Source organism: Lithobates pipiens, unplaced genomic scaffold (assembly GCF_037356315.1).
Source record: "Lithobates pipiens isolate NorthernLeopardFrog02 unplaced genomic scaffold, aLitPip1_a1.2 Scaffold_25, whole genome shotgun sequence".
Classification (NCBI taxonomy): domain Eukaryota; kingdom Metazoa; phylum Chordata; class Amphibia; order Anura; family Ranidae; genus Lithobates; species Lithobates pipiens.
This window is the reverse complement of record NW_027507787.1, coordinates 112,890,068-113,034,246: the sequence shown is the minus strand read 5'-3', so window position 1 is coordinate 113,034,246 and position 144,179 is coordinate 112,890,068.

Below are 144,179 nucleotides of genomic sequence, written 5' to 3'. Positions count from 1 at the left end.
ACAACACACATGTACCAACCCCCCCCCCCCCCCCTTTAATCCCCTGTGCAGCCTTCCAACCAATACTAAATCTCATTCCATATTCCCAACTATACCAAAATTACATGTCCAAAACATCCATGACAGTACCGTCCAACCCGCATACAGAAAAATACCATACTCATATCACTCCCCCGCCCAGTATAGCAAGCTTAAAATCAAAACCTAGCCCCATCACAATGGATTAATGCACAGTATCTTTAGCATCTAGCCAACATTGCCACACTTTCTCAAATTTTTTGGGGCATTCCCTACTCAAGTAGGTAGCTTTATACATTGGTAGTGATTTGTTAATTATACTTTTCCAGAATGACACCGTGGGTGGCTCTGGTCTCTTCCAACACAACAGAATAGCCTTACGGGCATAGAACAAAGAAAGAGAAATCCTTATTCTTTGTGCCCTTCTGGGCGCCAACTCCTCCACCAGCCCGAGTAAACATGTCGTGACCGTAACAGGAATCGGCACCGAAAGCACCGTCTGTATAGTGTGTGTCACCCCTTTCCAGAATACCTGTATCTGCCGGCACTGCCAGAACAAATGGTCGAAGTCGGCATGATTGTCCGGGCAGCGCCAGCATACTGCCGCATCTGTGCCATATATCCCAGCTATCCTTGCCGGGGTATAGTACACCCTGTGTAAAAGTTTAAATTGAATTAGCCTATCTCTGGCTGATACCAGCGTCTTAAATGAGTAATCCCACATATCATCCCAATCCTCCCCCCGAAATCCGTTACCAATGCACTCCATGTGTCTCTACACTTTTTAAGCATTTTTGGCCTTTCCACAAATAGTTCTTTATAAACTGCAGAGAGGGGTTTTATCAGGTCCTCTTTCCTCAACATGCTCTCCAGGGGAGACACACCCAGCTCCAAAGCATCAGAACCAAACTGAGTAAGGAAGGCGTGTCTCAACTGGAGGTAACGAAAGAAATACCAATTAGGAAGGGTATATTTTTCTTTCAGTTGGTCAAACGTGTATAGCCTTGTCCCCCCCACTATATGCTTTAATTGTTTGATGCTGACTCTGGCCCAAGTTACTGGATCCGGAATTGCACCAAAATGAGACAGTCTGGGATTAAACCAGAGAGGGGTGTCCTGTGACCAGCTCCCTGCCTCTGTTTTCATCAAAGCCTGTGCCTTATCCCACGTGCGTACTGTCGTTCACATTGAGGTGGTCAAGGGTGAGGCAGTTTGTGGGCCCCTATAAACTAGATAAGATAAACTCTCATATGAACCTAGACGGGCTGCCTCTAATACCATCGCCGAGTCCCCAGCGTCCTTCGTCAACCAGCGCCTAACAATCACCATCTGTCCCGCTATAAAATATTTGAAAAGATCAGGTAGCGCCAATCCACCCTCACCCCAGGGTTCCTGTAAAGTACGCAAACTTATCCTGGGATGCCCAGCGGCCCATAAAAAGGAGCTAAAAAGACTACTAACCTGTCGAAAAAAAGAACAGGGAATCCAAATCGGAGTGTTCCGCAAGAGGTAGAGAAAAACCGGCAGGATTTTCATTTTAAGTAGGTTAACCCTACCAATCAGACAACGGCAGATGTTTCCATGCCTCCAGTTGCACTTTGACCCTGGTCAATAATGGGAGAAGATTAAGAGACATAAAGTCACCCACTCGGGGTGATATATGTATCCCCAAATACTTAAACTCCTCCACCCAAGCTATGGGGACCCTGTTGGATGCCAGAGCCCTGGCACCCGAGTCAATAGCCATCACGTGGACTTTTCCCAGTTAACTCAGAGTCCGGAGAACGTGGCAAATTTGTCAAGCACCCCGAACACCGCCTCCAATGACGGCCCTGCATCACGCAAGAAAAGAAGAATGTCGTCCGCGTAAAGTGCATTGCATTCCCGGATGCCCCCTACCTCCAACGCCCCCACTTCGGGTGACCTCCTCAACGCTATGGCCAAGGGCTCTATCACGAGTGCAAATAAAAATGGGGACAGTGGGCACCCTTGGCGCGTGCCCCTACCCACAGAAAACTGAGGGGAAACCGAGGTGCCTATCTTTATGGCCGCTAGAGGTTTACTGTATAGTAAGGAGATCCAGGTCATGAAGACGTCCCCAAAGCCCATGTGTCGTAGAACTGCCAACATATACTGCCAGTCCACAGAGTCAAAGGCCTTGGCCATGTCCAGAGACACCACCACCCTATTACCCGTCCTATCGTGTTCCATCTGCAAATGAGCAAACAGTCTGTGAAGATTTGTGTCAGTAGATTTTTGCGGTATGAAACCCGTCTGATCTATGTCAACTAAAGTGGTAATGACCTGGGAGAGTCTGGTAGCCAGAACCTTTGTTAAGATTTTAAGATCCTGATTCAACAGCGCTATGGGTCTATAGAATGAACAGGACAAAACGTCCTTGCCCGGCTTCGGAAGAAGAATCACCTGCGCTTCAGCTAAGGAATCAGGGAGGCATTGGTGCTTGAGACAGTAAGAGAACAGGGTTTTAAGCCTAGGAACTAGGTCCTCCATATGCAGCCGATACCATTCAATACTGAAACCGTCAGGCCCAGGAGATTTGTCAGGGGGGAAAGCCCTTATAGCTGCCTCAATCTCTTTTTCATTTATGTCAGCCTCCAACACCTCCCTATCCCCTGCAGACAGCACTGGGATTTCAAGGGACGTCAACAGTGCATCCAATTCTTGGGAATCATAGACCGGAATAGGAGCATACAGTGTCTTGTAATATTCCACAAACGTGTCCATAATATCAGTAGGGTTAGTGAGTACATCCCCCCTAGCATTCCCAATACAGGGTATATTGGTTTGTATTCTCTGTTCTGCCACCAACATTGCCAGCAGTTTACCATTTTTATCCCCTTGCTCAAAAAGGGATTCTGCAGATTTTGTTCTAGAGGTATGTGTCAAGTCGGCGAAGTGAAGTGCAAGTGTGCGCCTGGCCTCTAACAAGGCCTCATACGTGACATCAGACTGGTCGTTGGCGTGAGCCCGTGCACAAACCCTTTCCCTATCCTGCAGCTCCTGCTCTTTCTGATTATGGGATCTGCGTGCCTGCTTAATGGCTGAAATATAGTGGCCTCGCATACATGCCTTAAATGCATCCCATACCACTGTGGAAGCAGCAGACCCTATATTATCATTCCAATAGTTATTATAATGTGGGGCCACCTGGGATGATACCTCTTCCACCTCCAACCAGCCCGGATTCAATCTCCATGCCCCTCCTTTAAGAACCGAAGGAGGAACAATGTTTACTGAAAGTGGTGTGTGATCTGAGATGCCCCCTGCCAAATATTTGGCTCCACCCACCAACTGCAACATGGATGCATTAGCAAAAGCCAAATCGATTCTGGAAGAGGATCTATGCATTTGGACAAATGAGAATAGCATCTAGTGGAGGGGTTCTTCCACCACCATAATTCTGTGAGGGAGGCCGTAGCCGCCCACGCAGAAAGGTCAACTGATGCCACCCTAGATGTATTAGAGGAATCCAACGTAGCGGAGAGTATGGCATTAAAATCCCCTGCTATAAGAAGTGGAAGATGCATGTATGGTGCCAATTTACCTAATAGATCATACAATATCTGTACCTGAAAAGGGGGAGGTATGTAAACGTTAACCAAAACCATCTTGCAATTACTGAGATCAGCAACAACAATCAAGAACCTGCCTCCCGGGTCTAAGATGACATGATGTATGGTGCAGGGTACCGCTTTACTAATAAGAATAGACACACCCCTAGAATAAGTGGAGTATGTCGCATGTAGCGCCCTCTGTATCCAAGCTCTACGTAAAGCCAGCACTCTGCTCCCATCCAGATGTGTCTCCTGCAGAAACACCACATGCGGAGTGATCGTTTTCAAATATTGGAACATTAAGGCTCTACGAAACTTGTCGTTCAGGCCTCGGATATTCCAAGATACCACATTAACCATGGATCCTGCCATTGTTACCTGTTAACTCAATAAACATTAAACGGCACCCCCGTAAGGAGAGGATGAAATACTGTTGGGTATGATTTTCAGTCATATAACATATCTGTGAAAGAACAAAATAATTGAAGTGGAAGGCTGCACATACTAAGTAACTTAACCCCTGACCCCCGTAAACTCCCTGCCGCCGTGTAGCAAACCAAAACAGGTACACGCAGCTTTTTCCCAAACCTTGTCCAAAAAAAGTCCTGAAGGGCATGACTGTACTACAGGTCAGATGGACCAGCGTTCCCAAAAAGAAAAAAACACAGAAACAAAAAGTGCAAAAAATCTAACTTGCATAAACACATTGTCCGCATCCATAGAGCTCCCCGATGCCTGTCGGCGACCTGTAACTCACCCAAATGGGCAGCACAAAGGTGCGTCCCTCCTCAGTCCCAGGTTTTGTAGGTGTCCCAGTGTGATGGATGAGCATATGGCATAACAGGAGTCCCACTGAGGTGCGGACAAGAGTCACCCTGAAACCTGAGTGTGAAGGAGAAGTATAACCATGTCCCACTTCTTCCCCCCCTCCCCACCCCGGACAGGATAAGCCAAAGCATCCTCAACTTTAAATACCTAGGTGAGATCTCGGGGGTACTCAAACTGGAGCATGAGCAACGAACCTGATGAAGGGAACCAGAAAAAAACCCCAGCAGCCGCCGAGGCTGCAACTGGACAGGCAGGCCCAAACAATTATCTCAGGGACAGCAACCATGAATCTGCCTCCGCAGGAGAATCAAAAAACTTCACTGAGCCTTCATGCTGGACCCGTAGGCGACTAGGATAGAGCATGGAGTATTTCAAATCCCGTTCCCTCAGCCGTCTTATGATATCTGTGAAGGTTTTGCGTCGTCTCTGTAAATCCGCCGAGAAGTCAGGATAAAGGTGTACCACCGTATTCTCAAAGAGAAGAGTTGGATGCTTCCGAGCCTCCCGGAGGATGCGGTCCCGGTCCCTGTAATTGAGGAATCGCACAAGGAAGGGCCTCGGTGGGGCCCCTGAGGTACCCCGACCCGTTGGTACCCTATGTGCCCTTTCCACCACGTACGTCGGAGGTACCTCAGTCAACTTGAGAAGAGTCTTAAAGAAGGCCTCCGCAAATTCTGCCGGGCGATCCCCTTCCGCCCCCTCCGGGAGACCCAGGACCCTGACATTATTCTTTCTCATGCAATTTTCTGCATCATCAGATTTAGCCACCAGCGTTTGCACAGTGCGCTGCAGGTTACGAATGGCGTCATCATGGCGGGCAGTAATGTCCTCCGTGACAGATATTCGCGACTCAGTTTCAGAGAGTCTACCCCTAAATTTGTCTAGGTCTGCTCTGATGAGATTGCGTTCCTCCGCTAGATGATCAATGCGGACCAACAATGAGGTTCTGCTCTGTTCAATTGCCGCCAAAATAACAGTGGTATCATTTGCTGGTGGAGCCTGCTCCATGTCCGCTAACAGTGCTTTAAATTGATTCAGAATGTCACTGGGGCAAGGCACAGGCTGAGTTGAGGCCTTCTTAGTTGCAGATTTACTTCTTGAGGGCATGAGCAAGCAGACCAACAATGTGCAGGGTGAAATTTAAAACAATAGGGCGTTCCCCTTTAAGAGTTCACAGCAGAGAAGCACAGCTCATATGGAGATAAACAAGGGCTCCCAGCTGGTCACCTTGTCACCTATCCAAGTCACTGCCCGGCGGAGCTGGATTCTGGCCCCAGAGTTAGCACTCACCTCCCCTCCTGGCAAGGTAGGATGGCTCCACAGGCCTCAATATGGCACCGATTTGCGGCGGTATGCTGCCGGCCGCGGACGGCGGCATCCAGCTATCTCTCCGTCCCTCCTCACAACAGCTCCTCCACAGATGCCGCCTCGACCACGCCCGCACTCCGCGGCCCTCTGCGCCGCAATCGCCGCACTTTAGAGCGGTCTTCCGGAGGCTTCACATGTCCGCACAGGCCTCAAGATGGAGGCCGGCCGCGCCAGGCTGAGTAGGCCGCAACCGAGGATTCCCGTACGGAGGCGATTAGCCCTGCAATAACCGGCTCCTCCGGTACCACCGATGCCCTGAGGAAGGCAGGGGAACTCCACAGGCTCTTCGGGTCGTCGAACAGGGAGGATGGCAGAGGATTCTGGAGAAGGATGATCGGAGCTCTGCAGCGGCACGTCCTCCCTGTTTCACATCCGGACCCGCCCCATGTCTCTTTATACTTATATCTTACCCCCCCCCCCCCCCAGCTCCTCCCTCCCTTTTTCACTTTTCTCTCTTTTTCTCTCTCCCCTTAACCTAGTTCTCCACCATTTCCAAATGTTTCACTGTCTTTTTGAACTCCAGCCACCTTCCCCATATACTATAAAATGCTTCTGCCTGATCCTTGCTTCTATATATGGTTTCCTCTATTGATCTTACCCATTCTATCCTTTCTATCCAATCTTTAATTAATGGTGGGTTAGGGGTTCTCCAGGCTTTTGGCATTAGGCTCTTGGCTGCATTTAACATATGAGGTACAAATGTTTTTTTTATAATGCGCTAAGGTTTGGTCCGTATCATGAAACAGGCACGCCCATGGTTCCTTCCTTACTTTTCTTTTTATCTGGTGTATATTATCTATAATCTTTTCCCAATATGGTTGGATGTTTGGACAGTCCCACCATATATGTACAAAGGTTCCGGGGGTATTACACCCCCTCCAGCACGAAACTGAGGTCTCTGCTCTGTTTTTCTGTCCTGATATCTCTAGAGGTAGTGCACACGGTTCTCAAAATCCTACTTCTACGGTCGTCATCCCGTAGGGCTCCCAACTCTTCCTCCCACTTCCTCAAATAGGGTGGGTCCCTAGCATCTCCCTCTTCTCCCAAAATGTTATATATTTTTGATATAGTCGGTCTCCGACACCCGGAGGAGGAGAGAAATCTCTCCATAGGTCTCAGGTCCTCCCCTCCTCGGAGTGGCAGAGGCAGTGCCCATGCGAAGTGCTGTATTTGTGTGTGCCTCCAATTTTCTAATGGCCTATTTCCTCCCTTTTGTCTTAATTCATTCAAAGTGCATAGTCTATTTCCATACATCACATCTTTTAACTTTATATCATCTTTCTTTGCCCACCTCGTGAAGTATATGTGTTCTTCCTTCCCAGGTTTGAAATAATTTGTATCCAATAAAGAAATTAAAGGTGAATTATATTCCCAGTGATATGATTTACCCAATTTATCCCATATTTTGAAAACATTTATTGGTAATGGATTTGTGCTTCTTGCTAATTCGCGGTGCTCCCGTGGGACCCATATCCTTTTACCTAAATCTACCTTACTTTGTGCTTCCTCAATGTCCACCCACCCTTTACTTCCCTTATCATATAACCAACCCGTGATTAGTGATATAATGATTGCCTGATATCTTTTAAAATTCGGTGCAGCCAATCCCCCTTCTTGTTTCCCCTTTTCCAGTGTTGCATATGAAATTCTAGGGTTCCTACACCCCCAGATAAATTTAATTATCAAAGATCTCAGCTTCACAAAAAACTCTTGTGGGACTTTTATTGGGATCATCTGGAAGACATATGTTAAAAATGTTTATACTGCCAAAGTTAACGCATTTATCCTCCCTATCAGCGAGAGGGGTTTATATCTCATGTGTCTTAAGAAGTCTTTAACCTTATTCAAAATCGGGACATAGTTAGCCGCATATGCAGATGAGAGCGATGCTGTCAACTTCACTCCCAAGTACCCCAACTCTTCCTCACACCAAGAGAAGGGGAATGACACTTGGAGTGCCCGTTGTTCCTTTTCCGTTACTGTTATGTTCAAAATTTCAGTTTTTGATACATTAATCTTAATTTGTCAACTTTCCGTATCTATTCAATTCCTTCATTATATTAGGTATTGTTATCCTGGCGTCTGAAACTGAAAATAAAATAATATATCATCCGTGTATGCGGCCACCTTGTACTCTTCTCTGCCTATTTTCACCCCTCTTATATCCCCATTTTTCCTGATTGCGGGCAGTAAGGGTTCAAGTGCCAATACGAAGAGCATTGGGGACAGGGGGCAACCCTGTCTTGTGCCGTTGTACAACTCCAAGGCCGGGGATAAGCTTCCATTTATTTTTATTTTTGCTGTTGGGTGGTGATAAAATGCCGTTATCCATCTCATCATTCTATCTTTTATTCTCAGATGTCTCAAGGTTTCCATCATGAAGCCCCAGTCGACCCTGTCAAAAGCCTTCTCAGCATCTACTGACATTAGGACGACTGGGGCTCCACTCCCTCCAGCCTCATGTACCAATAACAAGGTTTTCAGGCAGTTGTCCTTTCCTTCCCTCCCTGTAACAAACCCCACCTGATCGCTATGAATCCAGTAAGGCAATAATGTTTTTACCCTTCCTGCTATGACTTTTGCGAAAATCTTAATGTCAGTATTCAGCAAAGATATTGGTCTGTAGCTCTTTGGGGCTACAGGATCTTTGCCTTCCTTCAATATCAGGGTGATATACGCTGTCAAAGCCTCTTCCCTTAGATTTTCCCCCTCTGCCAATGCGTTCATATAGTCACATAGTTTAGGTACCAATATTTTTCCAAACTTCTTATAATACATAATAGAGTACCCATCCGGGCCCAGACTTTTCCCATTTGGCATCTCCCTCATTGGAGCCTCTAAGAGATCTAATTAGTCACCAGAAGGCCCTGGGAAGTCAAGCTCCCCAAGGTATCTCCTAATATCTTCCTGATTTCTTCCATTCTCTTCCTCTTGACCTACGCTATAAAGCCGACTATAAAAACTATGGAAGGCTGCAGCTATTTCCGGGGATGAGTGCATTATTTCCCCATCCTCGTTTCTGATTTTGGCTATAAATGATGCCTTTTTTTTTTTCCTTTACTACCCTCGCCAACCATTTCCCGATTTGTTTCCCTCCTGATATCTTTTTATCTACCATATGAAAGGCATGTTTCCTCTCCTGCTCCATTAATTATCCCAACTCTTCTTTTTTGTTTTTCAACTCCACCTTCTCTGGGATCCCCTTGGGTCTTGTCTGTTGTTCTAATTCGTATATTTCCTTACGTAAGTCTTCCATCTTTTTCCCTTTTTCTTTTTTTTTCCCCGCCCCAATACTTAAGATGCCTCTTATTTAGACTTTATGGGTGTCCCATATGGTACCTCTAGAGATATCTGGTGTCTCGTTCCTAAAAAAAAATTCCTCTAGTTTCGCTCTATATTCTTCTCTACCTCCATGTCTTGAATCAGAGAATTGTTAATCTTCCACATCCCACTCTTGAAAGGATCCGTGGTTATTTCTATCTGCATTATCACTGGGGCATGGTCAGATAAAGACATAGACTTTATTCCCACATCCTTAAGCTGGGGGAGCATTTGATGTTCTAATAGGACGTAATCTATTCTGGAGTATGTCCCATGTACTGCCAAATAGAACGTGTATTCCTGGGTGTCTGCTCCTCCAAGCATCTACCAATTGATGTTCCAGTAGCAGGGACTTCAACCTGTTTTGTCTCACCACTGAGTCACGGAAAAGGACCCGTGTAGAAACCATCCATGGCTCGACACACACATTGAACTCTCCTGCCACTACTAATTTTCCAGTTTTTAAACTCTGCCAGCTTACCAAGGGTTTTCCTCAAAAACCTATCTGTGTCTCTGTTTGGTGCATAAATATTTGCGATAGTATATTCCATATTAAATAATTTTCCTCTAAAGAGGTATCTTCCCTCTGGGTCAGCTAGTTGCTCCTCTAATTCAAACATTACACTCCTATCGAACCCTATTGCTACTCCACTTGCATAGCTTGATGTGGAGTACCCGTAAAACCAAAAGTCTCCCTCCTGCTGCATGTGACATATGTGTCTCCTGGAGACATAAGACGTTCACCCCATAGTCCTGTAATTCCTTATTGACCATAAATCTTTTCTTAATGTTTATTCCCCTTACATTATATGATATTACATTTAACCTAATCATGTGATACCCAAGAGCCGCCTGCCCCCTCCTCCTCCCTTCTCACCCCCCCTTTGGGGCAAGGATACAAACACAGGGAGGGGGGAGGGGAGGGGAGATAGAGATATACCCAAAAAAAACACCTACATAAGCCCCCCCTTCTGCCCCCTCCCATTAAACAAATTCCCTATTTGTTCCTCACATGGGCCCGCCCACCTCCGATAAATCGTGGGTCAGTTCCCTGCTCTCTTTGGGGCAACCTCTCCAGCAGCGGCAAGCTATGCCCCCCCTCTCCCCCATCCCCACTGCATCTACCTCTGCCCAAGCTCTTACTCCCTCCAAAAGGAGGGGTGTCAATATTTACATTCTATCCCTCCCCCCCCCTCTGAATCCATGACCATTTTATACTATCAAGGCCCCCCCTTCTTTTCCCCTCTCCTCCCACCCTGGCAGAGACGGTGGGGGGATATCTAATTTGCTGCAAAAGTCTGAGAGGTCCTCCGGGAACCTCAAGACTGCAGAGCGGCCATCTCTCCTGCCCTTCAGGCAGGCTGGAAATCCCCATTGGTATGGTATATTCAAAGCCTTCATTTGTTCCGTCAAAGGCTTAAGGAGTCTTCTCCTTGTTAATGTCTCTCCTGCTAAATCTGAAAATATCTACAGCTCCATCTCTTTGAACCTGATCTTATCCATCTTGCGTATCTTTTCGATGACCTTAGCCTTTTCCTCGTAGTAATGGAATCTAACTATTACGTCTCTTGGGTTCTCATTCGCCTGGAATTGGTATCTTGTGATCCTATGCACTCTATCTAATTTTAATATTTCATCATCTTCTCTCCCCAAGATAGGTCCTGCATTGTTTTACTCGATTCTTCGGTCCTAATTTTTTCTGTAATTCCTCTTATCCTCAGATTCTTCCTTCTACCTCGGTTTTCCTGATCTTAAATTTTTTTATAATACCGCTCTATTTATTTTTTGAATAGATTCCATTTGTTCCTTTATTTCCATCAGCTTTTGGTCATAATTATTCATTCTTTCTTCTATTTTCTCTACCCGGCCTAAGACTTGCCCTATGTCTGATCGGACTGCTGCTATGTCGATTTTCAATGATGACTCCATTCTAGATAATGCTTCAGTAAATATTTCTCTTATTTGCTCTGCGTTTACTTGAGGCCCCTCTGTCCTTGATCCGCCGTCTATTTCGGGGGGTGTCCCTCCTTTCTTCTTCTGGTCTCCCTTTTTTTCCTTATTACACCCTTGGGGACTCTTCCCCCCTATTCTGGCACGTGTGGCACACATGCCGTTGGTTTTCTCAACCCCAGTCCCTTCAGCTATCCCTTTAAGCTTGCTGGCGCCAGTTCTTACAGTGGTTGCCTGACTAGGAGAGCCCTGGCCATTCTCAAGCAGACTTGTCTCCCCTGTCATATATCTCTGAATGCCCCCCGGACTAACTGTCAATGGCCCAGTTTTTTTATTTGCATTGCCCCTCATTTCCTGGGCCTTCCACTGCTAAAGTCCGGTGGCAGATCCCTTCAGAGACAAGCCCCCTTATTTAAATGACCGGCAAACAGGCATAGGGGATCCTGCTAGTTTGTTCCCCTTATATCTTAGTTTACAGGGGCCCGGCTTTTTGTTACCAGGGGTCGGTCAAGCCAGGCCCCTCAGGTTTCTACTGTAATCCTTAACTGGGCCCTTATCCCTTTTTATTCCCGATCAGCGTCCATCCTCAATATCCGTTCAAATTAATGGAGACCCCACTGCTACCTTAATGCTACTTGTAATTGACAATATAGGCGAGCGGTCTTGGCTAGGGATAGTTTGTTATGGCCCTCGTGCTGTTCCCTGATCCATGCAATTTTCTTCCTTTCTGGGGTATACCTCAAATCTCCCTTCTTCCCTTTTACTCCCCCTCTACATGCTCTTATCGATTTCAATGAGTTTTGATGTAATATACAGTTCTGCCGCATAGTTCGTACAGGTAGTTGTTAGGCTGCTCCAGCAGAAACGTGCAGTTATCAAGCATATATAAGGTTGAGTTCCATCGTGTCGGGCAATCGCAAATAAGACGTCTGACCGGCAGATTGTGTCACCGCTGAATGTCAGCAAGGCGAGCCATGGCCGTGTAAGATCTTCTGAAATGGGCTGAGATTTTCCTTGCCTGTCGCAAGAAGTCCTGGACCCCAGGGTATTTGACAACTAATCGCTGCACGACCAAGTTTAAGACATGCATGGCACGTGCGTAATTTTGCCCTGTTTCTGTGCTAAGCAGATTGGTGCCGTTGTCACACACCACTTTACCAACTGTCAAATTGAGCGATGTTAGCCACTGATCTGCCTGTGAACACAAAACTGAAAGGAGTGCAGGGCCAGTGTGGCTCTTGGCTTCCAGGCATAACAGACGCAGCACAGCATGGCAACGTCTCACCTGGCATGTCGAATAGGTTCTGGGGAGCTTGGGTGGCGCAGCGGAAGAGACGCTAGCAGTGAAAAAGGAGGAGTCAGCCGAGGAGGAGAGGGAGAAGGATAGAGTAGGAGGAGGAGAAGAGGCAGGCCTGCATGCAATCTGTGGCGGTAAAACCAAATCTACACGGGTGCCACGGGTTACATGCTTGACAGCCGTCAGAAGGTTCACCCAGTGGGCAGTAAAAGTGATATACCTTCCCTGCCCGTGTTTGCTAGACCACGTGTCTGTGGTCAGATGTATCTTGGCACCGACACTGTGTGCCATAAATACATTCACTTACCGCTGAACATGGCCATATAGCTCTGGGATGCCCTTCTGTGAGAAATACTTCCTTCCTGGGACCATTGTGGTGTTCCAATGGCCACAAATTTTCGAAAGGCCACCAGTTTATATGGCAGTAGTTGGCGGGCTATCAGTTCTGAGAAGCCAGCCCTCAACCGCTGGGCAAGAGGGTTATCCAGCATCATAATTTTTTTACGCTCGAACATTTGGCCCACGAAAGCCTGCCTTTTTCCAGAAAAACATGAGAATGGCATGATGGAAGGTGGAGTGGAGGAAAATTGTGAGGAGAGAGGAGAAGGAGAAGTAGAAGACGAGGCTGGACGGTGAGAGCCTGGAGTGTGGCTTTGTATGTTCCGTTGCTCCCACTGGGCTCGATGATTGCAGCTCATGTGCCCTCTTAAGGCGGGCTTACCGCGACTTATGCGTTGACTGCAATGGCAACACTATTGTCAGCAGCGGACATGTTAAAAAAAAGCCCACACTGCGGAGCCATGTGCTGGCGTCATGGGAGCGCCAGATGTGACCTTACATTGTTGATGCCTCGCTCCTGATACATTAGCAGTCTGCTTTGTCCCTCCTGTGCAATCTAAGTTTCGCCTGCTTCTCCTCCCTATCTGCTGGTCCATATCTCCCTCTGAACTCCCTTCCTCTTCCTCTCTAGTGGGCACCCACGTGACATCACTAGACACGTCATTGTCAACGTCACCTTCCCCACCGCTATAATTAGAGATCTCGGAGTAGGCAGCAACAGCGGGGACCAACCTCCTTGGGCTGATCTGGGTACTGTCTTCAGACTGCTGAGTGGCGGTTGTTGCTACCTCCTCTTCCTAATCCAAGGCCAAGAGTGGCTGTGCATTGGAAATGTCTTGATATGGATCGGAAAATAATTCCTGTAACTCAAGCAGAAGGTATATGGTGGTGGTGGGGTTGGTGGTAGTGTCTTTGGGGGTGCACACAGCAGAGGGTGCAGATCAAGAGGATGAGGAGGGTGCAGAAGAGTAAGGCTGAGTGAGCCACTCAACCAAGTCTGGTGCGTCCTTTGACGTAATCGCACGCATCTTCTGCAATTTGCCACTTTGGCTCAAGTCTGTTGCTCCTGCCCTACCCCTACCACCCCTGCGGAAGGGCCTGCCTCTTCCTCTGCCTGTCATTTTTTAAATGACCCTGTAACAAAAGTCTCTAGAGAAGTGCAGTATGTATGTGGAAGATGGTATATAACACCGTGTACAACCCTATATACTGTACACCTATACCAGTCCTTAAAAGGACCTTTGTGGACCTAGTAGCTAGTGATTTGCAGACTGTCACTCAGTCCCTACACTGATAAAAGACAGCTGCAGAATCGGGCAGCAATCAGCAGCACTGCAGTCAGTAGCAGTGCACCACAACCCTATATATTGTACACCTATACCAGTCCTTAACAGGACCTTTGTGGACCTAGTAGCTAGTGATTTGCAGACTGTCCCTCAGTCCCTACACTGACAAAAGACAGCTGCGGAATCGGTCAGCAGTGCACTCAGAAATCACCAGCACAGCAGTCAGCAGCAGTGCACCAGCACCCTATATACTGTACACCTATACCAGTCCTTAAAAGGACTTTTGTGGACCTAATAGCTAGCGATTTGTGTCACTACAGTCTGTCCCTGCTCCACACAGCAACCTCTCCCTATACTGACATAAGACAGAATGTAAAATGGCCGCCAGATCAGATCTATTTATAAGGTAGGGGGAATGTCCAATTGTTCATGTGCTGAAATGTCTCAATTGGCTGTCCTGTACCCCATGATGGATGTGTCATCATGGGTCAAATTTCTTTCACAATGTAAACGCATATGTCTGCCGGGCGAACAGCGCCAGAAGTCCGCCGGTTTGGCGAATCGCGAACACGCAAAATTTGCAGCGAACCAACCGCCGGGCGAACCACAAGGCCATCTCTACTTGGCACTTGCTGTGTCCCAGAGTAAAGGCAGGCAGCAGAAAGATGATGTAATCTCTCTGATGCCTGCGGCTGAACAGTGGGGGCGGAACTGCAGTGATGCAGGGCAGGCAGTGAGAGATGATGTCATCTCTCTGCTCCCTCGCCCTGCTGATTGGCCAGCAAGCCTGCTCATCTGCCGACTGTCCCGCCCGCTGATTGTTCCCCTGTTCTGCCTGCATGCTCCTTTCACCTTGGTCACGATGTTCCAATGAGAAAGGTCCCCCATCGCACAACTGAAGGGTGGGACCTATTTAACTACCTAACACAAGCAATTTGTATGCATCCGCCCCTTGCAGAGTTGCACGAGCATCGGGAGCATGCAGCAGCGTGTGGCACAATTTTGTCTTGATTGTTTTGATTGCGCAGGTGCCGTGTACAGCTGATCAACAGCTGTTCATGTTCAGAGATTTTCGGCGGCTCCGTTGAGCTCCATACTGCACTTGCGCAGTACAGGGCGGGCATTATCCGACAGGGGGAGCTTTCTCAGCACAACACCAGGCTCCTCACAGTGGGATCTGCAGCGGAGCAGGTGGAATGGGCTGGCTGGTGGGCGGCAATTTGCCACCCCCTAGAAGTTCCGCCTGGGACAATGGTACCATCAGGTCCCATTGTAGGGCCGGCCCCGACTTTGGTGCTGACCCTCACCGGCAACACGGATGCCTGACCTTTTTGGGTTCCATACACTCTTTTCCTTTTTTTTTTAATCCACACTTGCAAAAGGAGCTTGGGAGCGAAGCAGTCCTGCAAACTACATGTAAAGTTCAGCAAGACTCTGCCCCCTATTCCGTTAGAGGATACAGTCATGCTCACTTGAGATGTTGCCAAGCTCTAACTGACACTTTAACCACTTGAGACCCGCGCTATAGCCGAATGACGGCTACAGCGCGGATCTCCTTTTCCGGGACTACGTCTATTGATGTAGTCCCGTGCATGAGCGGCCTGCGCGCCCTGTGATCGGCGAGTCTACGAGGGGTTGACCCCTTATCACGTGATCAGCTGTCAGCCGATGACAGCTGATCATGTGATATAACGGAGCCGGTAATCGGCTATTATTCTTCCTCGCGCTGACAGCGCGAGGAGAAAAAAAAAGCCGATCACCGGCGGCCGTGATCGGGACATCAGTCCCGATCACAGCCAGCCCTGCCAGTGCCCACCTGCCCCCTGCTTTGCCTGCCTGAATAAAAAATGTGTCCCCCCTGTCAGTGCCACCCAGCAGTGCCCACAGTGCCACCCAGCAGTGCCCACAGTCTGCCTCAACAAAGGTGCTGCACCCCAGTGCCACATATCCGTGCCCAGCAGTGCCGCCCATCAGTGCCCAGCAGTGCCACCTATCAGAGCCACCTATCAGTGCCACCTATCAGTGCCCATCAGTCCCATCTATCAGTGGTACCTATCAGTGCCCCTTAGTGCCACCCATCCGTGCCACCCATCCGTGCCACCCATCCGTGCCATCTTATCTGTGCCCGTCTTTGCCCATCAGTGCCGCCTTATCTGTGCCCATCGGTGCCGCCTTATCTGTGCCTATTAGTGCCGCCTTAACTATGCCTATCAGTGCCCACCAATGCAGCCTATCAGTGCCCACCAGTGCAGCCTATCAGTGCCACCTCGTCAGCGCACTTCAATGAAGGAGAAAAATGACCTGTTTGCAAAATTTTATAACAAACTATTAAACATGATTTTTTTTTTTTTTTGCATCTTTTTTTTGTTTGTTTAGCAAAAAATAAAACTCCCAGCTGTGATTAAATACCACCAAAAGAAAGCTCTATTTGTGGGAAAAAAATGATAAAAATTTCATTTGGGTACAGTGATGTATGCCCACGCAATTGTCATTCAAAGTGCATCAGCGCTGAAAGCTGAAAATTGGTCTGGGACTGAGGGGGGTTTAAGTGCACAGTAAGCAAGTGGTTAAATGCACGTATTGGAGGATATGCCACCTTGCTTGTCACTATACCCCTCCTTTGGATGAGAACTCACTGCTCCTTTTTACACAAGTGGTGACATTTGCTTAAGCTTTTTTATGAACATGGACTGTTCCTTTTTTTTTTTGCTATGACTACCTATGTTTTTTTTCAGGGATTATGCCTGCATCAGTTGGGGAGGGTGTAGGGTGGGGTGGAGGGAGGTTGAAGTTGAATTACTTATATTAAAGCGGAGGTCCACCCTAAAGTGGACCTTCCGCTCATCGGAACCCTCCCCCCCTCCGGTGCCACAATTGGCACCTTTCAGGGGGGAGGGGGGTGCAGTTACCTGGATAATCCAGGTAACTGCACCCACTTCCGGGATAGCTCTCTGCGGAAAGGGGCGTAACTTACGCCCCTTTCCGCAAGTGCCCGCCCCTTCCTGCAAGTGCCCCGCTGCCTGCTGGGAAACACACAGATCCCAGAGGCAGCGGGGAGCGTCCTTATTGCGCAGCGCGATTCGCGCATGCGCAGTAGGGAACCGGGAAATGAAGCCGAAAGGCTCCATTTCCTGATTCCCATACCCAAGATGGCGGCGGCAGGACCCGACAGGCGACCTAGAGATCGGCTTCGAGTGCCGACATCGCGGGCGCGCTGGACAGGTAAGTGTCACTATTTTAAAAGTCAGCAGCTGCAGTATTTGTAGCTGCTGGCTTTTAAAAAAAAAAAACGCGGAGTCCCGGTGGACTCCCGCTTTAAGTACAAATGTATATACGCTGCTTCAAATACAGGTACCACAACTATGTAAACTCCTGCTTCTCGTCTACCCACAACTCTATGTCACGTATTGATTTTATTTTAGTATCTCGGAGATTCACACAATGGCTAACAGATGCACGCTTTATTCCCAGGCTGCTTTCGGACCATCGCCCCTATTGGATCACCCTAAGTGTACCCATTGACAAACCGCCACACACGTGGCGCTTGAACCCCTTCTGGCTCTCATTATTGCCGGAATACTAAGAGCTCCCAAACGAATGGAAGACACACTTTGCAGAGAATGACCAGACCGCTTCTCCAGCAGCAGTCTGGGGTCCCTTCAAACTCTACGCACACATATCCCTAATCTTCCGACATTAATAAGGTTAAGACAGACTCTGCTGGTGCCTTTGACAAGGCGGTAGCGGAGCTGTCCTCCACAGAGCGAGAATACACGACTAACTACATCGACAGTATCCGCTGACTCGACCACAATGGACTCCTTCCTAGGCGACCTCAGTTGACGAAAGACCAGGTTGATCTTTTAGAAGCGCCACTCACAACGGATGAAATAACGACTGCTATTGCCAGCTTCACTAGGTCTAATGCAGCATACACACGGTCGGAATTTCAGCCAGCAAAAGACCAATGAGAGCTTTTTTTCGGAAAATACAACCGTGTGTATGCTTTACTGACTGAATTTCTGCCAGCAAAAGATTGAGAGCAGGTTTTCAATTTTTCAGACGGAAATTCCGATTGTGTGTATGCAATTCCGATGCGCAAAAACTCACGTATGCTCAGATTCAACTACGAGACGGAAGTTATTGGCTACTGGCTATTGAACTTCCTTTTTCTAGTCCCATCGTACGTGTTGTACGTCACTGCGTTCTTGACAGTCGGAATTTGATGTGACCGTGTGTATGCAAGACAGCTAGAACTAAATACCTTTGGAATTCCGTCGGCAAAGCCATCGGAGAGTTTTCTGACCAAAATTTCCAATGGTGTGTACGGGGCATAAGGCCCCAGAATCTGATGGTGTACCTACAGAATTTTTATTCCCAATTCAGTGATATACTTACCCCTAAACTCCTGATCCTCTGTAATCACTTGTTTGAGGCCCAGACACTGCAACCATAGTTCTTATACCCAAACCAAGGAAGGATCCAGGCTATCCGGAGTCCTATCACCCCATTTCACTCTTGCAAGTGGATATTAAAATCTTAGCCAAGGTCCTGTCTATTCGTCTTAATCAGGTCATACTATTTCTTATACACCCTGACCAGGCAGGATTCATGCCTGGCCAAAACACCTCCTTCAATCTGAGGATTCAGTGGAGTGGAGGTATCTCTGGAGATGCTTGGAGGGATATAGCTTTGGACCCATTTTTATTAAGTGGATCCAATTACTGTATCAAGCTCTCACAGCTAGGGTGGTGGCGAATGGCTGGTCGTCTTCGATGTTTGACCTCAGTAGAGGCACGAGACAGGACTGCCCACTTTCCCCACTACTATACGCCCTAGCTGCGGAACCCCTGGCCCATGTCCATCCGAGCTGACCCGGAAATCAGGGAACTAACTGTGGGAACCCTGACAGAAAAAATCAGTATGTATGCGGAAGACACGCTCTTGTACCTGGAGCACTTCCCTCCGAACAGCACTGCAGACGATTGAACACTTTGAAACATTTTCTGGACTTAAAATTGCTTGGGTAAAGCCCCAAATTTTACCACTGGATAGTTTCCCACCCTCTGAGTTCCAAACTAGACTACTGTTGGAACGGGTTAATACTATTAAATACTTGGGGATCCACAGCTCCAGAACACCAGCAGACTATACTTCCTTCACTATTGAGCCTCTATTTTCCCTTGTCAAATCTAAGATACATGGAAGCAATATTGGACATTTGTTTTGTATATAATATAGCACAATTAAGGTTAAAGTCAAAACAGGATGTCATATGGGTGTAAATAGGGAGGGTCGGGGGTTCCTTTTTTTTCCCTTCCTGGGATTAATTAAAATTTATTGTTAACTTGAGTTTGATTTAATTTAAAAGAAAAGCTAGATGAATGCAGTGGTATAATGTGATTGTGCACAATGCATTATTGGGGGAGTGCTATTTATAAAATATAGCACAATTAAGGTTTAATGTCGAACAGGATGTCACAAGGGTTTGATTGGGGGGTGCGGGAGGGCCCCTTTTTTGGGCCCCCCCTCTTCTTCTCTTTTTCTTTTTTGGGCCCCCCCAAAAAGAAACGAACATTCTACAAAAAAGTATGATTTTGATATATCTAAAATGGAAAATAAGATACAATCGGAATACATATGAAGTAATATTGTAATTTGTTCTGTATATAACATAGCACGATGTGGGTTAATGTGAGAACATGTCATATGGGTATAATTAGGCAGGATTGGGGGTGAGGGGCAAGTAATTAAAAAAAATGTTTTCTCTCACTTCCTCTTTTTCTTTTCCTCTTTCCCCTTTTTTATTTGTGAATTATTCTCATATAAACAAGTAAACCTGGGCTAGAAACAGCATATCTAAAGGGGATCCTATTATATCCCCTAATTTAGGGAACTTAGAAATGAAGGTTAGACTCAAAAGAGTCAAGTAGGGGGTGATTGTTTAGGTAAGTGTGTAAGGTTTGATTGGTGGTTGAGTGTTTTGTGGGGGCTAGGTTGAGTGTGGGTTATAATTTTTCTTTTCTTTTTTTTCTTTTCCCCCTCTCTTGTTGTCCTATGGGCACTGTAAAAATATGTTTCCTTTAATGTTAGAGGACTAAATTCAGCAACAAAAAGATCACAGGTTCTATACTCTCTCCACAAACAAAATGTTGGCATCATTTTCTTTCAGGAGATGCATTTTCGCTCAGACCATATACCTAATATACATAATAGATATTACCCTACCTGGTATCATTATTCCTTTGCCTATTCAAAATCTAGGGGAGTTTCTATAGCAATTCATAACACAATACCTCATCAGGTGTTGGAAAGTTGAAGGAATACAGATGGGAGGACATTATCATTAAAACTTGCTATAATATGGTACAAATACACATGTATCAATATATACCTACTTCATCAATATCAGATTTAAATAGGTACGCAATTGCTGATGGATCTTATATGGAAAGAGCAGAGGGGGTAACCTTAATAGAAGAAGATTTCAATTTTGTTTTTAATCAGGGTATGGACACTATGGCATCTTCAATCTCCCAGAGGAGTAGGGATAAAAAGAAATTTAATGATATGCTGGACAAATATCAATTAGTATTCATATGGAGGGCCTTTGACCCAATTAGGGATGAGCTTTGAGTTCGAGTCGAACATTGCCTGTTCGCCTGTTCAAGGAACAGTGAACAATTTGGGGTGTTCCCGGCAAATTCGAAAAGCCACGGGACACCCTGTACAAGTCTATGGGAGAAATCTAAAGTGCTAATTTTAAAGGCTAATATGCAAGTTACTGTCCTAAAAAGTGTTTGGGGACCTGCGTCCTGCCCCAGGGGACATAGATCAATGCAAAAAAAAGTTATAATAGTCCTTTAAATTTCGTACCTGGGGGGTGTCTATAGTATGCCTGTGAAGGGGCGCATGTTTCCCGTGCTTAGAACTGTCTCTGCACAAAGTGTAATTTCTGCAGAAAAAAAATTCATTTAAAATCACTCGCGGCTATAATGAATTGTCGGCTCCCGTAATACAGAGAACACTCGTTGAAAGTCATTGATAAAAAAAAAAAAGCGTGGGGTTCCCCCAAATTCAATTACCAGGCCCTCCAGGTCTGGTATGGATATTAAAGGGAACCCCGCGTCAAATAAAAAAAAATTGACGTGGGGGTCCCCCTAAAAATCCATACCAGACCCTTTATCCAAGCACGCAACCTGGCAGGCCGCAGGAAAAGAGGGGGGGACGAGAGAGCGCCCCCCCTCCTGAACCGTACCAGGCCACATGCCCTCAACATTGGGAGGATGCTTTGGGCATCTGTGACCCCTCAAAACACCGTGTCTCCATGTTGGTGGGGACAAGGGCCTCATCCCCACAACCCTGGCCGGTGGTTGTGGGGGTCTGCGGGCGGGGGGCTTATCAGAATCTGGAAGCCCCCTTTAACAAGGAGACCCCCAGATCCCAGCCCCCCCTGTTTGAAATGGTAAGGGGGTATAAAAGTACCCCTACCATTTCACAAAGAAAGTGTAAAAAATAGTTAAATAAGACTAACACACTTTTGAAAAATTCCTTTATTAAAAATAAAAAAAAGATTCCATCGGTGGTAATCTACTCTTGCTATCCAGCGACGGATGATTATCTCTCCAGGGTCCAGCGATGGCTGATCTGATCCAGCCCAGTGCATCCATCCATCTTCTGTCTCCACGGAGGAGACACAGCGGGGATCCCGGCGGCCTGGCGTTTGTTATATGCGGAGGGCGGCACTTATTGAATATGTCTGGACACACACCATCCCATCCTACCTATTGGCAATTGATGGCGAGAAGGCTTTTGACAGGGTGGGATGGTGGTTTTTTTCAGGCCATTCCTAGAGGGTTTCGCCTCTGGAGGGTCGGAATGGGAACCACCTGACCCCACATAAACAAACCATCAATGGTACATTTTGACAAACTGCTGTCTTGCCTTTTTATGTCTCTGTGCCAGCAATGGGGTCCTCCTGGGTCTCCTGCCATAGCCTGCAGGACAGCTTGAATTTCTTTGGAACTTGTTTGGGGCTGCTTGTCCACCATCCGGACTATCCTGTGTTGCAACCTTTCATCATTTTTTCTCTTCCATCCATGCCCAGAGAGATTAGCTACAGCGCCATGGGCTGCAAACTTCTTGATAAGATTGCGCACTGTGGACAAAGGCAAATCTAGATCTCTGAAGATGGACTTGTAACCTCGAGCTTGTTGATATTTTTTCCACAATTTTGTTTCTCAAGTCCTCAGACTGTTCTCTTCTCCTCGTTCTATTGTCCATGCTTAGTGTGGCACACACAATGCAAAGACTAAATTAACTTTTCTCCTTTTCATCTGCTTTCAGGTCTGATTTTTATATTGCCCACACCTGTTACTTGCCCCAGGTGAGTTTAAAGGAGCATCACATGCTTGAAACAATCTTATTCTTATTTATCCACAATTTTGAAAGGGTGCCCATTTTTTGAATTTTGTGTGACATTATGTCCAATTTTCTTTTTTCCTCCCTTTTTTTTTTTTGTTTTGTTCCAATACACAAAGGGAATAAACGTGTAGAGCAAAACATGTGTTACTGTAATACTTTTCTGTGAGAAATACTTGATTTTCTGGGGTGCCAACAATTTCGGCCATGACTGTATGGTTTATATATTTTACATTGGTTATAGGGGGTTTTGTATTTGCACTCTATTATTGCCCCCTGTTTTTTTCTTGATAAACCAATAATAAAAAATAAAAAAATGTTCATCCTTCATCCTCCGTGACAACATCATTCTACTTATCTACCAATATTTTGCGGACTTGTGTCCTAAACTAAGATATTTATGTTATGTCATTAATTTTCATGTTTAATGATGCATGTAAATTTATATTTCCCATTTATATTGATTGTGTTTTCCTTCCCCCCCCCCCCCTTTTTTTATGCGCACTGTTTCCTTCTTCAAATGCCCCCTCATGGTTAAATGTCTTGTGGTTTTTTTAGCCCCTCTTGTCTGATGTTTGGTGGGGTGTTTCGCTATCATTGCGGCAGGTTACATTTTATCTTGGTTCCCCCACTTGGCGCATGGGGGCCGCTCGTATCCTGTATGCACAGGTGGCCTTTTGTTTACACGGGGTCATGTGGCGGGATTATTTTCGGGTCACGTGACCTCTATCTGTGTGCTGCGGGACGGTGCAGCTTGCACGCCAGTTCCGACCCTTCACTGCACTTGCTCGTTGGACACGCAGGACATCGCTGTCATCGCCCACACCATTCCCATTGGTTTAGACGTGTTGTAAGGCGTCGCCCATGCGCCGTCGCCACAGGAGACACGCCGGTGTTCTGGCAGATAGTGTCCTGCCATCATATAGTGTCCGCCTCGTATTGCTCATGCGCAGTACGGGGCAGAAGAAGCTTCGGAAAATCTCCGAAGTTGAATGGCACCTGAGCCGTGAGTGGAGGTGGTAGCCCCACCATCCAAGCGGACATAGGGTTCGGAAAATTAGAGGCCCCCTCGTGGGCGAGCTTCGCTCGCCATGCTTCGGGCTCAGCCTCGCTGCGCTCGGATCTTTTATATGCTTACTCTGTGTCCACTTGGATGGTGGGGCTAGAACCTGGACTCACGGTGCAGGCGCCGTTCATCCTCGGCTATTTTTGGAATCTGTGTTGCTGTGTACTGCGCATGCGCAGTACACAGCGGACACTATCTGATGGGGGACCTTATATGATGGAATACCGGTAAGACCCGCACCTCTGAGCGTGTGTGTCTTGATTGGCCTTCAGCCAATCAATCGTGCACATAAAATCCCTCTGCCTTCCAGCTGGCTTGTGATGCTGTCTGGGTGGATTAAACGAGGACCTGCCTTACCTTGTCCATACTCACACCAAGTAAACACATTGATGTTATGATCCACTCGTTTTTGTCTTATACTGGTGGACCCCAGACTGTTCTGTACATGTAATTCACCTGTGCACTTCTGTCTATGGTGTCCACCAGGTTTTTTTTTTTTGCCTTATCTCACTATACCTTTGTTTAGATCTCTCCTTTATGTTGGCATTCAATTGCAGGCTGTCTGGCCACCTGTTAGTCTTTTCAAGCCAGAGGCTTGTACAGAGGTGTACTCTGTGGTTTGGACAGCACTGGTAGGTCCTCTTTTTCAGATATCTTTCTCTCCCCCCATACTTCGGCTTCCCCCTGGTTCAGGTATATATAAAGTGTTTATCCATTTTCTACCTAGCATTCATGTATATACATATATACTGTTATGGCTGCATATAAATGCTCTATACACACAGCCCTTTTTTCCATCTTCCCACTAATATAAATGTGAACTTTTTCTACACATATATAAACTGACCTCTAGATAGGATCTATTTATGACCCATGTAATCTCTTAAGGTTTACTGCTTTTAAGCAATTTAGTTCACATATTAGTTGGATAACCATCCTTCTTTCTTTTCTTTTCATGGGGTCACACAGAGGGTACTCTCTCAGAGGGTCATACAGGGGTGTCCTCTGTGAGGGACCATTTCTTTTCTTGTTTTGGGACCTGCCGCAACCTGGATGATTTGTTGATTAATTTCATCAAGCCGAGGGCAGAATGGGCTAACAGCCACAGCATAATTTAACCAATCTGGATGCAGGATATTTCAGTCATACGGTTTGTATGGTCAGGTTGTTTTAAAGAAACAATATTAATATATAAGATAAGATGTGTTGATATGTTTGCTTATTATAAAGCTGTATTTCCACTGTACACTTAGCTATACATAATTCTTTTTTTATTAATTGCAGACATTCTTACATTCTGTAGTGAATGAAAGGGTTAATCCTGTGTCTAGGGTGGTCCCTTCAACCTCTCAGACCTTAGATCCAATGTATTGTATAAATTCAGAGCGCTCTGGAATCAATTCTCGAAGGACAAATAAAACCACACACACACCATGGCGTCCTTCAAGAACTAATTGTATTGAGTTATTACAAAGCGATTGATATAGTAAATTTCGCGTCACACAGAATAAGACATGCGCAGTAGACATCAAGGCGATTACAGCTGGTCAAGACAAAACGCTATTGTTCTTTGTTCTAAGTTAGCTAAATTAATATAAGAAAAAGATAAGAGACAGTACATGATTTCTTCTGTAGCTAAAGCAATGCTGAGAAAATGTGTGAAAGTTATAGATAAGTGTGTGAGAACAGGGCTCGAGTGCTGCGGGAACGCATGGGAACGGCGTTCCCGTACTATTTCCACAGCGGGAACGCCGTTCCCATTAGCTGTCTGAGGGCTGAGGCTATGCAGCGCGTAGTCCGCGCCGCTCCTCAGCCGCCGAGTGACTGGTTGCTAGGCAGGAGCCGCTCCGCATCTAGCCAACCGGTCACATGACTTCGGCCGTGCACGTGGGCATGCACTGGCACGAGTCAGTGTGACACACGCTACGCGCCTGCTTGGTTCCGGAGTTCCGGACTGTCCCCCCCGCTCCCCTCTACCCAGTGCCTCCTGGGGCCACAGCCGCTGCACGTTTCCAGTTTACTTCTCCGGCTCCCCCGAGAACAGAAGGGAAGAGAATACCAGGAGGTCAGTCACTAGTGTGTAAGTTGCATTCTGCAATACCCTGCCAATACTCATCAATACTCTGCAATACCCTGCCAATACTCATCAATACTCTGCAATACCCTATCAGTATCAATACTCTGCAATACCCTGCCAATACTCTGCAATACCCTATCAATACTCTGCAATACCCTATCAGTATCAATACTCTGCAATACCCTGCCAATACTCTGCAATACCCTATCAATACTCTGCACTACCCTATCAATACTCTGCACTACCCTATCAATACTCTGCAATACCCCGCCAATACTCTGCAATACATACCCTGCCAATACTCTGCAATACCCTGCCAATACTCTGCAGTACCCTATCAATACTCTGCAATACTCTGTCAATACTCTGCAATACCCTGCCAATACTCTTCAATACTCTGCCAATACTCTGCCAATACTCTGCAATACCCTGCCAATGCTCTGCAATACCCTGCCAATACTCTACAATACTCTGCCAATACTCTGCAATACTCTGCAATACATACCCTGCCAATACTCTACAATACTCTGCCAATACTCTGCAATACTCTGCAATACATACCCTGCCAATACTCTGCAATGCCCTGCCAATACTCTGCAATACCCTATCAATACTCTGCAATACCCTGCCAATACTCTGCAATACCCTGCCAATACTCTGCAATACCCTGCCAATACTCTGCAATACCCTGCCAATATTCTGCAATACCCTATCAATACTCTGCAATACCCTATCAATACTCTGAAATACCCTGCCAATACTCTGCAATACATACTCTGCCATACCCTGCCAATACTCTGCAATAGCCTGCCAATACTCTGCAATACCCTATCAATACTCTGCAATACTGTGCCAATACTCTGCAATACTGTGCCAATACTCTGCAATACTCTGCCAATACTCTGCAATACTCTGCAATACTCTGCCAATACTCTGCCAATACTCTGCAATACCCTGCCAATACTCTGCCAATACTCTGCCAATACTCTGCAATACTCTGCAATACTCTGCCAATACTCTGCAATACTCTGCAATACATACCCTGCCAATACTCTGCAATACCCTGCCAATACTCTGCAATACCCTATCAATACTCTGCAATACTGTGCCAATACTCTGCAATACCCTGCCAATACTCTGCAATACCCTATCAATACTCTGCAATACCCTATCAATACTCTGCAATACCCTGCCAATACTCTGCAATACCCTATCAATACTCTGCAATACCCTATCAATACCCTGCCAATACTCTGCAATACATACCCTGCCAATACTCTGCAATACATACCCTGCCATCACTCTGCAATACATACCCTGCCATACCCTGCCAATACTCTGCCATACCCTATCAATACTCTGCAATACCCTGACAATACTCTGCAATACCCTATCAATACTCTGCAATACCCTATCAATACTCTCCAATACCCTGCCAATACTCTGCAATACATACCCTGCCAATACTCTGCAATACATACCCTGCCATACCCTGCCAATACTCTGCCATACCCTGCCAATACTCTGCAATACCCTGCCAATACTCTGCAATACTCTGCCAATACTCTGCAATACTCTGCAATACATACCCTGCCAATACTCTACAATACTCTGCCAATACTCTGCAATACTCTGCAATACTCTGCAATACATACCCTGCCAATACTCTGCAATACCCTGCCAATACTCTGCAATACCCTATCAATACTCTGCAATACCCTGCCAATACTCTGCAATACCCTGCCAATACTCTGCAATACCCTGCCAATATTCTGCAATACCCTATCAATACTCTGCAATACCCTATCAATACTCTGAAATACCCTGCCAATACTCTGCAATACATACTCTGCCATACCCTGCCAATACTCTGCAATAGCCTGCCAATACTCTGCAATACCCTATCAATACTCTGCAATACTGTGCCAATACTCTGCAATACTCTGCCAATACTCTGCCAATACCCTGCCAATACTCTGCAATACTCTGCAATACTCTGCAATACTCTGCCAATACTCTGCAATACTCTGCAATACCCTGCCAATACTCTGCCAATACTCTGCCAATACTCTGCCAATACTCTGCCAATACTCTGCAATACTCTGCAATACTCTGCCAATACTCTGCAATACTCTGCAATACATACCCTGCCAATACTCTGCAATACCCTGCCAATACTCTGCAATACCCTATCAATACTCTGCAATACCGTGCCAATACTCTGCAATACCCTGCCAATACTCTGCAATACCCTATCAATACCCTGCCAATACTCTGCAATACATACCCTGCCAATACTCTGCAATACATACCCTGCCCTCACTCTGCAATACATACCCTGCCATACCCTGCCAATACTCTGCCATACCCTGCCAATACTCTGCCATACCCTATCAATACTCTGCAATACCCTGACAATACTCTGCAATACCCTATCAATACTCTGCAATACCATATCAATACTCTGCAATACATACCCTGCCAATACTCTGCAATACATACCCTGCCAATACTCTGCAATACATACCCTGCCATACCCTGCCAATACTCTGCAATACCCTGCCAATACTCTGCAATACCCTGCCAATACTCTGCAATACTCTGCCAATACATACCCTGCCAATACTCTGCAATACCCTGCCAATACTCTGCAATACCCTATCAATACTCTACAATACCCTGCCAATACTCTGCAATACATACCCTGCCATACCCTGCCAATACTCTGCAATACCCTGCCAATACTCTGCAATACCCTGCCAATACTCTGCAATACCCTATCAATACTCTGCAATACCCTGCCAATACTCTGCAATACATACCCTGCCATACCCTGCCAATACTCTGCAATACCCTGCCAATATTCTGCAATACCCTATCAATACTCTGCCAATACTGTGCAATACTCTGCCAATACTCTGCAATACCATGCCAATACCCTGCCATACTCTGCCAATACTCTGCCAATACTCTGCCAATATATACTCTGCAATACTCTACAATACTCTGCCAATACTCTGCAATACTCTGCAATACATACCCTGCCAATACTCTGCAATACCCTATCAATACTCTGCAATACTGTGCCAATACGCTGCAATACCCTACCAATACTCTGCAATACCCTGCCAATATTCTGCAATACCCTGCCAATATTCTGCAATACCCTGCCAATACTCTGCAAAACATACCCTGCCAATACTCTGCAAAACATACCCTGCCAATACTCTGCAAAACATACCCTGCCAATACGCTGCAATACCCTACCAATACTCTGCAATACCCTGCCAATATTCTGCAATACCCTGCCAATATTCTGCAATACCCTGCCAATACTCTGCAAAACATACCCTGCCAATACTCTGCAAAACATACCCTGCCAATACTCTGCAAAACATACCCTGCCAATACTCTGCAAAACATACCCTGCCAATACTCTGCAATACATACCCCGCCAATACTCTGCAATACCCCACCAATACTCTGCAATACATACCCTGCCAATACTCTGCAATACCCTGCCAATACTCTGCAATATATACCCTGCCAATACTCTGCAATACTTACTCTGCCAATACTCTGCAATACCCTGCCAATACTCTGCAATACATACCCTGCCAATACTCTGCAATACCCTGCCAATACTCTGCAATACATACCCTGCCGATACTTACTATGCAATACTTACCCTGCCAATACTCTGCAATACCCTGCCAATACTCTGCAATACATACCCTGCCGATACTTACTCTGCAATACTTACCCTGCAATACCCAGCAATGCCCTGCCAATAATCTGCAATACCCAGCAATAATCTGCCATACCCTGCCATTACTCTGCAATACCCTGCCAATACTTATCCTGCCAATATTCTGCAATACCCTGCCAATACTTACCCTGCCAATACATATTCTGCAAATACCCAGCCATACCCATCCATGCTCAGCCAAAATATTATTGGGGGAGATGACGTGGATATTACAGTGGCGGATATGTATATTACAGTGGGGGAGATGTATATGGCAGTGGGGACTATATGGTGGTGACATTTTCACAGGTTTTTGCAAATTCAGTTATTATTTGCTGATCCGAAAAATTATCCAATCTGTGACTCTGATCCAAGGAATGATCCGATCCGTGAGTTTTTTGATCCGTTGCCGATAATCTTGCACGGCAAGGGCAATGTTATTCCAGTTTGTGGGATATTTTCTAATTTGCTGTATTTGAATTTGGAACAGGGTGTATTTGTGTTAGAAATTCCCTGCGAGGGAAAGATCATCACCCATTGTGTTGATTATTCTGTTTGACAAGTTAACTTATTTTGCTTTTGTAAACTGGCACTTTATAATAAATGTTGTACTGTATTTTCTGTGAAATATATATGCATATGAGCGTACCTTTTTTTTTTTTTTTTTTTTTTTTTTTTTGGTGGGGGAGTGGATCTTGGGTGGGAGTTCCCACACTTTTTTCCCCAGGACTTGACCCCTGTGTGAGAACAAATGAGTGATGCCGCGTACACACGATCAAACAATCCGGTGGAAAAGTCCGGCAAACTCAAGTCCGCCAAACAATCCCCCCGTGTGTAGCCTCCGGCATACTTTTTTGACCCGACAGTACGGCGGACTTAGAATTTCGGTTTGCACAACAATCTGCGTACTCGCATTTCGGCGGACAATCCGGCCGTGTGTATGCCAGTCCGCCGTACTTTTGAAATGAGCGGACTTTTCCCGCCCGGAGAAAAGTCCGCTCATTTCGAGCGGGTCTCCAGGTAGGCGGGGCCCGCGAAGGAGACGTCGCTGGCCCCACCGCCTGGTATGGACTTAAAGGGGAACCCCAACGCCGATAAAAATCGGCGTGGGGTCCCCCCCAAGTCCACAACAGACCCTTGTCCGAGCACGCTATCCGGCCGGCCAGGAAAGGGGGGCGAGCGAGCGCCCCCCCCTCCTTAGCCATACCAGGCCGCGTGCCCTCAACATGGGGGGTGCCTTGGGCGGGGGGCTTATCGGAATCCGGGAGCCCTCTTTAATAAGGGGGCCCCCGGATACCGGCCCCCCACCGAATGAGTATGGGGTACAATGTACCCCTACCCATTCACCTGTAAAATAAAAGTACAAAAAAAAACACAACACACGAGATAAAATACTTTATTGCACAGCTCCGGGGGTCTTCCGTCTTCGGGGGTCTTCTCTCCGGACTCCTCCGCTATCTTCTTGTAGCTCTTTTGCTAGCGGAGGAGTCCGGCTTTCTTCCTCGCCGCCGGCCTCTTCTCCCGACTTCGGGGGTCTTGTCCCTCTCTTTGGTTCTTCTGCCGGGCCACCGCGCCTTCTTATAGCTCTTTTACAGACGGTGGCCCGGCAGAAGAACCGAAGAGGGGGGCAAGACCCCCGAAGTCGGGAGAAGAGGCCGGCAGCGAGGAAGAAAGCCGGACTCCTCCGCTAGCAAAAGAGCTACAAGAAGATAGCAGAGGAGTCCGGCGAGAAGACCCCCGAAGACGGAAGACCCCCGGAGCTGTGAAAGTATTTTATCTCGTGTGTTGTGTTTTTTTTGTACTTTTATTTTACAGGTGAATGGGTAGGGGTACATTGTACCCCATACTCATTCACATAGGGTGTGGGGCCGGTATCCGGGGGCCCCCTTATTAAAGGGGGCTCCCGGATTCCGATAAGCCCCCCGCCCGCAGACCCCGACAACCAACGGCCAGGGTTGTCGGGAAGAGGCCCTTGTCCTCATCAACATGGGGACAAGGTGCTTTGGGGTGGGGGGGCCGCGTGGCCTGGTACGGCTAAGGGGGGGGCGCTCGCTCGCCCCCCTTTCCTGGCCGGCCGGGTAGCGTGCTCAGACTAGGGTCTGTTGTGGACTTGGGGGGGACCCCCACGCCGATTTTTTTCGGCGTTGGGGTTCCCCTTTAAGTCCATACCAGGCGGCGGGGCCAGCGACGTCTCCTTCGCGGGCCCCGCCTACCTGGAGACGCGTTTGAAATGAGCGGACTTTCCTCCGCGTGTGTGGGCGAGTCCGTTCATTTCGAAAGTACGGCGGACTTAGTACGGCGGACTTAGTCCGCCGTATTAGTCCACTGAAAAAGTGCCGTGTGTGGGCAAGTAGCCCGTTCGAAAATTCCGACGGACAGTTTGGCGGACGTCCGCCAGACTAAGTACGTCGGACAGACGGCTACGTGTGTACGCGGCTTTAGAAGAATCTCATGTTGAGACAGTTATCTGAGAAGTTAAAGGGGTGTTCAAACTGTACATATTGTAAAATGGAAGTTTGTGAATATTAAGATGGCTGACAGAAACAAGATGGATGCTTAACATAACCTTTCAGTGAATCGCATATACCCCTGATGAAGAGAAAGCAACCATTGCAAATCTTGAAACGTATTTCTGTTGTATCCACTTGTAGCTCAACAGATAATTTGTGGTTACTGTTTGTACAACTCAACTGTACTGTATGTTTACCAGCCAGATTTATTGTTAGATCTATTTTCCCATTATGTATAAGCTCACTCTTTTAAATAACTTTATTAAAAGATTTTTTTTTTTATCCAAAGAAAAGTTTATTGAGTTTAACATAAACAAGCAGAACCAGGCTTCAACATTTCAGTTACATTGCATGTTTAGAACATTTTCATTACAGAATTGCTGGAAAACCTTCATAGATAAGACGCACCCCACTCTTCTCCAACCTTGTATTTCCCCTCCCCTTTTTTCTAGGTGACCAATATTCCATATAAGTTTACTTGAGCAGCATTTATTCCTAGTAATCTTCCCATCACCAGATCCACTGGGACCAGCCCAGGTACATCCAGGCATGGGCCCCAAAGTTTCTCAAACCTCCGGGAGCAACCCCTGTGTTGATATACCATTTTCTCCATTCTAATCATATTCCCAACTGCAGAAATCCACTCCTTAACTGTGGGCAAATCCTCCGATATCCAGTGAAGCATTATCATCTTTCGTGCTAACTGCAGGGTTCTGATAACTGCTATTCTGATGCCCTCCTCGCATTCAAAGACTTCCAATACATTTAACAAACATTGTTTGGGGTCGGTGGGCATAGAGATCCAAAACACTCTATTTATGGTATCCACCACTACACCCCAATAGGAGTGAAGCTTCGGGCACCTCCGCAGTAGGTGGATCAGGTCTCCATTAGGGATGAGCCGAACACCCCCCCCGGTTCGGTTCGCACCAGAACTTTCGAACGGACCCCAAATTCGAACGAACTTTAGAACCCCATTGAAGTCTATGGGACTCGACCGTTCGAAATGAAAAGTGCTAATTTTAACGGCTAATATGCAAGATACTGTCCTAAAAAGGGTTTGGGGACCTGCCTCCTGCCTCAGGGGACATGGGTCAATGCCTAAAATGTTTTTAAAAATGTCCGTTTTGGCGGGAGCACTGATTTTAATGACGATTAAAGTGAAAAAAAAAGTGAAATATTCCTTTAAATATGGTGCCTGGGGGGTGTCTGTAGTATGCCTGTGAAGTGCCACGTGTTTCCCGTGTTTAGAACAGTCCCTGCACAAAATGACATTAAACGGAAATAACACCTTTTAAAACTGCTTGCGGTTTTAATGTTATATCTGGTTCCTGCAATATGGTTGAAAATCATTGAGAAAAATGGCATGGGCAGCCCTCCCTGCCCATTACCAGCCTATTTGGGTCTTGTACGCATATTAAGGGGAACCCTGTACCCATATTAAAAAAAGGAAATGCGTGTGGCCCCCAGGCCCTATATACTCAGAACAGCAGTATACAGGCGGTGCAAACAAGACAGGGACTGTGTAGGTTTGTTGTGTTAAGTTGAATCTGTTTGTAATTTTCAACTGGTACATTTTTTAAAGTGTAGCTCCAGTCAAAAAAACTATTTTTAAGCTTTTTGGAAAACATAGGTTATCACCCCTGTATAATTTGTTTTGTCGTCCATCTTTTTTCATCTCACTTGCTGTTGTCTCCTTCCGTTTGCAAGTAGGAGATGTTTGTAAATTGGATGTTTGAAAGTAGGGGCCTGCCCTATATGCTCTGCAGAAATGGCGGAACAAGGTGTTGGTTTGGCCACAACATTGTAAGCCCTCAAAGTGACTCTTGGTGGGCGCTGGAGCGCCCTGCTGTGAACGATTATATCAAGAATTGTAATTACATGCCATTGTTGAACAGTGGTAGAAAAATTGACCTTTGGTGGTTGTGGTGCTGGTGCCAGTCCTCACCGTTACTCTGGGTGGGCACAGGAAGGGGCCCTCCTGTGAAATATTATATCAAGAATTGAAATTACATGTCCCTGTTAAACAGGGGCAGAAAAATTTGGCCTTAGGCACTGCTGCTGGTGCCACCACACTGCAACCTCTTCCATATACTCTAGTTTTATTGCAGGAATTAGCCCTGCTGCAAAGCATTGCATCAAAAATTGTACTTAAACGCCCCTGTTAAACAGGGGCAGAAAAATTGGGCCTTAGGCACTGGTGCTGGTGCCACCACACTGCAACCTCTCCCATATACTCTTGTTTGCAGGAATTAGCCCTGCTGCAAAGCATTGCATCAAAAATTGTACTTAAACGCCCCTGTTAAACAGGGGCAGAAAAATTGGGCTGATGGCATCAACCAGAACCAGAAATGTTCTTCCAACATATCAGCGGAGGAGGAAGAGGATAGACAATCAACATAACAGGACAGTCACTCAGCATCAGCATAGGCAGTCTTGAAGGGATGTGATATTTCAAAAAAAATTATTCTGTTACATCAGCTTCAGGTGCTTGGTAGCTGTGGGTGATCCAAGACTGATTCATCTTGATGAAAGTCAGTCGATCAACTGATTCGGTGGACAGGCGCACCCTGTGATCGGTAACAAAGCCACCAGCAGCACTGAAGGTGCGTTCCGAAAGAACGCTGGATGCAGGACAGGCCAGTAGCTCAATTGCATACTGTGCAAGCTCTGGCCAGTGATCCCTCCTCAAGACCCAGTAAGCCAGAGGATTTTCGGTGGGAAAGGTGTCCAAGTCTGACCTTGCCCCTAGGTATTCCTAACACCATGTAAATCAGACGCTGGTGATGGGTGCTGGAACCGATCATACCTTGGGGCTGCGGACTAAAAAATTGTCTGAAAGCATCAGTCAGACGGCCACCTTCTCCACCGCTCCTTCTGACCGATGCCTCAGCAACGCGTTGTCCAGGACCAGGAGTTTGTAAACTCCCAGTCTCTGGGAACGCGTTGCACAGACCTTTCTGCAAGGCCTCCCGGAGATGTCTCATCCTCTGCTCCCTCTGCGATGGCAAGATAAGGTCGGCAACCTTACCCTTGTACCGTGGATCAAGGAGAGTGGCCAGCCAGTAATGGTCCCATCCGAAGAATACGAGGATCCTTCCGCAGGCTTTGCAGGATCAGGGAGGCCATGCAGCGTAGGTTAGCTGAGGCATTCGGTCCGGAGTCCTCTGGGTCACTAAGGACAACATGATCCGCAGCTACCTCCTCCCAGCCACGTACAAGTCCGCGTGTTTCTTGGGACTGTAAATCATCCCTACAAGACTGCTGCTGCTGATGCTGATGCTGAGTGCCAGCCTCCACCTCCATGCTGACACAATCATCCTCCTCCTCCTCTTCCTCCTCCTCTTCCTCCTCCTCATCCTCTTCCTGTGTGATGGGTGGCACAGCAGGAACACTGTCTGGATAAAGGGGGCCTTGAGAGGCAAGGAAGTCCTCCTCTTCCTGCCTCTGTTCTGCCTCAAGTGCCCTGTCCATTATTCCACGCAGCGTATGCTCCAAGAGGTGGACAAGAGGTACAGTGTCACTGATGCATGCACTGTCACTGCTCACCATCCTTGTGGCCTCAAACGGTGACAGGACAGTGCATGCATCCCTGATCATGCCCCACTGGCGTGGTGAGAAAAAACCGAGCTCCCCCGACCCTGTCCTGGTGCCGTAGTCGCACAGGTACTCATTGATGGCCCTCTGCTGCGTGTGCAGCCGCTGCAGCATGGCCAATGTTGAGTTCCATCTGGTGGGCATGTCACATATAAGGCGGTTCTTGGGCAGGTTCAACTCCTTTTGGAGCTCAGCCAGCCGAGCACAGGCATTAAATGATTGGCGGAAATGCACACAGACTTTCCTGGCCTGCTTCAGGACATCCTGTAAGCCGGGGTACCTGCCCAAGAACCGCTGCACCACCAGGTTAAGGACGTGAGCTACACAGGGCACATGGGTCAGTTGTCCCTGTCGGAGGGCGGAGAGGAGGTTGGTGCCATTGTCGCAAACCACCATTCCTGGCTTAAGCTGGCATGGCGTCAACCACCTCTCGGCCTGCCCCTGCAGAGCTGACAAAACATCCGCCCCAGTGTGGCTCCTGTCCCCCAAACAAACCAGCGCAAGCACGGCATGGCATCGTTTTGCCTGCGTACTTGCGTAGCCCCTGGAACGCCTACGGAGCACCGCTGGTTCTGAGGACAGAGCACTGGAAGAGGCCATGGAGGAAGAAGAAGAGGGGGTGGAGGAGAGATGTGTGTCACAACCAATAGTAGCATTTTGGAGGCGTGGTGGCGGAACAACCTCCAACACTACTGCACCTTGTCCTGCATCCTTCCCAGCTGCCAGAAGAGTGACCCAATGGGCCGTGAAAGACAGGTAACGTCCCTGTCCATGCCTGTTGGACCATGAGTCAGCGGTAATATGCACCTTACCGCTGACCGCCCTGTCCAGCGAGGCAAGGACATTGCCTTCCACATGCCGGTAGAGAGCCGGAATCGCCTTCCGTGAGAAAAAGTGGCGTTTGGGGACCTGCCACTGAGGAACCGCACATTGTACAAACTCACGGAAGGGGGCTGAGTCTACCAACTGAAAAGGCAGCAGTTGAAGTGCTAGCAATTTAGCCAAGCTAGCATTCAACCGCTGGGCATGTGGATGGCTGGGAGTGAACTTCTTTCGCCGGTCCAGCAGCTGGGGCAGGGACATTTGCCTGCTATAATCGGACGTGGGTGTACCGCTAGCAGAGTTCCCGGAAGCACTTGGCTGTGACACACCTAATTCTACACCTTCATTCCTCTCAGAGCAGGTTTCAGAGAGGACTGAAGGTCTAGTGGGGTTGGAGATGCCAGCTGATGAGGAGCAAGGAGAGGTCCGCTTTGTTCTTTGGTGTGGGTCTTTGAGGTACGCTTGCCAACGAGCTGCATGGCAGGTCAACATATGTCTGGTCAAGCATGTGGTGCCCAAGCGGCTGATGTTTTGGCCACGTGAGATACGCTTGAGACATGTGTTGCAAATAGCAGCGGTGCGATCTGATGCACTCGTCTCAAACACCACACCAAAGAACTTTTAGAATAACGCGCAGAGGCAGCGCTCTGCACAGGCGGAGCTCTGCGGTGTGATTCAGTCGGTGTGCTGCCCCTAAGCTGGCCCCTGGAGGGCATCCTGCCTCGTTGGACATGTGCCTCCTCCTCCTCCTCCTCCTCCTCCTCCTCCTCCTCTCTCCTTCCAGGCACCCACGTGGAGTCAGTGCCCTCATCATCCCCTCCCTCTTCATCGCTGTAGCAAACCTGGCAGTATGCTGCAGCTTGTGGAACATGACTGCCAGATTGCTGTCCTTCTTGAGCATCCCCTCTCTCTGCGCTCACGCTACTGCCTTCCTCTAGCTGAGTGTCATCATCAGAGCCCACAAAACACTGGGCATCCTCCTGGAGCATGTACCCAACACTGTGCTCAAAGAGTTCAGGAGACTCCTCAGGAGGACGTGGTGGGTCTAGGGAAGGAGTCACTGATGATGACATTGAGAGGAGGGAAGACGATGCGTTGGCAGCTGCTTTGCTAGTACCCTGAGACTGGGTGAGAGAGGATGAGGAGGATGAAGAGGGCTTGGTCATCCACTCTACCAAGTCATTGGCATGTTGCGGTTCAACATGTCCAGCTGCCGAAAAGAAGGACAAGCGTGTCCCATGGCCACGTGCTGATGACAATGCACCGCATCCACGACCAGCACTGTTGTCTCTAGACACAGAGCCTGCTTGCCCTCTTTTATCGGCTCGCGCCTGTCTGCCTCTCCTTGCTGGCCTTCCAGACATGGTAATGGCCTGAAGGGAGTTGGGTAAAAAAGCAGTTGGGTAGTGTATATTGTGCTAGAGGCACACAACACCCACTAACTCCTGCAGATGCCTTTATTATAGAACACCAGAGATAAAGGGGTATATACAGATGTATACTGTGCTGTGCTGGAGGCACACACAACTTCCAATAACTCCTGCAGATGGCAAGTGGGCTCAAATAGAGAAGAGCTATGTAGGTGGATATAGCGGTATGTACTGGGTACAGAGCACGCAGACAGCACGCACTATCTCCTAACACTACTGACTGCAAGCTCTATTATAAAAGATAGATCACTAGCTATATAGGTGAGGTGAATATAGCGGTGTATACTGCGGTCAGGGCACGCAGACAACAACCACTACACAACAGCAAGATCGAAAATCGTCCGAAAACGATCGGTGTGTACTGTGTTGAAGGTACACAGAACACCCACTAACTCCTGCAGATGCCTTTATTATAGAAAACCAGAGATAAAGGGGTATATACAGATGTATACTGTGCTGTGCTGGAAGCACACACAACTTCCAATAACTCCTGCAGATGGCAAGTGGGCTCAAATAGAGAAGAGCTATGTAGGTGGATATAGCGGTATGTACTGGGTACAGAGCACGCAGACAGCACACACTATCTCCTAACACTACTGACTGCAAGCTCTATTATAAAAGATAGATCACTAGCTATATAGGTGAGGTGAATATAGCGGTGTATACTGCGGTCAGGGCACGCAGACAATAACCACTACACAACAGCAAGATCGAAAATCGTCCGAAAACGATCGGTGTGTACTGTGTTGAAGGTACACAGAACACCCACTGCTTCAGACACCAACACACTACACAAGGCCACCGCGCTGGCGGCCTTATATAGTGTGGGGCGTGCACTACACAGCCTGAGCTATGATTGGCCACAGGCATCCTGCCTGTGGCCAATCATGGCTCTCCTCACTGCTGGCGCTGCGATTGGCCAAGCATGCAGGGTCACAGTGCATGCTTGGCCAATCATGAGCCAGCAATGCACTGCGCCATCGCAGTGCATTGTGGGCCGTGAGCGCCACACGAATTTGGCGCGAACGGACCAAAATGTTCGGACTTCGCCGAACGGACGAACAGCCAATGTTCGAGTCGAACGTATGTTCGACTCGAACACGAAGCTCATCCCTAGTCTCCATGATCCCTCTTGCACCTAGTGCACAACGGGGTAGGCCTAAGGCCCATTTTATGCATTCTATGCAGGGTATAGTAAACCCTTAGAATAAGATACAGCCTTGTTAACTTCTGTGACACATTCAGCGAGCTCGTGGGCACTGCCTGTAAAATCTCTTCCCACTGTTCTTCATCTATCAGCTCCACATCTCTGTCCCACCTGCTCTTCATTTTCAGGGGATGTTTATTCAAGAAACTCTGCAGGAGTATATTGTAGCATTGAGAGATGAAACCTTTAGTGGTGGCTGCCCTCAGTATCAAGTTAAACAATGGCGTTGGCAAAGGAACCCACTCGGAGGCACTGCTCTGTGCCTTCACCGTGTGCTTCAATTGCATATAATAAAATCGCATACTGGGCGGCAAGCCAAATCTGTCTTGCAAAGCCTCAAAAGGCCATTTTGGAAAATCTCCCGAGTGTATACCACTCCATATCTTCCACAAAACCCCATGCTGTATCTTTGCTATTTCAGGGTATGTTCCATTGGACCATATTGGACTAAACTCTGTGAAACCTATCACTCCCTGTATGTATCTACATTTGTTCCAGATTTTCTGTAGGAGATTGTAGGACGGGTATTTCTTATTTGGTTTCCCAAAAGCTAGAGCCTCGAGTGCCGCTGGCACTGAGTCTCGTTTTACCGTGTGCAACATCACAGCCTCTGAAGAGCTGCAGGTATTGCTTGGCCTGTCTGCTTCCCCACCCATAGTCCCTATGAGGTGTTGGAGATGTGCCACCAGATAATATAACCATGAGTTCGGCAGGGCAAGCCCTCCCTCATCCTTAGGGCGTTGTAAGTGCTCAAGTTTAATCCTGGGGGGGGGCGATTTTTCCAGATTAGTAAGCGGAATAGGGAGTTCACAATTCTAAACATTTTCAGAGGGACCACCACTGGAGAGTTGTGGAGTACATATAGTAGCTGGGGCATAAGGATCATCTTGATCAAGTTCACCCTACCTGCTACCGACAGGCAGAGCGAGTTCCATGTCTTAATCCGGTCTAAAAATTTCTGCAGTAGTGGGGAAATATTCATTAACCCATAATCCCTCACTGTGAGCGACACCTGGACTCCCAGGTACCTAAAGGATGTGGCCAAGGGTATGGAGCTATCATTGGGAGGCTTACCATTTTCATCAATGAACATTAGGGAGGATTTTGTCCAATTAATCCGGAGCCCAGAATACACTCCAAAATCCGTTATGGTCAACATGGCTTCCCTAAGGGAACCCTCAACGTCTCCTAGCAGAATCAGTGTCATCCGCATAGAGCATCAATTTCTCATGCGTGTCCCCATAAGGGAAGCCAGTAATACCAGGATGGTCTCTAATTGCAATAGCCAATAGCTCAACAGCTAGAGCGAAGAGCAGGGGAGACAGCGGGCACCCCTGTCTCGTGTCCCGGCCCAGCGCAAAGGTATGGGATATTCTCCCCGCCTCCCTAATTGCTGCCTGTGGATGACAATAAAGCAAACAGACCCAGGAAATGTATGTTTCCCAAAATCCGAACCTCTGAAGAACTCCCCATAAATATTCCCATTCGATGTTATCAAAGGCCTTCATAGCATCTAATGAGAGCAAGGCCCTCTGTCCCATGTTATCTGCCTAGACTGAATGTTCAGATAGAGTCTCCTGAGGTTCACCTCCGTGGACTTATTTGGCATAAACCCAGCTTCATCTGGGTGTACTATAGCTGTAATGACCTTATTTAGTCTAAGTGCAAGAATTTTAGCCAGCAGTTTGACATCACTCTGCAACAAAGAGATGGGCCTGTATGATCCTGGATCAAGGGAATCCTTCCCAGGTTTTAATATAAGAACAATATTTGCCGTGGACATAGAGGGGGGCAAGGTCCTATTTTCTTTAGCTGCCTCAAATACCACCAGCAACTTAGGAAGAAGAATATCAGCATATCGTTTGTAAATTTCTATGGGGAGTCCGTCCGACCTAGGGGCCTTACAGTTCGGAAACTCCGCTAGCGCTGCTTGTAACTCCTCCACTGTAAGTGGAGCATCCAGGGCCTGTGTGTGCTCATTTGTAATTTGTGGGAAGCTAATACCCTGTAGGTATCGCATGAGTTCCTCTGCAGTATACTTCCCAGTCGGTAGGTATAGCTTCGCATAAAACCCTGCCAGTTCCTGCAAAGTTTTGTCAGGGGAGTTTACTATTCTTCCCTCCAGTGTTCCAATTGCCCCTATAACAGAGGACCTTTGCTGTGAGTTTGCTTTCTTAGCTAACAGGCGACCCATAATTTCACCTTCCTCAAATTTTACCTTTGAGAATAATCTTTTCTTCTCTGTCATGGAGGACAGCAGCCCCTCATAAGCAGCTTGAGCCGACTGCCACGACTCCCTGGCAGAGTCATTGGGGTCCCGAACATACTGCTCCTCCAAGTCCTGCACCAACTTCTCCAGATCATCCCTCTGCCCAGAATACTGTCTTTTAACCTTTGTGATTTCTGCGATTAGTAACCCCCTTACGTAAGGCTTAAAAACATCCCATTGAGTTAAGGGGAAATCCGTAAATTTCTGCCTATCCAGGAATTCCTGCATGCTCTGCTCTAGACATGTGCAAAAGGAAAAAATTCATTTAGTTTAGTTTTGTTTTAATTCGTTAATTAATTAATTTCGTTTAGTTATATTCCTTAAATTCCTTAAATTCGTTTTCGTATTTCATTTAGTTTTCTACCAAATTCGAAAAATCTCTCACATTCGAAAATATTTCAACCAAATTCAAAAATATTTCTACCGAATTCGAAATGATTTCAACATGATTCGAAATTAAGTTACTAGAGTATATAGGGTTGAGTGAGGTACAGTCTGCCATTCCTTAAGGACTGGTATAGGTCCACAATATATAGGGTTGAGGTGCACTACTGCTGACTGCTGCCCTATTCTGCAGCAGTCCTTTATCAGTATAGGGACTGAGAGTTTGTCACAGGGTCATTTAAAAAATGACAGGCAGAGGAAGAGACAGGCCCTTCCGCAGGGGTGGTAGGGGTAGGGCAGGAGCAACAGGCTTGAGCCAAAGTGGGAAATTGCAGAAGGTGCGTGTGATTATGTCAAAGGAAGCACCAGAATTGGTTGACTGGCTCACTCAGCCTTACTCTTCTGCACCCTCCTCATCCTCTCGGTGTCATATTTCTACTGGGGCTGCTTATTATGAGGGGCTCCCACCATCCCTGTGCTGTGCTGACTTCCTCCTAGGGCTGCTTATTATGAGGGGCTCCCACCATCCCTGTGCTTTGCTGACTTCCTCCTGGGGCTGTACCTCTGCTGTGCATATTATGAGGGGCCCCCACCATCCCTGTGCTATGCTGACTTCCTCCTGGGGCTGCTTACGGTGCAGGTGTCAGTGCTGTATATCACGGTGCTGGTGTCAGTGCTGTATATCACGGTGCTGGTGTCATTGCTGTATGTCACGCTGCTGATGTCAGTGCTCTCTATCACGGTGTTGTTGTCAGATCACTCTATCACGGTGCAGGTGTCATTGCTGTATGTCACGCTGCTGATGTCAGTGCTCTCTATCAGGGTGCTGGTGTCAGATGACTCTATCACGGTGCAGGTGTCAGTGCTCTATATCACGGTGCTGGTGATCATCTCCTGCATCCACTTCTTTGCCTACCCTGACCTTCCCTCTCCTCCATTGCCTTCATGCGCTGCACAGTCCTGAATTATCACAATTTCACATATAAAAAAAGAATGCTTGTAGTTGTCGATCCCAGATTCACCTCATACATGTGTTATGTCCTGAAAGTCCTGCGATTTTGCAGCACTTTTTGACACAAATTTTATGTGATTTGAAGCAATGCCAGTGTACCCTTGAGGTCTATGGCTGCAGGAGTTGCAGGACAAGTCACACAAGTGTGAAAGGGGCCTTAGGGCAGATTCACACTGCTGTGCTGTCTGACATCAGATGTGATTTGCCCCGCCATAGAGATTGTATGGCTGAATTTGCATCGCATTTGGACCAAACTGGCACAGGACCCTTTTTTGGTCTGCAGCATAATCGAATCACATGGGTGTTGTCTGAATTTGCAGTTCACTCTGTGATATGCGAACTGATTTGGGGGTGTCATTAGATTTCTACTGACACTTCCAGCAGTACGCATAGGGCAGTGTGAACCTGCACTGGATTCACAGGGTTCCTGCATCGCTCCAGTGTGAACTGGCCCTGACCCTAGGTTCCCATCTATGCATTTTTCAGTGCACTTTGCAGTTTTCAGAAACACTCTAAAGTCCATTTAACATAGTTTCCTATGGTACTCGTTCACATCTATGCATTTTTGTGGCCAGTGCGTTTTTAGAAATGGTCAGGGACTTTTTTTTACGCGATTTGCAGGTAATAGATTTTAAAGGAACCACACCAGAAACGCAACTGTTGCATTTGTGATGTGATTTTTTATTTTTGTGTTTTGCGGTTATCATTTTAACACTGTATATAGCTGGTTGCTAACTGGGGGGCCCGGGAAGTCAGCTACTGCGTTCTTAACAACCAATGAATCTTCAGCTGCCAAAAAAATAAAAAATCGCGAAAAAACTGCATGGGGTCCCCCAGGTCTATACCAGGCCCTTCGGGTCTAGTATAGATTCGGATGGGACCACCCCATGTCAAAATGTAACAAAAATGGTTTGGGGTTCCAACCAGTCCATTACCAGGCCCTTTATGTCTGGTATGAATATAAAGGAGAACCCTGCATAAAAAAAAAAAGTGTGGCCCAAAATCCATACCAGGCCCTTCATGCTTGTTGCATCTGCCATCAGCTCCAATCTCCTCCCGGGAACCACCATAGACGATTACAGCTCCATTAGAGGTGGTGAGTAGGGATGAGCCGAACACCCCCCGGTTCGGTTCGCACCAGAAGCTTCGAACTGACCGAAAATTTGTACGAATTTTTATCACCCCTGTATCATTTTTTTTGCCGTCCGTCTTTTTTCATCTCCCTTCCTGTTGTGTCCTTCCGTTTGCAAGTAGGAGACATTTGTAAGTTGGATGTTTGAAAGTAGGGGCCTGCCCTATATGCTCTACAGAAATTTGGGCCTAAGGTGTTGGTGTTGCCACAACACTGTAAGCCCTCAAAGTGACTCTTGGTGGGCGCTGGAGCGCCATGCTGTGAATGATTATATCAAGAATTGTAATTACATGCCATTGTTGAACATTGTAGAAAAATTGGGCCTTTGGTGGTTGTGGTGGTGGTGCTGGTGCCACAACTATGTTAGTCCTGACAGTTACTCTCGGTGGGCACAGGGAATATATCAAGAAGTGTAATTACATGCACCTGTTAAACATGCTGAAAAATTGGGCCACGACACTGCAACCTCTCCCAGATACTCTAGTTGGAGTGCAGGAATGAGCCCTGCTGCGAAGCATTGCATCAAAAATTGTAATTACATGCCCCTTTTAGCCCTTGTACACACGGTTGGAGATTCCGTCGGAATGTGTCCGATCGGAGCGTTTTGTCAGATATTCTGACTGTGTGTGGTCTGCATCGGACTGTTTCAGTCGGAATATCCGTCGGACCAACTTTTCCAATTTGCGGGAAATATTTTCCGACAAAATGCTCTGATCAGACATACTCCGATCATACGTAGAGAATTCCGATCGGACAAAGTGCCACGCATGCTCAGATCAAATTCCTACACCAAAGCTATTGGCTACTAGCGTGAACATAGTCCCGTCGTAATGAAATAACGCCATCACGTCGGATTTGTCCGTTTGTATACAACAGTTTCGGACAAAATCGGTCGGACAAAATCCAACGGATTTGGTTGTCGGAATCTCTGACCGTGTGTACAAGGGCTTAAAGAGGGACTGAAAAATTGGGCCTTAGACACTGGTGCTGGTGCCACGACACTGAAACCTCTCCCAGATACTGTAGTTGAAGTGCAGGAATGAGCCCTGCTGCAAAGCATTGCATCAAAAATTCTAATTACGCGCCCCTGTTAAACAGGGGCTGAAAATTTGGGCCTTAGCCACTGGTGGCGTCACCCAGAACCAAAAATGTTCTTCAAGCTATCAGCAGGATACTTAAAATATGTTGGTATTGCGCTGCCCCTATATTAAATAACCCTCCAAGGGTGATAAGTATAATGCCTAGTTACATAAATCAATAGTGTAATATAAAAATATATATATATAAATGTCTACTGAATAATATCAAAAAGTGCAAAGTGCTACATTAAATAAAATAAAATAAACACACCACAGAGGTGATAGAATCCAAATAAATGAAAATCAAGTGAACAAAGGTAAGTAACTAAAAACAGTCTCTTAAAAAATTACTATTTTGATAAGGTGCAGAGAAAATGCAAAAAAAAAAAAAGTAAACGCACTACAGAGTCAATTGAAAAACTCCACGGAAACACAACTGCTTCAGTTGAGTGCAAAGCCAAAAAACTGTGAATTGATCATAAAGTGCCAAGTGCGTCTTATAAATGTGCAAATAAGTAAACACTCTCCAGAGGTGATATAAGTGAACCACCCTAATAATAAACAAATGATATACAAGAAAATAAGAGAGTATACCTAGACCAAAAAGAGGGTACCCTCTCCTGATCACATGGAAATAAAATTTAGAATTAAACAAAAAATATATATAGTAGTAAACGCACTACAGAGCCGGCTGTAACATACGTTATATCAGAATGAATCCGGCCTCTATAGATTAAATATACAAATTGAAATCCATCAAAAATAAAAAAATAAAAAGGTATAAATATTCAAGTCCATAAATAAACAACAGTCTCAGGGGCAACACGACTTGTAGGCGACTTGAGTCAGGCAACTTGGACACGACTTGAGTTAAGATCACAGCGCGACTTGGGACGACTTCAAAACGACTTGTGATGACTTTAAGCGCGACTTGGGACGACTTACAAGTCGCCCCAGGCCAGGCGACTTTTGCCGAGGCCAAGCAGAGAATGAGCTCAAGGGGGAACTCCACGGCAAATTTCTGAAAAAAATTTGGCGTGGGTTCCCCCTCCGAGAGCATACCAGGCCCTTAGGTCTAGTATGGATTCCAAGGGGAACCCCCTACGCCGAAAAAACGGCGTGGGGGTCCCCCCCAGATCCACACCAGACCCTTATCTGAGCACGCTACCCGGCCGGCCAGGAAATGGGGTGGGGACGAGCGGGCGGCCCCCCCCTCCTGAGCCGTACCAGGCCGCGTGCCCTCAACATGGGGGGGTGCCTTGGGGGAGGGGGGGCGTGCGGCCCCCCCACCCCAAAGCACCTTGTCCCCATGTCGATGAGGACAAGGGCCTCTTCCCGACAACCCTGGCCGTTGGTTGTCGGGGTCTGCGGGCGGGGGGCTTATCGGAATCCGGGAGCCCCCTTTAATAAGGGGGCCCCCGGATACCGGCCCCCCACCCTATGTGAATGAGTATGGGGTACAATGTACCCCTACCCATTCACCTGTGGAAAAAAAATATGCAAAAAAAAAAACACAACACAGGGAAAAAATATTTTATTGCACAGCTCCGGGGGTCTTCCGTCTTCGGGGGTCTTCTCGCCGGACTCCTCCGCTATCTTCTTGTAGCTCTTTTGCTAGCGGAGGAGTCCGGCTTTCTTCCTCCCCGCCGCCGGCCTCTTCTCCCGACTTTGGGGGTCTTGTCCCCCTCTTCGGTTCTTCTGCCGGGCCACCGCGCCTTCTTATAGCTCTTTTGCAGGCGGTGGCCCGGTCTTCTGTCGCCGCCGCCGCCGCCGCCTTCCGTTCTTCTTCTTCTTCTTCTTCTTCTCCAGGAGATGTTGACACAACGCTCTCTCCGGCCACAATGCCAGGGACGCGCTCCGCTGCCACTTATATAGGGACAATGGGGCGGTGTCACATGGGTTGATGTCACATGGGTTGGTCACATGGGTTGATGTCACATGGTAAGGGGGCGGGGTCACCATGTGACATCAACCCATGTGACCAACCCATGTGACATCAACCCATGTGACACCGCCCCATTGTCCCTATATAAGTGGCAGCGGAGCGCGTCCCTGGCATTGTGGCCGGAGAGAGCGTCGTGTCAACATCTCCTGGAGAAGAAGAAGAAGAAGAAGAACGGAAGGCGGCGGCGACAGAAGACCGGGCCACCGCCTGCAAAAGAGCTATAAGAAGGCGCGGTGGCCCGGCAGAAGAACCGAAGAGGGGGACAAGACCCCCGAAGTCGGGAGAAGAGGCCGGCGGCGGGGAGGAAGAAAGCCGGACTCCTCCGCTAGCAAAAGAGCTACAAGAAGATAGCGGAGGAGTCCGGCGAGAAGACCCCCGGAGCTGTGCAATAAAATATTTTTTCCCTGTGTTGTGTTTTTTTTTGTACTTTTTTTCCACAGGTGAATGGGTAGGGGTACATTGTACCACATACTCATTCACATAGGGTTGGGGGTCGGTATCCGGGGGCCCCCTTATTAAAGGGGGCTCCCGGATTCCGATAAGCCCCCCGCCCGCAGACCCCGACAACCAACGGCCAGGGTTGTCGGGAAGAGGCCCTTGTCCTCATCGACATGGGGACAAGGTGCTTTGGGGTGGGGGGGCCGCACGCCCCCCCTCCCCCAAGGCACCCCCCCATGTTGAGGGCACGCGGCCTGGTACGGCTCAGGAGGGGGGGGCCGCCCGCTCGTCCCCACCCCCTTTCCTGGCCGGCCGGGTAGCGTGCTCGGATAAGGGTCTGGTGTGGATCTGGGGGGGACCCCCACGCCGTTTTTTCGGCATAGGGGGTTCCCCTTGGAATCCATATCAGACCTAAGGGCCTGGTATGCTCTCGGAGGGGGAACCCACGCCAAATTTTTTTCAGAAATTTGCCGTGGAGTTCCCTCTTGAGAGCTGATAATTCTGTCAAAGTCGCCTCCGTATAGACGGAGATCCGACTTGGAGGCGATCTCCATTGAAATCAATGGGTACCGGTCGCCTACAAGTCGGATAGAAGTAGTACAGGAACCTTTTCTGAAGTCGGAGCGACTTCAGTAGTGTGCATTAAGACGGCTCTCATTCACTTACATTGCTTTTTAAATGTTGTCCGACCTGAGGCGACCTGAGGCGACTAGGGGCGACCTGAAGTCGGATCAGGAGTTGCCCCTGTGTGAAAGTGCTTTGTGCAAACTTGTGCAAATTCAACTTAGGTGTGCATCTCCCAGTGCTTAATCCCGCTGTGATCACACTTTAGTGGGCAGTGGCCCCTTACCTATAGCAAGGAGGGATTCGCATAGAGGTATATAGATTTCTTTATATGTCTTCTCTCCTGGTAAATTCGGTCACCTTCTCCTTTAAATTGTATTCTTATTGCTCCATAGGACCCAATAGATTAATAGAGAGGGAATACCATAGTGTAGTATTTCACAAATAGCATTTATTAAAAAATTTCATACACAGGGTACTCACACATTAATAGATAGAAAAAAGCCTTTTTCTAGTAATCAGCAGAAAGTGCATCCACAGTCAGCCACAGTCAGCTTCCTTCCCGTCCCTACGCGTGACATCACATGACTTCATCCCCTTGGTCTAGGTATACTCTTTCTTATTTTCTTGTATATCATTTGTTTATTATTAGGGTGGTTCACTTATATCACCTCTGGAGAGTGTTTACTTATTTGCACATTTATAAGACGCACTTGGCACTTTATGATCAATTCACTGTTTTTTGGCTTTGCACTCAATTGAAGCAGTTGTGTTTCCGTGAAGTTTTTCAATTGACTCTGTAGTGCGTTTACTTTTTTTTTTTTTTTTTTTTTTTTTTTTGCATTTTCTCTGCACCTTATCAAAATAGTAATTTTTTAAGAGACTGTTTTTAGTTACTTACCTTTGTTCACTTGATTTTCATTTATTTGGATTCTATCACCTCTGTGGTGTGTTTATTTTATTTTATTTAATGTAGCACTTTGCACTTTTTGATATTATTCAGTAGACATTTATATATATATTTTTTTATATTACACTATTGATTTATGTAACTAGGCATTATACTTATCACCCTCGGAGGGTTATTTAATTTAGGGGCAGCGCAATACCAACATATTTTAAGTTTCATATTAAGTGGATACGGTGTGATCCATTCCGGTAGTAGCAGCAGCCCTTGACATTTGATAGATCACCAGTGGTAGCGCAGGAATAAAACACTATCATTTTATCAGCAGGATAATTGAGGAGGAAGAGGATAGTCAGTCAACATAACAGGACAGTCACTCAGCATCAGCATAGGCAGTCTTGAAGGGCTGTGATATTTCAAAAAAAATAATTCGGTTACATCAGCTTCAGGTGCTTGGTAGCTGTGGGTGATCCAAGACTGATTCATCTTTATGAAGGTCAGTCAATCAACCGAGTCGGTGGACAGGCGCACCCTGTGATCGGTTCAGCACTGGCAGCACTGAAGGTGTGTTCCCGAAAGAACGCTGGATGCAGGACAGGCCAGTAGCTCAATTGCATACTGTGCAAGCTCTGGCCAGTGATCCATCCTCAAGACCCAGTAAGCCAGAGGATTTTCGGTGGGAAAGGTGTCCAAGTCTGCACCATGTAAATCAGACGCTGGCGATGGTTACTGGAACTGATCATACCTTGGGGCTGTGAACTAAAAAAATTGTCTGAATGCATCGGTCAGAGCCCACCTTCTCCATCGCTCACACAGACCTTTCTGCAAGGCCTCCTGGAGATGTCTCATCCTCTGCTCCCTCTGTGACGGCAAGATAAGGTCCGCAACCTTAGCCTTGTACCGTGGATCAAGGATAGTGGCCAGCCAGTAATGGTCCCTCTCCTTGATCCGAAGAATACGAGGATCCTTCCGCAGGCTTTGCAGGATCAGGAAGGCCATGCAGCGTAGGTTAGCTGAGGAATTCGGTCCGGAGTCCTCTGGGTCACTAAGGACAACATGATCCACAGCCACCTCCTCCCAGCCACGTACAAGTCCACGGGTTTCTTGGGACTGTATATCATCCCTAAAAGACTGCTGCTGCTGAGTGCTAGGCTCCACCTCCATGCTGACACAATCCTCCTCCTCGTCCTCTTCCTGTGTGATGGATGGGACAGCAGAAACACTGTCTGGATAAAGGGGGCCTTGAGAGGCAAGGAAGTCTTCCTCTTCCTACCTCTGTTCTGCCTCAAGTGCCCTGTCCATTATTCCATGCAGTGTATGCTCCAACAGGTGGACAAGAGGTACAGTGTCACTGATGCATGCACTGTCACTGCTCACCATCCTCGTGGCCTCCTGAAATGGTGACAGGATAATGCATGCATCCCTGATCATGCCCCACTGATATGGTGAAAAAAACTGAGCTCCCCTGACCCTGTCCTGGTGCCATAGTCGCACAAGTACTCATTGATGGCCCTCTGCTGCATGTGCAGCCGCTGCAGCATGGCCAACGTTGAGTTCCACCTGGTGGGCATGTCACATATAAGGTGGTTCTTGGGCAACTCCTTTTGGAGCTCAGCCAGCCAAACACTGGCATTATATGATCGGCGGAAATACACACAGACTTTCCTGGCCTGCCTCAGGACATCCTGTAAGCCTGGGTACCTGCCCAAGAACCACTGCACCACCAGGTTAAGGACGTGAGCCACACAAGGCACAAGGGTCAGTTGTCCCTGTCGGAGGGTGAAGAGGAGGTTGGTGCCATTGTTGTAAACCACCATTCCTGGCTTAAGCTGGCGTGGCGTCAACCACCTCTCGGCCTGCCCCTGCAGAGCTGACAAAATATCTGCCCCAGTGTGGCTCCTGTCCCCCAAACAAACCAGTGCAAGCACGGCACAGCATCTTTTTGCCTGCGAACTTGCATAGCCCCTTGAACGCCTACGGAGCACCGCTGGTTCTGAGGACAAAGCACAGGAAGAGGCCATGGAGGAAGAAGAAGAGGAGGGGTGGAGGAGAAAGGTGTCTCACAACCAGTAGTAGCATTTTGGAGGCGGAACAACCTCCAACACTACTGCACCTTGTCCTGCATCCTTCCCAGCTGCCAGAAGAGTGACTCAATGGGCCGTGAAAGATAGGCAACATCCCTGTCCATGCCTGCTGGACCATGAGTCAGAGGTAATATGCACCTTACCGCTGACCGCCCTGTGCAGCGAGGCATGGACATTGCCATCCACATGCTGGTAGAGAGCCGGAATCACTTTCCGTAAGAAAAAGTGGCGTTTGGGAACCTACCACTGAGGAACCGCACATTGCACAAACTCACGGAAAGGGGCCGAGTCTACCAACTGAAAACGCAGCAGTTGAATTGCTAGCAATTTAGCCAAGCTAGCATTCAACCGCTGGGCATGTGGATGGCTGGGCGTGAACTTCTTTTGACAGTCCATTAGCTGGGGCAGGGAAATTTGCCTGCTACAATCGGACGTCGGTGTACTGCTAGCAGAGTGCCCGCAAGTACTTGGCTGTGACACGCCTAATTCTACACCTTCATTCCTCTCAGTGCAGGTTTCAGAGAGGACTGAAAGTATAGTGGGGTTGGAGATCCCAGCTGATGAGGAGCAAGGAGAGGTCCACTTTGTTCTTTGGTGTGGGTCTTTAAGGTATGCTTGCCAACGAGCTGCATGGCAGGTCAACATATGTCTGATCAAGCATGTGGTGCCCAAGCGGCTGATGTTTTGGCCACACGAGATACGTGTGAGTCATATGTTGCAAATAGCAGTGATGCGATCTGATGCACTCGTCTCAAAAAAGGCCCACACCAAAGAACTTTTGGAATAACACACAGAGGCAGTGCCCTGCACAGGCGGAGCTCTGAGGTGTGGTTCAGTCGGTGTGCTGCCCTTAAGCTGGCCCCCGGAGGGCATCCTGCCTCATTGGAGATGTGCCTCCTTCTCCTCCTCTCTCCTATCAGGCACCCACGTGGAGTCAGTGACCTCAACATCCCCTCCCTCTTCATCACTGGAGAAAACTTGGCAGTATGCTGCAGCTTGTGGAACATGACTGCCAGATTGCTGTCCTTCTTGAGCATCCCCTCTCTCTGCACTCACGCTACTGCCTTCTTCTAGCTGGGTATCATCATCAGAGCCTTCAACACGCTGGGCATCCTCCTGGAGCATGTACCCAACACTGTGCTCAAACAGTTCGGGGGTTCAGGAGGACATGTTGGGTCTAGGGAAGGGGTCACTGATGACATTGAGAGGGGGGAAGAGGATGCGTTGGCAGCTGCTTTGCAAGTACCCTGAGTCTGGGTGAGAGAGGATGAGGAGGATGAGGAGGGTTTGGTCATCCACTCTACCAAGTCTTCAGCATGATGCAGCTCAACACGTCCAGCTGCCGAAAATAAGAACAAGCGTGTCCCATGGCCATGTGCTGATGACGATGCACCGCATCCACAACCAGCACTGTTGCCTCTAGACACAGAGCCTGCTTGCCCTCTTTTATTGGCTCGTGACTGTCTGCCTCTCCTTGTTGGCCTTCCAGACATAATAATGACCTGCAGGGAGATGGGAAAACCAGCAATTTGGGTAGCTTTAGGTGCACACTGAGAAGATGACACAGTACACCGACTGTAATTACTGCAGCTGCCTGCCTGTGTTACAGAAACAGAACAACACCAGCATTAAGGGGTAGTTTCAGGTGTATACTGTGCAGGAGGCACACTATACCCACTGTAAATGCTGCAGATGCCTGTGTTACAGAAACAGAACAACACCAGCAATAAGGGGTAGCTTCAGGTGTATACTGTGCAGGAGGCACACAAGACCCACTCTAACTGCTGCAGATGCCTGTGTTACAGAAAGAGAACAACACCAGCAATAAGGGGTAGCTTCAGGCACACAACACCCACTGTAACATCGCTAGGTTCCCAAGCAAAAAGACACTGTCCCTGCCTATCCTGCTCTTTCCCTGAACGCCGCAACACACTACACAAGGCAGCCTTACTAGCGGCCTTATATAGTGTGGGGCGTGTACTAAACCCCCCATCCTGCCTGTGGCCAATTATGGCCCTCCTCACTGCCGGCGCTGTGATTGGCTAAGCATGCAGGGTCACAGTGCATGCTTGGCCAATCATGAGCCAGCAATGCACTGCAATGGTTCAGGGCATTGTGGGCCATGAGAGCCACATGCATATGGCACGAACGACCCACGAAGTTCTGGATTTGCCGAACAGGCAAACAGCCCGTGTTCAAGTCGAACATGCGTTCGAGCTCATCCCTAGTGGTGAGACTAATGGAACTGAATACACAGTGCAATACCTATATGCAATGCCTTTTTTAAAACAGTTGTTTGTAAGTGCAATGTATAAGGGAAGGGGTTTTATATTGGAATAAAAGAGTTTACAGTTTTATACTGAGGCTTTTTTTCCCTTCCCTTTGCCTGAGTTTTATGGAAAGTTTTTAGCTGGCTTTGTCTGGGAGAAACAGAGGACCAGAGTTGAGATGCCCCCTTTTTGGCTGATTGTATCGAGTTTCGAATGGATGTCACTATGGTAGTGATTGCAGAGACTTAAAGTGGTTGTAAACCCTTACAACACACTGTTTGCTACAGGAGAGCCTATAAATAAGGCTTATCTGTAGCTACCCTAGATATCTCCTATACCTGAACGGTTTAGGAGATATCCCCTGTATTTGCATGTACCGACGTCATTGGCACATGCCGTTGCTTCAGTTAGACTGTGCCGTTGCCGGCGGCTCCTGCACGCATGTGCAGGAGGGATGTCATCGCGGCTCTGGCCAATCACATCACTGGAGCCCGCGATACCCGGAAGTAACTCTGGGAGTGAAGTTGCCGGCTGGAGCAGTGAACGAGGACTGCTGTGGGGGATTTGATCTAAGGTAAGTAATACATAATGAGTAGCTAGAATGCTATGCATACTAGCTCATTATGCCTTTGTCTCAGAGGTGGATTTAGTCTTTGTGAGGCCTTAGGCAAATTTTAGACACGCCCAAAATGGGAAAAATAATTCAAGCGACAGAAATTAATTTTATACATTACATATAGTAAGAACCTTAAATCCTATGAACTATGAATTCACAGTGTGTAATTTTCTCTAACCAATTACTCTTTAATCAGATTTCATTAAACATATATATATTACTCACGCACTGATAGAGGTTACTGCATACCATTACCGCTCACCCATTGATTGCTAGAGGTTACTGCACAATATTACCACTCATTGATTGGTTGCTAGAGGTTACTGCACCTCATTACTGCTCACTCATTGGTTGCTAGAGGTTACTGCAGATTATTACCACTTTCTGATTGGTTGCTAGAGGTTACTGCAGATTATTACCACTTACTGATTGGTTACAGAACATCACTACCTCTCACTGGGTTGCAGGGCAGCATTGTGGTGTGTGATGCAACTGTTAGGGTACAGTTAGTTGGATGCAGGTTGGGGTGATGGTGGCAGCATTGGTGTGAGAGGCAGAGATCATATCTCCCCTATAATAATTGGGGGTAAGGTGATAAGATGCCAGAGGTGGGGTACAGGAGGGGTGAGGATGATAATGACTGTAGGCAGGGTGGTAGGATGCCAGAGGTGGTGTAGAGAGGAATGATGGGGATGTTAATGACAATGAGTGGGGTGGTAGGATGTCAGTAGAGGGGGGTAACAGTGGGCCGGGTTGTAGGAAGCTGGCAGTGGGGTACAGAGGGGATGAAGATATGGATGATGATGGGGTAGGGATGCTAGAGGTGGGGTGAAGGGGGGTGATGGGAATGTTGATTACAGGGGGTGGGGTGGTAGGATGACAGGCACAGGGGGATTATGATGAGGATGGAGATGATGGTGACAGGAGGTGGGGTGGTGGGATGCTGGCAGTGGGGTACAGAGGGGATGAAGATATGGATGATGATGGGGTAGGGATGCTAGAGGTGGGGTGCAGGGGGATGATGGGAATGTTGATTACAGGGGGTGGGGTGGTAGGATGACAGGCACAGGGGGATTATGATGAGGATGGAGATGATGGTGACAGGAGGTGGGGTGGTGGGATGCCAGGCACAGGGGGATGATGAAGATGGAGATGATGGTGACAGGCAGGATGCCAGGCACAGGGAGATGATGGTGACAGGCGGTGGGGTGGTGGAATGCCAAGCACAGGGGGATGATGAGGATGGAGGTGATAGTGACAGGTGGTGCAGTGGTGGGATGCCAGGCACAGGGGGATAATGAGGATGAGATGATGGTGACAGGCGGTGGGATGCCAGGCACAGCGGGATGATGAGGATGGAGATGATGGTGACAGGTGGTGGGATGCAAGGCACAGGGGAGTGATGAGGTTGGAGATGATGTTGACAGGCGGTGGGGATGTGGCATGCCAGGCACAGGGGGGTGATGAGGATGCAGATGATAGTGATAGGCGGTGGGGATGTGGGATGCCAAGCATAGGGGGGTGATGAGGATGGGTAAGATGGTGACATGTGGTGAGATGCCAGGCACAGGGGGATGATGAGGATGGAGAAGATGACATGTGGTGGGATGCCTGGCACAGGGAGATGATGAGGATGGAGATGATGGTTACAGGCAGTGGGGGTGTGGGATGACAGGCACAGGGGGGTGATGAGGATGGAGATGATAGTGACAGGCGGTGGGGATGCCAAGCACAGGGGGATAATGAGGATGGGGAAGATGGTGACAGCTGATGGGATGCCAGGAACAGGGGGAGGAAGAGGATGGAGAAGATGGTGACAGGTGGTGGGATGCCAGGCACAGGGGGATGATGAGGATGGAGATGATGGTGACAGGTGGTGGGGGTGTGGGATGCCAGGCACAGGAGGATGATGAGGATGGAGATGATGGTGACAGGCGGTGAGATGCCAGGCAAAGGGGGATGATGAGGATGGAGATGATAGTGACAAGTGATGGGATGCCAGGCACAGGGGGGTGATGAGGATGGACATGATGTTGACAGGTGGTGGGATGCAAGGCATAGGGGGATGATGAGGATGGAGATGATGTTGACAGGTGGTGGGGATGTGGGATGCCAGGTACAGGGGGATGATGAGGATGGAGATAATGTTGACAGGCTGTGGGGATGTGGGATGCCAGGCACAGGGGGATGATGAGAATGGAAATGATGTTGACAGGTGGTGGGATGCCAGGCACAGGGGGATGATGAGGATGGAAATGATGTTGACAGGTGGTGGGATGCTAGGCACAGGGGGATGATGAGGATGGAGGTGATGGTGACAGGCGGTGGGGATGTGGGATGCCAGGCACAGGGGGATGATGAGGACGGAGAAGATGGTGACATAGCCAGGGAAAGCTAGTTGCAGGCACTACAGGTACCCCTTTAAGAACGGCTGCAGGGAGACCAACCGTGGGACATTCCCTCCACTGCTCTACACACGTTAGGCAGATTAGGCAGCCGCAAGGGCGAGTGCCCAATCTGCCTAATTAGAGAGCCGCTTCTGCTTTGTCTTGAAGGGGTTTTTTTTGTTGGGTTTACAGCCACTTTAACATATACATAGAGGGTTTTACTTCTTGGGAATCTGGTGAGTACAATTCCAATAGGGAGTGGAATCTCTTGGTGTGGTGATGGTCGAACGTCCAAACATCTGATGCGGTTTATATAAACTGCCACACTAATTTCCTGAACTTTATCTCATTTGGATGCACAGATTACTAATATTTCAGTATAATTTGAATGTTCTAGGGCTGCTGAAGCTTGAAGGACTAATTATTAGAATTTTTTGCTTCACTTTTTAATATGTTTATAATATAGTAGCTGCTTAATTAGATTAGTATTTTATTTAAGCGCTGGATAAGTGACCCCTGTGTACTTTTATGTTTTGTTTTTTACCCTTTGCTTTCTGCTATAATAAATATCTAAAAAAAGAAAAAAAAATGTCTTCATCAGTTTAGGCTGATATGTATTCTTCTACATATTTTAAAAATAAAATAAAATAAATTGCAATAAGCGTATATTGATTGGTTTGCTCAAAAGTTAACAAAATAGGTAATAGATTTGTGGCATTTTTATTAATATAATTTTTTTACAAGCAATGGTGGCAAATTGTGATTTTTAGCGGGACTGCAACATTGCGGCGGACAGATAGGACACTTCTGACACTTTTTTGGGACCATTGACATTTATACAGCGATCAGAGCTAAAAATAGCCACTGATTACTGTATAAATGTCATTGGTGGGAAAGGGGTTAAAACTAGGGGATGATCGAGGAGTTAAATATGTTTCCTAGACACTTCTGGACCGGCTCATGCTGATATACATTGGCACTTTGAAGAAGGATATCTTTGGTAGCAGCTAGCTGCCATTACCCCCGGTATCCTCTTCTTCAGTGAGCAGTCCGGTTTCTGATAAAAGTGGTCTCTGTGGAGGATTCAGCGCAAGATCGCTTTTATCAGCAGCGAGAGAGGGCCCCCCACTGCTCTCCAGTGCCCTCCGCCGCTTACCGGAGCCATCGGTAGCAGCAGAGGCAATCGGGTCCTCTTCCTGGCTTGGTATGGAGATGAGTGAGGGGAAGATGGCCCCCACCTGTCTCCATACCATTCCAGGGCAGAAGCGGTACCATAAAGTGACTTCCACCCATAGCTCTTAAAGCAACATTTAAGAAAAAATTTTTTAAGTGACATTTAATTATTTTATTTTTTATTGCATTTTTGTGTAAATATGAGATCTGAGGTCTTTTTGTTCCCAGATCTCATATTTAAGAGGTCCTGTCATGCTTTGTTTCTATTACAAGGGGTGTTATAGGAATAAAAGTGACACATTTTTTTTTAAAAGAACAGTGTAAAAAAAAAATATATATATATTATAAAAAGATCAAATAAGAAAAAAAATAATTATTTTAAGCGCAACCCGTCCCACCGAGCTGGAGTGCAGAAGCGAACGCATACATGAGAAGCACCCACACAGAGGCGGCTCTCTAATTAGGCAGAAGAGGCGGTTGCCTAAGGCCCCGCGCTCCTGGGGGCCTCGCAACCGCCTAATTTGCCTGATGTGCCTTTGGAAGAATGAAGGAATGTCCCCGGCCAGTGTCTCCAAGCTGGCAGGGTGAGCGGGCCGGTATGGTAATGCCTCACCGTCTTTAGTATACAGCACTGCTGCAGAGTGCAGAGGAATTGTAGAGGAGGCGGAGCTGCCGGCCACTGCTGAAACCGTCAGGAGGTAGGGGCGGACAGGGCCGGGGAGACTCGTAAAAATGGTGCTTGCTCTGCACCGCTGCCTGCAGACGGCCGTGACACCCGCTGGCCACCGCTGCACTGTGTTAACTCTGCAGCAGAGCGGTGCGAGTATTCTATGGGTCCGTCCATCCGACGCATTTACTGCTCTGTCAGGCGGAGTGATCTCCGCCCGACAGGAGCTTCCTAGTCCCGCCCGGTGTGATGTCATTCATTCACAGGCCGGGAGGCGGGATGAAAAGGCAGAGGAGATTGCGGCTGCACAGACCTGCGAGGAGCCAGTGGACCCCTATGCAAGAGTGAAAGTACGTTTGCAGATGGTATTTGTAATATGCAGCATGGAGGGGGTTAATGCATTACTATACATTAACGACCAGTGTTAGTTAATTAACCCCTTTGTGCTGCATTAGTGGCAACAGTATCAGTGTTAATTAACCCCTATATGGTGCAGCATGAAAGGGTTCATAAACACTGATACTCATGTACATACTACCCCCACCATACACTCCACACCCCTCTCATGTACATACTACCCCCACCATACACTCCACACCCCTCTCATCTACATACTACCCCCACCATACACTCCACACCCCTCTCATCTACATACTACCCCCACCATACACTCCGCACCCCTCTCATCTACATACTAACCCCACCATACACTATGCACCCCTCTCATCTACCTACTACCCCCACCATACACTCCGCACCCCTCTCATGTACATACTACCCCCACCATACACTCCGCACCCCTCTCATGTACATACTACCCCCACCATACACTCCGCACCCCTCTCATGTACATACTACCCCCACCATACACTCCGCACCCCTCTCATCTACATACTACCCCCACCATACACTCCGCACCCCTCTCATGTACATACTACCCCCACCATACACTCTGCACCCCTCTCATCTACATACTACCCCCACCATACACTCTGCACCCCTCTCATCTACATACTACCCCCACCATACACTCTGCACCCCTCTCATGTACATACTACCTCCACCATACACTCTGCACCCCTCTCATGTACATACTACCTCCACCATACACTCCGCACCCCTCTCATGTACATACTACCTCCACCATACACTCCGCACCCCTCTCATGTACATACTACCCCCACCATACACTACGCACCCCTCTCATCTACATAATACCACCACCATACACTCCGCACCCCTCTCATCTACATAATACCACCACCATACACTCTGCACCCCTCTCATGTACATACTACCCCCACCATACACTCCACACCCCTCTCATGTACATACTACCCCCACCATACACTCCACACCCCTCTCATCTACATACTACCCCCACCATACACTCCACATTCCTCTCATGTAAATACTACCCACCATACACTCCGCACCCCTCTCATGTACATACTACCCCCACCATACACTCCACACCCCTCTCATCTACATACTACCCCCACCATACACTCCACATTCCTCTCATGTAAATACTACCCACCATACACTCCGCACCCCTCTCATGTACATACTACCCACCATACACTCCGCACCCCTCTTATGTACATACTACCCACCATACAATCCGCACCCCTCTCCTCTACATACTACCCACCATACACTCCGCACTCCTCTCATGTACATACTACCCCCCACCATACACTCTGCACCCCTCTCATCTACATACTACCCATACACTCCACACCCCCCTCATGTACATACTACCCACCATACACTCCGCACCCCCCTCATGTACATACTGCCCACCATACACTCCACACCCCTCTCATCTACATACTACCCATCATACACTCCGTAACCCTCTCATCTACATACTACATGTACATACTACCCACCATACACTCCGCACCACTCTCATGTACATACTACCCACCATACACTTCCACACCCCTCTCATGTACATACTGCCCCCCACCATGCACTCCGCACCCCTCTCATGTACATACTACCCACTATACACTCCGCACCCCCCTCATGTACGTACTACCCACCATACACTCCGCACCCCTCTCCTCTACATACTACCCACTATACACTCCGCACCCCTCTCATGTACATACTACCCCCCACCATGCACTCCGCACCCCTCTCATGTACATACTACCCCCACCATACACTCCACACCCCTCTCATGTACATACTACCCCCACCATACACTCCACACCCCTCTCATCTACATACTACCCCCACCATACACTCCACACCCCTCTCATCTACATACTACCCCCACCATACACTCCGCACCCCTCTCATCTACATACTAACCCCACCATACACTATGCACCCCTCTCATCTACCTACTACCCCCACCATACACTCCGCACCCCTCTCATGTACATACTACCCCCACCATACACTCCGCACCCCTCTCATGTACATACTACCCCCACCATACACTCCGCACCCCTCTCATGTACATACTACCCCCACCATACACTCCGCACCCCTCTCATCTACATACTACCCCCACCATACACTCCGCACCCCTCTCATGTACATACTACCCCCACCATACACTCTGCACCCCTCTCATCTACATACTACCCCCACCATACACTCTGCACCCCTCTCATCTACATACTACCCCCACCATACACTCTGCACCCCTCTCATGTACATACTACCTCCACCATACACTCTGCACCCCTCTCATGTACATACTACCTCCACCATACACTCCGCACCCCTCTCATGTACATACTACCTCCACCATACACTCCGCACCCCTCTCATGTACATACTACCCCCACCATACACTACGCACCCCTCTCATCTACATAATACCACCACCATACACTCCGCACCCCTCTCATCTACATAATACCACCACCATACACTCTGCACCCCTCTCATGTACATACTACCCCCACCATACACTCCACACCCCTCTCATGTACATACTACCCCCACCATACACTCCACACCCCTCTCATCTACATACTACCCCCACCATACACTCCACATTCCTCTCATGTAAATACTACCCACCATACACTCCGCACCCCTCTCATGTACATACTACCCCCACCATACACTCCACACCCCTCTCATCTACATACTACCCCCACCATACACTCCACATTCCTCTCATGTAAATACTACCCACCATACACTCCGCACCCCTCTCATGTACATACTACCCACCATACACTCCGCACCCCTCTTATGTACATACTACCCACCATACAATCCGCACCCCTCTCCTCTACATACTACCCACCATACACTCCGCACTCCTCTCATGTACATACTACCCCCCACCATACACTCTGCACCCCTCTCATCTACATACTACCCATACACTCCACACCCCCCTCATGTACATACTACCCACCATACACTCCGCACCCCCCTCATGTACATACTGCCCACCATACACTCCACACCCCTCTCATCTACATACTACCCATCATACACTCCGTAACCCTCTCATCTACATACTACATGTACATACTACCCACCATACACTCCGCACCACTCTCATGTACATACTACCCACCATACACTTCCACACCCCTCTCATGTACATACTGCCCCCCACCATGCACTCCGCACCCCTCTCATGTACATACTACCCACTATACACTCCGCACCCCCCTCATGTACGTACTACCCACCATACACTCCGCACCCCTCTCCTCTACATACTACCCACTATACACTCCGCACCCCTCTCATGTACATACTACCCCCCACCATGCACTCCGCACCCCTCTCATGTACATACTACCCACCATACACTCCGCACCCCTCTCATGTACATACTACCCACCCCCATACACTCCGCACCCTTCTCATGTACATACTACCCACCATACACTCCGCACCCCTCTCATCTACATACTACCTCCCACCATGCACTCCACATTCCTCTCATGTAAATACTACCCACCATACACTCCGCACCCCTCTCATGTACATACTACCCACCATACACTCCGCACCCCTCTCATGTACATACTACCCACCCCCATACACTCCGCACCCTTCTCATGTACATACTACCCACCATACACTCCGCACCCCTCTCCTCTAAATACTACCCACCATGCACTCCGCACCCCTCTCATGTACATACTACCCACCATACACTCCGCACCCCTCTCATATACATACTACCCACCATACACTCCGCACCCCTCTCATGTACATACTACCCACCCCCATACACTCCGCACCCTTCTCATGTACATACTACCCACCACACACTCCACATTCCTCTCCACTACATACTACCCACCATACACTCCACATTCCTCTCCTCTACATACTACTTGCCTCCATAGACTCTGCACCCCTCTCATGTACATATTACCCACCGTCATACCCTCCACTTTCCTCTCCTACTCAAATTTACCGCCACTGTACAGTAGGGGCCCCTACTAGGGAGATGGTGACCCGTGGCATACAGAAAAAACAGTGAGTGTGGATAAATGATGCTACCTATTGGGCATAGCTTTTTAGTTTGATTACAAATTTTAGTTTTTTTTTTTTATATTCTTTATACAATCTTTTTATTTATTTTTTTGCGTCTTTTGGTGAAAGTTTTTGGTTTCTTTGGTGAGATATCAGGGGTCTAAACAGAACCCTGAAGTCTCACTTTTGAGACAGAGAAAAGAAATGAGGAAACGCGTTCCCCAGTTCCTTTCTCTATAGCGTCAGCTGCACTGCAGATGAATGAACAGGAAACAGAGGCTCCTGTTAATTCATAAACTAAAGCATAGTATGCCATGAATGAACACAGTGAGTGATCAGTTCCAATCACTCACTGTGTTCTTTTAGAAAAGGTAGGTTTACCAGCCCCCTTTTCCTGGCTTCTATCCTGAAGATCCCCCCACAGCAGTCAGCTGGAGAGCAGAGGAGGGAAGTGGGGGCACACCTTTATTTTTTATCGATTTAATTATTTTTTCCATTATGGTCGTGAGTGGGGCCTCATGTCTAAGTTTTGCCTAAAGCCTCACAAAGCCTAGAGCCGCCTCTGCACCCACATATGAAAACAGTGTTCAAACCACACGTGAGGTATCACCACGATCAGTAGAGCAAAAGCAATAAGTCTAGCCATAGACCTCCTCTGTAACTCAAAACATGCAACCTGTACAGTTTGTTAGACGACACCTATGGAGATTTTTAAGGGTTTGATGCCATGTTGGATATCAATTTACTCGGCGTAACATTATCTTTCACAATATAAACAAAATGTGGCTAACTTTACAGTTGTCTTATTTTTTCATTAAAAAAAGGGAGCGGTGAACTAATGTTCGCTGCTTCACAAGGTACTTTAGCACCCAAACATGCTTTATGGCAGCCATGGCTAGACTGGTATAGTTCTGCTCAGAATAAATGAACCCGAATAAATATGTGTTAAGGTATTATAGTGCAATCCTTGAATTTAGGTTTTTCTTTTTTTATCTTATCTTTTCCCTGGCTTGCACTTGCACTTATATGAGTATTATTGTCTGAATAATCAGGATCGGATGTTAGAATATGCACATTAGAACTTTACATGTCAATTTATGGTTTTTGCATCCAGTTATTTTATTTTTTATTTTCGCTGTACTTGTAATAACAGATATCACTTGTACTGATACCATACATTGTATATTGACAACTTCCAGAGCTGTTTTTCTAAATGTTTGACTCTTGTATATGCTTGTGATATTTAATAAAAAACTATTGATACTAAAAAAAGCGAGCGGGAGGAGTGGCTGAGCATGGAGGAGGGAGCGTGCTAGACGTGCTCCGAGCTCTTGCAGTGACCTGGGCTGGGCTTACCTGTTATCGCCGCCATCAATGCTAATGGACTCTGTGGGAAGATTTTGAATGCATGCGCGGCGGCTGAAGATCTGCTTGGAGGTTTGGCGGAGGGGGTGTGGAGGGCGTGTGGAGGTTCGGCGGGTGGTGAGTGGAAGCTGTCTGACTGTCTGGCTCGTCAGCTCTCCCGGTGTGGACTCGCTGTTTCCTCTATCTGGTGGGTCTGGTGTCACCGGACGTGGTCCCTGCTGCTGCTGCTGCTGCTGACTTTGATGCTTTCTGTTGGTGCTGCTGGTGTTGCTAACTGCTGCTGGTGTTGCTAACAAAGTTAAGAATACTGAACCCGCTGTTATTGCCGACATCGCAGATTTGTTGCCACCGCTAACAACCTCTAACAACGTTAGCACTGCTACTAGTATTACTGTTGATACTACTATTACTGTTGTCACAGCTAATATGACTGATGCTACAGAACACGTTGAACTCTGCTAAACGCTACTGATACCTAAAAATATCTAAGAAATCTGCATTCTATACAGCATAATCATCTTGAACTGCTGATATTGCTGAATTGTTGCTATTGCTGACACTGCTGATATTGCAGCCACTGCCAATACTGCTAATATTGCTGATCTGTTAATAACTCTGAAATGATGAATGCTGAATTGCTGATACCAATACCATTGCTGATACTGTTGATACCGTTGAAATAGCTTATATCGCTGTATTGCTGATACCGCTGATAATGCTGATCTGCTGATAACACTGAACTGCTGATACCGTTAAACTGCTGATGCTAAACTGCTGATAACGCTGATCTGCTGATAACACTGAACTGCTGATACCGTTAAACTGCTGATGCTAAACTGCTGATACCGCTAAAAATTGCTGATATTGCTGAATTGTTGATACCGCAGACACTGCGGATATCACAGATACTGCCGATACTGCTGAAACCGTTGAAATTGTTCATATCGCTGATTGGGCTATAGAAGTGATCATAGACATACACATCTGGCGGACCCCGCTAGGTATCACTGGTTGCACTGGAAGATAGATTATGACCACAGAGGGGGCGAGCGACTGAAACTGTTGATAGCTAGCCAGTTTTGGATAAGCAGTCTTATCATAAGATTCTGAGGCATTGACCTCTGGGACTGTTCATGGGACGGAGGAGGAGGAGAGGAGAGCATAGCACAGTATGTAAGCCGGCATGTACTGTGGTGTGTAACCCGGGAATGTCTGGCATTACATCTAATCGTCCATCTATAGCCTCCTCTAATGCTCAGCAAGGGATAGCAGAGTTTTTTCCGGTAGGCGGCCGGACTCGATCACGTACATCGAAGACAATAATAGATAGTAGCAGGGGAATATCTGCATTTGCGGCTCCGCAGCATACACAATCATTGCTAGCAGAAAAAGCAATATTAACATCAGCCTTACCTATAATCAAATCTCCACTGTCGCTTGTGAGGCCGTTAGGCTCCTTAGGTACTGGGGCCACTAAAGACGCACAGACAGCCAAAATGGATTATTCAGACGCTTTACATAACATGATGGAACCAGCTTTTGAGTCGCATGGATTGATTGAATTTGCGGAATCCGCAGATATTACTGATGTGTCTGATACCTCTGGTATAGGTGCATTAGACATGCATATGAATGTGGGAGGACCCGTGGATGCCCCTCACTACACACCCCCATCTGTCCCCTTGTTAGGGGGGTGTAATTCAGTAAATACAACTGGTAGCGAGGATATAGGAGGGGATTTAAAAGGTGATATAATGGGTGCAGAGGTGGGCGATGTGCGGACATATTTAAGAGCTTTGCCAACTCGCCATGAGATTTTATACAGCGTCTAGAACATGGTTTCCATAAGGAGATTCAATCTGTAAATAAAGAACTACAGGCAACTGGGAAGAAAATATCAGAAGTGGAGCGTTCTGTAGATATATTGGGAGACCGTATGCACTCACAGGAACAGCGTACAGATGTCCAAGAGTCTCATATCTACACATTATTTCAATTATGGGAGGACCAAGACAACCATAATAGAAGAAATAATATTAGGATAAGGGGATTACCAGAAACGGTTAGAACTGAAGAGCTAGTCATAACAGTCAATCAAATTTTTACATCATTGTTGGGGAAACCAGAGGAATCGAATTTGGAACTTGGTAGAGTACATTGGACAATGGGACCACGTAGTCCAGATAAACCAAGAGACATAATATGCCGAGTGCATTTCTATAAGGATAAGGAGGAGATTATGAGAAGGGCAAGAGAGAGGGGACGAATTAATGTTAATGGAGAAAATATACAATTGTTACAAGATCTATGTCAATTCACTTTGGAGAAGAGGAAGGCGTTAAGGCCTTTATTAAAAATGTTGCAAGATCGTAACATTGTATATAGGTGGAATTTCCCTTTTCAACTACAAATTAAGAAAGATGGCAGGTGGTTAAATTTACCTGATCCATCTGATATTCCTGCTATACAATCTGCCTTAGGTTTGCCTGATCTCCCATTAATAATTTGGCCCCAGACTTGTACACAGTTCAGAAGAACGGAAGACTGGGAGGGTAATAGAATAAATCAAGTAGAAAACCCAAAATCTAATCTGGCAGATTAAACCTGCTGGTGATTTCAAGTGTAATTGTAATAATAGCTCATTTAATTTAATAATGGATTAAGAAAGGCAATAAAATAATTTTTAGGAATGCTTGGGTGTAGATGGATCTCTGAGGAGTGGGAAAAAAGTGGGGAGGGGAATGAATATATGTGAAAATTAATATATTTTGTTTTGTTTTTTTCTTTTTTGTGCCCCCGCCTCACCCTCCTCGTGTTCTTTTACACTTACTATTGTTTTTTGTCCCTCCACTAGTTTGCTTTTGTTCCATTTTCTCCCTTTTACCTTTCCCTCCCCCACCACCCCCCCCCCTTTTTTTTTGGAAAGGGATGAAAATTGTATAACCTTAAAAATTGCTTTTTTTTGCAATACTAATTTAAATAAGTTGTACGAGGTTGGATATGTGATCACAACTCCTGTGTCATACGAGGAGGTAACTACACTGTGAGTCATGTATGTTAATATGTTTACTTTGTTTATAACACAATTAAGATTGAACTCCTTTTTAGTTTTTGGGGGGGAAGGAGGGGGGGAGGGACAGGGGAAGGAATAGGTATAAATGGATTAGATTTATTTTAATTTTTTCCCTACTTTTCTGCACCCTTTATTATTATTCTGTTTGTTTATGGATGCCCATAGACTGCGTAGAGACATCCTCAGTGCTCTTTAACTTTCCCCCCTTGTAGGAACACCGTCCCTCGGGTAGGGCTTGGTGTGTTTTTTGGATAAATTCCATATTGGGTGGGTTTTTTTGTTTTGGGTAATTAGTTAAAGCGGAGGTCCACCCTAAAATGGACCTCCGCTCATCGGAATCCCCCCCCCTCCGGCGCCACAATTGGCACCTTTCAGGGGGGAGGGGGGTGCAGTTACCTGGATAATCCAGGTAACTGCACCCACTTCCGGGCTAGCTCTCTGCGGAAAGGGGTGTACGTTACGCCCCTTTCCGCAAGCGCCCGCCCCCTTCAGCAAGTGCCCCGCTGCCTGCTGGGAAACACACAGCTCCCAGAGGCAGCGGGGACCGTCCGGATTGCGCCGTGCGGCTCGCGCATGCGCAGTAGGGAACCGGGAAATGAAGCCGAAAGGCTCCATTTCCTGATTCCCATACCCAAGATGGCGGCGGCAGGACCCGCCAGACGAGCGAGCGATCGGCTTCGGGTGCCGACATCGCGGGCGCGCTGGACAGGTAAGTGTCACTATTTAAAAGTCAGCAGCTGCAGTATTTGTAGCTGCTGGCTTTTAAAAAAAAAAAAAAACGCGGAGTCCCGGTGGACTCCCGCTTTAACGTTTCCCTGGGTAACTTGGGGATCGGGGAGAGGGAGCCTCTCCAATTTTAGTGAGCCCAAATTTCTAAATTTTTATTTATTTTTTCTCTTTTTTTTCTCTTTTTCTTCTCTTCCTTTTCCTTTCGCTCCATAATTTTATATGGCAGCAATTTTTTCCTCTCCAGTGTCACTGAAACTTTGTACTTACAATGTTAAAGGCCTCAATAATAAATCAAAAAGAGGTCAGATTCTATATAATTTACACAAAGCTAAGGTAGATATTATACTCCTTTCGAAGTGGTAATATTCCAGTGTGTTCACGTAAACATTATTCGCAATGGTTTCATAGCACTATGCCGAGTTCAAAAGCGAGAGGGGTTTCTATCGCTTTTCATAAGTGCTTACCAGTACAGAATTTGGAATATAGAGCTGACTCAAATGGAAGATATCTGTTTCTTAAAATCTGATTGTGGGACAAAATCTTCACCATTGCAAACTTTTATATTCCGAATTATGATCAAACTATGACAATCGTGCGTTATCTTGGTCTCTTAGCGGACTTTGGAGAAGGCACGGTTTTTGTGGGAGGAGATTTTAACCTAGCTTTGGATCCTACATTAGATACCTCAGCTCAATGATCGAATATTCCATACTCTCATTTGAGAGCACTCAAAAATAAACTTTTTGAACATATGGCAGACCCTAAACCCTAAAGATCGCAATTATACATATTTTTCTCTAGCACATAAAACGTATAGCAGAATAGATTTTTTTTTTAACTGGCCCTAAGGTATTGGAATGGAACCTTTCTATAGAAATCGGATCATTTATTTGGTCCGACCATTGACCAGTATTTTTAACAATATCACCCCCCCCCCAGATTCAGGGTACAAATTGGTCATGGCGTCTGAATGACACACTTATGCTACACCCAATCTGTCATAAAGCAATTGCGGAGGAGATTGATAACTTTATTTCTGATTATGAACAGGATGAAACTGCCTTACCCTTAAAATGGGAAGCCTTAAAGGCAGTAGTACGAGGGGTGTTCATCCAACACGGTTCACGTCTTAAAAAAGATAAATCAAAATTATCGAAAATACTTTATCAAAACTCCATTCTTTGGAAACTCTACATAAAGCCCATTGCTCTCCAGAAATATCAGCCAATATTTTTTCTACAAGGATATCCTTATTACAGTTAGGCCACATACACACGCGGGGACTGTTCGCCCAACTTTGTCCGCTGAACAGTGTTTTGGCAAACAGTCCGCTCGTGTGTGGGCTTTCAGCGGACAGTTTCAGCGAACAGTCCGCTGAACAAGGTTTTTCGGAAATTCCGAAAAACTGTCCGCTGAAACCTTGTTTCAGCGAACAGTCCCCTCGTGTGTAGGCTTGTTCGTCAAACTAAGTTCTGCGCATGCTCAGAAAGGATTTACACGCCGAAAGTTATAATGCAGTGTATAGGACGTCGTATTTTTCGTCCCGTCGTACGTGCCGTTCACGTCATCGTGCACGGTTTCAGCAAACTTTTCGTCCGTCGTGTGTGGCCATGTCCGTCCATGCTAATTTTGAGCGGACTGTTTGCCGAAACTGTTTGACGGACAAAGTTGGGCGAACAGTCCCCGCGTGTGTACGCGGCCTTATTCAAATCGTCACAGAGTTCATATCAACAAAGACGTGCAGTGGGAAGATATAGATTCGATAACAAGTGTGGGAAAATGTTGGCTGATATATTACACCCACGTCAATCACAGACTTTCATACCAAGTATAAAGAAATCATCAGGAGAATTGACATCAGATCCACATGCGCTTCAACAAACCTTTAGGGAATATTTTTCGGCCCTTTATAACCTGATCCCATCATCAATATTGGAGGATAAGGGAGCTGGAGATAATATTATTGAAGAATATGTGCGGGAAAATGCTATTCCGACAATAGATAATGTCACTAGGGAATCTTTGGATTCTCAATTTTTGCTTGAAGAACTATTAGAAGTAATCGCCAATATTCCAACAAATAAGAGTCCGGGTCCAGACGGGTTTACATCAAAATTTTATAAAACTTTTAAAGAACATATAGCCCCGTTTATGCTTCAAGTGTTTAATTCTATTTCTTCTAATAACCAATTTCCAACACAGACTTTAGAATCCCATATCACTTTGATTCCCAAACCAGAAAAGGATTTAACACTCTGCTCTAGTTACCGACCTATATCTTTGATTGGGGTCGATTTAAAGATATACGCTAAACTGATAGCGCTTCGTCTTCAACCACTTCTCCCAGCTTAATACATACGGATCAGGTAGGATTCGTTCAAAGTAGAGAAGCACGTGATAACACGATTAAAACTTTTTTATTAATGAATTATGCACAAAGGGCTAAAATACCAGTATGCCTTCTCTCAGTTGATGCGGAAAAGGCATTTGACCGGGTGGGATGGCTCTTTCTTAAACATTCTTTAATGCAAATAGGACTAGGGTCAAATATACTCCATAAGATCATGGCACTATACACTAAACCGGCAGCTAGAATAAAGATTAATGGCTCATTGACAACAAGTTTTAATATACAAAATGGTACCCGTCAAGGATGTCCGCTATCCCCTTTGCTTTATGTTATAGTAATGGAATACTTAGCGACAGCTATTAGACGGAACTCTTCGGCCGCGTACACACGGGCGGACTGTCCGCCCAACTAGGTTCGTCAAACAGTTTGACAAACAGTCTGTTCAAAATTAGCATGAACGGACTTGACCACACACGACGAACGAACAGTCCACTGAAAACTTGCGCGATGACGTGAACGGCACGTACGACGGGACGAGAAATTCGGCGTCCGATACACTGCAATGCAACCTTCGCCGTGTAAATTCTTTCTGAGCATGCGCGAGACTTAGTTTGCCGAACAAGCCTACACACGAGCGGACTGTCCGCTCAAACCAAGTTTCAGCGGACAGTCTTACGGAAATTCCGAAAAACTTTGTTCGTCAGACTGTCCGCTGAAACTGTCCGCTGAAGCCCACACACGAGCGGACTGTCCGCTGAAACACTGTTCAGCGGACAAAGTTGGACGAACAGTCCGCCCGTGTGTACGCGGCCTTCCATTACTGGTATACAGATAAAACAAAGGGAAATAAAACTGGCCTTGTTTGTTGATGATTTACTACTTTATATCACTAATCCACATATTGCAATTCCTTCTATACTATCTGAATTTCAGCGGTTCCGGACACTGAGCAACTTTAAAGTAAACGTATCAAAATCATAAATCCTTAATGTGACGCTTATACCCGAACAGGTTGCAATGCTGAGAGCTAATTTTTCGTTTAAGATTTGCTCTGCAGCTTTAAAATATTTAAGTGTTAAAATCCCCCCGGATCCAATTCATCTATATTCAATGAATTATGTTCCTCTCTTGCAACGTACTTTACAAGATCTAAAAAAATATGATGTTAAGCAACATTCATGGTTTGGGAGGATTAATATATTAAAAATGGATATAATACCGCGATTTTTGTATTTTTTTCAAACTATCCCAGTTTGTGTCCCTAGATCATTTTTTTCCACTTTACAAGACAAGACTGCAAAAGAAATTATTATGATTACCAAAAACCAAAGGAGGTGCGGGTACACCTGACTTGTATTATTATTACGTTTCGGCAGTCTTGACTAGACCGGTGGACTGGTTTTATTGTTCGGAAACTAAACAATGGGTAAAACTAGAACAAGGGTTGAATCAATTCGATCTAAAGGTGTTGCCATGGTTAGATTTGTCTGGTAATAATATACATCAAGAGTTGTTAGACTATGCCCTCTCTTACATCCCATGTGTTGAACATATGGGATAAAACAGTTATACAATTGGAACTTTCCTCTTATGAAGGACCTATGACACCTCTATTCGGCAACCCCTTTTTTCCACCGGCATTAAATAGGACAAGTTTTCTTATATAGACTGAGCAATATTTTATGCCAGGGAACAGTTCCATCTTTACTAAACCTATTTCCTACACAGCGACCACCATTCATGCAAACGCTGGAATTCTGGCAGTTACTGTCATTTTGGTTTACTATTCGTTCAAGTAAGTCTCTGGGTAGAGATTTAACTCAACTTGAAATTCTCCTGACACAAGATCAAAAACCAAAACACGTTCTATCAGCACTTTATAAGATGTTTATTATTAAAAATCACCCGGAGCCCCCGGAATATATAACCAAATGGGCTAATGAGATTAATGCTCAAATTGAGGTTGGGGAATGGGAGAAGGCATTTAATTTATCCCACTGTTTATCACCGACAATTAAAGCACAAGAGGCAAACTATAAGTTGCTCTTAAGATGGTACTGGAGCCCAGTGACACTCCAACATATATACCCAGAACAATCAGATATATGTTGGCCATACAGACAAGGGCTCATTGCTCCATATCTGGTGGGAATGTCCCCCAATTTTTGTTTTTTGGGAAAAGATTATGCAATTATACACATTAGTTACTGGGGAGGTAATCCCAAATACACCACAAATCACCCTCCTCTCTATGTTACCAGGAACATCTAAAAACATCAAAAAGAATCTTCTTGGGTACTGGTTGATGGCAGCAAGAACTGTGATACCGCGGCACTGGCGATCAACTCAGTCTCCTTCGATAAACGAATGGGCCTTAGAAATGGATAATATAGAGAGAATAGAGATACTTTTATCACAAGAATTAGATACGTACGAAAGGTGCCTCCTGGTTTGGACTCCCTGGAGACAGCATAGGAAATTGGTAAAAAGTTGAGGAAGAAGAAGGAGGGAAGAAATGGAAGGAAAGACTTTGCCAGAGGGAGAGAAAAGGGGAGAGAGGAAAAGAGAGGAGAGAGGGAAAGGAGAGAAAAGGGGGGAGGGGGGGTTGTGTGTTTATTTATTTTTTCTTTTATATATATATTTTTCTTTTTCTATTTTTTCTATTATGTGTTAAAGTATTCAAGATATGTGTAATAAAATAAATGTGATCACTATGTATGTAAGTAATGTATATGTTTGAAATTGTTTAAGTATGTGTAATACTTTATAATAATTTAAAATAAAATTAGAATTGAAAAAAAAAAATGTATTTCTTCCAAAAACAGTGCGCTTGTAAGACCGCTGCGCAATTACGGTGTGACGACTGCCATTTTATTCTCTAGGGTGTTAGAAAAAAAATGTATACTGTTTGGGGTTCTACGTAATTTTTTTGCAGAAAAAAATGTTTTTAACTTGTAAACAACAAATGTCAGAAAGAGGCTCAGCCCTTAAGTGCTAGGGAGTGTTTCTAAATGTGGGGGGATGTGACTGCCTGGAGGAGGAGGAGACCGATCGCTGTTCATAAATCAGTATGAACAGCATATCTGTCTCCTCTCCCCTGACAAAATGGAGATCTGTCTGTTTAAATTGACAGACCTCCATTATGTCTCTCTCAGGAGTGATCAGGGGTGCCCAGCGGACATCACGGCCGCCGGGCACATACATTAGCCCCTACATCACGTGGCACTACGCGTGCTCCCTTTACCCCTCAAATCGCCCACCGTACAGCTACAGCGATTCGTGCGAGGGAGCCAACCTGCCGCCGTATAACAATACAGGCTGGTCAGCAACTGGTTAACCACATAAGACCTGAAAGGATTTGCCCCCTTAATGACTGGGCCATTTTTTCCGATATGGCACTGCGTCACTTTAACTGACAATTGGTCCTGCGACTTTGTAACCAAACAAAATGTATATCCTTTTTTTCCCACAAATAGAGCTTTCTTTTGGTGGCATTTGCTCACCTCTGTGGTTTTTATTATTTGCACTATAAACAAAAAGCGTAAATTTTGAAAAAAAAAAACTTTTTTTACTATAATACAGATCCAAAAAAACATATAAAAAAATAGTTTATTCATCTGTTTAGACTGAAATATATTCTTCTACATAGGTTTCGTTAAAAAAAAAAAAATTGCAATAGGCGAATATTGATTGGTTTGCACAAATGTTATCGCCTCTATAAACTGACAGCTATGGCAATTTGTGCAGGAGAGCGGACCTGCCGCCTTATGAAGGCAGCTGTTCGGCCAGTGGTTAAAATCCTCTTGCCAAGTACTTTCCTGATTTATTCCCCATTGGTATCTCATTTTACTCACTCTATTAAAGGTTTGCCTTGTCTCATTAGCATGTTTAACTCATCTCTTTTTCTGTTGTGCATTTCGTTTTTTTCTTTTTTGTGCCTTTGTTCTAACTCATAGTTGCTTTAACCATTTTCTGTCCAAGGTATGTAAATGGACATTCTTGGGTTGCAGTGGTTATACCAGGATGATGCCTGCACCTACAGGCAATCATCCCAGTATTGGTATTTTCAGCCGGTGATTTTGAGTAAGGCAGAAGTGATATGAGTAGCCACTCAATCACTTCTATGGGTGGCAGAAGGAAGTTTCACCCCCCTTCTGCCCCCTCTCCAGGGCTCTCTGGTCCCATTGCTGAGGCCAGGAGCGATGCGGCTGGCGGTGATGGCTGCCCTGTACAGAGAGAAAGAAACTGACTTTGTTCCCTTCTGTAACCCTGGAGAGACGAGTAGTTAGTCATTTGCAGTTCTGCCCCTTTGTCTACCTGGCCACCAGTGACCAGGTAAGCAGCCGATCAGACCGATCTGTGTTTGATCAGCTACGTGGGAGGCCAGAAGAGAGATCTGGGGTCTAATAGACCTTGACTTTCCTGTGTTAATTTAGACTAAAACAGTATCGTTGACTAAATTAATTTTAGTTGATTAAAATACAACTAAATCTATTGAGATGACTAAAATACAAAATTTGTATTTACATACATTTTAGTCAAAAGATTATGGCTAAAACAAAATTAAAATTTGACGTCAAAATGAACACTGCACTATCGCATAAGAATATACATCTAAGCTGCTAAAAAAAAGAAAATTAAGAAAAATGCTCTTTCTTATTTTTATTTTTTTAATATTTAATGCTGGTAATATACAGTGGTGTGAAAAAGTGTTTGCCCCCTTCCTCATTTCCTGTTCCTTTGCATGTTTGTCACACTTAAGTGTTTCGGAACATCAAACCAATTTAAACAATAGTCAAGGACAACACAAGTAAACACAAAATGCAATTTGTAAATGAAGGTGTTTATTATTAAAGGTGAAAAAAAATCCAAACCATCATGGCCCTGTGTGAAAAAGTGATTGCCCCCTAAACCTAATAACTGGTTGGGCCACCCTTAGCAGCAACAACTGCAACCAAGCGTTTGCGATAACGTGCAATGAGGCTTTTACAGCGTCCTGGAGGAATTTTGGCCCACTCATCTTTGCAGAATTGTCCTAATTCAGTTACATTAGAGGGTTTTCGAGCATGAACGGCCTTTTTAAGGTCATACCACAACATCTCAATAGGATTCAGGTCAGGACTTTGGCTAGGCCACTCCAAAGTCTACATTTTGTTTTTCTTCAGCCATTCGGTGGTGGACTTGCTGGTGTGTTTAGGATCATTGTCCTGCTGCAGAACCCAAGTTCGTTTCAGCTTGAGTACACGAACAGATGGTCGGACATTCTCCTTCAGGATCTCTTGGTAGACAGCAGAATTCATAGTTCCTTTTATCACGGCAAGTCTTCCAGGTCCTGAAGCAGCAAAACAGCCCCAGACCATCACACTACCACCACCATATTTTACTGTTGGTATAATGTTCTTTTTATGAAATGCAGTGTTCCTTCTACGCCAGATATACTTGGACACACACCTTCCAAAGAGTTCCACTTTTGTCTCATCGGTCCACAGAATGTTGTCCCAAAAGTCTTGGGGATCATCAAGATGTGTTGTGGAGAAATTGAGACGAGCTTTGATGTTCTTTTTGCTCAGCAGTGGTTTTCTCCTTGGAACTCTGCCATGCAGGCCATTTTTGCCCAGTCTTTTTCTGATGGTGGAGGCATGAACGCTGACCTTAACTGAGGCAAGTGAGGCCTGCAGTTCCTTGGACGTTGTTGTGGGGTCTTTTGTGACCTCTTGGATGAGTCGTCGCTGCGCTCTTGGGGTAATTTTGGGCGGCCGGCCACTCCTGGGAAGGTTCACCACTGTTCCATGTCTTCGCCATTTGTGGATAATGGCTCTCACTGTGGTTCGCTGGATTCCCAAAGCTTTGGAAATGGCTTTATAACCCTTTCCAGACTGATAGATCTCAATTACTTTCTTTCTCAATTGTTCCTGAATTTCTTTGGGTCTCGGCATGATGTGTAGCTTTTAAGGATCTTCTGGTGGACCTTACTGTGTCAAGCAGCTCCTATTTAAGTGATGCCTTGATTGTGAACAGGTGTGGCAATAATCAGGCCTGGGTGTGCCTAGAGAAATTGAACTCAGGTGTGGACAACCACAGTTATAGTATGTTTTAACAAGGGGGGCAATCACTTTTTCACACAGGGCCATGATGGTTTGGATTTTTTTTCACCTTTAATAATAAACACCTTCATTTACAAATTGCATTTTGTGTTTACTTGTGTTGTCCTTGACTATTGTTTAAATTGGTTTGATGTTCCAAAACACTTAAGTGTGACAAACATGCAAAGGAACAGGAAATGAGGAAGGGGGCAAACACTTTTTCACACCACTGTATTCAGGTAATATAGTATGTGCAATGGTATTGCAGGCAATATATTTTACAGTTTTTTTTCTAATATTTTCAAGTGGTACTTCTGCTTGTCAAAAAGCAACATTAAGGAACATAGTTATCCATCCTCCCTATGTCAGCCTACTATGGGTCAGCTCCACCCTCCTCTAGGGGTCCTCCAGGACCACCTCTTTCTTAGCCAATAAAGGGAGGCTGTCTGCCTACACCAGTGTTCAAAATACCCACCTCATGACAGAAAAAAAATGGGTAGAAATCCCCAGCTGACATGGGGAGGATCCAGGAAATGAAAAATTACGGTAAGTATGGATAACAATTTTCCTTATTCCTGGACCTCCCCATATCAGCCCACTATGGGATGTACCAAGCAATATTAAGAAAGGGTAAAGAATACAAAATAATCCAAACACCCAATGCAATGCTACTTTTTAATGGTCAACAGCCGCCGTAAAACCCGTAGAGCTAAATGTTTCCTCAGGAGGACGAGCCACATTCAGCTTGTAATGCCTAATAAAGGTTTTGGGCATGATCCAGCTGTCTGCTCTGCAGACTATTTCAGGCACGAATTTAGCATACGCCGCCCAGGAAGCTGCCATACCCCTAGTTGAATGTGATCTCCGAAGGAGGAAAAGGAAGGCCCAGCATCTTGTATGCAACTTGTATGGTCTTTACAATCCAGGAAGACACAACTCTAGATGATGCCGCCATACCCTTTTTTTGACCCCATTTGGAAAACCAACAACTGATCTTGCTTTCAAAAGCTTTAATCCGCTCCAGGTAGGCTCATATAGCAGAGACCAGGTCTAACTTCCTCCACTCATCCTCTGATGCATCCGCCGGGAACACTGGGAGAATTGTCTCCAAAGTCATATGAAATGATGTGGCCACTTTAGGTGTAAGGCTTGGAACTATCTTATCTAGGAGAATCAAACAATAAGGTTCTTTAAAGGAGAAAGCGCACAATTCGGAGACTCTTCTAGCAAAGGCAATAACTATCAAAAAAACTGTCCTTAGCTTTAAATGAAATAATGAATAGGAGGAATCTGGGTCAAACTGCAAAGCTCTCAAGACCCATTTTAAAGGGATTGTAAAGTCAAATTTTTTATTTTTTTTAAATAACAAACATGTTATACTTACCTCCACTGTGCCACTCATTTTGCACAGAGTGGCCCCGAACCTGCTCTTCTGGGGTCCCTCGGCGGCTGTCTCTGCTTCCTCCCGCAGGTGCTTCTCACGTTCATGCGAGCTCCCTCGCATTGGTGAGAAGCACCTGCGGGCGCGCTCCCGTGATACAGCCGGCGGCTATAGCCGCTCGCTGTATCACAAGGCCCCGCCCCCGGCGCGCTGCGTCATTGGATGTGATTGACAGCAGCACGAGCCAATGGCTGCGCTGCTTTCAATCCATCCACTCCAGCCAATCAGCGGCCAGGCTAAGCGGCGAAGAGGACGGCGGGGGTGAGCGCGGGATTTTCGAGGGGTCAGGTAAGTAAAACGGGGGGACTGGGAGCGCCGGCAGTGTCAGATGTTTTTTCACCTTAATGCATAGAATGCATTAAGGTGAAAAAACATTTACCTTTACAACCCCTTTAAGTCCCATTTTGGAAAGAAATATCTCAATGGAGGTCTAATGATTATGGCTGCCCTCAAAAAAACGGATCACAAAAGGCCCATTTTCTACATGACATAGCTGACAAGGCTGAAACCTGGACCTTTAAGGAATTATAGGCTAACCCCTTATCAAGGCTATACTGCAGAAATTCCTAAATGTTCGAGGTTCCAACCCTTTTCTGTAGATATGTTGCGAAATGCATTCCAAATCCGGTGATAAATCAAATTTGTTGACTTTTTAGTAATGTAGGTAATGTAATGTAGGTAGCCAACCTACTTAAAGATCTCCTCTAAATTTCTAAGCCATTAATTTCAGCCTCCCAGGGTTTGGATGACAGACCCCCACCCTGCAGAAGGAGATCCTGACAAGGAGGCAGTGGGATTGGTGTGAATCTCCTCATCCTCCGAACCAGCGGGAACCATGGCCTTCTTGGCCAGTAAGGTAGAATTACTATTGCTATGACCCTTTCCTGCTGAATTTTCAACAGGACTCTGAGAACCAATGGAAACGGTGGGAACACATACACCAAGGGGAAACTCCAAGGCTTGGACAGAGCATCTTTTTTTTTTTTAATTCTTTATTTAGTTTTCTTTTTTTTTTCCTTACAAATAGAATAAGACAAAAGATAAAAAGAAAGTACATTCAATCCCAAACTCATTCTTTTCTTAATATCTTTTACAATCGTACAAACTTAACATTTCCTATCCCTCTTCCAACCCCCCCCCCCCCCCCCTCCCCGTCTTGCAGTGGGTTCAGAGTTGTATCCACCCTTGCCAACACTATGTATATCATACCCGATTTTATTTTACCATTTCTTCTACATATCTCCATGATTTTTTAAATTCTATCCATGAAACCCATTTATCCCTACACCCCTCTCTAGGTACCAATTCTTCCCCCTCTTCCTCTGGGCATTCCATATTCTGTATTTCATTTACCCGAAGTATCCAGTCCCGTATTTTAGGACTGTCCGTCTCCCGCCATTTTTTTGGGATTAGACTTTTCGCGGCACTGAGCAGTATGGGGATTAAAGAGGACATATATTGCCTCACAGAGCTTTCGGTCCCGTGAAACAATACAGTCCAGGGGTCTTCTGCTATGTGTTTATTTGTTACAACTTTTATTAGATCCAACACCTCCTTCCAATACTTTTTAATAATCGGGCAATCCCACCAGATGTGAGCCATGGTTCCTATTATCTTACACCCCCGCCAACACTCTGGGGATTGCGCGGTTACGAATTTACCCACTTTGTCTGGGGTCGCATACCACCTTGCGAGGCACTTATAATTTAACTCAGTCATCTTGTGGTCTACCATCGCACTATGCGTTAATTTCATTATTTTCTCCATTGTCTGTAAACTACATCGAGTCCCCAGCTCTCTTTCCCATTTTTTAATATAGGGCGGACCATCCCGACCTTCCCCCTCTGATAGAATTTTATAGATTCGACCTATGTTATTTTTTGATTTATCTCTAAGACAGAGCCGCTCGAAAGGCCTATAATCTTCGTCACTTCGAATTGGATGGGGCAATTTTGAAATAAAATGTCTTAACTGAAGGTACCTCCAGGTATCTATCCGCATAAGTTCCGTGTCCAACCTCAGTGCTTGAAACGTGTTTATTTTACCTCTATAAATAATATCTTTTACTTGTGCATTATTTTTTATTATCCAGTTTCCCCCCACCTCCTGTTTCCCCGGAATAAAAAAATCATTGTCTTTTAAAAAAATCAGAGGTGAATTATAACTCCATTTATTTTGTGCGTGTGTTCTATCCCATAATTTAAGTGCGATACGTGTTATTTCGTGTGTGTTTAGTCCTATTGACCTATATTGAGGAGGGTTCCAAATTATTCGTCCTAACTGTGCTTGACTCATTGCCTTTTCCACACTTACCCACCTTTTATTATTTACCTCTTTTCCCCATTCCACCACTCGTGTAAGTACCACCGCGTTATAATATTTTTTAAAATCCGGGATAGCAAGGCCCCCCTTTTTTTTTTCTCTGCTCAGTACCGCAAAAACTGGGGGGAGAGATATGGGCAACATTTGGAACTTATATAGAATCTTTGGGGTCAAGACCATTTTGACCGCATTGATCCGCCCTAACCAGGAGAGGTGACTTATTGAGATTTTTTTTAATTCTCTCTTAATTTCCTCTAATAGAGGAATGTAGTTGTTAACATAGATTTTCTTGATAGTGTTGGAGAGGTAGACTATATATAGATATTTGATCTCCTTTCGCCATGGAAACCGAAATTCCTCCCGGAGTCTTGCCTTTTCCTGTCCTTTGATATTGATATTTAGGACTTCGGACTTATTGAGGTTTATTTTTAAATTCGAGAATTCCCCATATTTTTCCAATAACCTCAGCAAGTTCGGAATCGTGATCCTTGGGTTGGAGATATAGAACAACACGTCATCCGCATATGCTGCGAGTTTGTGCTCTTCTTCTCCAACCATGATCCCTTTTATGTCTGGGTTCTCTCGGATAGAGGCCAATAACGGTTCCAAGGACAGGACAAACAAAAGTGGGGACAAAGGGCACCCCTGTCTGGTGCCGTTCTCCATTTGAAATTGGGAGGAAGACATCCCATTCACTTTTACCGACGCCTGTGGGTGATTATATAGCACCTTGATCCATTGGATCATTCTTGGTCCAAGACCCAGCACTTTCAGAGTTTCAAACATGAGTCCCCAGTCTACCCTGTCGAATGCTTTCTCTGCATCTATCGACAGGAGTAGTCCTGGGGACCCATTCGTTTTTAAGGCCTGTAGTAGGAGTAACGAACGCACTCCATTGTCCCTACCTTCCCTCTCAGGGATAAATCCGACCTGGTCCGGGTGCACCAGGTCGGACATTCTGTCCTTCAGCCTCGATGCTAAGACCTTGGCAAATAGTTTGGTGTCAGCGTTTAGTAAGGCTATTGGCCTGTAACTAGAACAAAGCGTACTGTCCTTCCCCTCCTTTAGCAACACCGTAATTGATGTCCGCAGGGCCTCTCCTCCCATCCCGAAATCTCTACCTAAGCCATTCATATACTTACAAAGCTTGGGGACTAGGATCTCTTTGTATTTTTTCAGATACGAAATCGTGAAACCGTCTGGTCCCGGGCTTTTACCTGAGGCGGTATCTTTCAGAGCCTTATAGATCTCATCTTCAGTAATGGGTCTGTCTAAGTTACATCTATCGCTCTCATCTAAACTCGGTAATTTCACTTTATTCAAGAATTCCTTAATTTTGTCTATTTTCCCTACATCTTTTGCCCCTTTCTGACCTAAGTTGTACAGAGCTTCGTAGTATTGCTTAAACACCTCCGATATCTCCCTGGATGTATGGGTCATCTTCCCATTCTTGTCTTGTATTTTATCGATAAAATTATTCCCACTCTTCCTTTTCAACTGTCTAGCTAGATGTCTACTTATTTTATTTCCCAGGTAATACCTCTCTCTAGTTCTCCTGTCCAATGTCCTCTTTGAATCCTGGTCCATCATATCTTTAAGTTCATCCCTCTTAGTCACCAATAGATGGAGATATTTCTGCTGTTGCCCCCTTGATTTTTTATGGGCCTGTTCTAGTTTATAAACCTCTTCTTTTAGATTTTCTATTTTTTTTAATCTTTCTTTTTTTTTCCTTGTGCCCATGGAGATGAGGATACCCCTAATATATACTTTATGTGCCTCCCACAAAGTGGCACCGGAAATTTCCTCTGTATCATTAACGGAAAAATAAAATTCAATTTCCCTTAATACTGCCTCCGCAATTTTCTCGTCCTGCAAGAGATTCTCGTTCAGGCGCCACGTGAACGGTAGCCTCTGCATTCCGAGTATCCTCATCCTCATTGACACCGGAGCATGATCTGACAGTGTAACTATTCCAATCTTGGTTTCCGTCACTAGATTCAACAGCCTGTGGTCGACCAGTATGTGATCCAGCCGGGAGTACGTCCCGTGCACGGGGGAAAAAAAGGTATAATCTTTTATTTTATCATGCTGCAACCTCCATACATCCATCATTTGATGTTGTTTCAACCAAAATTTAATCATCTTCAGTGCCTTCATATTTAGCCCCCTAGCCCGGGACGTACTATCCCATGATGGCTCCATACAAAAGTTGAAATCTCCTGCGAGGACAACATCCCCCACCTTAAAATCCTCTAACTTCCCCAATACTATTTTCAAATATCTTATAGGGTTTTTGTTGGGGCAATATACGTTTGCTAGGGTGAGAATCTTATCCCCTAATTTTCCCTTTACAAACAGGTAACGGCCTTCAGGGTCTGTCACCCTGTCCAACAATGTGAACTTGTATTCAATGTATACCTTTCTCGAACCCTATCGCCACTCCCTTAGCCCTCTTTATCGGCGAATCCCCATATAGCCAGTTTGGGTAATTAACCGAGTATAGTTTAATATTTGTATCCTGAGACAAGTGAGTCTCCTGCAGAAATACCACCTCTGCTCTGTACTGCTGTAATTCCTTTAACAATTTGTGCCTCTTAGCCAAAGAGTTCAGACCCTTAACATTATATGACAAGAAATTTACTTCTATCATCTATATTTTTCCGGTAGGGAGTGAAACGTGTTATGTATTACCTTGGTTGGCTCTGCAAGAAACCTCCCCCCCTCCCAACCTCCCCCCCTCCCCCCTCCCGCCCCCTGGCCAACTCCTGACCTCTATTCTGCAGCTGAGGATCTCCTCCATTCTGCAGACTTTTCCCACTAGGGTGCGACTCCGACCACGACCCCCCGTGTCTGGGTCCCCCCTGCCACCTTCCCCTAAGGGGGAGGGGGGTCCCCTCGCAGATGCGGTATGATGTCCCGGGGCCCCACCTGATCCTTCCACCACCCTCTTACCTCCGTCCTCCCACCCCACTCTCCCCCCACCCCCTCCACCCCAGAAAAAAAAAAAAAAGGGGGAAGAAAAAAACAAACAGGAGTGAAGCAGCAAGTAATAGACCATCAAAAAGTCAGACTCCCCGAATCAGTGTCCATTATGTAAGTCCATTAGGGAACTTTGGGGATCGTTGGGACTGGGATCCCTAGATTGTTACAGAAAACCTCCAGCTCGTCTAGGAATTTTAATCTGAATGTTCTTCCATCTCTCTGGACCAGTAAGGCCGCAGGAAATCCCCAACTGTATCTGATATTTGCCGCTCTCAATAGTTCTAATAAAGGTTTTAAAAGTCTCCTCCGGGCCAGTGTTCCTGCCGACAGGTACGAGAAAATCTGTAAAGAGACCCCTTCATATTGTAACGGGGGTAGCCCCCTAAGCCTGCTCCATATCTTGGCTTTATCTTCATAGTGGCAAAATTTTATAATTACGTCTCTCGGGACCTCTTCCCTCAAGCCTGGGGGTTTCCTCACCCTATGTACCCGGTCGATCTTTAAGTCCTCTCCTACCCCTCTTCCCAATATGGGGTTGAAAATTTTTCCCATCTTAACCCCCAAATCTTCTCCCTGCTGTTCAGGCAATGCTCTGACCCTCAGATTTTGCCGTCTATTCTGGTTTTCTTGCTCATCCAGCTTATATAGAATGTCCCGCTGATCCGTTTGCAATTTCCTTACTTGCGTTTTCAGCTCTAATATTTCATGGGCCTGTTTTCCTGTTAGTTCCTCTGCCTCTTCCACTCTCCTCAGTAAGTGGCCCATATCCGTCCTGACATTTGAAATTTCTACTTTGATGGTATTTTCAAGTTTGGCGAACATTTCCAACATTTCACTTTTTGTGGGGATTTGAGCAATATCCCTCTGTCCCCTCAATTTGCCATCCATATCTGAGTCCGATTCCTCCCCTGAATTAGCCCCCGGGGCCCCTGCTGTCTTGGGTACTTCTCTCTTCTTCTCCTTTACCCCCTGCTGCTTTTTTTCTATTCCGGGGCTTTTTAAACTTGTTTCCTTCAGGTACTTCTGAATCGTACTTGTATTAAGACTCTCTTTTGGTTCATTCGCCTTTTGATTTCTTCCCCTCATGTTCCCCCCTTTTATCCTTTGCCTCCCCAGGATTTATTAAAAGGAGGAAAAAAAAAAAAAAAAATTCTTTATTCAGTCTCTCCTTGATTGTGTCACCTGCACTGCACTGAAAACTCCGGCCCCAGATCCACTCTCGCTTAATCTGTGATATTAAGCGGTAGAAAACCTTCCCTTCCTTACTTTTACTGCGATTTCGCGTAGAATCAAGATGAGATTTACAGTGCACTTCCACAGAAAGGGCCACACATTGTCCCGCTTAACATTTCGGCGATCAACCACTATACTTTATACGTGGGACAGATTCATCAAATTGTAGGTATATAACATCTTGCAGGTCATTTATATTTATACTCCATTTAATCCTGTTCAAATCCTGATCTTCAATATTTAATTCTCTGGAATTGGTTCACCAAACCCCTACTGTTCCACTCTGTTCCACTCCTCATTCCCCAGAATCTCACCAGCCCGGGTCTCCGTGTGCATTCAACAGGAGGTAATCAGGTCAGGGTCGGATAAAATTCTGCATATATTCAGCATATGTAATCCACAAAAACAAAAGAGAGATAAATACCTGGGGAGGGAGAGGGGTCTCATAGGGTGCTCAGTCCTTGATCTATGTTCCGTATATCGCTCCTCTACCCACACAGCCTCTGAAGGAGAGAAAGCAGAGAGTATCCACTTATAGCTCTACTATCTTCCAGTACACCGAGGTCGTCCTGAAACTTTGATTTGAGTGGTCTGTCAGCCTGGTCCTGGAGCAAGGCTATGCTCGTATCCTCTTTGGGTCTCATGCAGGCACCACAAGCGCAATACACGGCTATGGAGGGAGGAATCAGCGGTCTTTTTACCAGCCGGTTCGAGCACACTGGGGTTGTGCTCTCCTGCTTAAACCGGCCGTATGTTTAATGATGTGAGTGGGATGGGATAGGACGGACCGGGCGGCTTCATTCATGGAGCTCGGCGTCCTTTCCCCTCATGCTGCTCCAGCTGATCGGTGGGACCGCCTCCATCTGCTCACACTAGCGCCGTCATCGGGTCCCTCCCCTCTCTCACAGGCAGCTCATCACCCGGCGAGTCCGAGCATTCCTGAACATCATGTTCAGTGGACAGAGCATCTTAACCGATTGCCTGAGGATGTCAGGTTCGGGAGAAGAAGCAACAAAGTTGGAAATTCTTCTTGAATGCCATAAGATCTATTAAAGGCTTCCCCCAGATTCTGAAAATCTTGCCTAGGTGTTTGGGGTTGAGACCCCACTCGTGATCCACAAGGCTTCGAATCAAGCGATCAGCCAAAACATTTTCAGGCCCTAATAGATAGGATGCTGTAAGGGAGTTGAGATTCCTCTCCGCCCACAGCAAGATTTGACATGCCACCTAAAGAAGAGACTGGATCTCCTGGATCTTCCTCTGAGGAATAAAAACACAACCCTGATTCATGTTGATACTCCAATATGCTCCAATATTCAGGTCGGATCCATTCCGAAAATGGATTAACTATCCGAAACGAGTAAACATTTCGCAGGGGAGAGTCACTTGATCTAGAAAGAGCCTCATTTGATGGACCCAGAAGTAGCATGTCGTCCAAATAATGGAATATTTGCACCACTTTGACTCAGAGTGGAGACGACAACCTATAGTAGCTTTGACGTTCTGGAAGCCGTGCAGACACTGAATGGGAGACATCAAAATTGGAAATGCGAGCCTCCTACGGAAAACCTGAGAAAGTGATGGTGAGATGTGCCTATGGGAACATGAAAATAAGCATCCTCTAGATCGATGGAAACCATCATGTCTCCTTCCTTCCCAACCAAAATAATCGTTTTCCAATGACTCCATTTTGAATGGGGGAACCTTCATGTAAGAATTCAGAATTTTGAGGGTCAACACTGGTCTGAATCCCCATGAAGCTTTTGACACCAAAACTAGAGAGGAGTACACCCCTTGACCCCATTCTTGTCTTGTAACTGGAAGGATGACCTTTGCTGTCATCAACTCCTTTATATACACTCGCAAACATTGCCTCTTCTCCAAATCTGTTGGAAATCGAGTTTCTACAAAAAAGGTCTAAGGGGGCCTTGTTTCTGAACTCGAGATGATAACCTGATCGAATGATGGTCAAAATGCAGGCCTCCTGTATTTCGTCTGCCCAAACCCTCTGGAAAATTCTAGTCTTGCTCCTCCCTGAAGGGGTTAAGAGAAGAGACCTTCAGAAGCATTTGTTTGAAACCTTAAGAGCTTTGTTGGACCTGGGCTTGGAGGGTTTCTGGAAGGTTGAACCGCCTCCCTTCCATTGCCTGAAAAATGGACTGTCAGGCCTGTAAGCACTAGCCTTTCTCAACCCTTCTTTGGACCTCTTATTAAATTGAAAGGGCTATATGCAAGTAAAGTAGGGAATGATGGCGCAAAAGTCCACTGTAAATGTAAATGAAAAAGGGCACAAGGGAAATAAATGCATAAAAATATATAAAATAAATCTAATCGTTAAATAAGTTCAAAAGAGTTAAGTTCACAAGGAGCACCGTAGGCAGCGACCTTGGGAGTGGAAGCAACAACTCTGAAATAGTAAGAAAGAAGAGACCAGGAGCCCCAAACTAAGTGCAGTAACTAAAATCACGGTTTAATGTTTAATAGGATTTTTTTTTAAAACAAAGCCAAATGGCTACTCACAAACGCAGAGTGAATACAGGCATGTAGAAAATAATTCAAATGGCAGGTGGTTCCGCGGTCCAGGTTGCTATCCAACCTGGATCGCTAAAGCAAACATCGAGGACAGGAAGACCGGAAGTCACGTGGTATGGGTAGCCAATGGGATGATGCGTTTCACAGCAAAAAAATCCTATTAAACAGTGATTTTAGTTACTGCAGTTAGTTTGCCGCACCTGGTCTATTCTTTCTTACTAAATCAAAAGGGCTGATTTTTCTCTCCTGCGGGATTAGGCCCGAATTGCCCCCAGAAACTTGCTGAATTGCTGATTTTAAAGCTTTCCCGAAGAGCAGCTTCCAGTCAAACCGAACTGAACACAGACTGTTTTGAAGCATTATCGCTCGACCAATGCTTTAACCATACAGCCCTGCAGGCTGTGACAGAATGAGCCATCATCTTGACTTGGTTTGCATCTTTCATACTAAAAGGGTAAAGCTTTGATACTCTGTTGTGCACATTCAGCTTCTTTTCAGGTCTAGCCCATTCATCTTCGATCACTTCCCTAATTTTGAAAATGAATGGAAAGGAAGGCAACAATTTATTTAAATCCGGGTAGTATTTTCTTTGAAGGTGAAGCCTCTTCTTGCCATGTCATTGTTTCCTTAACCACCTCAACCAAGGGGGGAACCAGTGCAAAATCAAATGCATACGATGCCGAGTCAATTTCTGCCTCAGAAAAATTAAATTCGCTATCAACATCTGAGTTGAAGCGAACTGATGACTCCTGATGCTGATGATAATTAAGGGCGAGCTGGTTTCCTTGAAACACATCTTAAGCTCTCTCTTTGACTGCGTGTTCAAGTAATCAGGCTTCTGTGAAAGGGACATTGGTCCCGAAGAGGAGCCACCTCCCCTGTGCCCACCAGTCCTGCCTACCAGTGCCACCTGCCAGTGCCTACCAGTGCATATCAGTGCCAATCAATGCTCACCAGTGCCACCTAATAATGCCCACCAGTGGTGCCAATCAGTGCCTCATCAGTGCCAGCTAGCAGTACTGCCTATCAGTCTCACCTACCAGTGCCCATCAATGCCATCCATCAGTGCCACCCTTCAGTGCCCTTCATCTCAGTGCCACCTATCAATGCCGCTTCATCAGTGCCCATCAGTGCTGCCTTATCGGTGCCCATCAGGGCAGCCTCATCAGCATACATCAACGCAGCAGAAAAATTACCTGTTTGCAAAGTTTTAAAAATTAAAAATTACCAAAAATTTTTATAACAAAAAATAAAAACGAAGTGTTGATCAAATACTACCAAAAGAAAGCTCTATTTGTGTGAAAAGATAAAAATGTCATCTGGGTAAAGTGTTGCATGACCGCGCAATTGTCTCACGATATACATCTAGTGTCAATCACGCCGCCCGATGGACCTGAAAAATAGTAAAAAAAATAAAATGAAAAAACTCTGCCTCCATGGGAGGCCTCCCAGCGACTGCTGTCTTTTGGCTTTGACAGCTGTTATATAGGCAAGGGGGCGGAGCCACCCGCTGACGTAACCGAATTACCCCGGCCCCTCTGACATCACAACTGTAGATGTCAGAAGGGGTGAGGTCACTCGGTTATGTCACCGGGTGGCCCCGCCCTTGCCTATATAACAGCAGTCACAGCCAACAGACAGCGTTGCCAGGAGCCAGGAGGCCTCCCATCGAGGCGGAGATTTTTTTTCTATTTTTTGGTCCATCAGATGGCATGATTGAAGATGAATGGGCATCGTGGGATACTTCTTTTTTTAATAGAGGAATTGTCAAAAACTGTCCATGGTTTTAACTTTTTGACACTTTTATGGGTGAATGGGTACAATATACCCGCTACCCATTCACATGGGGGGGGGGGGCGGAATCTGTGGACCCCCCGGTTAAAGGGGGCTTCCAGATTCCTATAAGCCCCCTGCCTACAGACCCTAACAACCAAATGGCCAGGGCTGTCGGGAAGAGGCCCTTGTCCCCACCAACATGGGTACAAGGTGCTTTGGGGGTATCCCAAAGCACACTCCCCATGTTGAGGACAAGAGGCCTGGTTCAGAAGGGGAGGCGCTCACTCACGTCCCCCCCTTTCCTAGCCTGCCAGGCGGCTTGCTCTGATAAGGGTCTGGTGTGGATTTTGGAGGGGACTCCTTGCCAATTTTTAAAAAAATGTTGGTGTTCAGTTCCCCTTAAAATCTATGCCAGACCCAAAGGGTCTGGTATAATTAGCATGTGATCGCATATTCATGCTATAGTAAATGACCCCCTGAGTGTCTGAGAGGCGAATGCCAGGCTCGGCAGGGTGACAGAAAGACCACAGTTCTGCTACATTAGTAAACAGTGATACAACATCCGCTGTTGCCATCACCATATCCTCATTCACTTTGCACTCGTGCATGAGTTGCAGGACATGTTTAGTGTCTCTAAGGAACGCATGTGTTTCTTGTACTGGGGTTGTAGATGTAAAGCAATATATTCTAATCAGGCTGTTAATGAATTCATTACATTAATAATCGGTCTTCCCAGGGGGGGGTTGATTTTATCCTTATGAATTTGTGGGACATATTACATAATAGGTACCCTGCATGCCAATGGTATCAGATACTTTTGTTCCTTTTTATTTACTATCCTCCTTTTTACACCATATCTAACCAATTTCTCTAAATTTTTAAATATTTTTTGGTAGGATTGGTAGGTTTTTAGGATTGTTTTTACTGCTCTTTTGATAAAATAACAACCCCCCTCCCTTTATCCACTGGCTGGATTAACAATATCCTTACTAGCTTACAGTGATTTAATACCTTTTTTAATATCCTGTGATTCATATACTTTAACCGGTAACCTTTCTAGTTCCGCCAAAACCAATTTTTTAAACATATAGACATACTTATTGTGAGTGTTTTTGGGGTTAAATATGTTCTTTAAAAGAGTATGATTTCCTCATTCCTGAGTTTGTATATTTATCTATCTATTTATAGTATTTTTTTTAATTAAATTTTCTTATGAACTTTTGTATTCCCACATAGGTGTCAAATTTGGGTGCATATTTAATACCTCTATCTAAAATAATTAGCTTTGCTGAGGGTAGTTTCATTAAATTATATATCCCCTCCCCTAGTTTTCCCTTCTTTTTTTTTATTGTAGCCTTCTGCCTGCTCTCCATCATCTCCTCTTGTGTGTTCTCTTTCCTGGGTGGGCTGTTCCCACTTCCTGTCCAAAAAAGAGGTTGTATGCTGGCTGTTTGGTACTCTTCCTCTCGTAGTGGACCGTATCTATTGGGAGTGGGAAATTTATACATATCATATGGTGGCTTTCTGAACCTGGGTCTTTGGGGAGCAATGTGCTCTGCTCAGATACTGTTAGCCCATTTATAGAGGGTAGTGAGGTAATATACTTGTTATTACCTTATATCAACTATTGAGCACTATGGTATTAGTGACTTAATTTCCCAGATTACCATGGGGCCAATGAATATTGGAATCCAAAAAGATGACGGTGGTCAGGAGATTATATATATATAATGGGATTTTTATATACAGCTTACCTGTAAAATCCTTTTCTTGAGAGTACATCATGGGACACAGGAGCTCATTACATAGTGGGTTATATAGGCACCTCTGGTGATTGGACACTGGTTAACCCCAATTAAGGAGATTTCCTCCCCTATATAACCCCTCCCATATGGGAGGCACCTCAGTTTTGTAGCAAAGCAATAAGAAACCACGTAAAACCCAAGAGGGGCGGGAGCCCTGTGTCCCGTGATGTACTCTCAAGAAAAGGATTTTACAGGTAAGCTGTATATAAAAATCCCATTTTCTTTATCATACATCACGGTCCTTATGAATAATTAGATACGGCTCTTTGCTGGAAAGAGCTGCTAGCTCTGATACTCTTCTACCCGTGGATATGGCTACCAAGTAAACCAATTTTTTAGTCAGGAGAACTAATGAAGCCAGATGCAAAGGTTCCCCCTGCAAAGCCGAGAGAACCAAATTCAGATCCCATGGGCATACCGGAGGTTTGACTGGCGGTCTTATCTGCATGGCCCCCCGGATGAAAGCCCGCACCAGGGAATGCGATGCAAGTGGCTTCTGAAAAAACACTGACAAGGCCGAAATCTGCACCTTGATAGTGCTTATGGCCAAATTTATTTTTAGGCCTGACTGGAGAAAGGCCATGATCCTGCTAATGACATACTTTCTAGGATGCCATTCCCTGAGTTCACACCAGAAAACATATGCCCTCCAGATTTTGTAATAAATAAGCCTGGAGGCCGGCTTTCTGGCATTAAACCAGAGTAGAAAGGACTGAAAGGCCACAGTCTCTCAGAATGTGGGTCTCAGCAGCCAAACCGTCAAATTCAGACTGTGTAAAGCAGGATGGTAAAGTGGACCCTGTGAGAGCAGATCTGGCCGGAGAGGGAGGCCTGCCTACTGCCAACCTCATGATCTCTGCGTACCACGGTCGCCTGGGCCAAGCCGAGGCTACCAAAAGGACTGATTTTGTCTCCCTCTTGACCCTTCCCAGAAGCGGGCACAGGGGGAAGGCATAAATCAGATTGTACTGATCCCAGGGAACTGTCAGAGCATCTGACCCCTGAGCAAGTGCATCTCTTGTCCTTGACACAAAATTGGCCAGTTTCCTGTTGAACCTGGACGCAAACAGATCTATGTCTGGAGTACCCCACCTGTGACATATGTTCCGAAACACATCGGGATGCAGAGCCCATTCTCCTGGGCACAACTGCTGGTAGCTCAGAAAATCCACCTGCCAATTTCCCACTCCTGGAATGAAGACTGCAGAAAGACACGTGACATGCTTTTCTGCCCAGACAAGTATACGATTCACCTCTTTTTGCGCAACCAGACTCCTGGTACCACCCTGGTGATTGATATAAGCCACTGCTGTGGCATTGTCGGACTGAACCCGAACAGGGAGACCCCGTAGTCTGTAAGACCACTTTATGAGAGCCATATAAACTGCCCGGATCTCCAAGACATTTATGGGCAATAGCTTCTCGATCGCAGACCATTTCCCCTGCGGGCACGTCTCCTCCAACACTGCTCCCCAGCCTGTCAGGCTGGCATCTGTCGTGATAATATTCCATGGAAGAGGAAGAAAAGTTTTGCCCTTCAGCAAATTCTTGGTTTGTAACCACCAGACAAGACTCTTGCGTATCCTTGGGGATAGACGCATAGGAAGATCCAAGGATTGGGGCTTCCTGTTCCAAGCCGCAAGGATGCATCTTTGCAGAGGCCTTGAGTGGAACTGGGCCAATGGGACAGCCTCGAAGGAGGCAACCATTTTCCCTAACAGTCTCATGCACAATCGAATGGGGGAAGATCTCCTGCCCAGAATTAGGCGCACCAGATCCCCAATGGCCAAGGCTTTTGGCCTTGGAAGAAACACCTTGCCCTGAGCGGTGTCGATGATCATACCCAGGTATTCCAACCTGGTGGCAGGCTGTAGGGATGACTTTTCTAGGTTTATAATCCAACTTAGGCGTTCCAGGTGTTCTAGTGTTCTGGTAACGCTGTGGTTCAGGAACGCTACTGTTTTCTCCATGAGAAGCAAATCGTCTAGATAATCCATGACAGCTATACCCTGAGCTCTTAGGTTTGCCAAGAGAGGGTCCAGAATCTTTGTGAAGACTCGAGGGGCCGTAGCAAGCCCAAGCGGCAAGGCCACAAATTGAAAATGGCGCAGCTCTACCGCGAACCTTAGATATTTTTGGTGTGCGGGAAAAATTGGCACATGGAGATATGCATCCTTGATGTCTATTGATGCCATAAACTCTCCCCCTTGCAGGGAGGAGACCACAGTGTGAATTGACTGCATTCGGAAGGACCGGATGCGTAGAAACCGGTTCAGATCCTTCAGATCCAGGATAGGTCTGACACTTCCATTTGGCTTCGGAACGGTGAAGAGATTCAAGTAAAACCCTTAACCCTGTTCTTTTGGGTCCACTTCTACTATCACCCCCTGGGATAGTAAGTGATCTAAGGCCAGAAATAGCGTTTTTTGCTTTACTGGATCCCTGGGGATCCTTGACCTTAGAAAGCGAGAAGGTGGAATCTCCTGAAACTCTAGCCTGTAGCCCAGAGATACCGAAGAGATCACCCACTTGTCCCGGATCTCTTCCCGCCAGGCTCCTGCAAACTGCAGGAGCCTTCCCCCCACTCGGCCGAAGGGGCGCCCCTTCACAAGGAAGCTTTTGGGATCTGCTTGGCAGGCTTTCGCCCCCAAGTCTTTTTCTGCCCCTGGGCCCGGCCCTGAGCCTTTCCTGTAGAGGAGGGTTGAGAAGGCCGTCTCCACTGCTTAGAGCTTGATGCTCCGGGAGAGAGAGCATGCCTAAATGATGGACGCTTGCTCCTTTTGACTGGAAGGAGAGTAGATTTACCCCCTGAAATTTTTTGGATGAATTTGTCTAATTCTTCTCCAAACAAATATTCCCCTTTAAACGGGAACCCAATCAAATGCTTCTTGCATGACAGCTCAGCTGCCCAATTCTTTAGCCATGGGGCCCTTTGCATGTTTACCAACAGGAGAGACAAACGAGATGCTTGTTGGACAGAATCCAAATTCGCATCAATCATGAAACACAGAATTTGAGGTATTTCTGCATAATTCTCTACTTCCTCACTGGGAAGGAGGCCAAGCATCTGCTTAACCTGTTCCTTGAGGAACTGACACAACCCCACGGCTGCGACTGTAGGCTGCACTACAGCGCCAGTCATGGAAAAGGAGGCTTTTAATAAGGTTTCCAGCTTCTTATCAGTTGGATCTTTAAATACCTGAGCATTATCCAACGGACAAGTCAGGTTTTTATTCACGCAAGAAACAGCCGCATCGACAGATGGGACCCCCCACTTCTTGGTGAAACTTTCCTCCAGAGGATAATGCATAGAAAACCTTTTAGGAGGAGCAAACAGTTTATCGGGATGTCCCCAATCCTCATACAACAATTTATCCATTAAGGGATGAATTGGGAAGGAATAGGCAGTCTGTGGGACTTTCCTGACTCCCAGGGAAGAACCGGAGGACGTAGCGACTTCAGCAGCAGGCATTCTGAATGTGGTACGCACCAATTCAGTATAATACTGCACCTGTTTTCTGAGCGCCTGGGAGGAGGGGACTCTCTACTCTTCCTCCGATTCCTCCGACTGCTCAAGATCCCTGTCCCAAGATAGGGATCTCTCCTCATTGTCAGAAGAGTCATCTGAAAGAGGAATCTCAGCAGAGGGAGGGGATCTACCCCTTTTCCTGCTATCTTTCAAGGAAGCAGAAATAAAATTCATTATTCTCCCTTCAAAACCCTCCAATGTAGCCATATACCAGGGCTGACACATTAGGAGAGGCTGCAAAACCTGACAGGGGCACTGACTCATCCTGAGAGGCTGGCTCCAGTCTTGCAGGGGGGGATGGTAACTTACAGGCATTTTTATAACCCCTGGACCTAGGCAGTGATTTGCCAGTGCCCTTGTTACCTCCCCCCGAGACCCTCTTACGAGGAGACATAGTCCTAAGCTACAAAGCAGAGGTACTAGTACAAAGTGCAATCACTGTTGTGCTTAAAGTCTCACAATAAATATATATTCTTAAACTGCACAACCTGATGCTGAGTAGGTGTCTAAGGTTTGCCTGGATCCAATCCCTTGGGATGCTTACTGCCCACAGCTCCTGTGTCACCACTTACAGCCCCCTGACGCTCTGGGCTTTTTAAATCTGCTGCCTGGCGCCTGCGCAGTACAGCGCCATGCACACTGACGTGCACGGCTCACAACCACACTCCCCCCTCCTCCATAAGGCCGGGAGCGCGCCCGGCGCGCGCGCGTGCACGAGGACTGCGGAATCCAGGGGGGAAAGGGAAACTCCACCGGAGCTGCGTGGGACCCCCAGACTACGTGGGACCCCTGTATTACCTTTATTGTGGCAGGGATTGCAGCGGAGACGTGAGACAGCTGGAGAACCAGGCTTCACTGAGCGTGTGTACTGAAAAGGCATGTAAGTATGCACCAGGCTGCTCTTACTCCCTCTAGTGGTGGATATCAGGTAAGACATACTACTACTCAATGAAGAAATCCATAATATATATAGGATTAACTTCCCTTACCTGTCCTCGCCACAGGAATTACTGAAAACAGACAGATTCCAGCCTTCACCCATTTTTGGGGTTCTTTCTCAGAAGAACCTCCTACCTGGACCATGTAAAAGACTCTGCCAGAAACTTTCGTGCCACTATGTAAATAGTACACCAAGTCTGGTTTTCCCAGAGCCCAGTCTTCCAATAGGAGAGGACTTACGGCCAAACCTCGTTTCTTCGGATGACGAGGCCCGGGTACCATACCATCTTGGGAGTCAAATATCGGCCCGAGATATGGATCCGGTTTGTTGTAGCCCTTAGGCCCCCGCAGGGACCTGCACAGAGCTTTCTTCATAGCACATGTTTTACGTGACCAACCATCATAGACACTGGCGAAAAAACTGAGGTGCCTCCCATATGGGAGGGGTTATATAGGGGAGGAATTCTCCTTAATTGGGGTTAACCAGTGTCCAACCACCAGAGGTGCCTATATAACACACTATGTAATGAGCTCCTGTGTCCCGTGATGTATGATCAAGAAATATATATATATATAGAAAGGCCAGTATGGTGGCCTGAAATTATGGGAGGAGCCCGGTGGTGTATATAACCTGCCGTCCGCCCATCTTCCTCGTCGGTTCCGGTGCGCGATACCTGATACGTCAGATATCAAGGGCCGACTATCCAGATCAGACGCAGCGAGCCTGTTCGGCGGTTCCCGCGTTTTCGTCTTCAATTCGACAATCCCGTCTCGTCCATCAGCGTCCGTAGATTCGTCGTCGCTATACCCATCGAATTTGTCGCTCGGGCCGGCTGTCGCAGGTAGGGCTTCGGCACCCTCTTTTCATTACGTTTTCGATGTACCGTTATTTTGCTTGTACGCACGAGCCGCTCTGTTCTGTCATATCGAATGTTTCGGTGGCCTCGTACGCTTGTCACTGTATGCTACTTTCGACGCAGGCGTTGTCATCATTCGACACGTTCGATTACGCCACGTCAGGCGATTCATTCGCAGCTACGGCATTCGAAACCGTTCGACTGCCCGTGCATTTCTATTGTAGCGGTCGAATCGTTCGACCCACAGCCGACTGCTTGTTACGACAAGGCAATCAGTCCGCACGTTTCGCTTGCTCTGCTCCAGTTCGAATGTGTCTCTTCATTTCTTGCAATTATGTTATGTGTTCACCTCGTTCAAACATTTCAGTCCCAGTCATTTCTGCTGCTCCAATATCATTTCTGTCACTAGTCGCGCTCCGTCGCGAATCCTGTCGCACCGCTGGTGCACCGATTCGCTTTGAAGTGCCCCAGGGTTCGGCCTCATTTCTGTACATGCTCCAGAGACTGAATCACTTGCAGGTTCACGCTCGGTCCCTGATTCTTGTCTTTGTCATGGCATATCATTTCTGTCACTTATTACGCTCCAATTCGAATCCTGTCGCATTCCTCTATGCACCGATTCGTCCTGGTGCGCCCAGCTGCTACGCCTCATTTCAGTACATGCTCCAAAGACGGGATTCATTTGTTAGGTGCATGGGCTCGTCTTCTGATTCCAGTCTTTGTCATGGGTTTCATTTCATTTCACCTATCACGTTCCGGTACGAATAGTCATGTTCATGGACCAATTCGTCTCGGCGTGCCCCAGGAATGGCCTCATTTCAGTACATGCGCCAGAGACGGATTCATTATTTGCTACCATCGGTCCACTCGTTGAATCTTGTCTCTGTCATGGGATATCATTTCTGTCACTTATTACACTCCAATTCGAATCCTGTCGCATGTTACTATGCACCGATTCGTTCTGGCGTGCCCAGCTGCTACGCCTCATTTCAGTACATGCGCCAGAGACGGATTCATTATTTGCTACCGTCAGTCCAGTCGTTGAATCTTGTCTCTGTCATGGGATATCATTTCTGTCACTTATTACACTCCGATTCGAATCTCGTTGCATTTATTTGATGCACCGATTCGTTCCGGTGTGCCCAGCTGCTACGCCTCATTTCAGTACATGCTCCAAAGACGGGGTTCATTTGTTAGGTGCTTGGGCTCGTCGTCTGATTCCAGTCTTTGTCATGGGTTTCATTTCATTTCACCTATCACGTTCCGGTACGAATAGTCATGTTCATGGACCAAATTCGTTCCGGCGTGCCCCAGGAATGGCCTCATTTCAGTACATGCTCCAGGTTCCGTTTCGTGCTCGGTCGCAAGTTTGTGGCATGGCGATTCGGATCTCTGTCATGGCAGATTCACTCATTTCACGGTCACGTATTACTTCCCGCTTCTAGTCCAGTTGATTCTTCAACGTTGGATTCTTATCGGGGGGCCTTGCTCATCAGCCTCATTTCACCAAAAAAAAAGGGGGGAAGGAAAAAAAAAAAAAAAGGGAAAAAAAAAAAAAAGGGGGGGGGGGGGCGATTCAGGGGGGTGGGAAAGAGGGAAATTTATTTCCTTCTTTGGTGTCGTTTATCTCGTGTGTGACGTCTCACTTCCACTGTTAGCTAGCCTTCGTCAGGTGGGAGTCTCAAACAAACTTCACCTTCATCTCCTCAGGTCAGTCGAGTTCAGTAGGTCCAGCCTGCACCTGGTCAGACGGTGCCTTCTTAGGTAAGCATAATCATCTAGCGGGGAAATGCCCTTCAGCAAAGCTGCCTTCTTTGAAACAGGTATTTCTTTAGGAGTCTCCAACCAGTTGTAATCCATCTCACCCCTTATAGGTCCGTATTAGGAGAAAGAATCGCATCAGAGGGCTTGTGGCCTCGTCAGACCCAATTTCCGCCACCATGTCCCAGGCCGGCAGCGAGGACCTCACGGCTCCATTGTCTCCATCCGGTTCAGAGAATGGCAGCCAAAGGGCCTTCAGAGCTTGGACCATTCCCAGGCTAACAGCCGAGCTAAGACGCAGGGGTGTCCCCTTTCCAGCAACAGCCAGAAAGGCAGAGCTTTTCCGGCTCCTGTTTCCTCCTCCCGCGGCGGTGGAGGCTTCTACTCAGCAGGCCTCCTTAGGCTCCATCGCCTCTTCTATCTCCCAGCTCCACACCCTGGTGTCATCCATCACGACCTCGATGACAGATCTGCAGGGCCGAGTAGCCCTCCTCGAGACCCAACCCTCTGTTTCTCCGCCTGTACCAGCATCCCTACCAGTTGTGAGCCCTCCTGCAGGTATCCCCGGAGCTGCACCGATAGTATACCCATCTCATATGGTGTCAGCAAACATCAGGAAGGACATCTTAGAGGGAAAGGACGTCAATTTGGCTTCCCTGCTGATCTCAATTCATGAGCTGGCAGAGAATAAGGCCTATACTTGGGGGGACGTATCAGTGGTCCTCAAAGCTAAGGACTCCAGATTAGATAGGAAGCTCTCAGTTACTGAGTTTACCTTAGCTTTTGGCATGATGAGGGACATCATTTGCTCAGCCTCCCCTGGCAGGAGGGAGGAGCTGGATCGGTACCTCCATGTGGTAGTTGACCTGGGCTACAAATACGGCGGATCTTCTTTTTATGACTACCACCGATCCTTCTCCGCTAAAGCAGCCGCCAGGCTTTCCCAGTTCCAGACCCCTACGGATTGGAGCACCATGGACACAGAACTGTTCTGCCGCCACTTCGCGGGGCTTCGGTCCCCTCTGTGTACAATCTGCCAGTCAGCAACACATACTGCGGCCTGGTGCGCTACCTCAGTGGCAGCCCCGCCCTTCGTCGGCCCATCTACCTCGGGGGCCGCTCAGGGCCTGCAAGTGCCAGCTCGCCCGCCACAGACCGATAAGCTAGGGCGCCCTGTTAAGACCATGGGCGGTGCTTCGATCTGCAATAATTATAACAGTGGGTCGTGTAATTTCAGCCAGTGTAGGCTGCTCCATGTGTGCACCCAATGTCATAGAGCTCACCCCCGGCTCATGTGCGAGATCAAGCAGCTCAAAAGGTCCTGACTAAGCCGGCTCAATGTGTCGTGGCTTAGCGTCTACCTATCCAGCCACCCTACCCCCTCACTGTCCACCTTCCTCGTCCAGGGCTTCACGGAAGGCTTTCACACTGGACTCATCTCTCTTCCTCACGTCACACACGAGTGCCAGAACCTCCGCTCAGCAGCCACGGATGAGCTAGCCATCGACCAACTGCTGCAATCTGAACTAGATCAGGACTTTGTCATCGGCCCTTTCGTACAGCCCCCATTCGTCACCTGGCGAGTCAGCCCTATTGGGCTTGTCAAGGGCAAGTTCTCTAATAAACTCAGATTGGTTTATGATTTGTCAGCGCCTCATTCCTCTACGGTCCCCAGTCTCAATTCCCTTATTCCCTCTGAGGAGTTCTCCCTTAAATATGCATCAGTAGACATGGCCATCCAGGCCATTCTTAAGACAGGCACAGGTACCTGGCTCTCCAAGGCCGACATCTCAAATGCTTTTAAACTTCTTCCTATCCATCCTTCCCTCTGGTGCTGGCATGGAATCAAGTGGAGGCAGCAGTACTACTTTGCCACTAAGCTCACGTTCGGGTCCAAGAGTAGTCCTTGGCTCTTCGACACCTTCGCACAGGCTCTTACTTGGATCTTGTTACATGTAGCCCAGTGTCGGGAAGTCATTCATTATCTGGATGACTTCCTGCTGATAGAGCCGCCCGGCTCTCCCCCACAAGATCTGGCTAAGTTGAGGGGAGTCTTCAGTAACCTTAATGTCCCCATTGCGGAGCACAGGGTGGAGGGTCCGTCGCAGGCTATCACCTTCCTCGGGGTCAGCCTAGACACTAACACCATGCAGGCCAGCCTTCCCCCGGATAAACTGACCCGCATCAGGACGGTCCTGAGGGACTTTACTCATGCCAGGACTTGTACCAAGAGACAGCTCCAGTCCCTCCTTGGTATGCTCAATTTTGCTATGCGCATCATCCCCCAGGGGCGCTCGTTCGTGTCACGCCTGCTGGCCTTATTATCCCACTCTCAGGACCCGGAGCAAGTACTCAACCTGGATTCCGCGGCTATTGCAGACCTAGCCATGTGGGAGGAATTCCTGTCCTCCTGGAACGGAGTGTCCCTGTTCGTCCCCTCCGTGTCCGCCCTTTCACCTCGGGTGGTGACCGACGCAGCGGCCTCCACGGGCTTTGCGGCTATTTTTGGCAACCTCTGGCTCGCAGCCCCCTGGCCTCCACAGATACTGGCTATTCCTGGCTTCACTGAGACGTCCTCCCTGTTTGAGCTATATCCCATTGTAGCCGCTGCACACACCTGGGGCCGCAGCTGGTCAGGCCAGACGGTGGTCTTTTCTACAGATAACCTGGCCACTGCGGAGATTGTCAATAAAGGCAGGTCCAGATCTCTACAGATTATGTCCTTCCTGCGGCGACTGACCCAGCTCTCATTATTGTTTCAATTCAACCTTCATTGTTCTTTTGTCCCCGGCAAATTTAATCAGGCGGCGGATGCCCTCTCCCGCTTTAACTTTGTTTCGTTTTTTGATCAGGTACCCGGAGCCGGACCAACTTCTGCAGCTATCCCGGACTGGTCTCAACTGACATTGGATTAGCCCCGCACTTGTCAGCAGCGACTCAACTTATTGATCACTCCCTCTCAGACAATACCCGCAAGGCCTATCAGTCGGCCTGGAGGGCCTTTACTCGCTTCATATCATCCCACAATACAGAGACCTCCCGGGTCAAGCAAGTCCTTGCCTTCCTTTCCTACTGCCATTCGGACTTGGCATTATCGTTCAACACAATCCGATTGTACTTGGCCGGGGTACAACACTTCACGTCCCTCCAGGACCCTACTAAGCCCTCCTTATTCACCTGTCACGCCGTCCGGGCACTCATGCGCGGCATTCAGAAACGTCGGCCGGTTTCCAGCATCAAACGGCTGCCTATCACGGGCGAAGTATTCAGGGACATGTCAGACATTCTGGCCTCCTCACCTTTCGGTCTCCATGTCAGTGTCGTCCTGCAAGCAGCCATACACCTGGCCTTCTACGGCTTCTTGCGGCCAGGCGAGTTTACCTGCAGTAGCCCCTCGGCACGTATGCTGTGCAAACACCATCTAGTAAGGTTTGAGGACCATTTCATCCTACATTTAGCGGTCTCAAAGACACAGCAGCTTGGCCCAGGTACGGACATACATCTCTATAAGACCCACAACCGCTGGTGTCCGGTCGCTGTCCTCACCCGCTTGCTGACCCTTTTGGCCGATCAACCAGGGACTGGCCCACTTCTCCCCTTTCACTCCAAACCTCTCAACGCAGCCCAGTTCATGGAGCATGTCAGGATACTCCTGGGCATCCTTCACCTCAATCCTGCGCACTACTCGGGACATTCGTTTCGCATCGGGGCAGCTTCAACGGCCTCCCGCCAAGGGGTCCCGGTCCACGTCATCAAAAAGTTGGGTAGATGGAAGTCCTCCTGTTTTGCCCGTTATGTACCCAATCCGCAAGTTGAGATGGCTCAGGCCTTTGTCAAACTTACCCAGTAACAATCTTGGTTCAATAAAATGCATCCCCTACCTGAGTGTTTTGCCCCCTTATTTTGGTATACCGTACGTTAGACCAGGGCACACTTTCAGGTCCATTTCAGGTAGCGAGTTTATGTTGTCCTTGTCTATCATCCTTGTCCGTATCGGTCAGAGGGCTCTTCACCATAAATAGAAAGGCCAGTATGGTGGCCTGAAATTATGGGAGGAGCCCGGTGGTGTATATAACCTGCCGTCCGCCCATCTTCCTCGTCGGTTCCGGTGCGCGATACCCGCCCACCCGCCCCCTTTTATCAGGCCTTCACTCTAGCATACTCCTCATATGAGTACTCATTTCACCCATTTCATATTCATTTCATTTTAGGGTATGCCCCCTTATTTTGGTATACCGTACGTTAGACCAGGGCACACTTTCAGGTCCATTTCAGGTAGCGAGTTTATGTTGTCCTTGTCTATCATCCTTGTCCGTATCGGTCAGAGGGCTCTTCACCATAAATATATATATATATATATAATGTCAGCCAAATTGTCCATTAGGAATCCCCCCGAGGAAGCTATGCGTCACTGTGGTGTAATGCGTAGAGGAGGAACAGCAGGACAGCATGATGCTTGTACCCTGTAGGAGAATCTGTGCTGGTGGCTTTGTGAGGTGTCACGGATACAATAAATAAGCAATGATTTTAAGCGTTTAGTGTGATGTGCTCCAAGCACCTGAAAAAATGTGAGTAGATGCTAAATACTACTACTACTAAATACTAATACATTTTACCTGATTGTACGATATTAGCATTATTGGCATTATATGAGATCGTCATGTGAGGAGACGCAGCGGGGGCATTAAGGAGGAGGAACGAGGAGATAATCTAATCCTAGTCCTGCCTGGACTAGAAAGCGTTCTTTGACCGAACTTAAATGTGAGGTCACATCAGGGGCGGACTGACAACTCATGGGGCCCCCGGGCAAAAGAAGATCATGGGGCCCCCTTGGTCTCCACACTCAAGCCAAACCTGCACAGGGAGACACTGGAGAAAGAACATACACACAGGGGGACACTAGAGGGAGAACACACACACAGGGGGGGACACTGGAGGGAGAACGCGCACACACGGGGGGGGGGGGACACTGGAGGGAGAACGCACACACACAGGGGAGGACACTGGAGGGAGAACATGCACACACACACACACAGGGGGGGACACTGGAGGGAGAACGCGCACACACACAGGGGGGACACTGGAGGGAGAACGCGCACACACACAGGGGGGACACTGGAGGGAGAACATGCGCGCACACACACAGGGGGGGGCACTGGAGGGAGAACGCACACACACACACAGGGGGGGACACTGGAGGGAGAACGCACACACACACACACACACACAGGGGGGGGACACTGGAGGGAGAATGCACACACACACACACGGGGGGACACTGGAGGGAGAACGCACGCACACACACACGCACACGCACACACAGGGGGGGACACTGGAGGAAGAACGCAGACACACACACACAAACAGGGGGGGGGACACTGGAGGGAGAACGCACGCACACACACACACACACACGGGGGGGCACTGGAGGGAGAATGCACACACACACACACACACGGGGGGGGACACTGGAGGGAGAACGCGCACACACACACACACACGGGGGGGGACACTGGAGGGAGAACGCACACACACACACACACACACACACACACACGGGGGGACACTGGAGGGAGAAGGCACACACACACATGGGGACACTGGAGGGAGAAGGCACACACACATGGGGACACTGGAGGGAGAAGGCACACACACACATGGGGACACTGAAGGGAGAAGGCACACACACACATGGGGATACTGGAGGGAGAAGGCACACACACACACAGGGGGACACTGGAGGGAGAAGGCACACACACACAGGGGGACACTGGAGGGAGAAGGCACACACACACAGGGGGACACTGGAGGGAGAAGGCACACACACACAGGGGGACACTGGAGGGAGAAAGCACACACACAGGGGGACACTGGAGGGAGAAGGCACACACACAGGGGGACAATGGAGGGAGAAGGCACACACACAGGGGGACACTGGAGGGAGAAGGCACACACACACGGGGACACTGAAGGGAGAGCACACACACACATGGACACTGAAGGGGGAGCACACACACACAGGGGGACACTGGAGGGAGAGCACACACGGGGACACTGAAGGGAGAGCACACACATGGGGACACTGGAGGGAGAACGCACACATGAGGGGACACTGGAGGGAGAATGCACACACACACACACAGTTGGACACTGGAGGGAGAATGCACACACACAGTGGGACACTGGAGGGAGAATGCGCACACAGGAGGACACGCACACAGGGGGACACATGCACACAGCACAGGAGGACATGCACACAGGGGGACACATGCACACAGCACAGGAGGACATGCACACGGGGGGGGGGGCACTCGCACAGCACAGGAGGACATGGACACAGGAGGGACACGCACACAGGAGGGACACATGCACACAGCACAGGGGGACACTCACACAGGGGGACACACACAGCACAGGGGGGACACACACAGCACAGGGGGGACACACACAGCACAGGGGGGACACACACACAGCACAGGGGGACACACACACAGGGGACACACACACACAGCACAGGGGGACATGCACACAGCACAGGAGGACATGCACACAGGACACTTACACAGCACAGGGGGACATGCACACAGGAGGACATGCACACAGGGGGACATGCACACAGGGGGACATGCACACAGCACAGGGGGACATGCACACAGGGGGGACACATGCACACAGGGGGACACGCACACAGGGGGACACTCACACAGGGACATGCACACAGCACAGGAGGACACGCACACAGGGGGACACGCACACAGCACAGGGGGACATGCACAAAGGACATGCACACAGGACACTTACACAGCACAGGGTGACATGCACACAGCACAGGGGGAAATGCACACAGATGGACATGCACACAGCACAGGGGGAAATGCACACAGATGGACATGCACACAGCACAGGGGGACATGCACACAGGGGGACATGCACACAGCACAGGGGGACATGCACACAGCACAGGGGGACATGCACACAGGGGGGCATGCACATAGCACAGGGGGACAGGCACACAGCACAGGGGGACATGCACACAGCACAGAAGGACATGCACACAGGAGGACATGCACACAGCACAGGGGGACATGCACACAGCACAGGGGGACATGCACACAGGGGGACATGCACACAGCACAGGGGGACAGGCACACAGCACAGGGGGACATGCACACAGCACAGGAGGACATGCACACAGGAGGACATGCACACAGCACAGGGGGACATGCACACAGCAAAGGGGGACATGCACACAGGAGGACATGCACACAGGGGGACATGCACACAACACAGGGGGACATGCACACAGGGGTACATGCACACAGGGGGACACGCACACAGGGGGACATGCACACAGCACAGGGGGACATGCACACAGCACAGGGGGACATGCACAGGAGGACATGCACACAGCACAGGGGGACATGCACACAGGAGAACATGCACACAGCACAGGGGGACATGCACACAGTGCCAGGGGGACATGCACACAGCACAGGGGGACATGCACACAGGAGGACATGCACGCAGGGGGACATGCACACAGGGGGACATGCACACAGCACAGGGGGACATGCACACAGCACAGGGGGACATGCACACAGGGGGACACGCACACAGCACAGGGGGACACGCACACAGCACAGGGGGACACGCACACAGGAGGACATGCACACAGCACAGGGGGACATGCACACAGGGAGACATGCACACAGGGGGACATGCACACAGCACAGGGGGACATGCACACAGCACAGGGGGACATGCACACAGCCAGAAGGACACTGTGGGATGGGGGGACCCGGGGCACATGCATCTGTCTGTACCCCCCCACATCACGTGTGGCTGCCCTGGTGTCTCGGCTTCACTCACCGAGTCACCGGATGCTGAGCCTGAGACACTTCTAATGGCGCGCTGCTCCCCGCCGGCCCCTCCACTCTTCTCGTCTGTCCCAGGTGATGTCACGATGCATACAGTACAAGCACCTGGGACAGACGTGGGGAAGGAGTGGCCGGCGGGGAGCAGCGCACAGTTAGCATCTGCATCGCGGCATGTAATTCAGCCGCTGCAAGTGGCCTCTCACATGCCGAGTCCGACCGGGCCCCTAATGTCCGCGGGCCCTCGGGCGGCATCCGAGTGACCGACTGGTCAGTCCGCCCCTGGGTCACATTAATGCAGGTGAGAGCACACCCAAAGTGGGAGCATTGAGTGAGATGTTGTACTGGCAGTATATTTAAGCACTTAAAGTGGCTGAAAGAAAACAAAGCGAAAATCACTAGGAACTGCTGGTGGATAGCCATATGGCAATATAAATATACTTTCTTCACTGGATGTCACATTGTAGACTGCACATTTATTTATTCATTTCAACACGATTTTTTGGCACATATATTGTGTGAACTTTTTATAATTACTTTTAATTTTTGCATTTAATTTATATGGTTTATTTGTAATATTGTATTACAGTAGTATAACCAGAGCTAAAGTCCTCCTTGCATCAGATAAATACTAAAACAGCGCTAAAACGAAAATAAAAATAGGAAAAAAATTGATGGTAATGAAACCATAGGGCAATGGCAAACACCACGGCCAACAGTCTTTATGTAGCAGATGCATATGTGGACAGTTCAGATAATTCACAGTCACTTTTCTCTTAGCGTGCACCTTCCACCAGAGTAAGAATGCAATTATCCACCTCATGAAGCACGCACCCCTCTGGGGTTAAAACTCACCAGACGCCGCTAGAAATAGAGCCTTGTATCTGTGTCCAAACACTGCTCTGTGCTGACACCCCACTTATCCAGAAGGTCCACTGGTAAAGGTACTCCGATTGTATCATAAAACACAAGGATTAGATGTACATAGCGTAATCCTGTTTATTATAATGCAACATACCCATACAGCAGAAACCTCCCTTAATCCTAGCTGCTTACATTTAAAATGCAATCAACAAGCATAAAGAAATACAATAGAGGGCGCTATCACCATCTCCAGCCGGAGAGATTAGCCGGTTATTCCATCGGTCACAGCTTCACTCCCCAGAGGCCAAGATGGCGGCGGCACGTGCGGAGGAAGCAGGAAGCTGGTCTCCATGTCCAGCACTGTCCCCAAATGCGGAGCAAACACCTGCCGATACCTACCGGGATTTCCCGTTGACCCTTCGCCCCACAGGTGAGGAACCACAGCAGACCGCTATACAGACACAGTGGACACAGAGCTGTGAACGCTGCTCCAAGCGCTGCCAACGAAAGCGGACATTACGGCCCTGATAGGGACAGTAGAGGCAGCGCACTGCAAGGAGCTCAATGCTGTTAAAGTGGACGTGTCGACACTTACCTCCAGGATAGAGACAGGGGAGTACTCTCTGACTGCGATTGAACAATGAGTGGCGGCGGTGGAGAGGCTCCAGGAGACACATGCAGAGGCTCTGGTAGCACATCAACTCCACTTGGAGGAAATGGAGGACAGGAGTCGCAGGAACAACCTGCGACTCCAGGGCTTGCCAGAGGCTACGAGCCCCGAGGACCTGCAGGATACCGCACTTGCCATCTTCCACGCTATAGAAGGGATTGAACTGCCAGACCGGGTGGTGATCGGCAGGATCCACAGAGCGCTGGGCCCTAAACCGACAGACCCCCTGCGACCCAGTGATGTTATTTCCAGGATCCACCATTATCTTCATAAGGAACAAATCCTACGTAAAGCCTGGGGTGCAGGTGATCTGGAGTTTGATGGAGCAACTATTAAGATACTCCCGGACCTCTCCCGCCCTACCCTGCAACGACGATCCATGTTGAAGCCACTTCTGGACCTTGCTCGTTGGAGAAATGTTACCTATCGCTGGGGATACCCACTATCTGTGACATTTAGGAAGGATCAGAGATCTTTTACTTTGCGTAAGCCGGACTCCCTGCCAGACCTGTTCACTTTTTTCGACGCAAAGCCGGTGGCGATACCTAACTGGCTGGCTCTCCTTCCACGAGCCCAAGGACAACCGAATCTGCCCAGGCATGGGGCTGAGATGCCTCCCGGACTACAAAGAGGTCGTCGCCGACCTAGAGAGGCCTCCCAGGAGGATGCACGTGAGTCTTGAGCCAACTTCCGGGGGGCAGACACCCAACTTTACATAGACGGAAGCTGCTGATCCCAGCCCCAGAATTGGAGTTTACCTACTAAGTTTATTTTTTGTTTCCCTTTTCTGCACTTATACTTCCAGCTGACTTTGAAACTTGACCGCCATTCTACCGCCTCAGACCCCATGCCGCCCCTCTTTGTTGGTCCCTCGTCCCAGGAGATCAGAGGATCCTACCTCCGTTTTACCAGCTCTCCCGGGATGTAGCGTGGAGCTGTGCCCCCACCCCTCTGATGGTATTACTGTGCTGGACCCACTTTGCCCGACTGCCGCGGGAGACTCCTCATCAGTTGCAGATGGACCACACAACGCCCCAGCAACTATTACGGGGGGGCACTCCTCGCCACCATCTCATGCGTGGGAGACTGGGTTGCTGTGTCCTCTGCTGAGAAACCCCCCCATTGATGTTACCGACCCGAGAGGCGCAGCCACTCGACCCCCTCGGCCTGGCGTTCAGCCGTGTCGACTATGCTGATAGGAGGAGGTTTAGACATGGCTGCACTGTCAGAGTCCTAAAGGCAAGGGCGACCTGCGGACAGGGACACCTTCTGGACTTCAGGTGCATCGGGGGGTATTTGTTACAGTTTTATGTCTGGTTGCAGGTTGGGAGTGGGCTACCGGGACGTTTTAGCTCCACTTTGATGCTAGTCCTGCAGTGAACGCCAATTAATCTGGCGTTCGGCGGGACACCTCAGGTATACTTGGGGAGCAGTTGCAGTTTATTACGAGGACTGAGGGGTGCAGAGTCTACAGCTTACTTGCTGCGGCATTTTACAAAAGTGGGGTCAGGTACATGCCAAAAGGCAGATGTAAGGGGGGAAACAAACCGTGGGGAAAATGATTACTTGCTCAGTTTATTCTTTTCAGTTTTCGTGTTTTTTATTTCTTTTTTGAAGTTGCCCCTGTTGCACTGTTATAGGAGTGATATACTTTATTTATCTTTATGCTATGTCAGGGTGGGGAGGAGTGACTGGGCGCTCACCTTTTGAGCCCTGTCCTACCTCTCCCCCAAATAGGTTGGCATATCTCGCTGGGAGCTGCCTTACGGCCCCCCAGCGACGTATGCAAATAACATATTGTGATAGAGACAGGGTGTTAGACTTTGTCCCTTCTTTATGATTCTCTCTATCTTTCTTTTCCAACGTTTTCTTCTTTTCCTACTTGTATCTGTTTCCACTTTTTGCTCCCTTTCCCTTTCTTCCCTTACCCTCCCTAACTTTTCCCCCGCCCCCTTCCCCCCCCACCCCGGCTCCCCCCCGGGTAACCCATGGTGTTCGACAAGCTTACTGTGATGCCCCTAAACGTCAAATGCCTCAACACACCAGAGAAGAGGCACATTTATTAGATGATCTAAGACGGTCCCATGTAGACATTGCTTTCTTTCAAGAGACCCACTTTAAAGATAATAAATTGCCTTATTTACGAAATAAACTTTTCCCGATTTAGCGTATCATTCCACTAACCCAACGGCTAAATCCAAGGGAGTCTCCATACTGATATCCAGTAAAGTTCCCTGGAAATGCCAGAGCTACAAACTAGATCCCACGGGACGATATGTCTTTCTTAAAGGTCTGGTAAGCCCCACGCAGCTCACATTGGCAGGGATCTATGCCCCCAACGACCACCAGGCCACTTTCCTGGAGGAGACTATGGAACGGCTACAGGACTTTAGAGAGGGCCAGCTGATCTTGGGGGGGGGGGGGACTTTAATGCCCCGTTGATTCCCTCAGTGGACACTTCATCAGGTAGAACATCCATCCCCCTAAACCAACTCAAGCGCATGACTAAGACGTTCCACAAATCACAGCTGATAGACGTTTGGCGTCTGCAACATTCAGGAGAGCGCGACTATACATACTATTCTTATGTGCATCAGGTGTATACTAGGATAGACTACTTCCTGATCCCCCTCACACAACTGCATGCCATTGAACGCACATCTATCGGAAGTAGGACATGGTCTGACCACGCACCCATATTCCTGGCATGCCGTATATCTGATCACACCTCTCCCAGACACCGATTCTGGCGTCTAAATGAGAGCCTTCTGCAAACACCGGAAGTGCTGACAGAAATGTCCAGGGAGCTGCATTGTTACTTCCAGGAGAATGCCCAACCAGACTGCACACCGGGGATCTTGTGGGAAGCTCACAAAACAGTAATTAGAGGTATCCTTATCAAGCATAGGGCCCGCATTAAACGGGAGTGTACCCACCAACTTGCCCAACTACTACAGAATCTTGTTTCTGCCAAGGCCAAACACAAACATATCCCCACACAATACTCGGAGTCTGACTTGGCGACTCTACGGAAATAGATCACTGATCTTCTCCACTACAGAGCTAAGGCGAATATACAGATTTGCCGCAAAATGATGTACGAATCAGGGGACAAGTGCGGGAAATTATTAGCAAGAATGGTTAGAGACTTTAAACTTTGCACATACATCCCTCACATTAACACAACAGGGGGCGACAGGGTAGTCCTACCCAAGCATATTACACAGGAGTTTCAAATTTTCTACTCTAATCTGTACAATCTACCACCAGTGACAGCGCCCCAATCAGTAATGGAAGAATACATTGCGACCTCACAAATGCCATCCCTCTCAGCAGAAACACAAATGGACTTGGACTCTCCCATAACTTTGTTGGAGCTCCAAAATGCCATGAAGACAATGAAACCTGGGAAAGAGCCAGGACCCGATGGCTATACCTTACAATATTACAGAACCCTATTCCCAGTACTGGGTCCCCAATTACTCAAGGTGTTTAATGCAATAGGAGCGGGAGAGACATTTGCCACTGCCACCCTGGGTGCCCATATTTCAGTGATTCATAAAGAAGGGAAAGATCCGGCATCTTGTGGCAGTTATAGGCCCATATCACTGCTTAATGTGGATCTTAAACTATTTACCAAAATACTGGCTACTCGGCTGGCCTCCAGCAACTTGTCCATCTAGATCAAGTGGGCTTCATCCCTTCTAGGGAAGCTAGAGACAGTACTACCAAAGTGCTGAATCTGTTGCATATTGCGAAATCTAAGAAAACCCCATGTATATTCTTGAATACAGACGCCGAAAAAGCGTTTGACCGGGTTAACTGGTCATTTATGTTTACAGTGCTCAGACATATAGGACTGGGGGAGGTGATGCTGAGCCGAATAGCTGGTATATATAGTAATCCTACGGCTCAAGTGAAAGCGAACGGTGTATTATCTGAACCCTTTACGATCACCAATGGGACGAGACAGGGTTGCCCATTGTCCCCTCTCCTATTTGCTCTGTCTTTGGTACCATTTTTGTCCAAGATCAGACTGAACCCTGATATACAAGGGATGGCAATTGGTCAAATGCAATGTAAGCTATCAGCCTACGCAGACAATATGCTCTTTTCTATAACTAACCCGACTGTTTCCCTACTGAACCTCCTTAGAGAATTTGAGACATATGGGAAGCTATCCATCCTCAGGATAAACTTCACAAAATCGGAAGCAATGGGAATATCTATTCCGACACATGTCCTCTCGACTATACAATCCAACTTCCGATTTAGATGGACATCTTCTACCTTGACCTACTTGGGTATGAATATCCCACCTGACCTATCTCGCATTTATGACCTTAACTTTTCCCCATTGTTAGTAAAGATCAGGGTACTATTGGACACATGGCACAAGGGGCTACACTCCTGGTTTGGGAGATGCAATTTACTGAAAATGAGTGTGCTACCCAAATTTTTATACCTCTTTCAGGCTCTCCCGATCAAGATACCTCCCATATACTTTAAACAAGTGCAGGCTCTATTCACTCAATTTGTCTGGGCACACAAGAAACCGCGTATTCCACGTGCCCAACTTTCTGCACCAAAACAACATGGGAGACTAGCACTCCCTGACATTAGGAGATACTACCAAGCAGTACATTTAGGTAGAGTCATAGATTGGAGACGACATCAGGAATTGAAATTGTGGGCACAAATAGAGCAGCGGCAGATGAGCATCCCCTTGGGCTCCTCGCGATGGTGCAGTGACTCCCTCCCCCCTGAGATGAAATCACATCCTTTGATAGGGAACACTTTAACGCAATGTCTTCAGGCGACACTCCAAAACTCCCTGACTACCAAAACATCACCCTTGACCCCGATTCTGGGTAACCACAGGTTCTCCCCTGGGAACTCGTCTACGCACTTCCAGATGCTAAGGGACTCTGACTGTGTGACGGCTGCACGATTTGTTGCAACAAGGTAGATGGCCATCAATAACAGAACTAACAGACCCCGTGGACTCGTTCCAGCTCCCCTTCTGGAACGCAGTGCAGATACACCACTTTCTCCAGAGCATCCCAAATCCCCAATCCTAGCAAGACCACTGACCTCGTTTGAAGAACTTTTCGCAAACACTGAACCACTATCTCAGGTCCTTTCCAAAATGTATTCTTTTTTTTTTGTTTCAATAGATTTTTATTAGAATTATCATAGATAAACAAAACAAAATACAAGGAAATAAAGAAAGGTGGGTTGGGTTGGGTTATTGGACACAGTAAAGAAAAAAAGAGACCCGGAGATGGAAGATCATACAGTACCTACAATATAGACAGTGCAAGAAGATAATACCATTAACAAGGTTTAAACCTAGTGGTCCATAATTTCCAATCACAATCAAAGGTTTTACATGAAAAGGAGTTAAGTGCCAGCAGTCTTTCAAAGGAGTGGTTTCTATTCACGATAGCAATCACCTCAGAGAAGTTAAGGGCTGGAGCACTCTTCCAATTACAGAGAATCAGGTTACGTGTTGCCAGGAGAATGTGTTACCATGGCCCTATCCCCACATGGAAACGTATCTATACCAATGTGTAAGATGGCTAAATTGGGGTTCAGGGGAGTTAGGATACCTGTTAGGTCGGAGATTGTTTGGAACGTCTTGTTCCATAGGCTTCTCAGGCACCTGCAGTCCCACAGAACGTGTATCAGGTTCCCAATTTGGCCGCAGTTCCGCCAGCATAGAGGTGAGGAGGATGGGAAGATGATAGACAACCTGTAAGGAGTATAATGCCATCTATGCAAGATTTTCAGGGTCATTTCCCAGTGACTCACGCAGTGAGAGGATTTTTGGATGGTTTTGAAGGCAGAAAGCCATTGTTCTTCAGTGAAGGTAGTTGCTAAATCCCTTTCCCATTTACTAAGGGCAGATTGTTTGTGAAACCGTTGTTTGTCCTGGAAGATGTTATAAAACAGTGAGATGCCTTTGGCATTGGGTTTTGATTTTGAGTAGAAATCCCAGGCTTTGGTGGGCAGTGAAATGGTGGGTATCGGGCGTGGTTGCAAAAAGTGATGGGCGTGAGTGCATGAGAACCACATGGAGTGAGATAAGTCAAATTCTGACATAATGTGGTTTACCAATTTAGGCACTGTGCCCTGGAATAGGTCCTGGACATAGCGTATGTTTTTCGCTTTGAGGCGCGACGTCTGTAGTGAGGGGAGTTTGGCGTGTAAGATTTCTATAGGTAAGTCATATTGTAGCTCAGTCGCTTCCGCGCTCTTGTGTTTAAGGAGATAACGCCACGCTTGCAGTGACACCTGTATAGTCGGGGACATATGACTAGTAACCCAGGGATCCCATGCGTCGCTGACTAGGAAGTCTGAGGGGTTATCTACGGGGAGTATAGAAGTTTCTATGGCTACCCACTGTGGGCTTTCTACAGAGCGGAACCAGTGTTTGAGTTGATCAAGTCTGGTGGCCCACAGATAATCTTTGAGGTCTACATAACCAGCTCCCCCAAACGATTTATGGGGCAGAAGAACCCGACGAGGACATCCAGCCCTTTTACCCCCACGTGCATTTCCACATACTTTTGGACAACGCATTAATGTACTGAAGGGGTATTGGAATTGGCAAGGAGCGAAATATGTATAGTATCTGTGGCAGTATGGACATTTTATAGGCTGCAATTCTGCCTAACCAAGATAGCTCTTTCTTCCCAATGTCCGTAAGTTGTCGATCTATGTTTGTCAATAACGGTATAAAATTTTTCTCAGCTAGGGTGGATAGTGTCCCCGTCAATCTCAGACCTAAGTAAGTGATACCTTTGTCAGACCAGGAGTATGGAAGGGTAGTTTGCAGGAGCAGTTTAGCAGTTGGGTGGACTCCCAGGTCCAAGATCAACGATTTGGTGTGGTTAACTTTATAGTAGGATACATCCCCAAAGGTGGCTTGAGGGAGGGAATGTATAGGGTCTGTCAGTAATAGTATGATGTCATCAGCAAACAAGTTTATGACATGTTTGGATTTATTAAATGAGAAGCCCTTGATGAGATCATTTGCCCGTATAGATTCTGCTAACGGTTCTATGATTAGGTTGAATATGGTAGGGGAAAGAGGGCACCCCTGGCGAGTGCCGTTGGTTATGGCAAAGGATTTGGATAACATGCCCGCCGTGTACACCTGTGCAGATGGGCAGGAATAAAGTGCCAAAATGGCATTAAGTATTGGTCCCTGGAAACCAAATTTATGTAACACAGCCTTCATATACGTCCAGTGTACTCTATCGAACGCCTTCTCTGCGTATACAGAGAGAAGCAGAGAAGGCGTTCGCGATGATCTCGCATGGTAAATAACATTAACAATTCGCCTGGTGGCGTCCGAGGTTTGCCGTCCCCTCACAAAGCCCATCTGGTCTTTAGATATAAGGTGCGGGATGATGGTCGTCAGCCTATTGGCTAGTAATTTCGCGTAGATTTTTGTGTCAGAATTTAGGAGAGAAATCGGCCGAAAGTTAGAAGGAGTATTAGGATCTTTTCCCGGTTTCGGTAAAGTCACTATATGAGCTCTCAGCATCTCAGGGGGGAAGGAAGAGGTCAGTTCAGCTTTGGTGAAAACTTCCAGAAGGTGTGGGGATAGTGATTCTTGGAAGGTTTTATAATATTCATTCCCGAAGCCATCCGGACCTGGGGATTTACCATTGGGCATCGAACGAATTGTTTTTTTGTATCTCCTGGAGTGTGAACGGAGCATTTAGGTAGGTGATATGATCTGCTGATAAGGAAGGGAGATTAATATTTTGCAGGAAGGTTTGAATGCCGTGTATAGACGGTTGGGGAGTGTCCACGTCATTGTGGAGGTTGTAGAGGGCCCCGTAATATTCTGCGAATTGGTCCGCTATGTCTTGGGGATTCACAATTTTATGGCGGGTTAGTGGATGTAGTAAGTGAGCGATTTTAGAACGGGTACGTGCCACTTTAATTCTATGGGCTATGTATTTCCCCGCTCGATTGGCATGTGCGCAAGAATTAAGTTGTAACTTGCGTAGGTGTCTATCAAATTTTTGAGTAAGGAGGTTCTTTAATGTATTCCGGAGGTCAGTGAGTGTAGCCGCGGTAGCGGGTGAAGGGAAGGCTTTGTTGCGTGTGTCTAGTAAGTGTATTTCCTTCAGAACTCCCTCAAGTAGGGCATTATATTTTTTCTTCTCCCTGGCCCCTAATTGTATGAGAATGCCGCGCATGAAGGCTTTGTGAGTGTTCCAAAGGAGAAATGGGTCAATACCCGGGGTAAAATTGTTGTGGAAAAAGTCCCTGAGATGCTGAGAGATAAGTGGTGCGAGCTTTGGTTCCTCAAGGAGCCTAATGTTGCAACGCCAGATAGGTGGTGAGGAGGCGGCACCATGTGAATCGAGAGACAGTGAAATTGCAGCATGGTCTGACTATGAGATATCATGTATTGTAGTGGACCGGACCCTCTGCAAAAGCCATTTGTCAGTCAGGAACATATCAATACGTGAATAGGTGCAGTGTCTTGTTGAAAAAAAAAGTATAGTCCCGTTCCATAGCATGATGACATCTCCAGACATCGAAAAGGTCTTTTGTATGTAAAAGATTAGGTAGAGGTGATGACCTGCATTGATGAGTAGCCGTTGTATCCAAGTTATGATCCGCAATGAGATTAAAGTCCCCTCCAATGAGGAGGTTGCCATAAAGCATAGATTCTGCCTTTTTGAGTACACGCCTGAGAAATCTCAGTTGGTGAAGATTGGGGGCGTACAGCGTCACTAATGTGAGGGGCTGGGAGTCTAAGTCACCTGTTAGTATTATAAATCTACCTTTAGCATCAATGAATGATTCTTTAGGGAGAAAAGACACTGTATGCTTTATGGCTATCATGACCCTTCCTGTTTTTTTGTCAGGGGTACATGCTAAGAAAATGTGCGGATAATCCTTGTGTGTGCAAGTAGGTGTTTTCATTAGTTGGAAGTGAGTCTCTTGGATGAGGAGAATGTCCGCCTTCTGAGTGTGAGCCTCCCGCCATAGGGAAAAGCGTTTGACAGGGTGGTTTGGTCCGCGAACGTTAAGGGACAAACACTTAATGGTCATTGAAGTGGTGCGGGAAAAGTTTGTATTGCGACAGATGTAGGGTACTCACTGTTGCTGCATCCTGTCAAAGCAGGAAAAGGTGCTGGCGATTCATCCACACGGGTATTCATGTTCCAGGCGTATGGTCCACCGTGTCCAGAAGGAAGGGAGAAAAGAAAAAAACAAAAACATGAGGTAAAAACAAGCAACTGTTGTAGAGTAAAAAAGGATCTTACAACTGATCCACGTGCAGACATGTCTGCTGAACTGAGTAACAGGGTGATCGGAGACTGGTAAGTGACTCTGTCTGCCAGAGAGATATAACATGAAAGTCATAGGGTATTTAGGAGCTGTTCCCGGCCTGATGTTTGTTTTTTGTATACAAACGTTTTTATTGGGGGTAAAAGAAAAATAAGTAGATCAACAGACACAAGTACATGACTGCATCAAGGGAAGGCATAAAAGAAATACACAACATACAAATATTGCTGGCACAGCAGCGGACCAGGCACAAAAGGGAACTTTTACAAAAGTGATTAACGTACACAGCCTAGACCGTATGCACCAGATGATGCTTATCAAGTTCAAGTATGTATATAATAGAAGGTTAGTAAAACAAGGGAAAATAAACTAAACACAAATAAAAATTTAACCGTGCAATAATTATTACAGTTGACTTCACGAACAAACAGCGAATATTCCACAGTACTGTCTCCAAGCTAGTGCTAGTCCTAGGCCTGGGTCAAAGATGTGGGAGAATAAACCATCAATAGCAAAAATAGAAGGATACAGCGGAACCGCAAGGACTCCGCTGCATCCCCTACTGGGGGTGTTAGGGGGAAGGTCCCCCCGTGGGACCGGAACATACCGGCCATTCGGACCATTTGGCGGTATGGACATGCATGGTGTCCATAATGGTGTGGTGTACCCGTTCCATTAGACGGATAGCGTCCATCCTACTAAGGACCCATGACCAGGAGGTGATCTGCGAGCGCCAATGTAGCGCAATCGTCCAGTGAACAGCGCAGAACAGTGTGTTGATCAACCTTTGGGTGGGACGGGAAACCCCTGTTATAGGAGCGAACAATAAACAGTGTTCAGGTGATAAGTTGATCACGGATCCAACAATCGAGGACACCATGGTGCGTACCCGATCCTATACCCCCTGGAGCCGGGGACAGCTCCAGAAAATATGGACCCTGATGTTTGTTTTGGCGCCTACGCGTGACCAACTGCCATTCCCCCCTGAATGAAGGAGGATGTGGCGGAGAAGTTGAAGCGGGGTGTGGGTCATGTAGGATCCCTCATTGTGTCAGGGTTGTTATGCCATCCTCCAAGGTGTTGATGGATTTTGTGACCCCATTGTATGTGATGACAAGTGTGGCTGGGTATTTCCACTTATGTGGAATTTTGTGGTTCCTCAAAGCTTTAGTAATGGTGGCCAGATTGCGCCTTCTCTGCAGGGTATGTCTTGAGAGATCCGGAAGGATTATCAAATCAGCATACTGAGGAGATATATTGTCAGGGTTGCGTGCGGCTTGAAATATTTGTTCCTTAACGTGGTAAAAATGGATCCACAGGAGAGTGTCTCTAGGGGTATCCTCTGGTAGAAAGGAGGGTTTAGGGATCCTGTGGATGCGGTCCACTATCAGGTCTTGTGCAGTCAGGTTAGGTAGCAGGGAGGAAAATTTTTGTGCGAATTGTAAAAGTTGCTGTGCAGGGACCGATTCGGGTATGCCCCGCAGTTTAATATTGTTACGTCTGCTGCGGTCTTCAAGGTCTGTGACCTTATCCTTTAACCAAGCTATGTCTTCTCCCTGTACTGAATGTGCATCCACCATTACATTGTATGTGGCTGAGAAATCTTCCATCCTGCTCTCAACCCTGTCCACCCTGGCTCCCATAGCCTGCACTTCTCTGTGACATTGATTGATGCCTTGCACCATGTCGCTGTGAAGAGCTGACCGAAGTGAAATCAACATTTCCTTCAGTACAGTGTCTGAAATTGGCTGGTCAGTTGTGGGAAAGTCTGCTATAGGATCAGGGGCCTGTGTGTGTGAGGCCTGTGCGGCCTGTGCGCCTGTGGCAGCGCTTACCTCCATTTCTTGCTGTCTATCAGGGGAGAGCAGTCTGGGCTTGGACTTGGCTGGGCTCCTGTTCGTGGGACTCGGTGTGCCTGAGGATGGGCCGCTGCGAAGGTCTGCATGTCCCTTGGACGTGAGGGGGCCTCCTTCCTTCATGCTGCTGTGTGCGGCCTGTGACTCCGCGTCGTGAGGGCGCTGTCTGCCGCCATCTTGCGGAGGCCCGTGGGCTTTCGCTGCGAAGAACTGAGCCATTTTCTGCGGCTGGAGTGTGTTCTTCCTCCGACGCGACATGCCCCTACTGTTCCGCCGAGCGTTCCAGAGGTTCAGAGGCTGGTTTGCGGCCGGTGAGCGCTAATGCAGCGGAATCTCTCTGCGGAGCTCCGGATTCAAGCGTCCATCTTGGAGCTCGGTCGCCACGCCTCCCCCCCCCAAAATGTATTCTTTACTGAATACACCCGCCCAATCACCAAATCTAGCATGCATAGTAAAGTGGGAAACAGAGCTCCAATGCACCTTTACTGCAGCCCAGAAACAAAACATAATTGATAGCTCTCTTAAATCATCACTGTGCACTAAAATTCAGGAGACCAATTATAAGATCATGACAAGGTGGTATCTAACACCTAGTCGCCTGCACACCATTTTCCCTGACACGTCGGAATATTGCTGGCGATGCCATGAGGAAAGGGGAACCATGCTACACATGTTTTGGTCCTGTTCTAAGTAGACGCCTTTCTGGACTGCAGTTCGCAATATATCTCAAAAATTTACTGACCTACAGATCCCAAATGACCCGGCATTTTTCCTACTCCATGTGTCTACTTTACCCCCCAGACGATATAAAAGATCTATACTGCGTCATTTGACTAATGCAGCAAAGTCCTGTATCCCCTCACTCTGGAAGCAAGAATGTCCACCGACTGTAGCAATGTGGCTACGGAAGGTAGAAGACATAAGTAAAATGGAGGACTTGGTGCTGACAGCACAGCTTAGACAGGACAACTACAGGAAAACTTGGTCCCTCTGGAACATGTTCATACTCTCTGACGAAGGAAAGTCCCTACTTGCGACTTGAGCTGTTGGGATTATACAGATGCTAGGAAGTGTACGACTGATACACCCAAATGGTCATGTACCCCAGTCGAACGCCTCCCGCTATCCCTTCACCTTCCCCCCCCTTCCTTGCCCTCCCCCTTCCTCTGCAACTTACCTTTCTTTCTTCTTCCACTCTTTTCTGGTAGCGACCTTTCGGTCTCTCTTGCTCAGATCTTATCCGAACCAGCGGACTGATGCTTGGGGACGTAGGACTCCGGGTTACATCATCATCCTTGTATTGTTGAAATTGCCAAGACTGAGAGGTCAGACGCTTATGGTTTACACCATTGATAGACTCTCTTTTACTACACAGTGAACGTTTCCATATACATTGTAGCTTATAACCTACCATGACAGGTTATTGAGAGGCTGCGACCTCCATTATGCCCTGTACACACGGTCGGAGAATCCGTCGGAATGCGTCTTATCGGACCGTGTCGTCAGATAATCCGACTGTGTGTGGTATGCATCGGACTGATTCCGTCCGAATCTCCGTCCGACCCAATTTTCCAACATGTTGGAAATATTTTCCGACCAACTGGGCCGGTCGGACCTAATCCGATCATGTGTAGAGCATTTTGATCGGACCAAGTGCCACGCATGCTCACATTCAAATTCCGACACGGAAGGGCTCGTTCAGGTAAAACTACTGCTCGTAAGCGATATAGCACATTCGTCACGCTTGCAATGTTAAAAATGTATTCATCAAGCGCATTCTCTTGATCTTTAACAATGCTGCAAGAACGAACTTCTTTTGATGCTCATAGTCACACACACTTCCCCCGAACGGATTTCATTACTCTTTTTTAACCATTTCAGCAATACAATTTTATTTTGCGTCACATCTACACAATGTTTGATTTTTGTTTTTTATTTTTTTGATGTTTTGGGGGGGGGGGGGGGGGGAGGGGATTCCCTAAAAATCTCCTTTAAAGACACTTTGCTCATTTCTCCTTATTTTTTTTTATTTTTTTGGGTGTAAACTTACAACAACATTATTGTATTTTTAATATTTTCTTTTTTAATCTACAGGAGGTTGTTTAGTGTTGGTACCCCTTGTTATTTAGTTCACTTTGTATTTTGGAAATGTACCTGCCTGCTCACAAATAAACTGTACTTTTTGAAGGAAAACACATTACACAAGTATTTCATCAAAGAAAAAAAAATGATTTTGTTTGCTAGAAAATAAAACTAGGAACACAGCACTGGAGAAACTTCTTAACTTTGGTGCAGCCTTTGGCCCCCAGGGCAGACATGACTAAATGAGATATTAGAAAATTGGTGGCCTGAGGAGTAGATATCTCAGGGAGAGAAGTCTGGTCCCGAAGTCCTAGAGAGCAGGAAATTCAGATGCCATTTCTGTCCCCAGGATGTGGATCTTCAAGAGGCTGCATCTTCTGGCACACCAGACTCAACCCAGGCCATCACTCTCTGGTCTTCCTTTGTGACTTCCCACCAGGCATCCTTCCAGGCTGTGGCTGGGCTCCTGTAGCTGGGGCAGGAGAAGGAGGGCGTTGGTGGACCTCCTGGCTGCCACTTGCCACAGCCTCCCCCTGACTGAGGTCTTCCTGTGTATGAAAAGGGGACATAGTTTAAGTTTTTTGATCATCAATCCCAACATTTTGTGCTCCTGGCTTTTGCTAATTGAATGTTACCAAATAGAACAGACTACCATTCTGACACCAGCATTTTTCTTTCCCGTCCCAATCATTTTTGGTCACTACTGTCTATTGAGATGTAAACCACTTGGAGAAATCTCAAATTACTGATCAATAAGAACATCTAGTTAACATCATTAAATGTAACACAAGAAATATGTTCAACAATGCAATACCTGTCTCAAGCTAGGCCCCACCACATGGTGCTGCCTGGAAGGCCCAGGTTGGACATCAGAAGCCTCAGCTGGGGGTGAAGGATGCCTTGGAGGAAGCCTGGAGAGTGGTTGCCTGAGTGGTGGCCTGGGTACCCCTTGGTCTACCAGAAAATGCAGCCTGTCAAAGTGCACCATCCTGGGGTAATAAACAGCATCTGGATCTCCTGCTCTCAAGGACTCCAGGTGCTTCTTTCTCTCCCTGAAATATGTAAGCTTCATGGCCACAATTTTGCGATTCAGATAGGTCATGTCTGCCGTGGGGACCCTGATCTGCAACAAAGCAAGCAGTTTCTCCAGAGCTGCGTTCCTCTTTGTTCTGTCATTATAAAACTTGTTGTGGAACTGCCACAGGCAGGGCATCTCCATGTACAGTTCTATGAATAGCCCCATAAAGTTGGAATTGGTGAATGGATCCATTTTTTCTGCAAGACACAACACAAGACAAACCCTCAAATACTAATAACGCAATTAAAATCCCTCCTAATCTTGTCCCAACATCGGCCTAGATACAAGCAGTCTAGTCTAGTGAAGCACCAAGTTAAAAATGTTACCTTCGTTTCCACGTTCGCCGCGTCCGTGACTCACACTCTCCTCCCAGATCGTACGGACGATACACATGTGTTGCGTTTTATATACAGTGCGCATGCGTGAAACTCCGCCCACCCCTGACGTTTTTTCCAGACTATTCCCCGCCCCTTCACTTCCCGTGCAGTGGGGAGAGCACATGGCGGAGAGAATGCAGGTGCGCACTAATAGTTCCACTAACGAGGAGGAGGGTGAGGAAAGCCCGGAGCCTGAAACGTCCCGATCCAGGAAGACAAGATTTAAGGCCTCAAATATGTATTTTGGAGAGATGTTGGAGATGGTGGACATATTGAACAGGACTGACTATGATGGGAAGTATGGACCTTACCCAAACCCAAATATCAGAAAGGCCAAGATCATGAATAAAGTTTTGAAGAGAATTTTGGGGTACGCCGATTCAAGGATTAACTGAGAAAACGCTGGTCAGACCTGAAACTGAGGGAGCACGAGCAGTACCTAAGGATCAAGCATGTTCTTAAAAAAAGTAAGTAGTTGTCGTGTGTTCATATGATTATTCTTGCTTGCATACATGCTCCATGTGCTTTGATTTCATGTTGTGCATTTTAAAATGGCCACTTTCAAGGTCATGGTTTCGTTCGTTCGTATGAAACATCGTTCTGCAGGGAAGTATTCCAGCTTAACAAAGTGTCCCCAATAATGTTCTCACCTTGTAACTCGGCCCAAAAACACAATTGTACAACACTTCCAAGCAATGTTTCAGATTCCTATTTCTGCCCTCTGTGTGCTAATTAATCTTTGTTTACATTCTCATAGGGGAGAGAAGACTCGGCAAGTATGAGGACACCAGGGACCATGAGGACACCAGGGACCACACCCCTCCCAAAGAAGGGCAACTTCCAAAAGAAGAAACAGAGGAGCAGGTGCAGGAAGAGGAGGAGGAAGGTGAGATCGTGGAGGTTGGACAAATTGTCACCACAACAGGTGAGTGTCGGAGAACACAGCTTCCGGTAAGCTCATCAATGTATATCACCATATTTGGATTACATGTTGTGTTTGTTTGCTTTGTTTTCTAGGTGATGTGGAGGAAGATTCCCGTTTTACCAGTGAAAGTGCCCAGATCTTGATTGTGGAGTTAATGGGGTGCAATAGGGATTTGGAAATTGTACAACAAAACATCAATGATGTTAAAAATAAAATGAAGAACATCATTGATGTTTTGGGGAGAGTGTGAAAACTAAAAAACTAGATAGGGTTTTATTTTTGCTTTTTAACATAAAAATTTTGTATTTTGCATAATTAAAAATGTGGAAGATGCACAGAGTGTGTAAACATGCGCTATCTCCCATCATGGGGGATCAATGTACGTGTTTTGTGTAAAGTGTCTGAGATGAAGGGGTTGCAGCCCCAAAGCATGTACAATTGATCCCCCATGATGGGAGTTAGCACATGTTGACACACTGTGTGCATCTTCCAAATTTGGATTTTTCAGGGGTCACACCCCATGTGATGAAGGCAATATCAGCCCAGTTTGTACATACTCATGTCTGATATTGTCTTCACTTTTCCAAGTTGAACTTTGTAAGTTCCTGTGTTCTGTATTTTACGGTTTGATACATGCTTGTTTATACAAAAAAAAACAAGTAAAAAAAAATCTGATTAAACTCTGTTTTGGATACCCAAAATATCTTGGTTTGTTGTAAAAACCTTTAATAAACGCACATATGAATGTGCTTGTATTAAAAAGTTGAATTTTCAACAATGGGTGCCATAATAACAAAATGGAAGGACATTTTGACATTCTGCTATTACATAGTGTAAGGGATCTTCCCGGGGTAGGGTGTGTTTGGACACAGTTCACAGCAGACTTGGAATTTATAAAGCAGATCTTGGCGTTTATTCGTGGTACAAACAGTCCAGCAAACAAAATATACAGCAACACCGTGCTTTCTAAGTACAACAAAAATAAAAGTCCTAGCCCGGCTGGGCGCTTACTAACAGGTTCTGCTCACCTATCTGACACTTACAAACACAGCGTCTTTCGCCTGGATATCGCAGGGTGAGTTTTAGCTCCAGCAGTGGCTGTGCTTGCAGCTTCCTTCAACACACAGATTGTTCGTTCCCTGGCTGAGAGCAACCACCTGCAGACCCTGCAGTGCCTTTAGCTTCCCAGGCTAATTAGGATCAAAGCTCACCTGATCCCAAACCCAGAACTGGATCGGGGGATGTGGAATGACAGGTCCCTCTACCAAACCTACCTGCCATTCCATATAAACCCAGGCCCGGCAAAATTAAATAACAATTCAGCAGCATATCGCTGCTGAGAAACTGATCCATCCTGGACTTACCATCTCACACTGTGTAGCAACCTAGGTGAGATGTACACCCCCTCGATCACTTCTCCAGTGACATGTCTACATATCCCCCCCCTCTTTTTCAGACCGGAGGGCTGAGCCTTTTGTCCCCACAGACAACTCACCCTTGACAATGCGTCAGCATTTGCCTGTAATTTCACTGGCCTGTGTTCCACAGTGAAATTAAAGTTTTGTAGGGAGAGAAACCATCTAGTCACTCTTGCATTTCTCTCCTTGTTTAACTTCATCCATGTTAGGGGGGCATGGTCTGTCACCAACTTGAATTTCCTGCCTAGCAAGTAATACTTTAACGATTCTAGGGCCCACTTTATTGCCAAACATTCTCGCTCCACAATGGCATAATTTTTCTCGGCCGGGGTTAGTTTTCTACTCAAGTACGTCACTGGATGCTCCTCACCATTCACTACTTGTGAGAGTACTGCACCTAAGCCTGTGTTAGAGGCATCTGTCTGGACCAGAAATTCTCGCCTGAAATCGGGGGTAACTAACACAGGTGGTTGGCACAAGGCAGACTTAAGGCTTTGGAAAGCCTTCTCGGCCTCTGGGGTCCACGTGACCATTGCTGTCTTTCCGCCCTTTGTCAAGTCAGTTAGTGGAGCAGCAACTGAGGCAAAGTTCGGCACAAATCTACGGTAATACCCCGTAATACCCAGGAAAGCTCTAACCTGTTTCCTTGTCAGGGGTCTAGGCCAATTCTGTATTGCCTCAATTTTATTTAGCTGTGGCTTAATCAACCCTCTCCCAATAATGTAGCCCAGATATTTGGCCTCTTCTAGGGCTAGAGCACACTTCTCGGCATTTATGGTCAACCCCGCATCACTTATGGCATCCAACACGGCCTGTACCTTACAGAGGTGACTTTCCCAATCAGGGCTAAAAATGACCACATCATCGAGGTAGGCAGCTGAGTAATCACGATGTGGTCGCAGAATCAAGTCCATCAACCTCTGGAAAGTTGCAGGCGCTCCATGTAACCCGAATGGCATCACTACATACTGGAATAGCCCATCAGGGGTGGAGAATGCAGTTTTCTCTTTAGCCTCACCAGAAGGTGGAATCTGCCAGTAGCCCTTTGTGAGATCGAGAGTGGTTATGTACCTGGCGTTACCCAACTTCTCAATCAACTCATCTACCCTGGGCATAGGATACGCATCGAACTTGGAGATCTCATTCAACTTTCTGAAATCGTTACAGAACCTCCAAGTTCCATTGGGCTTTGGGATTAGCACAATTGGGCTGGACCATTCACTCTGTGACACCTCAATTACCCCCAGATCAAGCATACGTTTTACCTCGGCAGATACGGCTTCCCTACGTGCCTCCGGTATCCTATAGGGCTTAAGGTTTACTCTGCTTCTAGGCTCAGTTTCAATGTGATGATGGATGAGGTGTGTACGCCCTGGGAGGTCAGAGAACTTGTTTTTGTTTTTCTGTAAAAATTCCTGAGCCTCCTGTTTCTGTGACACTGATAGAGTATCACCTACCTTGACTGGAGGGATTGGTTGTGACAAATCATTAACAGTATTTGTCGCCACCAAGGATTCCCTGTCTTTCCAGGGCTTGATCAAGTTTATGTGATAAACTTGGAAAGGCTTCCTTCTACCTGGTTGGTGCACCTTGTAGTTCACCTCACTGACCTTTTCAACAATTTCATAGGGACCTTGCCACTTCGCCAAGAATTTACTCTCAACAGTGGGGACTAGTATAAGGACCCTATCGCCTGGGTTGAATGTCCTGATTCTTGCGGACCGGTTGTAAATTCTACTTTGGGCCTCTTGAGCCCTCTGGAGGTGTTCCCTTACCAGGGGCATTACAGTGGCTATACGGTCCTGCATTTGTGCTACATGCTCAATAACACTCTTGTATGGGGTGGACTCATTCTCCCATGTCTCTTTTGCAATGTCCAGTAGACCCCTAGGGTGATGACCATAGACCAACTCGAATGGTGAGAACCCTGTGGACGCTTGGGGCACCTCCCTAATAGCAAACATGAGGTAGGGTAATAAATGATCCCAGTCACGACCATCTTTTGCCACCACTTTCTTCAACATATGTTTCAAAGTTTTATTAAATCTCTCCACCAATCCGTCCGTCTGGGGGTGGTACACAGAGGTACGGATGTGTGAGATTTTAAATAGTTTGCATAATTCCTTCATTACTTTCGACATAAATGGCGTACCTTGGTCAGTTAGGATTTCTTTGGGGATCCCAGTCCTAGAGAACATATAAAACAACTCACGTGCAATTGTTTTAGATGCAGTGTTTCTTAAGGGTACAGCCTCAGGATAGCGGGTCGCATAATCCAGGACTACCAAAATATACTGGTGTCCTCTAGCTGACTTTACAATGGGACCCACTAAATCCATGGCAATACGCTCAAAAGGCACCTCTATAATAGGGAGCGAAACCAAAGGACTGCGAAAATGTGACACTGGGGCACTAACCTGACATGTGGGGCACGACTCACAGTATTTTTTAATGTCATCATATATGGCCGGCCAAAAAAACCTCTGGAGAACCCTCTCTCGCGTTTTGTCAGTCCCCAAGTGTCCCCCAAGAACATGGTTATGTGCCATGTCAAGCACCTGACGCCGGTACGGCTTAGGTACCAGAAGCTGTTCCACAATCTCATCTTTAACCTTATTGACTCTATAGAAAAGATCATTAGTCACCGAAAAATGTGGAAATCTTTTTTCAGCATCTGGTTCCTGAGGTACCCCGTTCATAACAGCAACCTGCTCTCTCGCATTTTTGAGAGTGGGGTCCTGTAATTGTGCAGTCCCAAAATTATCGCTAGACACCTCTAAGTCTAGTATATTTTGCTCAGTGGGAGGAGCCTCCTCCTCCCCAGCCAGGACCTGCAAAGGAAAACAATCATTTTCATCCTGCACATTTTTATCATTCACAGTGGACAAGGCAACCCCCTTAGAGGTATCCTCACTCCTTTTGGGGATTTTTATTTTTTCCCAAAGAGCCCAGAATAATGGAAAATCACGCCCCAATATTACATTATGCATGAGGTTTTTAACCACACCCACTTCATATTGTACGGTGCCTTGTTCAGTCCCGACTTTAGCCAGCACTATAGGGTACACTTTTGTATCACCATGTATGCACACAACACTCATATGCTTTTTAGACTCTAAGTCCCCAGTCACCAGGCTAGCATGCACCAAGGTTACAAGGCTTCCTGAGTCCATTAACGCTTTAACAGGAAAGTCATTGATTGTGATGTTGCAGATTTGCGGTTCAGTCTCTAGTCCAGGAACTGCAGCACAAGATGGTTCCGCAAATAGCGACTGACGCCGGCTAGCGTCACATTCCATGGGTTCAGAGGTAAGAGGGCAATGGGCAGACACGTGTCCCGCCTCATGGCATCTCCAACACTGGATAGGGCCTGGTCTCTTTGGCAAGGAGTCCTTTTCAGAGCCCCTTAGCCACCCGGGACCATCACCAGTCTTTTGTCCCTGAGACACCACTTGAGCCCTTTTCCCCCCATCAGCACCCCTCCACACTCCCCCAATAGATGGAAGTCTCTTACCAGCTGACGGCACAGATCTGGCGCTCCGGGGAGGTGAAGATGCTGCAGGAACATCACGGAGGTAGTCCTCAGTCGCCTGGAACCTCTCCACAAGGTTGACAAGTTCGTTTGCGTTCCTAGGATCACCTTGTCCCACCCAGCGTTGCAGGTCAGTAGGAAGCGCTCGGAGGTAGCGATCCATCACGACCTTCTCTAGGATTTGTGCAGGAGTAGAAGTGTCTGGCTCCAACCACTTTCTTGCCAAATGGATTAGGTCATACATCTGGGACCTCGCTGATTTGTCCAGACTGTAGCTCCAGTTGCGTACCCTCCGGGCACGGACTGCAGTAGTAACTCCTAGTCGGGCAAGTATCTCCTCTTTTAGCCGAGTATAGTCCTTAACCTCTTGCTCACTGAGGTCATAGTAGGCCTTTTGAGGTTCACCTGTTAAATAGGGCGCAATTACCTCTGCCCACTCAGCGGCTGGTAACTTCTCTCGCTCAGCCACGCGCTCAAATACTGTTAGATAGGCCTCAACATCGTCCTCAGCAGTCATCTTTTGCAGCGCTTTCTGCACAGTCCTTCTCCCAAAAAAAATCTCTGGAGCGGCTCCCTCCATTGTGGGTGGATTAGCAACCACAGGCGCCTCTCGATTTACTATCAGGTGCTCGATAAGTTGTTGTTGGCTTTGGCACAAAGCTTGCAACTCTTCCTTATGCATCCGCTGTTGTGCAGCCATCATCTGCTGTTGTGCAGCCATGGACTGTTCATGTCGTCTATTGGCCTCTGTCTGAGCCTGCTGTTGTTGCAAACTCACTTGCATAAACTGCTTCAGCATCTCCTCCATGTTGCTGGACTGTTTTTGGAGTGTAGTTGCAGCTTTCACCCAGGACATCAGCAGCTGTAGCCAAGTCTGTCCACACCGTTGCCCCTAGCAACCGCGTTGCCCGCTACCTCCACCAATTGTAAGGGATCTTCCCGGGGTAGGGTGTGTTTGGACACAGTTCACAGCAGACTTGGAATTTATAAAGCAGATCTTGGCGTTTATTCGTGGTACAAACAGTCCAGCAAACAAAATATACAGCAACACCGTGCTTTCTAAGTACAACAAAAATAAAAGTCCTAGCCCGGCTGGGCGCTTACTAACAGGTTCTGCTCACCTATCTGACACTTACAAACACAGCGTCTTTCGCCTGGATATCGCAGGGTGAGTTTTAGCTCCAGCAGTGGCTGTGCTTGCAGCTTCCTTCAACACACAGATTGTTCGTTCCCTGGCTGAGAGCAACCACCTGCAGACCCTGCAGTGCCTTTAGCTTCCCAGGCTAATTAGGATCAAAGCTCACCTGATCCCAAACCCAGAACTGGATCGGGGGATGTGGAATGACAGGTCCCTCTACCAAACCTACCTGCCATTCCATATAAACCCAGGCCCGGCAAAATTAAATAACAATTCAGCAGCATATCGCTGCTGAGAAACTGATCCATCCTGGACTTACCATCTCACACTGTGTAGCAACCTAGGTGAGATGTACACCCCCTCGATCACTTCTCCAGTGACATGTCTACAATAGCAAGAAAATTAATGTGTTTAAAAAATAAAAATAGCATTTGAAAGTATTGAGGCAGGCCCTTACACTACATGCTTTGGTGAATTTGTCCATAAATGTGATCATGATAAAGGTATTTAGAGTGTGTATTGGGTTGGGTCAAGTCATCAGATAGAAGATTGCTATCAGCTGAGATAGCAGTTGGGGAGAGGGGGGTTCCTAATGAGTTTGGCCCAACTCCAAAAAACCCAAAAAAGGTCACTTTGCATGAATTGAAGCACGCACATCACATTTGTAGAGATTTTAGGGGGTGTTTAGGGTAAAGCAATACTATGAAGCTGCCAAAAGACATTGTTAACCACTTGCCGCCCGCTCTATAGGCAATTGACGGCTGCAAAGTGGTTTCATAATCCTGACCGGACGTCATATGACGTGATCAGGATTATGAGCCGCTGCGCGCCCCGGGGGCGCGCATCGCGGCGATCGTTGTTGCGGGGTGTCAGTCTGACACCCAGCAACTACGATCTCGGTAAAGAGTCTCCGACGGAAACTCTTTTTTTTTTTTTTTTAACAAAGATTTTTATTTATGTTTCAAACAAAAGAAAAACAGAAAACAGACATGCATCAGCAGGGTACGTACATATTTTGAGTAGACAGATAATCAAATTGTATCACATAGAAAGCATAGACAGTTCTTAACAGTGTGTAGAGTCACTATTCATTGCAGCATAGAATGCAAAACCTCCCCGAGACCTCCCCCCACCCCCCAAAAAACCACAGAAGTTACAAAAAAGGGAACCCCCCCCCCCACTCCCCCCAGCCTAATCAATGGTCAAATGCTTCGCCTCAACCCATGCCGCCCAAATCTTTCCAAATTTCCCAGGGCAGTTCCTGCCCAGATATGTGAGCTTGTAAAGCGGCAAAGCCACGTTCACCAGGGACTGCCACAGTTGTTTAGTAGGAGGGAGAGGTTGATTCCATTGCAGTAGTATTGCTTTCCTCGCATAGAGTGTAGTGTAAAAAATAAACAGTTTCTTCCCCCAGGAGATATCCAAAAAATAACAGATACCCAGCAGGAGAGGTATCGGGCTAAGTGGAATCGTAAGCTCCCCCACTGCATTAATATCGGCCAGGACCCCCCTCCAAAATCCCACTACCCCAGGGCAGGACCACACCATGTGAAAAAAGTCAGCATCATCTTCGTTGCATCTGGGGCAGGTAGTCAATCGGTCAGGGTAAATCCTTGCCAGGCGTGCCGGTGAAAAATATACCCGGTGGAGGAACTTCAATTGTATAAACCTATCCCTTGCAGAAATCGCCAGGGTCAGGTATTGCTGTAAACCCTCCTCCCAGTCCTCCTCAGTAAGCTCCGGAATGTCACCTTGCCAGAGCTCAAACAAATGGGAGATCCTAGTCTCATCCAATACGGTCAGCGCGGCATACATCGTGGACAGTGTGCGCGTCCCTCCCCCCTCAGGACCAAGCGCCTCCTCCACCGCCGACACCCCAAGAGTCACTCTAGATGGGAATTGAGATCGGAAGGCGTGTCGCAACTGCAGGAATCTGAAAAACATATGGTTCGGGAGGTCCCTGGCCTGTTTAATAGCATCGAAGGAGAGTAGCTGCCCCTGAGACACTATGTCCCCTAGTGTTGTAACTCCATGCCTGGCCCAAACAATCGGATCGGGGATGGATTGAAAATGGGGCAAGCGGGGGTTCCCCCAGAGGGGAGTTCCCGGGGCCCACACCCCTGCGCCCACCAGCCTTTTGTTCACCAGATCCCATATTTTAAGAGTCGTGCGCATCGGAAGAGTTATCCCAGGGTTAGATCGGGGTCCCCTATAGATCAGGTTCCTGAGTTCCGCATAAGAGCCCAACAACGCCGCCTCCAACGAGGACGCAGGGTTGACTGGGCCCTCGGAGAGCCACCACCTGACAGTCACTAGGACTGCCGCCCAGTAATATTTCAGAAAACAGGGCAGTGCCAGACCGCCACTCACAAGGGGCCGTTGGAGGGTTGTTTTAGCTATTCTAGGGGGCCTACCATTCCAGACGAAGGACGAGACAATGCCATCTAGTTTCTTAAAGAATCTAAGCGGGATGTGGACTGGGGTCTGACAGAAGAGATAGGTAAACCGAGGAAGAACCGACATTTTAATTAAATTGACCCGTCCCACTGGTGAAAGCGGCAAGGACCTCCACCCAGTACACCTCTGGGTCAACTGGGTGACCACCGGACTCAGGTTAAGGGTAATAAATAGTTTCAAGTCTCTGTGTATTTCCACTCCCAGATATTTAAATTGAGAAACCCTCTGCAGTTGCCCATCTACCCGGGAACCACCCGCACCATCATGTAGTGGGAATAAAATTGATTTCGCCCAGTTTATGCGTATACCCGAGAACTGTCCAAACCGGTCTATATGCGACAATGCCGCCTGTAGGGAGGCTCCGTTGTCCTTGAGATACAACAAGGTATCGTCAGCGTATAACGAAACTTTTTCCTGCAAAGGACCCCGGACAATACCCCGAACCTCAGGAGAGGAGCGGAGAAAAGCCGCCATAGGTTCAATTGCCAGTGCAAAAAGCCCCGGGGACAGTGGGCACCCCTGCCTGGTTCCCCTGTGGAGGGGAAAGAGCGGGGAGAGGACCGCACCCGTACGCACTCTGGCCGTGGGGGCTCTGTACACCGCCCTGACCCACGAGATAAAGGCTGGACCGAATCCAAATCTACGGAGGACTGCCCACAAATAGTCCCACTCCACGGAGTCAAAGGCCTTCTCCGCGTCTAGGGAGACCACAACCTCCTCCCCGCCTTCTGCATCCCCCGAGGCCAAAACAGTAAAGAGCCTGCGAATATTAATATCTGTCCCCTTCCCTGGCATAAAGCCAGACTGATCCTCATGGATCAAGGTAAGTATAACCTCATTCAGTCGCCTGGCAAGGATTTTGGTCAGCACTTTCGCATCTGAGTTGAGCAGGGAAATGGGTATGACGAGCACAGCTGGGGGTCCTTCCCAGGTTTAGGGATCACCACTATGATGGCTTGTGCCATAGATGGAGGAAGTTCTCCCTCCCGGAGGGACGCGGTAAGCATATCATGCATTCTAACTGACATCTCCTCCAGGTAATGCTTATAAAATTCCGGGGGTATCCCATCCTCCCCAGGGGTCTTCCCTGGCTGCATGGACCCCAGTGCCAGTCGGACCTCCGCCAGAGTGATCGGGGAGTCCAGGCCATCCCTGGCCTCAGAAGTAAGGGCAGGGAGTGTCACCCCCTCTAAAAAAGCACTTAACTCCTGCGCTGAGTACTGCACCCTAGATGAGTAAAGGGTGGAGTAAAACTCTGCAAAGCAAGCGTTAATGGCAAGGGGATCCGTCACCAGTGTCCCAGCACTATTCTGTATTCGAGGGATAGTGGAGATTGGGGCCTGCTCCCTCGAGATCCAGGCCAACAACCTCCCCGTCTTTTCGCCCTGTTCAAAAATCCTCTGCGTCTGAGCCAGTTGACGTTTGCTTGTCTTAGCCACCCTAAGCAGCACCACCTCTCTATATGCTACTTTCATATCCTGAGCCGTGAGCGGGTTACCCGTGAGGGTGAATCGGGTCTCCAGTTCTTGGGCCCTGGCTTCTGCCTCCTCTACCGTGATCCTATCATTCCTGCGCTCCCGACCAATGGAGGAGAGGTAACACCCCCTCATATAGGCCTTGAAGGCATCCCAGACCATCCCCCCAGAAGCCGTGCCAACGTTTGAGGCCCAAAATCCCCGGATTTCACCACCCATCTCAAAGGCAATAGTGGGATGCTCAATCCAGTACCTAGACAATCGCCATAGTCTATCCCTCTGAGGGGTAGAGGTTTGCAATGTACACAGCAGTGGGGAGTGGTCAGAGATGCCCCGAGGAAGCAACTCTATTCCAAGGACCCTGGGAAGCATGGGGGCACCAGCGTAAACAAGGTCAATACGGGAGAGTGTGTTGTGGGAGGAGGAGTGGCACGTAAACCGGCGATCTGATGGGTGTTTCCACCTCCAGACATCCTCCAGCCCAAACACCTGTGCCCAGCGAGAAACTGGAGAGTCTGTGGCCCGGTCAGGCGTCAACCTATCCAGGGAAGGATTAGGAGGAATATTAAAGTCCCCTGCTATAACCACATTGTCAGTCTGAAATTGGGCTATCAGGGCAGTCAATTTATGTAGTAGAGACAGATCCGCAGGAGGAGGCATATAAAGACCCACCAGCACCATTTCTATCATGTCTATTGTCGCATGCACCAGCACGTATCTCCCGTCCTTATCTGTAACAATATCAAGAGGCTCAAAATTAAGGGACTTATGGATAAGGACGCTAACCCCCCGGGCATAGCCGGAATATGTGGCATGATAGTGGTATCCCACCCAGGGCCTCTTCAATCCCATAATCCTTCCCCCCACTAGGTGCGTCTCCTGAAGAATACAGATATGCGGAGCATATTTTTTCATGTAGTCAAAAACAAGAGAGCGTTTAATCTTCTGGTTAAGCCTCCTAACGTTCCAGGAGAGGATCTTCAACGGAGCCATAACCTGGAAGGGCAGGGGGGACCAACGGATATGACCGCCCGACCAGGGTCAAGGCACAAATATCTCATCTTAAGTAATGCAATGATATACCCTGTACATTCATTATAGTAGCGCTGTCTATAGCAGAAAACATGGAAGCATGTAACAAAAAGACAACAAAAAAAACAGAAACAAAAACAGAACTCCCCTCCCTTCCCACCCCACACCCCAGAAAAACAGCCCCAGGGTGTTTGAGAACCCAAACCAAACGTAATCAAACCCATTTAAAGGAGAAATCTCCCGTGAGGGCGGTGCGTATCAACCAGCACACCTAGGACAGAGTCTCCTGCGCAGAGTAGACAAACTCCAGCGCAGCCGCTTCCTGGAGGCAAAAAAAACAAGTTAAAGGGGAACAAACAGTAGTGTAAGTGACGCCTCAGATTGAAGTGCAAGATTCTCTTGGAATGTTCCAAGGGCCCATTCTTAGTTACAACTCGTCCAACAGGACGACAACTTCGGAGTAACGGGGTCCAGCATCCTCGGTACAGTGTATTCACGTCCAGAAGTAATCATGCAAACCCCCCCGGGCATAAACTAGGGGAGGGGTAAGGCCCTAAGGCCCGTAAGGCAGAAATATGAAAACATGAACCCATAGACCCCCCCCAAGGAGCATCAGAATATCAGGTCGGCTCCGCGCCCCCCGCCCAAAACCACTAATGGAAAGGAGAGGGGCACTCCAACCGGCTCTCCAAGTTCCGAGATGGAGGGACAGAGCTGGGGGGGGGAAACCGATCCGCGTGCCACTGGGCAAAACTTGTGATGCTTGTGGACCCCAGTCAGGTAATCACCATCAAAAATTATCCCTGCCGGGGAAGGGAATCGATCCATCTGGAGGCCTCACTCAGGGAGGTAAAGAAACGAACGGATTCTCCGTCAATCACTCTGAGTTTCGCGGGGAACATCATGTTGTACTTGAGACCTTTGGTGCGCAGCTGGGCCTTGACTTGGTCGAATGTCCTGCGTTGCCTCTGCGTCTCCACAGAATAATCAGGAAAGAGCATTAATTTAGCATTTTCAAAGCGCAGGTCCCCCACCTTCCTCGCCTCCCGAAGAACCAGGTCTCTGTCTCTAAAGTTCAAAAGGCGGAAAATAAACGTGCGTGGCGGGGCGCCCGGCGGGCCACGAACCGACGGCATTCTGTGCGCTCGTTCCACGACAAAATGAGGAGAGAACTCAGCGAGCGGGAGAAGTGTACGTAGCAAACGTTCGGTAAGGGCTTCGGTGTCACGGCCCTCCGACCCCTCCGGCAGGCCCACCAACCTCAGGTTGTTCCTCCTATTCCTGTTCTCGTGGTCCTCAGCCCTGGATTCCAGCGCCTTCACCCGCACCTGCAGGGTACGGAGGGAGGCATCATGGTCGCGGGTAACATCTTCCATGTCTCCAACCCTCCGCTCCGCCTCGGCAAGCCGCTCCCGGTGTTTATCCATATCTCGCCGGATAAGCCCCATGTCGAGCTGTATCTGCTCTATCTTAGTGGTTAGGGTAGTCTGGCAACCTGTGATCGCTTGCATAAGAGCTTGGAATTGATCAGCACCCAGCGGTGGCGTGTCAGCGTGGTCCGTTTGAGACGCCATGTTGGTGTAGGCCTGCCCGCGTGCCGCGCGGGTCTGTAGCGGGGTTCCCGGCGGGGTTCCCGGGGCCGTGTGCTTCTTCCTATGGGAACCGGAGCTACCCCTGCGCATCCCCGAGCCTCACCACCGCTTCACCGGCCCACGAGGATAGATATATGTCCCTAAATGCCGGATAAATAGCCTGCCAGGTGCGAAGCTCTCTGCAAACACGTCCTAGCTGGTTGCCATCTTGGCCACGCCCCCCCCCCGACGGAAACTCTTTACCACGTGATCAGCCGTGTCCAATCACGGCTGATCACAGTGTAAATGGGAAGAGCCGGTGATCGGCTTTCCCTCACTCGCGTCTGTCAGACGCGAGTAGAGGAGAGCCGATCGGCTGCTCCTCTGACAGGGGGGATCTGTGCTGATCGATTATCATCACAGCCCCCCCGAGGATGCCCACAATGGACCACCAGGGACGCCACCAGACCACCAGGGAAAAGGTAATCCTCCCTAGACCACCAGGGATGCCAGTCAGCACAATGGATGCCAATCAGTGCCCATAATGGATGGCAATCAGTGCCCACAATGGGCATCACTGATTGGCATGCATTATTGTTTGGCACTGATTGGCATCCATTACTATAGTATAACACCAATGCCGCCTATGAGTGCCCACCTGTGCCGCCTATCAGTGCCCACCTGTGCCGCCTATCAGTGCCCACCCATGCCCATCTGTGCCGCCTATCCATGCCCATCTGTGCCGCCCATCCATGCCAATCCGTGCCAGCTATCAGTGCCAATTTGTGCCACCTATCAGTGTCCATCCGTGTCGCCCATTCGTGTCGCCCATCCGTGTCGCCCATCTGTGTCGCCCATCAGTACCGCCTATCAGTGCCGCCTATCAGTGCCACATATCAGTGTCCATCAATGCCACCTCATCAGTGCCACTTCATTGGTGCCACATTGGTGCCCATCAGTGCCGCCTTATCAGTGCCCATCAGTGTAGCCCCATCAGTGCCCATCAGTGAAGGAGAAAACGTACTTATTTACCAAGTTTTGAAACTGAAACCAAAAAAAACATTTTTTTTTTCAGAATTTTCGGTATTTTTTTATTTGTAGCGACAAAAATAAAAACCGTAGAGGTGATCAAATACCACCAAAAGAAAGCTCTATTTGTGGGAAAAAAAATTATAAAAATTTCATTTGGGTACAGTGTAGCATGACCGCGCAATTGTCATTCAAAGTGTGACAGCGCTGAAAGCTCAAAATTGGTCTGGGCAGGAAGGTGTTTAAGTGCCCTGTATTGAAGTGGTTAAGTGACTAGACTATAGTTTTAGGGGCCAAGAAGAGCATGGTGGGGAAGTTAGTGAGGCAAATCTGCATGAGGACAAAGGGGCAGAGCATATGAATTAGAGCATATTGTAATGATGGTAATTAGGGAATGAGGAAAGAAATGCAAGAAATTAGCAATCATGAAATACATAGAATGTGATGTTTAACCACTTTCAGACCGGACCATTTTGCTGGTAAATGACCAGAGGTCTTTTTACACTTTGGCACTGCGCTGCTTTAACTGGTAATTGCGCGGTCATGCAATGTTGTACCCAAACAAAATTTGCGTCCTTTTCTTCCCACAAATAGAGCTTTCTTTTGATGGTATTTGATTGCCTCTGCGATTTTTATTTTTTGCGATATAAACGTAAAAAGACCGCAAATTTTGAAAAAAAATGATATTTTCTACTTTTTGTTATTAGAAAAATCCAATAAACTCAATTTTAGTCATACATTTAGGCCAAAATGTATTCAGCCACATGTCTTTGGTAAAAAAAAAGTCAATAATTGTATATTTATTGGTTTGCGCAAAAGTTGTCACATCTACAAACTAAGGTACGTTTTCTGGAATTTACGCAGCTTTTAGTTTACGACTGCCTATCTCATTTCTTGAGGTGCTAAAATGGCAGGGCAGTACAAAACCCCCCCAAATGACCCCATTTTGGAAAGTAGACCCCCTAAGGAAATTGATAAGAGGCATGTTGAGCCCATTGAATATTTTATTTTTTTGCCTCAAGCGATTGAATAATGACAAAAAAATTTTTTTTTTTTTTTTTTAACAAAGTTGTCACTAAATGATATATTGCTCATGCATGCCATGGGCATATGTGAAATGACACCCCAAAATAAATTCTGCTGCTTCTCCTGAGTACGAGGATACCACATATGTGGGACTTTTTGGGAGCCTAGCCGCGTACGGGGCCCCGAAACCAAGCACCGCCTTCAGGCTTTCTAAGGGCGTAAATTTTTGAGTTCACTTCTCACTACCTATTACAGTTTTGAAGGCCATAAAATGCCAAGATGGCACAAAACCCCCACAAATGACCCCATTTTAGAAAGTAGACACCCCAAGCTATTTGCTGAGAGGCATGTTGAGTCCATGGAATATTTTATATTTTGCCACAAGTTGCGGGAAAATTACAAACTTTTTTTTTTTTTTTTTTTTTTCACAAAGTTGTCACTAAATGATATATTGCTCACGCATGCCATGGGCATATGTGAAATGACACCCCAAAATAAATTCTGCTGCTTCTCCTGAGTATGGGGATACCACATATGTGGGACTTTTTGGGAGCCTAGCCGCGTACGGGGCCCCGAAAACCAAGCACCGCCTTCAGGCTTTCTAAGGGCGTTACAGTTTTGAAGGCCATAAAATGCCAAGATGGCACAAACCCCCCCCAAATGACCCCATTTTGGAAAGTAGACACCCCTAAATTTAGGGGTACACTAGTGAGACTGGGTAATAAATGGCGGGTGCCCTGAAACTATAAAAAAATAACTAACCAACCAGCGTCACCTGTAACAGTTATATGGTGATCACTGGTGAAAGGGTTAACTAGGGGGCAATTAGGGGGCTTTATGCGGTAGTATATGGGGGTCCCTGGCGCTATAAAAAGCTGCAGCGAACCTAAATACCTACCTGCCTAACTAGCGTCACCTGTGACACTAATACAGCGATCAGAAAAACGATCGCTTATTAGGCTGGGTTCACACTGGAGCGATGCGGGAACGCCATGAATGCGCGGCGGGTTCCCGCATCGCATGCCTCCCGGCGGCAGTTCACACTGCCCTATGCGAACTGCTGGGAGTGTCAGTGAAATGTTACTGACACCCCCAGATCAGTTCGCATATCGCAGTGCGATCTGCAAACTCGGATCGCATGGTGTGAACACCCATGCGATCCGATTCTGCTGCGGGCCAAAAAAAGGGTCCCGTGCGAATTTGCGGCAGGTGCGGCGGGTGCGGCGAATGGCTGAACTCGAATCGCACAGAGATCGGATGTGATTTGCACTGCAGTGCGGTGCGAATCACATCCGTTCTCATAAACCGCTGCAATGTGAACCCAGCCTTAGTGACACTGGCGACGGGGGGTGATCACGGGGTTAAACCTTTATTGGGGGGGTTAGGGGGGTACCTTAGAACTAAAGGGGGCTAACCCTAACTGCCCTAACAGTTATTAGTCACAAATGACACCCGCCGGGTGATCAGGGGGTTAAACCTTTATTAGGTAATAAATGGCGGGTGCCCTGAAACTATAAAAAAATAACTAACCAACCAGCGTCACCTGTAACAGTTATATGGTGATCACTGGTGAAAGGGTTAACTAGGGGGCAATCAGGGGGCTTTATGCGGTAGTATATGGGGGTCCCTGGCGCTATAAAAAGCTGCGGCGAACCTAAATACCTACCTACCTGCCTAACTAGCTTCACCTGTGACACTAATACAGCGATCAGAAAAATGATCGCTTATTAGGCTGGGTTCACACTGGAGCGATGCGGAAACGCCGCGAATCCGCGGCGGGTTCCCGCATCGCATGCCTCCCGGCGGCAGTTCACACTGCCCTATGCGAACTGCTGGGAGTGTCAGTGAAATGTTACTGACACCCCCAGATCAGTTCGCATATCGCAGTGCGGTCTGCAAACTCGGATCGCATGGTGTGAACACCCATGCGATCCGATTCTGCTGCGGGCCAAAAAAAGGGTCCCGTGCGAATTTGCGGCGGGTGCGGCGGGTGTGGCGGGTGCGGCGGGTGCGGCGAATGGCTGAACTCGAATCGCACAGAGATCGGATGTGATTTGCACTGCAGTGCGGTGCGAATCACATTCGTTCTCATAAACCGCTGCAATGTAAACCCAGCCTTAGTGACACTGGCGACGGGGGGTGATCACGGGGTTAAACCTTTATTGGGGGGGTTAGGGGGGTACATTAGAACTAAAGGGGGCTAACTCTAACTGCCCTAACAGTTATTACAGTCACAAATGACACCAATGCAAAAAAAAAAAAAAAAAAAAAAAAATGACATTGGTGTCACTGTGACTGGGGGGCAGGGGTAATTGGGGGGGTGATCGGGGGGTAAAGGGGGGGTGTGAGTGTGCCTGGCATGTTCTACTGTGTGTGTAGAGTGTTGGTGCAACTTACTGATCCGCTCTCCTCCGTGTCGGAACGAAAAATACCGACACGGAGGAGAGAATACATCACTTCCTCTCCTGTGTTTACATTACAGGAGAGGAAGTGATGTCACCGGGGATTTCTATTCGTCGGGAGCGATCGCGAGGGGGTGGCCATGAATGAATGGCCGTCCCCTCGTCCGGGATCGCTCCCGTACGAATACCGACCGCCGCAGGCACCGGGCGGGGGCCCGATCGGGCCCCCGACCCGCGGGAGGCAAGGGACGTACATGTATGTCCTTATGCCTGCCCGTGCCATTGTACCGACGTACATCGGCGTGCGGCGGTCGGCAACTGGTTAAGGCTAAAAATTTGCATAATATAGTCCTTCTGCAGGAGCTGAATGATGGCAGAACAGGTCTCTGGAATAATGATCCCCAGAGCCTGGGGGGAGATGCCTGTAGAGAACTTGAGGTCCTGAAGGCTTCTCCCTGTCGCCAAGTAGCGCAACGTGGCGATGAGCCTCTGCTCCGGAGTGATGGCTTGCCGCATGCAGGTATCCTGCCTGGTGATACAAAGCCAGCAAACAGTGAAAAACGGGGTCCGTCATCCTGAGAATAATCCAGAAATGGTCAGGATTATTCTCGCGGATCTCACGGAGCAAAGGCATGTGGGAGAACTGGTGACGCTGGCGCAACCAATTCTTGGTCCACAAACGCCTCCCCTCCCTGTTCATGGACTGGGCTTGTGTCAAAGTCAAAGTAAGAACCCCTGCACAGCACAAACTGTACGATGAGTACGTAGACGAAACATGTTTTGAAAACGGTCGGCTGGTCAGAAAGCACCGATAAACAGCAAGGCCTGAAAGGACGACCTGAATAGCAGAAGCAAGCAGACAATAAAAAATGCCTTTCAAAGCGTACTATACCAAGATAGAGTCCACAATGAGAAGCAAATACTTAATGACTGCACGCACTGATTATCAGATACGCAAAGACAAGCACAAACTGAAGAGCGGTAGCGATCTGAATCACTAATCTGAAAAGCGCGAATCGTCTCTCACCAAACTTCTACTAAAACACGAGATCAGCAGAAGGAGCCCAAAGGGTGCCGGACGTGGTGCTGAACTTCCTTTTTCTAGTCCCGCCGTACACGGCTTACGTCACCGCGTTCTTGACAACCGCTAAATCAGACAACTTGGCCCGATCGTGTGTATGCAACAGTTTCGGACACAATCCGTCGGACTAAATCCGACAGACAAAATCCGACGGATTTGGTTGGCAAAATCTCCGACCGTGTGTACGTGGGCTTATTATGCTACCGCTGTATGTTGAATGGGCCCTTGCCCCATTGTTGAAAATCAATAAAATATATATTTGAAAAAAAAAAATTGACAGATCACTGTCAGGTACACACACTTATAAAAATGCATCATTAAGGTGGAGCCGGCACTTATGGGACCATATATGAGAGACGGATGGGTAATCAATACGTATGAACATTGTTATTGGTAAAAAGTTCTATATTATTTATCATGGATCTGCTACATCACAGATTAAAAGCACTGGGTTAATCGTTCTCCCACAAGAGCCCATTGTAATCATTTGTATCAAATATACATAGAAATGTCAATAATATTATTTATTCTCACAGGCATAGTTTAACCACTTGCCGCCCGCCCTATTACAAATTGACGGCGGCAAGGTGGTTTAGTTATCCTAACATCACGTCATATGACGTCCTGTAGGATACAGTGGAATCGCGCGCCCCCGGAGGCGCGCACCACGGCGATCGGGGATGACGCTTGTCCCTCGGACACAGCGCTTCCCCGATCAGGGTAAACAGCCAATGAAATTGGCTGTTTACCATGTGATCGGCTGTATCCAATAACAGCCGGTCACATGTCAAAACAAACCCGGCCGCGCGCAATGCGCGCCGCCGGGAGTGAACAGTACGCCGATCGGAGATGGTATATGTCCCTCGGACATATCCCCATCCCGATCTGGGTAAACAGCCAATGAAATGGCTGTTTACCCACGTGATCGGCTGTGTCCAATCACAGCCGGTCACAAGTGTAAACACAACAGGCAGTATCCAGGGATCTCTCCTTCTCTCTCCTCACACCGATCGTGAGGAGAGAGAAGGAGAGATCTGTGAGTTAGAAAATTTACATTTTATGATATTGTGCTCAATAATCAAAATCCCCAATAAAGAGGACCTGTCACAGCCCACCTGTCACAGCCCATCAGGACCTGTCACAGCCCACCTGTCACAGCCCACCTGTCAAAGCCCATCAGGACATGTCACAGCCCACCTGTCACAGCCCACCTGTCACAGCCCATCAGAACCTGTCGCAAGCCCATCAGAACCTGTCGCAGCCCATCAGGACCTGTCGCAGCCCATCAGGACCTGTCGCAGCCCATCAGGACCTGTCGCAGGCCAGCAGGACCTGTCGCAGGCCAGCAGGACCTGTCGCAGGCCAGCAGGACCTGTCGCAGCCCGCCATCAGCACCCCCATCGGTACCGCTATCAGCACAGCCACCGCCATCAGCACCACCACCGTTACCGCCATCAGCACAGCCACCGCCATCAGCACAGCCACCGCCATTAGCACCGGCATCAGTATCATCTGAATCTGACAGCCCACCTGTCACAGCCCACCTGTCACAGCCCATCAGGACCTGTCGCAGCACATCAGGACCTGTCGCAGCCCATCAGAACCTGTCGCAGGCCGGCAGGACCTGTCACAGCCTAGCAGGACCTGTCACAGCCCAGCAGGACCTGTCACAGCCCGCCATCAGCACCCCCATCGGTACCGCCATCAGCACAGCCACCGCCATCAGCACAGTCACCGCCATCAGCACAGTCACCGCCATCAGCACAGCCACCGCCATTAGCACCGGCATCAGTATCATCTGAATCTGACAGCCCATCTGTCACAAAGCCCGCCATCGGTACCACCATCAGTACCATCTGGATCTGACAGCCCACCTGTCATACAGGCCACCATCAGTACCACTAACAGTACCGCTATCAGTGCCGCTATCAGTGCCGCTATTAGTACCGCCATCAGAACCATCTGGATCTGACAGCCCATCTTTCACACAGGCCCGACATCACTACCGCTTCACAGTCCCGCTATAAAGTACCATCACACAGGCCATCAGTAACCTGTCAGTACCATCACACAGGCCCGCCATCAGTGAGCTGTCAGTACCACCACCAGTTTATTATTACTATTTCTATTTGTTTTTCCCCGAAGATTTGTTGCAGTACATGGTTGACCAAACAAATCTCTATGCACAGCAATTTATTGCTGCCAACCCCAGTACATCCTACGCCCGTATGTTCCAATGGCGACGTCTAACACTAGACGAATTAAAATTGTTTTTGGGCCTTACTTTTAATATGGGGCTTACAAAGAAAAACGAACTGCATGCCTACTGGTCCACCCACCCCATCCAACACATGCCCATATATTCTTCTGTTATGTCCAGGGCACGGTACGAGAAGATTATGCGCTTCCTACATTTCAATGACAATTCACAGTGCTCTCCCCAAGATCATCCCAACCACGACAAATTATATAAGATTCGCCCCCTAATAAATTATTTTACCAAACGATTTTCTGAAGTCTTTATCCCCGACCAAAATATTTGTGTAGACGAATCCCTTATCCACTTTACTGGCCGGCTACATATGAAGCAGTATATCCCAAGTAAGAGAGCCAGGTACGGTGTGAAATTGAATAAATTATGTGACCGAGCCACTGGATACGTGTACACATTTCGTATTTATGAGGGAAAAGACTCCCAGCTCCAGCCCCCTGAGTGCCCCACATATATAGGAACCAGTGGTAAAATTGTGTGGGACCTTGCATACCCCCTGTTCAAAAAAGGTTACCATTTATATGTAGATAATTACTACACCAGCTTGCCCCTTTTCCGTCACCTGTATCATGAAAAAACCCTGGCCTGCGGTACCTTCCGAAAAAATAGGAAGGGCTTCCCACAAAATGTATTATCAAAACGGCTACAAAAGGGGGAAGCCGCATTCATGAGGAATGAGGAGGTGTTGGCCATGAAGTGGCGGGACAAGAAGGATGTTCATATGATGAGTACCATTCACAATGACACCTTGGTGGAGATTCGGAGAAGACGTGGCCCCATAGTAAAGCCTGAATGTGTCAACGACTACAATCTTTATATGGGGGGGGTGGATTTAAATGATCAGATGCTGCAACCGTATTTATCAACCCGCAAGTCCAGATATTGGTATAAAAAAGTCGCATTTCATCTGTTTCATATGGCCATGTTCAATTCATTTGTCTGCTATCAAAAGTCACCCCAAAACCAACCCATCAGCTACCTCAAATATATTGAAAACATTATCACTGCCCTTATTTACCAGCAAGGACCCACCCCAGGAAGCATTCGCTCTGACTGTGTGAGTCGCCTACATGAGCAACATTTTCCCTATAGCATTCCCCCCACAGAACCTGGAAGAAGACGCCAAAAGAGATGTCGTGTATGCTCAAATAGAGGAGTTGGAAGAGATACAAGTTATTATTGTCCTGATTGTCCCTCCCAACCTGGCCTGTGTATCGGTGATTGTTTCAAAAAGTATCACACATCCATCCGATATTAGTTCCCCTTGTTAGTAACAGACTGCCATTTCCCCATTTCAATTACCTCTGTGCATCATTTTCCTGCCACCATGTTTACTGACCCTGGCCTGTTTACCGACAATGTCTTTGCCTGTCGTTTTGAAACCACGTTTCTGGACTTCCACGTGCACCAACCTCAGCCTGTTTACCAACGATGCCTTTGCCTGCTGTTTTAACCATGTTTCTGACTGCCACGTGCACCAACCTCAGCCTGTTTACCGACGATGCCTTTGACTGCCGTTTTAACCATGCTTCTGACTGCCACGTGCACCGACCTCGGCCTGTTTACCGACCATGCCTTTGCCTGAAGTTTTAACCACGTTTCTGATTTCCACGTGCACCGACCTCGGCCTGTTAAATCGACCATGTTTTTGCCTGC